Below are 129,396 nucleotides of genomic sequence, written 5' to 3' on the forward strand. Positions count from 1 at the left end.
ACCTCTCGAGCGCCATCGGCAATGGTGCTTCCCCCCCCTCAGGCGCCTTCGGTAAAGGGGCTGCCCCCCTTGGGCGCAGGCAATAAGGGCGCTGTCCCCCCTCAGGCGCCTTTGGTAAAGGGGCTGCCCCCACCCCCCCTCACTCAGGCGCCATTGGTAAAGGGGCTGTCCCCCTCGGCATCGGTAAATGGCATCCCCCCACCCCCGGCACTGTCGGTGAAAGGGGCTGCCCCCCCCCCCCTTGGGAAAAATAGAAAGAGACACAAGCGGCGCCCCTAGTGCAATAGGTAACTTGAGAATGTGGTGAGAGAACAAGGATATCTGCTCACCTGAAGACACCTTGTGTCTTGTGCGTTTAGAGCAGATATCAGCTGTTCCGGTACAGGAGTCCGGTACAGGATTGTGCCGGATAGGGAATCACATGGATATGGAGTTAGAAAAACCCGGGTTTGTATAAGACGCGCTGCCCGAATTAGGCTAGGTCCGACACAGATTGTGAGGTTCAAGGTTATACGGTGGTCGGGAGACCTCCGTAAAGGGGCTACCCCCCTTCCTCGGTTCCGGCGCTAAAGAGGCTGCCCCCCCTCCGCCAGGCGCTGTCGGTAAAGGGGCTGCCCCCCTCTCAGGCACCGTTGGTAAAGGGGCTGCCCCCCTCTCAGGCACCGTTGGTAAAGGGGCTGCCCCCCTCTCAGGCACCGTTGGTAAAGGGGCTGCCCCCCTCTCAGGCACCGTTGGTAAAAGGGCTGCCCCCCTCTCAGGCACCGTTGGTAAAAGGGCTGCCCCCCTCTCAGGCACCGTTGGTAAAGGGGCTGCCCCCCTCTCAGGCACCGTTGGTAAAGGGGCTGCCCCCCTCTCAGGCACCGTTGGTAAAGGGGCTGCCCCCCTCTCAGGCACCGTTGGTAAAAGGGCTGCCCCCCTCTCAGGCACCGTTGGTAAAAGGGCTGCCCCCCTCTCAGGCACCGTTGGTAAAAGGGCTGCCCCCCTCTCAGGCACCGTTGGTAAAAGGGCTGCCCCCCTCGGGTGCCGTTGGTAAAAGGGGCGCCCCCCTTCCTTGGGTGCCATTGCTAAAGAGGCTAACCCCCCGACCCCCCCCCCCCCCCCGGATGCTGTCGGTAAAGGGCCCCACCCTCTCGGGCGCAGTCGGTAAACATCGGTAATAGGGCTGTAAAGGGGCCGCCTCCTCCTCCTCGGGTCCTGCCGGTAAAGGGGCCGCCTCCTCCTCCTCGGGTCCTGCCGGTAAAGGGGCCGCCTCCTCCTCCTCGGGTCCTGCCGGTAAAGGAGCCGCCTCCTCCTCCTCGGGTCCTGCCGGTAAAGGAGCCGCCTCCTCCTCGGGTCCTGCCGGTAAAGGAGCCGCCTCCTCCTCCTCGGGTCCTGCCGGTAAAGGAGCCGCCTCCTCCTCCTCGGGTCCTGCCGGTAAAGGGGCCGCCTCCTCCTCCTCGGGTCCTGCCGGTAAAGGGGCCGCCTCCTCCTCCGGTCCTGCCGGTAAAGGGGCCGCCTCCTCCTCCTCGGGTCCTGCCGGTAAAGGAGCCGCCTCCTCCTCCTCGGGTCCTGCCGGTAAAGGAGCCGCCTCCTCCTCCTCGGGTCCTGCCGGTAAAGGGGCCGCCTCCTCCTCCTCGGGTCCTGCCGGTAAAGGGGCCGCCGCCTCCTCCTCCTCGGGTCCTGCCGGTAAAGGGGCCGCCGCCGCCTCCTCCTCCTCGGGTCCTGCCGGTAAAGGGGCCGCCTCCTCCTCCTCCTCGGGTACTGCCGGTAAAGGGGCCGCCTCCTCCTCCTCGGGTCCTGCCGGTAAAGGGGCCGCCTCCTCCTCCTCGGGTCCTGCCGGTAAAGGGGCCGCCTCCTCCTCCTCGGGTCCTGCCGGTAAAGGGGCCGCCTCCTCCTCCTCGGGTCCTGCCGGTAAAGGGGCCGCCTCCTCCTCCTCGGGTCCTGCCGGTAAAGGGGCCGCCTCCTCCTCCTCCTCGGGTACTGCCGGTAAAGGGGCCGCCTCCTCCTCCTCCTCGGGTACTGCCGGTAAAGGGGCCGCCTCCTCCTCCTCCTCGGGTACTGCCGGTAAAGGGACCGCCTCCTCCTCCTCGGGTCCTGCCGGTAAAGGGGCCGCCTCCTCCTCGGGTACTGCTGGTGTCGGTGCAACATCCTGACCTGCACATAGGTTACCAGGAGGTCACAATAAACTGCACGGCCTTGCTCTATATTCACACCTGGCAGATTCGGCACAATCCATTCCATAGGTGGAGTTTGGTTATTTCTGCCGTTGTCCACAGATTTCTTCTAATCCCTGGAATAGAGGACGGCAATGTCCAGTTATATCTGAGGTCTTGTGCTTTGTCCTGTGCTATCAGTGGCCTCTAGAGGGCGCAGCGCACTGATATATCATCTCCATGATTCCCTCAGTATTGTGCTACTCTCTGGCTTGTATAGCGCTAACATATTCTGCAGTGCCGTACACATCATCAGTCCCTGTCCCCCAGACTGGGCTTCCTATCTGTGTCACAGGGACCGGAGCAAACACAGAGAACAGACCAGCGCCGGGCAGATGTTGGTCTTAACGGGTAACGACTGCTTTCTAAGGATAGTAAGACACATTCCCTTGTATGATATAGCGCCCCACCCCCCCTGTATATAGCGCCCCCCCCCTGTATATAGCACATATCATGTGTAATCACCTCTGGGCTTATGTGGAGGACACAGATGCTCAGTCACTCCGCCTGGCCAGGGCTTTGCTCAGTGATCTTTGAATTACTGAAGGGCAGCCTATAGGAATAGCAGAGCGCCCCCTGCAGCTGGTAGAGGGGGAAGGAGACTGATTCTGTGCAGAGCGCCCCCTGCAGCTGGTAGAGGGGGAAGGAGACTGATTCTGTGCAGAGCACCCCCTGCAGCTGGTAGAGGGGGAAGGAGACTGATTCTGTGCAGAGTGACCATTGCAGCTGGTAGAGGGGGAAGGAGACTGATTCTGTGCCGTGACCATTGCAGCTGGTAGAGGGGGAAGGAGACTGATTCTGTGCATAGCGACCATTTCAGCTGGTAGAGGGGGAAGGAGACTGATTCTGTGCAGAGCGACCATTGCAGTTGGTAGAGGGGGAAGGAGACTGATTCTGTGCAGTGACCATTGCAGCTGGTAGAGGGGGAAGGAGACTGATTCTGTGCATAGCGACCTTTGCAGCTGGTAGAGGGGGAAGGAGACTGATTCTGTGCATAGCGACCATTGCAGCTGGTAGAGGGGGAAGGAGACTGATTCTGTGCAGAGTGACCATTGCAGCTGGTAGAGGGGGAAGGAGACTGATTCTGTGCAGAGTGACCATTGCAGCTGGTAGAGGGGAAAGGAGACTGATTCTGTGCAGAGCGCCCCCTGTAGCAAAGGTGGATACACTGTAAATTACTATTTTTCAGTAATTATGAGTCTTTCTGCACTGTTTATGGGGACAGTTTCTAAAAGTTATCAGGAGGAGGCGTTTCAGATGGACACAGGAACCTTTACGATCATTGGTAGGGGTAAGAAGGGGCAGTTTTCACAGAGGCTCCATGATTTTTGATCACACGGCTGGTGGTGTCGCCCTGTGTCCTAGTTCTCCTCCAGAGATCGGTGACTTTGTGATGCCGGACATCTGCTAGAAGAATTGTCCATCCCGATCCCACATTCGCCGCTCATCCTGAAGCATGGGAAAGTATCAGTGCAGCAGTGTCATAGGGGGAGGAACTGGGGGCAACACGAAATGTACAGGCCAGGAATGGGGGACGGGCACAGATGGTGCAGAGGAGCGGGTGCAGTCACACATAAGGTCATTTGAGTTGAGTTTTGTATCATATTGTGTGGGTGTCTGTACCCTGTGGCTCCCAGGGTCTCGGTATCACAAGGGTGAAGGGTCACAGAGTCTGTTTGCCAGCGATCCCTGAGCCACACTTCCGGCACATGAGGATTATATCTGCTGGATCAGGATCATTTCCACCATGTTTCATTATAAAGCTGCCACAAGGGGGCGCTGCTGTATCAGAATGTAACATCCAGAGGGAAAAACATCAGGAACCTGAGGCACTTGATATATGACAGCGCATCCGATATTATGTTTTTTGGGGGTTGGGGGGGTGGGGGTGGTGAAAACTTTTGCACAGACCCCGAGGAGTGATTCCTACTGAGGACGATGATTATTCCTAAGAAAAATATTCTTAGACGAGTAAAAAAACCGCAGAGCGGAGGCTTCGTAGAAAGATTTATAACCGACCATAAAACGGACAAAGGCGAATTTACAAACCGCTGCGAAGTCAGGGAAAAGCCCCGCCCACTTCTCCACCGGGAAGCGCTTAGCGTGGCGCAGGCTGCCATGATGGATGGAAATTTTTTTTTCACGTTTAAAAACTATTTTGGAGGATTTCCACCGACTCCTTGTTGTATGACGGATTGTGGGATCCGATTTCGGAAACTTTAGCGCTTTCTGATATCTTAGACGTGAAGGTGACATTGGAGCGGTGACCCCCCCCCCCTCCTTCCCAAAATTCAGCGGACCTCGTAAAAAGATGTGATCCCTGATCTGATTGGTGGCGGCAGGTTCCCATCGCCTCTGAATCCCTGCGCCGTTTTCGATAACGTGAATTCTGACAGTTCTGGCGCCGGTTACTCAGGATATCATGATGGCGATGGTCCCGGTGACCCCTATAATGATCAGGCGCCATAGTCCGGGGAATAGCATTTACACTGATGGATATTTTTCGGGATCTCCTGATTTCTGTTGGGTGCCCAGGAGGTCAGGGGGGAAGGGGCACAGACATGGAGCAGACTGGGAATACACAAGGCTCCAGCCTCTGTGACAGGAGGGTGTGAAGTGGGTGTAAGGTGTGCACAGGGAGGGGGCTCAGGGCAGGGGGCTCACAGTTAACCCCTTCATGCCAATTGTAACTGAGCTGAGAGCAGAGCTAGGCCTGAGCTGGAGAGGGGAGTACTACAAGTGCCATCCTGCAGGGCATGCTAGGACTTGTAGTCCCCCAGGCTGCAGTGAGTGCTGGCACAGGGGCTGGGGGTTGGGGGAAGAGGAGGAGGAGGGGTATAGGTACTGGAGGGGCAGACACAGCAGGACCGGGGGGCAGGAGGCTCGGGGGGAGGGAGGGAGGAGAGGAGGGAAGGGCCCATCATCTCCTGCAGCTCCGGCTCATACACACCGAGCACTCCGTGCAGCTCACCGAGGAAGAGGCTCCGCACCGCAGGCAAGGAGAGAGGGGCAACAGGGGGAGAGAGGGGCACTGAGACAAGGGGAGAGAGGGGGCACTGAGACAGGGGGAGAGAGGGGCACTGAGACAGGGGGAGAGAGGGGCAACAGGGGGAGAGAGGGGCAACAGGGGGAGAGAGGGGCAACAGGGGGAGAGAGGGGCACTGAGGCAGGGGGAGAGAGGGGCACTGAGACAGGGGGAGAGAGGGGCAACAGGGGGAGAGAGGGGCACTGAGGCAGGGGGAGAGAGGGGCACTGAGACAGGGGGAGAGAGGGGCACTGAGACAGGGGGAGAGAGGGGGCACTGAGACAGGGGGAGAGAGGGGCAACAGGGGGAGAGAGGGGCAACAGGGGGAGAGAGGGGCACTGAGACAAGGGGAGAGAGGGGGCACTGAGACAGGGGGAGAGAGGGGCACTGAGACAGGGGGAGAGAGGGGCAACAGGGGGAGAGAGGGGCACTGAGACAGGGGGAGAGAGGGGCAACAGGGGGAGAGAGGGGCACTGAGGCAGGGGCAACAAGGGGAGAGAGGGGGCACTGAGGCAGGGGGAGAGAGGGGGCACTGAGACAGGGGCAACAAGGGGAGAGAGGGGGAACTGAGACAGGGGCAACAAGGGGAGAGAGGGGGCACTGAGGCAGGGGGAGAGAGGGGGCACTGAGGCAGGGGGAGAAAGGGGAGAAAGGGGGCACTGAGGCAGGGGCAACAGGGGGAGAGAGGGGGCACTGAGGCAGGGGCAACAGGGGGAGAGAAAGGGCACAGGGGGAAAAGAGGAGAGTGAGGGCACTGAGAGGGGCAACAGGGGGAGAGAGGGGGCACTGAGGCAGGGGCAACAGGGGGAGAGAGCGAGAGAAGGGGCACTGAGACAGGGGCAACAGGGGGAGAGAGAGGACTCTGAGAGGGGCAATAGGGGGAGAGAGGGGGCACTGAGAGGGGGCTCAAAGGACAACAGGGGAGAGAAAGGGGCAAGAGGGAATAGAGGGCACTGCGAGGGGCAAGGGGGGTGAGAGGGCACTGCGTGGGGAGAACACAGAGGGGCAGCTGTAAGGTGGAGGAAGAGTAGGGGTCACTTATAGAGGGGTATCAGGGATCTCTTGGGTACACACACATAGATGACTCTAACAGCAAAGAAGAGATGTCTTTAAGGGTTAAAGCAGTAGGAGAAAGATAATCTGTAGTGGGGGTCTATCTCAGGACTGAGGGTGAGGACAGGTCTATAAGGGGGGACAGGTGAAGAGGAGGGTCTATAAGGGGGGACAGGTAACTCGAGGAATCGATAAGGGGGCAGGAAGAAAGGATGGATAGATGAGGGGAAGATGCAGAGTCTGTAGGAAGACGAGTGATTGTATGTGGAGGGAAGGAGTGAAGGAGGAGTAAGGTCCCTACTATTGTGGAAGACGCGCTCTGCACAAGTGTATAGGACAGGCGCAGGTGAGGGGGAACTCCTCAGGAGATATAGAGGGGGCTGGAGGGGCGCCCCCTGCCTGTCACTATGAGATCCCTCCAGGTGTTGTGGCTTCTGCTCCCCTTCTGCACCTCTTCGCACCCCGCAGGCCGGACGCACAGCGGTGAGTACCCTCCTCTGGGGACATATCTGTGTATATGTGATATCTGTACACGTGTAGGTACAATCTATAGGGTCAGGGCTGCCGAGCATAGATTGGGGGCTCCCTGTGACACCCGTATCCAGGCAGCTGCCCGCCGCAGTAACCATCCAGGACCTATCAATACCAGGAATGTGGAGAATTTATTCACTGACGTCACTTTTATCCTGTGACATTGACCCTGTGACGTGGGTGAGAGATTATAGGGCGCCCCCATTGTCCTGTCTGGTATGTGCCCCCTGCCGCAGCGACCTGAAGAAACATCATCTACAGTGATTTTCTACAAGATCTCTGCTGGATGTCAGTGAATAGGAGCCTTCCACGTGCTTGCACAGTTGAGGGTTTGTTATCATGTGATACATATAACCTGCACTGATACATTGTAGCAGACAATCAGGACATAAGAAAGGCTTACCTGGGGATCACTGAGACTGGATGTAATGGTAACAAACCCTCTGCTGTGAGAGCAGGACAAGGTGAGGGCTTGTTTTACCCGCCATTAACAAGGAGAACTAATAGTATCAGCATGACCCATATTCATCATTGTACCAGTAGGTTCTGAACGCTTCACAGGCAGTTGAGAGGGGCAACATTTTGGGGCAATTGTATGAGGGGACACATTGGTGTACGGGGCCACAGGGGGCATTTGCAGGAATGTAATGTGTGAGTGGCCTGGACGGAGTCGACCTCTGCAGACAGTTGTGTGGCATTTCATGGGTTAAACACGTTCTTTACGAAATACCTTACAGTACAAGTCCCTTTTCTTGGTTCTGATACCAGTAAATCTGTCGCTCCATATCCACGGGTCCAGTTGCATATAGATATCCTGATTATAGCCACATTGGACGTCACCCAGCTTTTCTAGGATCAGACAAGAGAAACCAATGGCTGAATATGAAAGTGACGGAGTAGGAGTAGTAGAATACGTTTTGCGCTGTCCCGCCGGTTGGAGCTAGTCTTAAATTTGGGGTGTCTGGGTGGCACGCATAGCGCCAGGGAGAATTGCATTCTGGGCGATATTATTTCATATGTGAGATTATGGTACAGCACCTGCTGGCGTGTGTGCAAGGGAATTATACCTGCAGGGAGCAGACATGAAGACCTGTGGCAATGCAGCTCTGCATGTGACTGCAGCATAACAAATAATGTAGCTGCAGAATTGTGAATGCAGCTCTGCATGTGACTGCAGTATAACATAGAAAGCAACAGTAGAATTGTGAATGCAGCTCTGCATGTGACTAGAGTATAGCATACAACGTAACAGTAGAATTGTGAATGCAGCTCTGCATGTGACTGCAGTATAACATAGAAAGCAACAGTAAAATTGTGAATGCAGCTCTGCATGTGACTAGAGTATAGCATACAACGTAACAGTAGAATTGTGAATGCAGCTCTGCATGTGACTGCAGTATAAAATAGAAAGCAACAGTAAAATTGTGAATGCAGCTCTGCATGTGACTGGAGTATAACATGCAATGTAACAGTAGAATTGTGAATGCAGCTCTGCATGTGACTGGAGTATAACATGCAATGTAACAGTAGAATTGTGAATGCAGCTCTGCATGTGACTGGAGTATAACATGCAATGTAACAGTAGAATTGTGAATGCAGCTCTGCATGTGACTGGAGTATAAAATAGAAAGCAACAGTAAAATTGTGAATGCAGCTCTGCATGTGACTGGAGTATAACATACAATGTAACAGTAGAATTGTGAATGCAGCTCTGCATGTGACTGGAGTATAACATACAATGTAACAGTAGAATTGTGAATGCAGCTCTGCATGTGACTGGAGTATAAAATAGAAAGCAACAGTAAAATTGTGAATGCAGCTCTGCATGTGACTGGAGTATAACATACAATGTAACAGTAGAATTGTGAATGCAGCTCTGCATGTGACTGGAGTATAACATACAATGTAACAGTAGAATTGTGAATGCAGCTCTGCATGTGACTGGAGTATAACATACAATGTAACAGTAGAATTGTGAATGCAGCTCTGCATGTGATTGGAGTATAACATACAATGTAACAGTAGAATTGTGAATGCAGCTCTGCATGTGACTGGAGTATAACATACAACGTAACAGTAGAATGTGAATGCAGCTCTGGGTGTGACTGGAGCATAACTTCCAGTACTGATCACAGTGTTATTGAGCCTGTATGATAAACTCTTGATTTCTGGCTATTTTCCTGAGCTGATTTTCAGGCTTTCCCTATTTTCCTCACAATGCGCTCAGTATTCCCTCTCACTGTGACCTGATACGCGACGTTCAAGCAACACATCAGTCTCTTATATGGAGTTCAGCTCCCAGCCAGGTCCCCGGGCAGCAGACACATCATTTATGGGATTTAGTCATTCCAATATTTCATGTAGGACAGGAGAACACAGGCCGAGTCACAGGTGAAAGCCGCCATTATGTGCCAGGGGATATCAGGAGCTGGAATTATGGGATTACCACAGTGCAAATGTACACTGAGCCTATAGACCCCTATACACATAGGAGCAAATCACTGAACCTAATCTGGAGGAGAGGGAGGACAGAGGAGTCTGGAGGAGGAGGAGGACAGAGGAGTCTAGAGGAGGAGGAGGACAGAGGAGTCTGGAGGAGGAGGAGGACAGAGGAGTCTGGAGGAGGAGGAGGACAGAGGAGTCTAGAGGAGGAGGAGGACAGAGGAGTCTAGAGGAGGAGGAGGACAGAGGAGTCTGGAGGAGGAGGAGGACAGAGGAGTCTAGAGGAGGAGGAGGACAGAGGAGTCTAGAGGAGGAGGAGGACAGAGGAGTCTGGAGGAGGAGGAGGACAGAGGAGTCTGGAGGAGGAGGAGGACAGAGGAGTCTAGAGGAGGAGGAGGACAGAGGAGTCTAGAGGAGGAGGAGGACAGAGGAGTCTGGAGGAGGAGGAGGACAGAGGAGTCTGGAGGAGGAGGAGGACAGAGGAGTCTGGAGGAGGAGGAGGACAGAGGAGTCTGGAGGAGGAGGAGGACAGAGGAGTCTGGAGGAGGAGGAGTCTGGAGGAGGAGGAGGACAGAGGAGTCTGGAGGAGGAGGAGGACAGAGGAGTCTGGAGGAGGAGGAGGACAGAGGAGTCTGGAGGAGGAGGAGGACAGCAGAGTCTGGAGGAGGAGGACAGAGGAGTCTGGAGGAGGAGGAGGAAGACAGAGGAGTCTGGAGGAGGAGGAGGACAGAGGAGTCTGGAGGAGGAGGAGGACAGAGGAGTCTGGAGGAGGAGGAGGACAGAGGAGTCTGGAGGAGGAGGAGGACAGAGGAGTCTGGAGGAGGAGGAGTCTGGAGGAGGAGGAGGAGGAGGAGGACAGAGGAGTCTGGAGGAGGAGGAGGACAGAGGAGTCTGGAGGAGGAGGAGGACAGAGGAGTCTGGAGGAGGAGGAGGACAGAGGAGTCTGGAGGAGGAGGAGTCTGGAGGAGGAGGAGGAGGAGGAGGAGGACAGAGGAGTCTGGAGGAGGAGGAGGACAGAGGAGTCTGGAGGAGGAGGAGGACAGAGGAGTCTGGAGGAGGAGGAGGACAGCAGAGTCTGGAGGAGGAGGACAGAGGAGTCTGGAGGAGGAGGAGGAGGACAGAGGAGTCTGGAGGAGGAGGAGGAGGAGGACAGAGGAGTCTGGAGGAGGAGGAGGAGGACAGAGGAGTCTGGAGGAGGAGGAGGACAGAGGAGTCTGGAGGAGGAGGAGGACAGAGGAGTCTGGAGGAGGAGGAGGACAGCAGAGTCTGGAGGAGGAGGACAGAGGAGTCTGGAGGAGGAGGAGGAGGACAGAGGAGTCTGGAGGAGGAGGAGGAGGAGGACAGAGGAGTCTGGAGGAGGAGGAGGAGGACAGAGGAGTCTGGAGGAGGAGGAGGACAGAGGAGTCTGGAGGAGGAGGAGGACAGAGGAGTCTGGAGGAGGAGGAGGACAGCAGAGTCTGGAGGAGGACAGAGGAGTCTGGAGGAGGAGGAGGAGGACAGAGGAGTCTGGAGGAGGACAGAGGAGTCTGGAGGAGGAGGAGGACAGCAGAGTCTGGAGGAGGAGGACAGAGGAGTCTGGAGGAGGAGGAAGAGGACAGAAGAGTCTGGAGGAGGAGGAAGAGGACAGAAGAGTCTGAAGAAGGAGGAGGACAGAGGAGTCTGGAAGAGAGGGAGGACAGAGGAGTCTGGAGGAGGAGGAGGACAGAGGAGTCTGGAGGAGGAGGAGGACAGAGGAGTCTGGAGGAGGAGGAGGACAGAGGAGTCTGGAGGAGGAGGAGGACAGAGGAGTCTGGAGGAGGAGGACAGAGGAGTCTGGAGGAGGAGGAGGACAGAGGAGTCTGGAGGAGGAGGAGGACAGAGGAGTCTGGAGGAGGAGGAGGACAGAGGAGTCTGGAGGAGGAGGAGGACAGAGGAGTCTGGAGGAGGAGAAGGACAGAGGAGTCTGGAGGAGGAGAAGGACAGAGGAGTCTGGAGGAGGAGGAAGAGGACAGAAGAGTCTGGAGGAGGAGGAAGAGGACAGAAGAGTCTGAAGAAGGAGGAGGACAGAGGAGTCTGGAAGAGAGGGAGGACAGAGGAGTCTGGAGGAGGAGGAGGACAGAGGAGTCTGGAGGAGGAGGAGGACAGAGGAGTCTGGAGGAGGAGGAGGACAGAGGAGTCTGGAGGAGGAGGAGTCTGGAGGAGGAGGAGGAGGACAGAGGAGTCTGGAGGAGGAGGAGGACAGAGGAGTCTGGAGGAGGAGGAGGACAGAGGAGTCTGGAGGAGGACAGAGGAGTCTGGAGGAGGACAGAGGAGTCTGGAGGAGGAGGAGGACAGCAGAGTCTGGAGGAGGAGGACAGAGGAGTCTGGAGGAGGAGGAAGAGGACAGAAGAGTCTGGAGGAGGAGGAAGAGGACAGAAGAGTCTGAAGAAGGAGGAGGACAGAGGAGTCTGGAAGAGAGGGAGGACAGAGGAGTCTGGAGGAGGAGGAGGACAGAGGAGTCTGGAGGAGGAGGAGGACAGAGGAGTCTGGAGGAGGAGGAGGACAGAGGAGTCTGGAGGAGGAGGAGGACAGAGGAGTCTGGAGGAGGAGGAGGACAGAGGAGTCTGGAGGAGGAGGAGGACAGAGGAGTCTGGAGGAGGAGGAGGACAGAGGAGTCTGGAGGAGGAGGAGGACAGAGGAGTCTGGAGGAGGAGGAGGACAGAGGAGTCTGGAGGAGGAGGAGGACAGAGGAGTCTGGAGGAGGAGAAGGACAGAGGAGTCTGGAGGAGGAGAAGGACAGAGGAGTCTGGAGGAGGAGGAAGAGGACAGAAGAGTCTGGAGGAGGAGGAAGAGGACAGAAGAGTCTGAAGAAGGAGGAGGACAGAGGAGTCTGGAGGAGGAGGAGGACAGAGGAGTCTGGAGGAGGAGGAGGACAGAGGAGTCTGGAGGAGGAGGAGGACAGAGGAGTCTGGAGGAGGAGGAGTCTGGAGGAGGAGGAGGAGGAGGACAGAGGAGTCTGGAGGAGGAGGAGGACAGAGAAGTCTGGAGGAGGACAGAGGAGTCTGGAGGAGGAGGAGGACAGAGGAGTCTGGAGGAGGAGGAGGACAGAGGAGTCTGGAGGAGGAGGAGGACAGAGGAGTCTGGAGGAGGAGGAGGACAGAGGAGTCTGGAGGAGGAGGAGGACAGAGGAGTCTGGAGGAGGAGGAGGACAGAGGAGTCTGGAGGAGGAGGAGGACAGAGGAGTCTGGAGGAGGAGGAGGACAGAGGAGTCTGGAGGAGGAGGAGGACAGAGGAGTCTGGAGGAGGAGGAGGACAGAGGAGTCTGGAGGAGGAGGAGGACAGAGGAGTCTGGAGGAGGAGAAGGACAGAGGAGTCTGGAGGAGGAGAAGGACAGAGGAGTCTGGAGGAGGAGAAGGACAGAGGAGTCTGGTGGAGGAGAAGGACAGAGGAGTCTGGTGGAGGAGGAGGACAGAGGAGTCTGGAGGAGGAGGAGGACAGAGGAGTCTGGAGGAGGAGGAGGACAGAGGAGTCTGGAGGAGGAGGAGGACAGAGGAGTCTGGAGGAGGAGAAGGACAGAGGAGTCTGGAGAAGGAGGAGAAGGACAGAGGAGTCTGGAGAAGGAGGAGAAGGACAGAGGAGTCTGGAGAAGGAGGAGAAGGACAGAGGAGTCTGGAGGAGGAGGAGGACAGAGGAGTCTGGAGGAGGAGGAGGACAGAGGAGTCTGGAGGAGGAGGAGGACAGAGGAGTCTGGAGGAGGACAGAGGAGTCTGGAGGAGGAGGACAGAGGAGTCTGGAGGAGGAGGAGGACAGAAGAGTCAGGGGGAGGAGGAGGAGGACAGAGGAGTCTGGAGGAGGAGGAGGACAGAGGAGTCTGGAGGAGGAGAAGGACAGAGGAGTCTGGAGAAGGAGGAGAAGGACAGAGGAGTCTGGAGAAGGAGGAGAAGGACAGAGGAGTCTGGAGAAGGAGGAGAAGGACAGAGGAGTCTGGAGGAGGAGGAGGACAGAGGAGTCTGGAGGAGGAGGAGGACAGAGGAGTCTGGAGGAGGAGGAGGACAGAGGAGTCTGGAGGAGGACAGAGGAGTCTGGAGGAGGACAGAGGAGTCTGGAGGAGGAGGACAGAGGAGTCTGGAGGAGGAGGAGGACAGAAGAGTCAGGGGGAGGAGGAGAAGGACAGAAGAGTCAGGGGGAGGAGGACATAAACGGAAACAGTTCACAAGGACATGTATGTAATCTGGGGAGAGTGTTTGGACCTCTACATAATGGGGCACATTTACTTACCCGGTCCTGTCACGATCCCCGATTCGGATGGTCCAACAAAGATGAAGTCTGGCGCGATTCACGAAGCTCGTGCGTCCGAGTTCCTGCATCCGTCGCTTCCCCGCCGATGTCCGCCGGAGTTCACCTGCTTCTTCCTGGTGCTTGCAAGCGCGTGTCTTGTGACACAATTCTAAATATTAAATCCCACGCATTGTCCAAATCCGTCAGGTTGTCCGACGGCCATGCCCCCCCGATTTGTGGCGTGTGCAAGCCGATGCGCCAAAATCCCCTGTTAAATTCATCGCAAAACGGAAATCGTCGGGAAACCCACTGAAAATGCGCTCCGCGGACCCTTAGTAAATGAGCTCCAATGGGTTTATATGTAAAATATGGAAGGAGGAGTCGGGATAAGCCGGTGACTGTGGAGCGCCAGGAGCCGCCATGTTGGTCCGGGATGTAAAGAACAGGTGAAGCTGAAGTAAAATATCTGCTTGTCTCTCCGCAATGAGGAAGATGATTAGTTATGGAGGAGCCGCCAGACACTGACAGAAACCAGAGGCAAAGTGTTACCTCACAGGGAGCAGGAATGCGGCCATGAAGTAACACACAGGGGGACATGACCCTCATACACCTCCCAGCCATAGATATTATATAATGGACCCTCACCTGTTATACAGCACAACCGCCATGACAGAAATATACAGGCAGCCAATCAGACTACAGCTCTCAGCCTTAGTTAAAGGCAGACAATATAACAAGTAATGGGATTGGATTAGAGCCCACTGGATAAAAACACCATAGTGTCCATAGCAGCCAATCACATCACTGCTCTTATATTCCTCCGATCAGTGACCAACCACATCACAGCTTTTATACTCCTCAGCTTTACCTGTAGCAGCCAATCACATCACTGCTCTTATACTTCTCCGATCAATGACCAACCACATCACAGCTATTATACTCCTCAGCTTTACCTGTAGCAGCCAATCACATCACTGCTCTTATACTTCTCCGATCAATGACCAACCACATCACTGCTTTTATACTCCTCAGCTTTACCTGTAGCAGCCAATCACATCACTGCTCTTATACTTCTCCGATCAATGACCAACCACATCACTGCTTTTATACTCCTCAGCTTTACCTATAGCAGCCAATCCTGACACTTTATTTATGTAGAGCAGGAAAATAAGAGCTGGAAGCTGATTGGTTGTCATGGGGCACACACCAGTTATCCCTAGTAACACAATGGTGCCATTATTAATTACCTCAGAGATTGAACTGCACAATTAATACCATGATATAAAACCCTCAGATACTCCATAGAGTCTAAGGCAGGCGGCACATGTGGCGTTTTGAACCCGTTTTTGGGACGTTTTTAAGCAGTCTGTTAAAAAAAAGCATGCGTTTTTGAAAACGCATCAGTTTTTGACCAGTTTTAATTAAGATAATTGGTAAAACCTGTCAAAAAACAGATGCGTTTTCAAAAACGCATGTGTTTTTAAACGGACTGCTTAAAAACGGGTTCAAAACGCCACATGTGCCGCCGGCCTAAGGATGTGGTCACACCGTGCGTTTTTGGTCTGTTTTTAAGCATGTGTTTTCAGTCCGTTAAATAACGCATCCGATTTTTTGTGTTTACCATTCGTTTGGCTGCTTTGAACCTGTTAAACGGTAAAAAACGGATTCATTTTGCTATGATTTTATAAAATGTGGAATTTTGGTTCAGTTTTACATCTATTCCTCCAGTCGGATAAGACTGGATATTGTGAATGAAACGTTGTGATTGAGACGAAGCGGAACAATATGGCGTCCACTGCTGTATGTGCTGACCCTGTCTTTCTTTCAGGTGTAGATGAGTGCGCCCTGGGTACAGATGACTGCCACATCGACGCCATATGCCAGGACACGCCAACCGCATACAAGTGCCTGTGCAAAACGGGGTACAAAGGGGAAGGCACCGCGTGCGAAGGTGAGCGCCAGCCTCCACATCTGCCACCAAGTCACTAACATTAATGATCATAAACTCTTTTACACTCATTGTCCGGCTGTCAGCGGCGCTCACACGCTGGTGACACAAGGGACCGCGGTCTGGTGCTGCAGACTGTGAGCTGTAAGCTGGGGCTGCGGTTACACGGTGATTGTGTCCGTGATTCCTGTCACTTTGCCTTAGGCCGGCGCCACACAGGGCGCTTTGTCTGCGCTTGCAAACGCAAACGCAGACAAAGTCGCGCCCACCGGGGCGGGCCTCGGCCCGATCGCATCAGCGTTTCTATGGAAACGCCTGCGATCGGGAACGAGCCGCCGGTGTTTTGCGTTAATTTAGCGCGAAACACTGGCGGCTTGTTCCCGATCGCAGGCGTTTCCATAGAAACGCCGATGCGATCGAGCCAAGGCCCGCCCCGGTGGGCGCGACTTTGTTTGCGTTTGCAAGCGCAGACAAAGCGCCCTGTGTGGCGCCGGCCTTAGAGGTTCCTACCATCATGTGATTGTAGATGACTGGAATGCTGTGGCCCTGGCTCTCGAGGTGATGCCACACGTGGCAGTGTTTGAAAACTCATATGTTCTAAAAATGCTTGACGTTGCGGCACACATGGCGTTTGGAACAAGTTTTTGGCCCTTTTTAAAGCAGTCCGTTAAAAAAACGCACGTGTTAAATTGGTTTTACCAATTATCTTAATTAAAACGGGTCAAAAACTGATGCGTTTTCAAAGAATGCATGCTTTTTTTTAACGGACTGCTCCTTAGGGCGCTGTCCCACGTTGCGTTCGCAAACGCAGACGCATTCAAAACCGCGCCCACCGGGGCGGTCCGCGGTCCGATCGCATCGGCGTTTCTATGGAAACGCCTGCGATCGGGAACGCAAAACACCGGCGGCCCGTACCCGATCGCAGGCGTTTCCATAGAAACGCCGATGCGATCGGACCGCCCCGGTGGGCGCGGTTTTGAATGCGTCTGCGTTTGCGAACGCAACGTGGGACAGCGCCCTTAGGACGTGGTCACACAGTGCATTTTGGTTGCGTAATCATTGCGTTTTAAAACATATTAGAACAGCCGAGATTTATGCAAACGCATTATTAACGTATGCGTTAACACCGCGTTTACACAGCGTTTTGTAAACGCAAATGTTAACAGTAATGTAATTAGGCAAATCACCTAATCTCAGCTGTTCTAATATGTTTTAAACACAATGAAAACGCAACCAAAACGCACCATGTTTTAAACCCGTTTTTGGCCCCTTTTAAGCAGTCCGTTTTTTGAAAACACATCCGTTTTACACTGGTTTTACCAATAATTTTAATTAAAACTGGTCAAAAACTGATGCGTTTTTTAACGGACTGCTTAAGAACGGCCCAAAAACGGGTTCAAAACACCACATGTGCCGCCGGCCTTATGTCTTATCCCCAGAATAACAAGCTGGTAGTGAGAGTCCAACTTCTGGAACCCGCAGGACCCCGTGCACAAGAATGGGTCCAATCTGGAGAACACGGTTCCATTTGAATTGATGCACTGGCAGAAGTAGCAGCGTTCCACTCCATTGAATAGTAAGGGCGCGTTCACACGTTGCGTTTTGGTTGCGTTTTCATTGCGTTTGGAACGCATATACAACAGCTGATGTGAGGTAATTTGCCTAATTACATTACCGTTTACGTTTGTAAACGCAATGTTAACGCATGCGTTAACCAAAACGCATGTGTTAACACTTTGTTAACGTACGCGTTAACATCACGTTTACGATGCGTTTTGTAAACGGAAACGTTAACAGTGATGTAATTAGGCAAATCACCCCACCTCAGCTGTTGTATATGCGTTTCAAACGCAGGTCAAAACGCAATGTGTGAACGCGCCCACACCCATCAGCTTGTTATCCCGGGGATAGGAAATATCTTTCAAACTTGGTCCCACCCCTCTAATAGGAGCCCTCATTCACTGTATTTCTCTGCTTTAGTTTTTTGATGCATTTTTGTAGAATTTTCTGATCTTTTTCCTCCTTTCGTGAGGAAAAACATGTAGCGGGTCATGTAGGAGTCTCATTAGGACACTTGTGGGTTTAACCCTCTCAGTCCGGGCCGGGTCGCCTCATCAATCAGCCACTTCAGCTGGGAGAAAAGTGCAACAAAAACACTTGATTTGCAAGACAATGCGGCTCTTAAAGGGGCGGCGAGTGTTTTCACTTGTGTCACTGAGCTGTGAAGGGCTTTTCTGGAGAGCCGGGCATTCATCATCATCACTTGTGTCTTTATCCTACAGACATTGATGAATGCGATAACGAGTACAATGGAGACTGCGTCCACGAGTGTACAAACATCCCAGGAAACTACCGCTGCACTTGCTACGACGGCTTTGCGTTGGCCCACGATGGCCATAACTGCCTGGGTGAGGACTTTAACCTTCCATATATATGACCAGAGGGGTGTATGGAGAGACCCTGCAGCATTAACTCCCAACTTTTGGGCGAGAGAAAGAGGGACAAAAGCCCCTACCCCTTTTTTGAAACCACGCCTGTTGACCCATCCACAAGCATAGTATAATCGACCTTGATGGACCCGATAGTACAATGCCCCATGACTCTCCTCCAGCCTCCTCCAGAATCCTCCTCCTGTCCCCAGCCCCCCTGTCCTCCTCCTCCTGTCCTCTATCCTCCTCCTGTCCCCAGCCCCCCTGTCCTCCTCCTCATGTCCTCTATCCTCCTCCTGTCCCCAGCCCCCCTGTCCTCCTCCTCATGTCCTCTATCCTCCTCCTGTCCTCCTCCTCCTGTCCTCTATCCTCCTCCTGTCCCCAGCCCCCCTGTCCTCCTCCTCATGTCCTCTATCCTCCTCCTGTCCCCAGCCCCCCTGTCCTCCTCCTCCTGTCCTCTATCCTCCTCCTGTCCTCTATCCTCCTCCTGTCCCCAGCCCCCCTGTCCTCCTCCTCCTGTCCTCCTCCTCCTGTCCTCTATCCTCCTCCTGTCCCCAGCCCCCCTGTCCTCCTCCTCCTGTCCTCTATCCTCCTCCTGTCCCCAGCCCCCCTGTCCTCCTCCTCCTGTCCTCTATCCTCCTCCTGTCCCCAGCCCCCCTGTCCTCCTCCTCATGTCCTCTATCCTCCTCCTGTCCCCAGCCCCCCTGTCCTCTATCCTCCTCCTGTCCCCAGCCCCCCTGTCCTCCTCCTCATGTCCTCTATCCTCCTCCTGTCCCCAGCCCCCCTGTCCTCCTCCTCATGTCCTCTATCCTCCTCCTGTCCCCAGCCCCCCTGTCCTCCTCCTCCTGTCCTCTATCCTCCTCCTGTCCCCAGCCCCCCTGTCCTCTATCCTCCTCCTGTCCTCTATCCTCCTCCTGTCCCCAGCCCCCCTGTCCTCCTCCTCCTGTCCTCTATCCTCCTCCTGTCCCCAGCCCCCCTGTCCTCTATCCTCCTCCTGTCCTCTATCCTCCTCCTGTCCCCAGCCCCCCTGCCCTCCTCCTCATGTCCTCTATCCTCCTCCTGTCCCCAGCCCCCCTGTCCTCCTCCTCCTGTCCTCTATCCTCCTCCTGTCCCCAGCCCCCCTGTCCTCCTCCTCCTGTCCTCTATCCTCCTCCTGTCCCCAGCCCCCCTGTCCTCCTCCTCATGTCCTCTATCCTCCTCCTGTCCCCAGCCCCCCTGTCCTCCTCCTCCTGTCCTCCTCCTCCTGTCCCCAGCCCCCCTGTCCTCCTCCTCATGTCCTCTATCCTCCTCCTGTCCCCAGCCCCCCTGTCCTCCTCCTCCTGTCCTCTATCCTCCTCCTGTCCCCAGCCCCCCTGTCCTCCTCCTCCTGTCCTCTATCCTCCTCCTGTCCCCAGCCCCCTGTCCTCCTCCTCATGTCCTCTATCCTCCTCCTGTCCCCAGCCCCCCTGTCCTCCTCCTCCTGTCCTCTGTCCTCCTCCTGTCCCCAGCCCCCCTGCCCTCCTCCTCATGTCCTCTATCCTCCTCCTGTCCCCAGCCCCCCTGCCCTCCTCCTCCTGTCCTCTATCCTCCTCCTGTCCCCAGCCCCCCTGTCCTCCTCCTCCTGTCCTCTATCCTCCTCCTGTCCCCAGCCCCCCTGTCCTCCTCCACCTGTCCTCTATCCTCCTCCTGTCCCCAGCCCCCCTGTCCTCCTCCTCCTGTCCTCTATCCTCCTGTCCCCAGCCCCCCTGTCCTCCTCCTCCTGTCCTCTATCCTCCTCCTGTCCCCAGCCCTCCTGTCCTCCTCCTCCTGTCCTCTGTCCTCCTCCTGTCCCCAGCCCCCCTGTCCTCTATCCTCCTCCTGTCCCCAGCCCCCCTGTCCTCCTCCTCATGTCCTCTATCCTCCTCCTGTCCCCAGCCCCCCTGTCCTCCTCCTCCTGTCCTCTATCCTCCTCCTGTCCCCAGCCCCCCTGTCCTCCTCCTCATGTCCTCTATCCTCCTCCTGTCCCCAGCCCCCTGTCCTCCTCCTCCTGTCCTCTATCCTCCTCCTGTCCTCCTCCCCCTGTTCTCTATCCTCCTCCAGCTTCCTTCTCCAGCATCCTCCTGTCACCCAGCCTCCTTTTCCCCTCCTGCCCCTCTGTCCTCCATCCTCCTCCTGTCCCCCATCCTTCTTCTCCTACAGCAGCCTCCTCCTCCTGTTCTCTATCCTCCTCCTGTCCTCCAGCTCCTCCCGTTCTCTATCCTCCTCCTGTTCTCTATCCTCCTCCTGTTCTCCAGCTCCTCCTGTTCTCTATCCTCCTCCTCCTGTCCTCCAGCTCCTCCTGTTCTCTATCCTCCTCCTGTATCCTCCAGCCTCCTCCTCCTGTCCTCCAACTCCTCCTGTTCTCTATCCTCCTCCTGTCCTCCAGCTCCTCCTGTCCTCCAGCTCCTCCTGTCCTCCAGCTCCTCCTGTTCTCTATCCTCCTCCTGTCCTCCAGCTCCTCCTGTCCTCCAGCTCCTCCTGTCCTCCAGCTCCTCCTGTTCTCTATCCTCCTCCTGTTCTCTATCCTCCTCCTGTTCTCCAGCTCCTCCTGTTCTCTATCCTCCTCCTCCTGTCCTCCAGCTCCTCCTGTTCTCTATCCTCCTCCTGTATCCTCCAGCCTCCTCCTCCTGTCCTCCAACTCCTCCTGTTCTCTATCCTCCTCTTGTCCTCCAGCTCCTCCTGTTCTCTATCCTCCTCCTGTTCTCTATCCTCCTCCTGTTCTCTATCCTCCTCCTCCTGTCCTCCAGCTCCAGCTGTTCTCTATCCTCCTCCTGTATCATCCAGCCTCCTCCTCCTGTCCTCCAACTCCTCCTGTTCTCTATCCTCCTCCTTTTCTCCATCCTCCTCCTTTTCTCCAGCCTCTCCCTCCTGTCCTCCAGCCTCCTCCTCCAGCTCCTCCTGTTCTCTAACCTCCTCCTGTCCTCCAGCTCCTCCTGTTCTCTATCCTCCTCCTGTGTCCTCCAGCAGCCTCCTCTTGTCCTCCAACTCCTCCCGTCCTCTGTCCTCCTCCCGTCCTCTGTCCTCCTCCCGTCCTCTGTCCTCCTCCCGTCCTCTGTCCTCCTCCCGTCCTCTGTCCTCCTCCCGTCCTCTGTCCTCCTCCCGTCCTCTGTCCTCCTCCCGTCCTCTGTCCTCCTCCCGTCCTCTGTCCTCCTCCCGTCCTCTGTCCTCCTCCCGTCCTCTGTCCTCCTCCCGTCCTCTGTCCTCCTCCCGTCCTCTGTCCTCCTCCCGTCCTCTGTCCTCCTCCCGTCCTCTGTCCTCCTCCTGTCCTCCAGCCTCCTCCTCCTGTGTCCTTCAGCTCCCCCTGTTCTCTATCCTCCTCCTGTGTCCTCCAGCTCCCCCTGTCCTCTATCCTCCTCCTGTGTCCTCTATCCTCCTCCTGTGTCCTCTATCCTCCTCCTGTGTCCTCTATCCTCCTCCTGTGTCCTCTATCCTCCTCCTGTGTCCTCTATCCTCCTCCTGTGTCCTCTATCCTCCTCCTGTGTCCTCTATCCTCCTCCTGTGTCCTCTATCCTCCTCCGGTCCTCCTGTTCTCTATCCTCCTCCGGTCCTCCTGTTCTCTATCCTCCTCCGGTCCTCCAGCTCCTCCTGTTCTCTATCCTCCTCCTGTTGTGTCCTTCAGCATCCTCCTACGGTCCTCCAGCTCCTCCTGTTCTCTATCCTCCTCCTGTGTCCTCCAGCCTCCTCCTCCTGTGTCCTCCAGCCTCCTCCTCCTGTGTCCTCCTCCTGTGTCCTCCAGCCTCCTCATCCCGTCCCCCATCTCCTCCTGGCCTCCTCCTCCGGTCCTCTATCCTGCTCCTGTGTCCTCTAGCCTCCTCCTCCTGTGTCCTTCAGCATCCTCCTCCGGTCCTCCAGCTCCTCCTGTTCTCTATCCTCCTCCTGTGTCCTCCAGCCTCCTCCTCCTGTGTCCTCCAGCCTCCTCCTCCTGTGTCCTCCTCCTGTGTCCTCCAGCCTCCTCATCCCGTCCCCCATCTCCTCCTGGCCTCCTCCTCCGGTCCTCTATCCTGCTCCTGTGTCCTCTAGCCTCCTCCTCCTGTGTCCTTCAGCATCCTCCTCTTGTCATCCAGCTTCCTTCGCCCGTCCTCCAGCTCCCGCTGTTCTCTATCCTCCAACCTCCTCTTATTGTGTCCCCCTGTTCCGTGGCATTTAAAAAAAAAATCCTGTATCTTACCTTATTGAAGTTAAAGGGGCTGTCACAAGTTTAGAAGTTATCCCCCATCTCTGTCCTCTCCTAGACGTGGATGAATGCAGGGCTAATAACGGGGGCTGTCAGCAGACGTGCGTCAACACTATGGGCAGCTACGAGTGTCGCTGTAAAGATGGCTTCTTTCTGAGTGACAACCAGCACACGTGTATACATCGTTCTGAAGGTGAGTGAGGAATTCCTATAAATGTTACCAAGTACATACAGTTTTATTCCATCTTTATAAAAAAAAAACTACTATAATACCGTCCCTCATGTAGAAGAATATAACTACTATAATACTGCCCCCTATGTACAGGAATATAACTACTATAATACTGCCCCCTATGTACAGGAATATAACTACTATAATACTGCCCCCTATGTACAAGAATATAACTACTATAATACTGCCCCCTATGTACAGGAATATAACTGCTATAATACTGCCCCCTATGTACAGGAATATAACTACTATAATACTGCCCCCTATGTACAAGAATATAACTACTATAATACTGCCCCCTATGTACAAGAATATAACTACTATAATACTGCCTCCTATGTACAGGAATATAACTACTATAATACTGCCCCCTATGTACAGGGATATAACTACTATACAGTGTAAGGAAGGAAGGGCGGCACTCACCGATATCGTGAAACAACTTTTCTTTATTCAGCTGACGGTGTAGGTACAGGGGGGACACTGGAGCCACACGGCGACGGGCCGTTTCGCGCTTACATGCGCATCTTCAAGCCGTTGACGTCATCCGCCCGCGTCGCGCACAATATATACGAGGACGCCGGCGGCTGTCGTCAAGGGAACAATGTAAACAGAGGTGAGATAAACATACAAAACACGTTTAAAAAGGTACCACCTGGTGACGTTAAAAACAAATACAAAGATATGTACTGAACTCCGGCTGGGAGAAAGAAGCACAAATCTAAGGCATTAACGGAGGCGACAAACTAATCGAACAAAATCCCTATCATAACATTGAAAAGGGAGGTATGGGTTGAAGGGTTACAGGAAGACATAAAAATCATTTCTGTCGTTCATGCCCAGAGGTCCCATAGCGTCAAATTTAATGATGCATTTACTTTCATGTTGCATGAGGGTTTTGTTTCTGTCACCTCCTAAGGGGTCTACTGTCACTGTTTCAATACCTGCAAATCTGAGACAATTAGGATTACCCTCGTGATGAGTTCTGACATGCTCAATCAAACGAGGGCAACCATTGCCATTCTTTATAGATCTTTGATGTTCCTGGAACCGTACATTGAGTCTGCGTATCGTTTTACCAATATAGAAAAAGCTGCAAGGGCAAAACACAATATATACTACGTAAGTGGACTTACATGAAATGAAGGAAGTGACTTTCTGCGTATGTCCTCCAAATTTTATCCATTTAAGTTGGCTATTGTAACGGCAACTGTTGCATCCTCCACATTTGAAATTTCCCACAGGTATGGTTTTTTCTAACCATGTGGACCTGGGGGTGTGAAAGCGACTGCTGACTAAAGCCTTTCTAATGGTGGGTGAACGTCTAAATGCGACATGAGGACGTGCATCGATAAACTGATGTAATTGAGTGTCCTGTTTTAAAATGCTCCAATTTTTTACAATAGCCTCACGTATTACTTTTTCATAGGGGCTGAATTCGAAAGAGAACACCATTCTTTCCTTGTCCTCTTTTTTGGGGTCTACATATGTATTAGCGTCAATATTGCCTTTTTTATCTTTTTTGTTTCTCTTAGAGTAATGTAATAGTTCTTCCCGTGGTATCCCCAATGCTTTGTTGTATGCTTCATTTATGAGGTACTCAGGGTAGTCCCTAGCTCTTAACCTGATTTTAAGTTCTTCTGCCTGTATCCGAAATTGGGTGGCATCATTGTTGATGCGTCTAAGCCTAAGAAACTGGCTAAACGGAAGACCCCTCTTAGTGTGACCTGGGTGGTGGCTGTGAAAGTGAAGAAGTGAGTTAGTGGCCGTGGCTTTACGAAAAGCCGTAGTACTAAGTCCACCCTCATCCTCCCTGACCTTAACGTCCAAAAAGTCTAGTTCGTTTCCCCCGTATACAGCCGTGAACCGCATATTCATGTAATTGTCGAGATTGAGATACTCGACGAATTGAAGAAACTGTGTATGTGTGCCCTCCCAGACGATAAAAACATCGTCCACGTACCTATGAAATGCCTTCAGGTTGATAAGGAATGGATTGTCCAGAGAAAAGACACGGCGGCTCTCGAAACAAGCGAGGAATAGATTGGCAAGGGTGCAAGCGACAGGCGTACCCATCGCCGTGCCAGTTCTCTGGACAAACCACTCATCATCAAACATGAAGGCATTGTGCGAGAGCACAAATCTTAGGCCCTCGCAAACAAAGTCAATGAACTCGGGGCTCCTATGTGCATTGGTAAGAATATCGCGGATGCATTGGACACCCAGGTCCTGCGGTATACGGGTGTAAAGGCTTTCTACATCAATAGAAGCCAAGGAGTAGCCCTCCTTCCAGTCGATATTTTTTACGACTTGGAGGAATGCGTTTGTATCTTTAAGATACGACGGGATCTCCAGAAGGAGGGGGCGAAGAAGCCAATCTAAATACTGTGACAAAGGTTCGGTAAGGGATCCGATACCAGCTACAATGGGGCGGCCGGGGGGGGCAGAGAGGGATTTATGGACCTTAGGTAGAAAATACCACACAGGGTATCTGGGGTATTCCGGTAGTAGTTTCTTGGCCATATGCTCAGATATAAGATTGCGTTCCACACTCTCTCTAAGGAAGGTGCGCAACCGTGTCTGATACTTAAATGTAGGATTGGATGGTAAGGGAGTATAAGTCTCAGTGTCTCTCAGCTGTCTATTAGCCTCAGTTTTGTAGTAGTCCCTAGTCATGACTACCACGTTGCCCCCCTTGTCTGCCGGTTTGAATATGACATTATCTAAAGATTTGAGCCAGCGGAGGGCGGACAATTCGCCGTGGGAAAGGTTTTTTGGGTTTTGGGGATAAACCAATGCCTTAACATCATCTTTTACACGCTGGTGAAAGATATCAAGAGGAGAACCGGCAGTCAAGGGAGGGCAAAACGTGGAGCCAACACCTTTTTTAAAAGAGTTCATTGACTTTGTTTGCGAGGGCCTAAGATTTGTGCTCTCGCACAATGCCTTCATGTTTGATGATGAGTGGTTTGTCCAGAGAACTGGCACGGCGATGGGTACGCCTGTCGCTTGCACCCTTGCCAATCTATTCCTCGCTTGTTTCGAGAGCCGCCGTGTCTTTTCTCTGGACAATCCATTCCTTATCAACCTGAAGGCATTTCATAGGTACGTGGACGATGTTTTTATCGTCTGGGAGGGCACACATACACAGTTTCTTCAATTCGTCGAGTATCTCAATCTCGACAATTACATGAATATGCGGTTCACGGCTGTATACGGGGGAAACGAACTAGACTTTTTGGACGTTAAGGTCAGGGAGGATGAGGGTGGACTTAGTACTACGGCTTTTCGTAAAGCCACGGCCACTAACTCACTTCTTCACTTTCACAGCCACCACCCAGGTCACACTAAGAGGGGTCTTCCGTTTAGCCAGTTTCTTAGGCTTAGACGCATCAACAATGATGCCACCCAATTTCGGATACAGGCAGAAGAACTTAAAATCAGGTTAAGAGCTAGGGACTACCCTGAGTACCTCATAAATGAAGCATACAACAAAGCATTGGGGATACCACGGGAAGAACTATTACATTACTCTAAGAGAAACAAAAAAGATAAAAAAGGCAATATTGACGCTAATACATATGTAGACCCCAAAAAAGAGGACAAGGAAAGAATGGTGTTCTCTTTCGAATTCAGCCCCTATGAAAAAGTAATACGTGAGGCTATTGTAAAAAATTGGAGCATTTTAAAACAGGACACTCAATTACATCAGTTTATCGATGCACGTCCTCATGTCGCATTTAGACGTTCACCCACCATTAGAAAGGCTTTAGTCAGCAGTCGCTTTCACACCCCCAGGTCCACATGGTTAGAAAAAACCATACCTGTGGGAAATTTCAAATGTGGAGGATGCAACAGTTGCCGTTACAATAGCCAACTTAAATGGATAAAATTTGGAGGACATACGCAGAAAGTCACTTCCTTCATTTCATGTAAGTCCACTTACGTAGTATATATTGTGTTTTGCCCTTGCAGCTTTTTCTATATTGGTAAAACGATACGCAGACTCAATGTACGGTTCCAGGAACATCAAAGATCTATAAAGAATGGCAATGGTTGCCCTCGTTTGATTGAGCATGTCAGAACTCATCACGAGGGTAATCCTAATTGTCTCAGATTTGCAGGTATTGAAACAGTGACAGTAGACCCCTTAGGAGGTGACAGAAACAAAACCCTCATGCAACATGAAAGTAAATGCATCATTAAATTTGACGCTATGGGACCTCTGGGCATGAACGACAGAAATGATTTTTATGTCTTCCTGTAACCCTTCAACCCATACCTCCCTTTTCAATGTTATGATAGGGATTTTGTTCGATTAGTTTGTCGCCTCCGTTAATGCCTTAGATTTGTGCTTCTTTCTCCCAGCCGGAGTTCAGTACATATCTTTGTATTTGTTTTTAACGTCACCAGGTGGTACCTTTTTAAACGTGTTTTGTATGTTTATCTCACCTCTGTTTACATTGTTCCCTTGACGACAGCCGCCGGCGTCCTCGTATATATTGTGCGCGACGCGGGCGGATGACGTCAACGGCTTGAAGATGCGCATGTAAGCGCGAAACGGCCCGTCGCCGTGTGGCTCCAGTGTCCCCCCTGTACCTACACCGTCAGCTGAATAAAGAAAAGTTGTTTCACGATATCGGTGAGTGCCGCCCTTCCTTCCTTACACTGTTTATATGGATTTGTCTCCTCTCTGGCTGAGCAACACCGTAATGGAACCTTAATACAGCGACGGCTTTCACATTCTTCCACCCCGTACTATCGACTCCCACTGGTTTCTTACACCTACGTTGGATTTACACCATAATTTGAGCGGTGCGGAGACGCCTCCTTTCTCTAGTTTATATTGACTGATATAACTACTATAATACTGCCCCCTATGTACAGGAATATAACTACTATAATACTGCCCCCTATGTACAAGAATATAACTACTATAATACTACCACCTATGTACAAGAATATAACTACTATAATACTGCCCCCTATGTACAAGAATATAACTACTATAATACTGCCCCCTATGTACAAGAATATAACTACTATAATACTGCCCCCTATGTACAAGAATATAACTACTATAATACTGCCTCCTATGTACAGGAATATAACTACTATAATACTGCCCCCTATGTACAGGGATATAACTACTATAATACTGCCCCCTATGTACAGGAATATAACTACTATAATACTGCCCCCTATGTACAAGAATATAACTACTATAATACTACCACCTATGTACAAGAATATAACTACTATAATACTGCCCCCTATGTACAGGGATATAACTACTATAATACTGCCCCCTATGTACAGGAATATAACTACTATAATACTGCCCTCTATGTACCGGAATATAACTACTATAATACTGCCCCCTATGTACTGGAATATAACTACTATAATACTGCCCCCTATGTACAGGGATATAACTACTATAATACTGCCCCCTATGTACAGGGATATAACTACTATAATACTGCCCCCTATGTACAGGGATATAACTACTATAATACTGCCCCCTATGTACAGGAATATAACTACTATAATGCTGCCCCCTATGTACAGGAATATAACTACTATAATACTGCCCCCTATGTACAGGAATATAACTACTATAATACTGCCCCCTATGTACAAGAATATAACTACTATAATACTGCCCCCTATGTACAAGAATATAACTACTATAATACTGCCCCCTATGTACAGGGATATAAATACTATAATACTGCCCCCTATGTACAGGAATATAACTACTATAATACTGCCCCCTATGTACAGGAATATAACTACTATAATACTGCCCCCTATGTACAGGAATATAACTACTATAATACTGCCCCCTATGTACAGGAATATAACTACTATAATACTGCCCCCTATGTACAGGAATATAACTACTATAATACTGCCCCCTATGTACAAGAATATAACTACTATAATACTGCCCCCTATGTACAAGAATATAACTACTATAATACTGCCCCCTATGTACAGGAATATAACTACTATAATACTGGCCCTATGTACAGGAATATAACTACTATAATACTGGCCCCTATGTACAGGAATATAACTACTATAATACTGGCCCCTATGTACAGGAATATAACTACTATAATACTGCCCCCTATGTACAGGAATATCACTACTATAATACTGCCCCCTATGTACAGGAATATAACTACTATAATACTGCCTCCTATGTACAAGAATATAACTACTATAATACTGCCCCCTATGTACAGGAATATAACTACTATAATACTGCCCCCTATGTACAGGAATATAACTACTATAATACTGCCCCCTATGTACAAGAATATAACTACTATAATACTGCCCCCTATGTACAGGAATATCACTACTATAATACTGCCCCCTATGTACAGGAATATCACTACTATAATACTGCCCCCTATGTACAGGAATATAACTACTATAATACTGCCCCCTATGTACAGGAATATCACTACTATAATACTGCCCCCTATGTACAGGAATATCACTACTATAATACTGCCCCCTATGTACAGGAATATCACTAGTATAATACTGCCCCCTATGTAGTAGTATGGTGGGGCAGCCCCTTCCTCTCTGTGCAGTCATGCGGGGTGTGTGATACTTGTGCTCTGTGTAATGTAAATAAGGATTGGGGGACATTGGGGGGCACAGAGAGTGTTGGCCCCGGGGCTGCGCTTTTCATCTCTGAACTCTTTTATGTGTGTTCAGTGAACTCTTTTGCGCTACCTGCTATGGAGGGGCCCGACTTTCAGTAGAATGAAAGAGTTAATGGCGCAGCGGATCGCATTGCGCTTGTTAGTGCAGAGATGTCTCGGGGGACGGCGGCTTTAATACGACTAATATGTGTCCCCGCAGCGGTGAGTGACAGCGGGGGGAGTGTGGGGGGCGGGGGGGGGGGCGGCCCCGGCTCTTTCATGTCCGGCACATTTGCTCGGATGGAGGAATCTTTGTTTTGTGTGAAGTTCTCAGTGTGGGAAAAAAAGGATCAAAAAGCCATGTGGGCGGACTGATGGGAATGGCGGCGGCAGCTCCTTTGTGGACTAATGCCCCTATAAAGGGGCAGTAAGACGCTCTCCGGGGCAGTAATGTCAAAGGCAAAGCATTCAGACTAAGTGACTAATTGAGATGTGATTGACATTCCCGCCCCCTCTTCACACCGGCCACTTCTTTAAACTCGTTAAGTGATTATGTGGCCCCTCCCCTGCACATAACGAGGGGGGGCCAATGATCTGCACAGACCCTTCATTGCAGGGACTGTAGGCGCTCCCCCCCTGGGCTTTATGCATATGTATTCACCCCCCCCTAGTGCAGCTTGCGGTGTGTATGGAGGAGGATTTGTTACCTTTGCTTAGGTCGTATTTCATGGGACTTGTGGACTGACGACTCTCCTGGATTGTGACCTTGATGTTGCCGCTTATCTCCCCTGGTACATTTGGGGATTACTGGTCAGGGATGGGGGATTATCTAGCCAATATCCCTAAGAATTAATACATTCTCAGACCTAAAATGTAATCAGCCCCCAGACCATAAATGTAATCAACCCCCCCGGCCAGACTGTAAGTGGACTCAACCCCCAGGCCAGACTGTAAATGGACTCATCCCCCAGGCCAGACTGTAAATGGACTCATCCCCCAGGCCAGACTGTAAATGGACTCATCCCCCCGGCCAGACTGTAAATGGACTTAGCCCCCGGGCCAGACTGTAAGTGGACTCATCCCCCCGGCCAGACTGTAAGTGGACTCATCCCCCAGGCCAGACTGTAAGTGGACTCATCCCCCGGGCCAGACTGTAAGTGGACTCATCCCCCAGGCCAGACTGTAAATGGACTCATCCCCCGGGCCAGACTGTAAGTGGACTCAGCCCCCGGGCCAGACTGTAAGTGGACTCATCCCCCGGGCCAGACTGTAAATGGACTCAGCCCCCGGGCCAGACTGTAAATGGACTCAGCCCCCGGGCCAGACTGTAAATGGACTCATCCCCCGGGGCCAGACTGTAAATGGACTCATCCCCCGGGCCAGACTGTAAGTGGACTCAGCCCCCGGGCCAGACTGTAAGTGGACTCAGCCCCCGGGGCCAGACTGTAAGTGGACTCAGCCCCCGGGGCCAGACTGTAAGTGGACTCATCCCCCGGGCCAGACTGTAAATGGACTCATCCCCCCGGCCAGACTGTAAGTGGACTCAGCCCCCCGGCCAGACTGTAAGTGGACTCATCCCCCCGGCCAGACTGTAAGTGGACTCAGCCCCCCGGCCAGACTGTAAGTGGACTCATCCCCCCGGCCAGACTGTAAGTGGACTCATCCCCCGGGCCAGACTGTAAGTGGACTCAGCCCCCGGGCCAGACTGTAAGTGGACTCATCCCCCGGGCCAGACTGTAAGTGGACTCAGCCCCCGGGCCAGACTGTAAGTGGACTCAGCCCCCGGGCCAGACTGTAAGTGGACTCAGCCCCCGGCCAGACTGTAAGTGGACTCATCCCCCGGGCCAGACTGTAAATGGACTCATCCCCCCGGGCCAGACTGTAAGTGGGCTCAGCCCCCGGGCCAGACTGTAAGTGGACTCACCCCCCAGGCCAGACTGTAAGTGGACTCAGCCCCCGGGCCAGACTATAAGTGGACTCATCCCCCAGGCCAGACTGTAAGTGGACTCATCCCCCAGGCCAGACTGTAAGTGGACTCATCCCCCAGGCCAGACTGTAAGTGGACTCAGCCCCCGGGCCAGACTATAAGTGGACTCAGCCCCCGGGCCAGACTGTAAGTGGACTCAGCCCCCAGGCCAGACTGTAAGTGGACTCAGCCCCCGGGCCAGACTGTAAATGGACTCATCCCCCGGGCCAGACTGTAAATGGACTCAGCCCCCGGGCCAGACTGTAAGTGGACTCAGCCCCCGGGCCAGACTGTAAGTGGACTCAGCCCCCGGGCCAGACTGTAAGTGGACTCAGCCCCCGGGCCAGACTGTAAGTGGACTCAGCCCCCGGGCCAGACTGTAAGTGGACTCAGCCCCCGGGCCAGACTGTAAGTGGACTCAGCCCCCGGGCCAGACTGTAAATGGACTCAGCCCCCGGGCCAGACTGTAAGTGGACTCATCCCCCGGGCCAGACTGTAAGTGGACTCAGCCCCCAGGCCAGACTGTAAGTGGACTCATCCCCCGGGCCAGACTGTAAATGGACTCATCCCCCGGGCCAGACTGTAAGTGGACTCATCCCCCGGGCCAGACTGTAAATGGACTCATCCCCCGGGCCAGACTGTAAGTGGACTCAGCCCCCAGGCCAGACTGTAAGTGGACTCAGCCCCCGGGCCAGACTGTAAGTGGACTCAGCCCCCGGGCCAGACTGTAAATGGACAGTCTGCGCAGCGGCGTATCTAATCCTCTCCTGTGTGATACTGACTGTTGAGCTGTGAATCTAATCCTATCCTGTGTGATACTGCTGAGCTGTGTATCTAATCCTCTCCTGTGTGATACAGTCTGCTGAGCTGTGTATCTAATCCTCTCCTGTGTGATACAGTCTGCTGAGCTGTGTATCTAATCCTCTCCTGTGTGATACTGTCTGCTGAGCTGTGTATCTAATCCTATCCTGTGTGATACTGTCTGCTGAGCTGTGTATCTAATCCTCTGCTGTGTGATACTGTCTGCTGTGCTGTGTATCTAATCCTCTCCTGTGTGATACTGCCTGCTGAGCTGCGTGTCTAATCCTCTCCTGTGTGATACTGCTGAGCTATGTATCTAATCCTCTCCCGTGTGATACTGCCTGCTGAGCTGTGTATCTAATCCTCTCCTGTGTGATACTGCCTGCTGAGCTGTGTATCTAATCCTCTCCCGTGTGATACTGCCTGCTGAGCTGCGTGTCTAATCCTCTCCTGTGTGATACAGTCTGCTGAGCTGTGTATCTAAGCCTCGCCTGTGTGATACAGTCTGCTGAGCTATGTATCTAATCCTATTATGTGTGATACTGTCTGCTGAGCTGTGTATCTAATCCTCTCCTGTGTGATACTGTCTCCTGAGCTGTGTATCTAATCCTCTCCTGTGTGATACAGTCTGCTGAGCTGTGTATCTAATCCTATTATGTGTGATACTGTCTGCTGAGCTGTGTATCTAATCCTCTCCTGTGTGATGCTGCTGAGCTGTGTATCTAATACTATCCTGTGTGATACTGTCTGCTGATCTGTGTATCTAATCCTCTCCTGTGTGATACTACTGAGCTGTGTATCTAATCCTATCCTGTGTGATACTGTCTGCTGAGCTATGTATCTAATCCTATCCTGTGTGATACTGTCTGCTGAGATGTGTATCTAATCCTCTCCTGTGTAATACAGTCTGCTGAGCTATGTATCTAATCCTTTCCTGTGTGATACCTCTGATCTGTGTATCTAATCCTATCCTGTGTGATACTGCTGATCTGTGTATCTAATCCTCTCCTGTGTGATACTGCTGAGCTGTGTATCTAATCCTATCCTGTGTGATACAGTCTGCTGAGCTGTGTATCTAATCCTATCCTGTGTGATACTGCCTGCTGAGCTGTGTATCTAATCCTATCCTGTGTGATACTGCCTGCTGAGCTGTGTATCTAATCCTCTCCCGTGTGATACTGCTGAGCTGTGTATCTAATCCTCTCCTGTGTGATACTGCTGAGCTGTGTATCTAATCCTCTCCTGTGTGATACTGCTGAGCTGTGTATCTAATCCTCTCCTGTGTGATACTATCTGCTGAGCTGTGTATCTAATCCTCTCCTGTGTGATACTGCTGAGCTGTGTATCTAATCCTATCCTGTGTGATACAGTCTGCTGAGCTGTGTATCTAAGCCTCGCCTGTGTGATACTGCCTGCTGAGCTGTGTATCTAATTCCATCCTGTGTGATACAGTCTGCTGAGCTGTGTATCTAAGCCTCGCCTGTGTGATACTGCCTTCTGAGCTGTGTATCTCATCCTCTCCTGTGTGATACTGCCTGCTGAGCTGTGTATCTAATCCTCTCCTGTGTGATACTATCTGCTGAGCTGTGTATCTAATCCTCTCCTGTGTGATACTGTCTGCTGAGCTGTGTATCTAATCCTCTCCTGTGTGATACTGTCTGCTGAGCTGTGTATCTAATCCTCTCCTGTGTGATACTGACTGCTGAGCTGTGTATCTAATCCTCTCCTGTGTGATACTGACTTCTGAGCTATGAATCTAATCCTATCCTGTGTGATACTGCCTGCTGAGCTGTGTATCTAATCCTATCCTGTGTGATACTGCCTGCTGAGCTGTGTATCTAATCCTATCCTGTGTGATACTGCCTGCTGAGCTGTGTATCTAATCCTATCCTGTGTGATACAGTCTGCTGAGCTGTGTATCTAATCCTATTATGTGTGATACAGTCTTCTGAGCTGTGTATCTAATCCTATCCTGTGTGATACTGCCTGCTGAGCTGTGTATCTAATCCTATCCTGTGTGATACTGCCTGCTGAGCTGTGTATCTAATCCTATTATGTGTGATACAGTCTTCTGAGCCGTGTATCTAATCCTATCCTGTGTGATACTGCCTGCTGAGCTGTGTATCTGATCCTATTATGTGTGATACAGTCTTCTGAGCTGTGTATCTAATCCTATCCTGTGTGATACTGTCTGCTGAGCTGTGTATCTAATCCTATCCTGTGTGATACTGCCTGCTGAGCTGTGTATCTAATCCTCTCCTGTGTGATACTGACTGCTGAGCTATGAATCTAATCCTCTCCTGTGTGATACTGCCTGCTGAGCTGTGTATCTAATCCTATCCTGTGTGATACTGCCTGCTGAGCTGTGTATCTAATCCTATCCTGTGTGATACTGCCTGCTGAGCTGTGTATCTAATCCTATCCTGTGTGATACTGCCTGCTGAGCTGTGTATCTAATCCTATCCTGTGTGATACTGCCTGCTGAGCTGTGTATCTAATCCTATCCTGTGTGATACTGCCTGCTGAGCTGTGTATCTAATCCTATCCTGTGTGATACTGCCTGCTGAGCTGTGTATCTAATCCTATCCTGTGTGATACTGCCTGCTGAGCTGTGTATCTAATCCTATTATGTGTGATACAGTCTTCTGAGCTGTGTGTGTATATATATATATATATATATATTAGTGCAGGTTATTTGGGAGGGGTCAGGATTGTCTGTGGGTCATTGAGCGGCTCCGAGGGGGGAAGCTCAGGAATTGGGGGCAATTTGTTGCAGAGCCCTTTGGGGTCAGAGGTCGCCCGGGGGATGATTACAAGGACATTATGTGTAATTTGAGGTCTCGGATTGAGACAAATGGGCTGGAGGAAGTGGGGCCCCTGCAGGGAGCAGGTGCTGGCCGGCCCGGGGCCGCCTCACTGCAGCACAGAGGAAATAAGCTTCCTGTATGTATCTGATCTCTGCTCCTGTGATTGGTGCAGCATCTATGATGTCACCTTCATGTAGTGACATCACTGGCGCCCATGTCACCGTGCAGGGGCTGCTTTATCACCGCAAGACTGTGTGCAGCCTGCAAGATCTCTGCTTGCTGTCAGTGGATAGAAACAATAAGGTCTAGTCGACTTTAACCCTCTGTGCTCCAGTCTGGCTGTACATGAGTGGAGAAATTTCCCAGCCCCATCACTATCACCCCAACATTCAATGGCTTGGTGGGGTGCGTGACCTCATGACCTCATGTAAGAAAGAAGGGGTAAGGGTCACCCCAACTGGCCCCATCCACAGAGGGCCCCAGGAACAGTGAAGGGGCCTCTCCTCTCCATTCCCGGGATGGAGTCGGATCCTCATGGAGTGGTCTCATGTGTTTGGGATATGTTATGACTTATTATTATGGCGTTAACCCTTTGGGCTAGGTGTTGATTGTCAGCTCCTAGGGCCAGTCTTCCCAGGTTCTCCGTCTCCTTCAGTGAACCGTAGCCGCGCTCTGCAGACCCCATCCCTGGGATTACTCAACTTTTGACCCTATGATTAGGAGGCAGAACAAAACCCCTAACGAAATCCAGAGCCCCCCCCTCCCCTGCGCCCGTGCCCCAGAGCCGCTGCTTTATAGGCTGTTACCAGGGCGGCTCCGGTTTCACGGCCGCCGCGTTGTTTTCTTTAGCCGTCGCTGACTATTTTACAAACACCTGAATTTTATTCCTGCACAACTTCCCGGCGTTTTCCCATGGATCTGTTCCCAGCGTTCCGAGGCCAATCCAAACGTCTGGCGTTCCCAGGATCTCGCTCTGCGGTCGCCCTGGTAATAGCCGGTGTCGGATCTGGTGCGGCCGCGGGGCGGCCATATTGCGGCAGCGGATTTAGTATCTGTGGATTTATAGGGCAGCGAGGACTTCTGCATTATGCAGTAACGGGGTCGGGTTTGGCGCTGGAGCAGGCGTCTGCGCGATGACAGGTCGGGCTTAACTCCGCAGCCGACGCTGAGCTCCCCCCGAGCTCCTGTTACGTTTATTCTGGCAGATACATCCCAGCCAGGACTTCATTTTGTCCAGAATTTCTCACCAAAAGAAGATGATGTAGAAAACGTATGTTTGTACGTTGCGAGGCAGACGATGATGGCGGACATCTCTGTGCCGCAGAGCAATCAGGTAGTAAGACAGTGCAGTGCACCCTGGTGGTCACAGCGGATAGCAGAGCGCACGTCCACCTCCTGGGCTGAATGATGTGACTCTGATCTGCAGATATGGAAACCATAGACCCCACCACCACCCACAGACCCCCCCACCGCCCGCTCCTCATTCCCTGTAGTCACCCTGAAAAGTTTATGGGGGGCCATACATTTAGCTGCCAAATTGGAAGGAGACTGACTGGGAACGTACTGGGGACTATATTAATGGAGGACAGAGGGAAGAAGACTGACTGGGAACTTACTAGGGACTATATTAATGGAGGACAGAGGGAAGGAGACTGACTGGGAACTTACTAAGAACTATATTAATGGAGGACAGGGGGAAGGAGACTGACTGGGAACTTACTAAGAACTATATTAATGGAGGACAGGGGGAAGGAGACTGACTGGGAACTTACTAAGAACTATATTAATGGAGGACAGGGGGAAGGAGACTGACTGGGAACTTACTAAGAACTATATTAATGGAGGACAGGGGGAAGGAGACTGACTGGGAACTTACTAAGAACTATATTAATGGAGGACAGGGGGAAGGAGACTGACTGGGAACTTACTAAGAACTATATTAATGGAGGACAGAGGGAAGGAGACTGACTGGGAACTTACTGTGGACTGTAGGAGAATAATTGGGGTCTATATTAATGGAGGGACTTACTGGGGACTGTATTTACAAGAGAGAGGGAAGGAGACTGACTGGGAACTTACTGGGGACTAAATTTATGGCGGGCAGAGGGAAGGAGACTGACTGGGAACTTACTAAGAACTATATTAATGGAGGACAGAGGGAAGGAGACAGTCTGGGAACTTACTAGGGACTATATTAATGGAGGACAGAGGGAAGGAGACTGACTGGGAACTTACATGGTCAGAGGTGAAGAAGATGAATCTGAGCCTTGCTTTGTAGTGTATTTATGGCCATTAGAGGGGTCCTTGGTGAGGACTATACCTAGAGCTTCCCGTGGGGGAGATTTATGTATATGGATACCAGAGTATAATGGGGATTGGCAGGAATCTTGCAGGGGACTATATTATGGCTGCCAGAAGGGAAGGAGACTGACTGGGGACACTTTATCATAAGATGTTTTCCGCTGATTTGGCAGAATTCTGTTATGTTCCCGATGTTATGTCTTCAGAGGGCCAGAGCTGCATGAACAAGGAGCATGGATGTGCCCACATCTGCCGGGAGACCCCCAGAGGAGGCGTCGCCTGTGACTGCAGACCGGGATTTGAGCTGGCGAAGAACCAACGAGATTGTACATGTGAGTGTATCAGCCCATCATAGTCAGCGGATTAGGGGATATTCCAGATTACTGGGCTGTCTGTGTAATCTCCTGGATCCCGTCTCTTTGTTTCTATGTTGCGGCTCATGAAGTTCTATTTCAATAAACAAACTCTGGGAATTCTGAGCCAAAATAAGATCAAAACAATAGTAAAGCCTGAGGGGTCCCGTCTGTCGTCCGCCAGCTTCTCTCCATCACATTCACGTCATCGCTCCGCTCAGGAATCTCCCCCTCGTAGAGAAGACCCCCGGGATGTGTCTGTGCAGGATCGTGCTGGGGTCACAACAAGGGGAGATCATCATCATCATCCATTCTATTCCCCCACAGTGACCTGTAACCACGGGAACGGAGGATGTCAACATACGTGTAACGATACCGACACCAGACCAGTGTGTATGTGCCACCCCAAGTACTCACTGCAGGAGGACGGCAGGACCTGTGTAGGTAATTACTGCACTTATCTACCCATACATATAATATTATATCCATATTATATACACGGACCCGGAGTTACATCCTGCACTCACTATTCTGCTGCTGGTGCAGTCACTGTGTACATACATGACATTACTTATCCTGTACTGATCCTGAGTTACATCCTGTATTATACCCCAGAGCTGCACTCACTATTCTGCTGCTGCTGCAGTCACTGTGTACATACATGACATTACTTATCCTGTACTGATCCTGAGTTACATCCTGTATTATACCCCAGAGCTGCACTCACTATTCTGCTGCTGGTGCAGTCACTGTGTACATACATGACATTACTTATCCTGTACTGATCCTGAGTTACATCCTGTATTATACCCCAGAGCTGCACTCACTATTCTGCTGCTGGTGCAGTCACTGTGTACATACATGACATTACTTATCCTGTACTGATCCTGAGTTACATCCTGTATTATACCCCAGAGCTGCACTCACTATTCTGCTGCTGGTGCAGTCACTGTGTACATACATGACATTACTTATCCTGTACTGATCCTGAGTTACATCCTGTATTATACTCCAGAGCTGCACTCACTATTCTGCTGCTGGTGCAGTCACTGTGTACATACATGACATTACTTATCCTGTACTGATCCTGAGTTACATCCTGTATTATACCCCAGAGCTGCACTCACTATTCTGCTGCTGGTGCAGTCACTGTGTACATACATGACATTACTTATCCTGTACTGATCCTGAGTTACATCCTGTATTATACCCCAGAGCTGCACTCACTATTCTGCTGCTGGTGCAGTCACTGTGTACATACGTGACATTACTTATCCTGTACTGATCCTGAGTTACATCCTGTATTATACTCCAGAGCTGCACTCACTATTCTGCTGCTGGTGCAGTCACTGTGTACATACATGACATTACTTATCCTGTACTGATCCTGAGTTACATCCTGTATTATACTCCAGAGCTGCACTCACTATTCTGCTGCTGGTGCAGTCACTGTGTACATACATGACATTACTTATCCTGTACTGATCCTGAGTTACATCCTGTATTATACCCCAGAGCTGCACTCACTATTCTGCTGCTGGTGCAGTCACTGTGTACATACATGACATTACTTATCCTGTACTGATCCTGAGTTACATCCTGTAAATCTTTTATTTTATATAAAAATGAAAAACATAACAACAATAAACATAAATGAAGCCATAACTTCTGGCAAAATAATTACAACAAATATAATCGAAAATAAACTTACAAAACCTCCTGGCCCAGCCACACACACTCACCACATACTCAGCATGAGAACAACCAAAACCCTCACACAGTCCCACCACCTAATTTTTTTTTTTTTTTTAATAATTTTTTTTTTTTTTTTTTATATATATATATATTTTTTTTTTCCCATAAATAACTAAAGAATACACAACAAAAAAAAGACATAAAACAGGAAATAAAAACATTAAATATAACTAACTAAATCCCACGCCCATCACCCTCCCCCCAGACACTGGTCTAACGTCCAAAGTTTGCGCTATATAGTCCAGACCAGTGCCCAGGATCGTATAGTCCAAATCCCGTCCACCCCCCTCCCAACCTAACACCCTAACACCAACACCCCAAAACCAACCAGCCTATATACACAAGAACTATAACTACATATAACTATAAATACACACTGTACACAAGATACAAATACATTAAACAAATCAACATAACAAAACCAAACCACATAAAGCCCAGGTTCGGCGCCTGCAAGCCCCACATCACTACACGCTCAGATACAAAACAAAAATCTACTGTGCAGCATCAGCCCCAACACCAGGAGTGGAGATGACAGACTAAGGGACACTAAAGGAGAACCCCCTCCAAAGGAGAGAGGCCCTCCCCGTGCCCAGCCTCTCATGCTCCAGAGAGCGCACCTTCACCAGGTCACCCAGAATGTTCCTAACCACCTCATCCACCGGGAGGATTTTACGCTGCGTCGATACTAAACACCGTGCGTTCCACGTGTGGTACCTGACCACTAGACTGACTAGGAATAACGTGCAGCGGTCCCGGGCACCCAGGCCTCTGAATGCTCCATAGGCCCACTCCGCATAGGAGAGACCGGCCAACCCGGGCCAATGGATGGAAGCGCCCACCCGGTTGTACACCTCTGTGTTAAAGGGGCACTGAAGCAGGAAGTGGTCCATGCTCTCCAGCAGGCCACCGCACTCCTCCCGGGGACAACCCCTTTCCTCAGAGCTCCTACACTTCAGATTGTCCCTCACACACAGCTTTCCATGGAAGCAGCGCCAAGTCAAGTCCCAAAACTTCAAGGGGATCCTGATGGAATTCAAAAGACCTAAACCCACCCCCAGATCCCGACTTGGGCAATCCCTGAGGGCCAGAGGCTTCTGGAAATGGGTCAACAGAACCCTTTTGTCAAGGACTTTCCTTGACATGGTCCTGATCTCCCACATTCCCAGACCCCACCGGCGAATCACCTTCAGAACCGGGGTAGCATAAGCCGGAAGATGCCCATGCGGTGTACGAAGATCCTTCACTCGCCCTCCTGTCTCCCATTCCTGGAAGAAAGGCCAAAACCATCCCCTGCAGGAGTATACCCACGGAGGAGCCCTCTCTTTCCAGAGGTTTGCGATATTGATCTTAAGAAAGGTATTCACTAGGAACACCACAGGGTTGACCATACACAACCCTCCTTGTCTCCTCGTGCGGTAAGTAACCTCCCTCTTGATAAGGTTCAGCCTATTCCCCCATAACAGCTGGAAGAACAGACTGTAGACCCGAGTCCAGAGGGGTTCTGGCAACATGCACACACTGCCCAGATATATCAGCAATGGGAGCAGGTAAGTTTTAATCAAGTTCACCCTTTCCCTGAGGGTCAAAGACCAACCCTTCCACTGGTCCACCTTCTGAGCGGCGATCTTAAGCCTGCCATCCCAGTTTTGCATGGGGTAATCCCCCTGGCCAAATTCGATGCCGAGAACTTTGGCAGAATCTTGGGGCCCTGGAAGAGTGTCCGGGAGATCAAACCCTGGATCCCCCTCTCCCAGCCAGAGACTCTCACACTTATCCCGGTTGATCTTGGACCCAGAAGCCTCTGAGTAGCGGTCAACCTCTGACATCACCCATTGCGCCTCCCCTCTCGAGGACACAAAAACGGTGACATCATCGGCATACGCTACCACCCTTAGAGTGGCTTCCGATGCCGCCTGGTCCATCCCGACTCCCACCAACGGCCCACGATCAACCCTCCTAAGGAATGGGTCAATCGCGAACACGTATAAAAGTGGGCTCAGAGGACAACCCTGGCGAACACCAGACCCAACCTCAAAAGAGCGGCCAATCCAACCGTTCACAAGCGGGAAACTCTCTGCCCCTGTGTACAAAACCTTAAGCCAATTGACAAACTCCCCCGGCAGGCCATACCTCAGAAGGACAGACAGAAGGTACTCGTGGTTAACCCGATCAAACGCTTTTGCCTGATCCAAGGACAGCAAGTACCCCTTCCAGTTACCAGCCCTGCCCTGCTCCACTGCCTCCCGAACACAAAGCACAGCACTAAATGTACTGCGGCCTGGAACAGAGCAGTGCTGGGTCCCCGAAAGGAGCCGGGGCGCAAACTGCACCAGCCGATTAAACAGCACCTTTGCCAAAACCTTTCTGTCCGTATTGAGAAGCGCTATGGGACGCCAGTTCTCAATACGAGATCGGTCCTTACCCTTTGACAGAATGATCAGGGCAGACCTCCTCATTGACTTCGGCAGAGCGCCCGAGGAAAGACACTCATTGAATACCTCAGTCAAGAGGGGAACCAAGGCGTCCTTAAAGGTTTTATAAAACTCAGATGTTAAGCCATCCGGACCCGGCGATTTCTTGAGGGCGAGCCCTTCAATCGCCAGGCTGACTTCCTCTTCCCTGATCATCTCTGTCAAAACATCAAGAGAGGGGTCTACTCCTGGCTCAGGGACAGTTTCAGCCAGGAAAGCCGACATCACATCCCGATCTAGATCCTTCCTGCCCAAGAGGTGCGAGTAGAAGGATCTGACGACCTCCAGAATCCCTGATCTGGACCTTTTCAGGGATCCCGTACTGTCAACCAGTCCTGTGACAACTTTACCATTCACTGACATCTTGCAGTTTCTGTAAGGGTCGGGCGAGCGGTATTTCCCGTAATCCCTCTCAAAAACCAAAGATGCGTGTCTATCGTACTGACACCTCTTCAGCAAGGATTTCACTCTGGAGATGTCCTCACGACTACCTCCAGTCGAGACGAGATGCTCGAGTTTCCTCCTCAGGCCCTGATACAGGCGGTACCTGTCCAGGCTCCTGAGGCTCGAGAGCTGGCGGAAGAATCTCGCCACCCTTTTCTTGAGCATCTCCCACCACTCTGACTTACTGCTACAAAGGCCCAGCAAAGGTACCTGGCTCTGAAGAAAGTCCTCAAAGGATTGTCTTATCTCTGCTTCTTCCAGGAGAGACGAATTGAGCTTCCAGTAGCCTCTTCCCATCCGGGGGGTCTCTGTAACATTCAGAGAAAACAAAATTAAACAGTGGTCGGAGAACTCCACCTCAACAACGGACACTGCTGAAGAAATGGCTTCCTCCTTTAAATAAAACCTGTCTATTCTAGACCTGCAGCTACCCCTATAATAGGTGAACCCCGCGTGGCCTGGGGTGTGCCGGATGTGGACATCCACCAGGCGAGCCTCACTAGCTATGCTATTAAGAGCGACGCTATCATAAGTCAGTTTGTCTCTGGAACCTCCCCTATCCTGGGACCTCGTGACAGCATTGAAGTCCCCTCCAAAGACCACCTGCCGACTTGTAAAAAGGTAGATCCTCATAAAGAGACACTTCCTGTCCCACTTGGACTGGGGACCATAGATGTTAATAAGACGAAGTTCTTGTCCCTTCATGAGGACATCCAGGATCAGGCACCTCCCCATTTCTAACTCAATAACTCGTCGGCATTCTACCGGCGCGGTAAAAAGGACCGCCACTCCGCTATACGGCTCGGCCGCAAGAGACCAATAGGAAGGCCCGTGTCTCCATTCCCTCTTAGCTTTAAACACGGCCGCCAAATCTGGCAGCCTGGTCTCCTGCAAAAATAAAATGTCGGCTTCAACGCGGCCGAGAAAATCAAAGGCCGCAAATCTAGCCGCATCAGACTTAATGCTGGCGACATTAATGGACGCCAGCGTCAACGGAGTGGGTGCCGCCATCATGAGTGATTGAGTTAGACGGCTTTTTTCTTACTACCTCCCTTCCCTCTACTGTCCTCTGAGGATGATCCCTTTTCCCTTTTCCCTTCAGAATTGGGGCAACTTCTTTTTAACGAAATTGAGGTGTCCATGTTATTACTGGCCCCCAAGGACCCACCCGGACCACCCTCTCCTTCGTCCTTGTCTCCTGACTCTGAGTCAGTCTCCCACTCTGAGGACCCGGCTTCCCCAGAGGATAGAGACTCGGCGCCCCCTGCAGGCTGCTCCGCCGCCACCTCCAGAACCCCACCCTCAGCCTCTCTTCCCGAGGAGGCGATCTCATCGAGGGTGAGGAACCGGTTGGAAAGCTCAACCAGAGGGGAGGAAGTTTTCCCTTCCTTAGGTACCTTAGATACGCCGCGCTTTTTCTTTTTCTGCTTGCGCTTATTTTCTAGCCAAATCCTGTTATCCTCATCCATACTCTCATAATGGGAGGACGTGGAGGACATGGCACCTTTCTCGCGCTCCATCCTCCTGACCTCCTCATCCAACTCATCATCCCTCAGGGCCTCAGTAGCATGATCAGCCTCTGAGGAAGGACCAAGGGTCACCCCAGCAACCTGAGGCTTCCCCAGTTCTCTCCCTTTTTGTCTGGCTTCAAGCCGCCTCAACTGAGAAGGTGACTTATTCTTACTTTTCTTCACAGGCCCCTCAGCTCCTCCACCTCTGCTGGTACCTTCCCCAGCAGAAGCAACCTCATGGCTCTCCTCCACTGGGGTCACAACCGCATTGGCAAAGGAGCGAGGACAACGGCTGAAAGGGTGACCGAGCTCACCACACAGGTTACACCTAATGTCCTTACAGGATGCAGCGAGATGACCTAGCCCACCACACAAAGCGCACTTCTGCACTTGGCAGCTGGCGCTAAAGTGTGTGGGGTCACCGCACCTGTGACAGACCTTCGGCTGCCCCTGGTAGAAAATCAGGATTCTGTCCCGCCCAAGAAAGGCTGAAGAGGGAATGTGGGCGACTGTGCCGCCTGAACACTTCAACTTCATCATGAAGGTCCAGGCTCCAGACCAAATGCCAAATTCATCGCGGTTTTTCTGAGGTACCTGAACTACTTCGCCATAACGACTCAGCCAAGTCATGATGTCCATGCAAGAAAGTGACTCGTTACGGGTCAAAACGGTCACTTTCTTGACTGTGTTTTGGCGAGACACTGCTTGCACAGCAAAGTCTCGCCATGCGGGCTCGTTCTTTGCCAGCTCATAATTCGACCAGAAGAGCTCTAAGCCCTCCGGCCGAACAAAGCTGACATCGAACTCCGGAGTACCATAAGGATGTATCAGGGCAAAGATGTCACTAGCCCTAAAGTTCATCTTCAGGAGGAGCTCCACCACCCTTGACCTGGGTGGGCATGCGTCACTGCCCCTCCAGCGAAGACGAACCACATTCCTACGGGAAGCTCCGGGCCCGGTTGTGGGTAAAGACCATACAGTCTCTCCCCCCCTTTTCTCTTGGAAGGCTGCCAGGCCATGTCTGTCTGTCCAGAAGGACAGATCAACCTCTCTCCCCTCTACATTGATTGACTTTTCCCCTCTCCTGAGAGCCTCCAGAAGACGCCTTTGCAAAACGCTGTTCCCAGAGCCAGGAGACAAGGAGTTAACCCCACTTGCCCCAGCGGTGACACTCGCATAGCTCCTTATGGGAGCGGCCACCACTGGGGGTGCAGATGGATCAGCACTCCTACCAGGATCCCCCCCATCACCATTCACCACCCCCACATTCACCACACTATGTACATTACTGCCTCGCTTCCTTGCATCACTGCCTCGCTTCCTTGCATCACTCACACCAGCTGGGCCAGGAGGACCTGGGGTTGCCTCGGCGTCACTGGACACTGGGGGTAGAGCCACCTCCATAGCTGATACAGCCTGAGAAGAGGCAGCTCCAACCCCGATCTTACTTGTGCCCTCTGCCTCATTGGCATTAACCCCTTGTTGTCCAGTAGTTTTTCGCTGCTCGCTGGATGCAAGAGGCCTCTTGTCTTTATTAACTCCGGACAGTCTCTTATGGTCATCTCCAGGGTCAGATGCACCAATACAAAATAACACTTTCCCTGTGCCCTTTCCCACAGGCTGCACAGGACGCTTGGGAGGCGCCGCACCACAAGCCCCAGCAGCCCCATCACACTGCCGCTGCTCACCGGAGCTAGATGCAGCCACAGCGCTAGGGGCCACAGGAGCCACCGTCCCTGGCACCGGGCCACCCCCCCCTCCCACTGGGGGGCAGCGCACAGTACCAGGACTTGCTGGATCGCCCTCACTGTCCGGCCTTTCAGCCGATGCCTTCCCTGCACCATCCTTGCTACTACAAACAAGGCTGGTGCTCTGCGCCATGATGGAACGTGGCTTTGCACTCTCCCCGCACCCTGGCACCGAGTCCACTGCAGGATTCGTGCTGGGCTGGGTAACGGGGCCTACACGACAGGCTGGCACTGCTGCCCGCCCGGAGGGAACAGGGAGGGGACGAAACACCAGATTCACCTCCTGAGACGCCTTGATCTTCCTGGCTCTCTTCTTTCTCTTTAGGTCGTCATCTGGCATATCATCGCCGAAGGAAAAGTTCTGGAGGTGAACTGGGGACTCGAGCTGTCGGATCTGAGCCATTAGCGCCCCCCCCTGGCCGCTGTCATCACTTTCCTCCTCCAGGTTGGCAGAGCCGCAGCCTGATGGTAATGGCGCTTGCTCTGCAGGCAGCCTGTCGTGCGAGGCCTGCTGGTGTTGGTGCAGGCCACCAGACGGACACGGCAGGTCTTCCTCATCCTCCTCATCATCGCCATCATCCGCCTGGATCTCAAGCCCCTTCAGCTTTCTCAGCTTATCCTGGCGCATTTCTTCAAACCTCGCGTCGTTCTCCAGCTTTTCCCGGAACGGACCGCTGTTGTCACGGATAAGCCGACGCTTCTCCTCCAGAGCGGTGACCTCGGCTTTAAGCCTGTTGATGGTGATAAGAAGATCAGGTTTCTTCTTCTTAGTGGCCACCCCCGCTAGGGCCAAGGTCTCCCTTATCTCCTCCTGGAGCCTCCTCAGCGCTTTTCCGGCTTCCTCGTACTCACGGAGGTGCTCAGCAATCCGGGAGCCATAGATGGTAGCAGACTCCCGGGTTTTTAGATCTCCCCATGCCTTTTCCACACCTCCGTGAGCACCCAGCTTTCCAGCTGAACCACCCAGCTTTCCCGCACATACACCCAGCTTTCCAGGAGGAGCACTTAGGCTGATGTCACTTGCCTTGATCTTTTGTGTTCCGGAGACCTTGCGGCTTCCCTGGGTCTTGGGGGTGGCAGCCGAGGTCACATCGCTGCGTCCTTGGCTCCGGGCAGATCTTCTTACCCCCTCCGCTTTGGCCGGTATCTGGCTTCTCCTGCCCCCCGCCGGCCTGGTCCGGGAGACAGGAGCCTGGGACTTTCCTGGCTCACTCATCCCAGTAACCCACTCCCTCCCTGGGGAGGAGAGAGCAGGCCTGGGTGGATGGAGATTGCTCCAGGTGGTGCAGGAGCTCAGCAGCAACAACCACACCCGTCAGTAGCTCACAGCAAAATGAGTCAGCACGAACTATTCTGCTGCTGGTGCAGTCACTGTGTACATACATGACATTACTTATCCTGTACTGATCCTGAGTTACATCCTGTATTATACCCCAGAGCTGCACTCACTATTCTGCTGCTGGTGCAGTCACTGTGTACATACATGACATTACTTATCCTGTACTGATCCTGAGTTACATCCTGTATTATACCCCAGAGCTGCACTCACTATTCTGCTGCTGGTGCAGTCACTGTGTACATACATGACATTACTTATCCTGTACTGATCCTGAGTTACATCCTGTATTATACCCCAGAGCTGCACTCACTATTCTGCTGCTGGTGCAGTCACTGTGTACATACATGACATTACTTATCCTGTACTGATCCTGAGTTACATCCTGTATTATACTCCAGAGCTGCACTCACTATTCTGCTGCTGGTGCAGTCACTGTGTACATACATGACATTACTTATCCTGTACTGATCCTGAGTTACATCCTGTATTATACCCCAGAGCTGCACTCACTATTCTGCTGCTGGTGCAGTCACTGTGTACATACATGACATTACTTATCCTGTACTGATCCTGAGTTACATCCTGTATTATACCCCAGAGCTGCACTCACTATTCTGCTGCTGGTGCAGTCACTGTGTACATACATGACATTACTTATCCTGTACTGATCCTGAGTTACATCCTGTATTATACCCCAGAGCTGCACTCACTATTCTGCTGCTGGTGCAGTCACTGTGTACATACATGACATTACTTATCCTGTACTGATCCTGAGTTACATCCTGTATTATACCCCAGAGCTGCACTCACTATTCTGCTGCTGGTGCAGTCACTGTGTACATACATGACATTACTTATCCTGTACTGATCCTGAGTTACATCCTGTATTATACTCCAGAGCTGCACTCACTATTCTGCTGCTGGTGCAGTCACTGTGTACATACATGACATTACTTATCCTGTACTGATCCTGAGTTACATCCTGTATTATACCCCAGAGCTGCACTCACTATTCTGCTGCTGGTGCAGTCACTGTGTACATACATGACATTCCTTATCCTGTACTGATCCTGAGTTACATCCTGTATTATACCCCAGAGCTGCACTCACTATTCTGCTGCTGGTGCAGTCACTGTGTACATACATGACATTACTTATCCTGTACTGATCCTGAGTTACATCCTGTATTATACCCCAGAGCTGCACTCACTATTCTGCTGCTGGTGCAGTCACTGTGTACATACATGACATTACTTATCCTGTACTGATCCTGAGTTACATCCTGTATTATACTCCAGAGCTGCACTCACTATTCTGCTGCTGGTGCAGTCACTGTGTACATACATGACATTACTTATCCTGTACTGATCCTGAGTTACATCCTGTATTATACCCCAGAGCTGCACTCACTATTCTGCTGCTGGTGCAGTCACTGTGTACATACATGACATTACTTATCCTGTACTGATCCTGAGTTACATCCTGTATTATACTCCAGAGCTGCACTCACTATTCTGCTGCTGGTGCAGTCACTCTGTACATACATGACATTACTTATCCTGTACTGATCCTGAGTTACATCCTGTATTATACCCCAGAGCTGCACTCACTATTCTGCTGCTGGGGCAGTCACTGTACATACATGACATTACTTATCCTGTACGATTCCGGAGTTACATCCTGTATTATACCCCAGAGCTGCACTCACTATTCTGCTGCTGGTGCAGTCACTGTGTACATACATGACATTACTTATCCTGTACTGATCCTGAGTTACATCCTGTATTATACTCCAGAGCTGCACTCACTATTCTGCTGCTGGTGCAGTCACTGTGTACATACATGACATTACTTATCCTGTACTGATCCTGAGTTACATCCTGTATTATACCCCAGAGCTGCACTCACTATTCTGCAGTTGTTTCAAGATTTAAACATTGATCTTGTTTATTCACCAGAGAAAGAGGAATCTGACGCTAATTCTACATCGGTGGCTGAGATGGATAAGCGGGTGAAGCGGCGGCTGGTGATGGGTAAGATCCTTATGAGTGAACAACTTCAAATTCAGTAAAAATAAACTTGATGAACCTTTTGCTAGTTTTTTCCTGATAATGAATGTCCTATGTGATGTTCTGATACTGGTGTCACCTTCCCTGTAAGTGCAGATAACCTGGTGCTGGCTCCGTCCTGGTAATGACTCCTCTGTCTCCTCAGAAACGTGCGCTGTTAATAACGGCGGGTGTGACCGTACGTGCCGGGACACATCGACGGGTGTACGCTGCAGCTGCCCTGTTGGATTTACATTGCAGTTTGATGGCAAGACGTGTAAAGGTGAGCGCAGCGCTGATTAAGACTGGGAACCGCCGCAGGCAGAGCGAGGCCCGTCCTCACATTCTGGGTTCTCCGGTCTCTGAGCCAAGGTACAGCGGTGCCAGATAGGAGAGGAGTTACCTATGAGGTCACAAATACTCCGCTCCATGTGCTCAGGGGTCAGTGGAGACATTACAGCGCCACCTGGTGGTCACATTATCAGGTAATTGTGAGCTTGTATTTCTAATAAGTTGATCTTCCTGACCCATCGTACACATCAGCTGTGATCCCCGGTTTTACATGAATAATTTCGTATTGCGCCTCATTCTATTCCGTAATTCCTGGACTTGTCCTCCTTCCAGATATTGATGAATGTCAGAGTAACAATGGCGGCTGCGATCACTTCTGCAGGAACACCATTGGCAGTTTTGACTGCAGCTGCAAAGCCGGGTATAAACTTCTGACAGACGAGAAGTCCTGCCAAGGTAGGTACCGCCAGTCACTGGTGTATGGGGGGGATACATGCATATGAGCTGCACAGGGGGTCCCTGCCCCAGTGCATGCTGGTACCAGGACACATAGGTCATTTAGCGAGGTGACCCTTTTACTGGGGGTTCATTGTGTCATGTGACTGGTCAGTGTGGATCTCATGGCTGTCCTCTTGCAGATATCGATGAATGCTCCTTTGAGCGGACGTGTGATCACACCTGCATCAACCACCCGGGGTCCTTCACCTGCTCGTGTGACAGGGGCTACACCCTGTACGGCCTGACGCACTGCGGAGGTAGGTCCCTCTACTGTCAGTAGATTTCCATCATAGAAGTGACTGATCACAGAGAACAATAGATCTTAGTCCTGCGGGGTCTGTGTATGTAGTGTATACTGGGGATGCCTGGGAGTTGTAGTTCTCAGAGGTTGCAGAGACCTGACGTGGCCCCCGCGCTCCTCCGTATCCCACCAGTTACAGATGATCCTAATGGAAAATACCCGCTCGGGTGATGTCGCCCGGATAGAGGGAGCGGGCGATGGGCACGACGTCTCTGGGTAAACGTCTGCTATTTATACCTGGCTCCGGGGCGTGTGTTTGTGCAGCAGAGGCTACACTGAGCGCATTATACTGGAGCGCGCTGCAGACTCACGGACGCGAGACACATTATCTCCCCTCCATGCTCCCGCGTACACAAACCACAGCGCAATGTCACTGTCTGCAGACGGGGGGCAGTATACATGTACTCCACAGCTACAGAAAGGTCACTGGGGTGCACCATTTGTCAGAAGTTATCGGAAGCAATGCTCTGCAGATCTATAGTGATTGGGGCTGTGATATTCCGCAGGATATATCACAATAGACCGGTCAGGAGATAGAGGGAGCAATGTTCTGCGGATCACTAGAAAGGTCAGTGATGTAATCATCTGAAGGATATATCACTCTGTGATTGTCAGGAGGTAAGGGAGCAATGTTCTGCAGATCTCTAGGGAGGTCAGTGGTGTGATAATTTGCAGGATATAACGGGGCTATATAATATAATGGAGATGAGGTGGAAGAGCAATGCTCTGCAGGTCTATAGGGGTCAGTGCCATGGTAATCTGCAGGAAATATCACAATGGAACGGTCAGGAGGCAGATATCTAGAGAGGTCAGGGGAGTAATAGCCTGCATATATGTCAGAAGGTAGAGGAGCAATGCTCTGCAGGTCTTTGGAGAGGTCTGTGGAGTCATAGCCTGCAGGACACGCCACTATGTATCTGTCAGAAGGTAGAGGAGCAATGCTCTGCAGGTCTTTGGAGAGGTCTGTGGAGTCATAGCCTGCAGGACACGCCACTATGTATCTGTCAGAAGTCAGAGGAGCAATGCTCTGCAGGTTAGTGTACATGACGGGGTAATAGCTTGCGGCTATCTCACCCTCTTCGCTGTGACCGCACTGTAGACCTTTGTGGCGCGGCGTCTGACCGCTGTGAAATCATAAAACGCCAAAACTCTGTCTCCGTACGGCCAAGTGCTTCCCTGCGGTGCGAGAACCTCACAGCGGTGGATTCAGCGTCTCCTGGCAGCCGCAACCTTCTGCGATATGAAAATATTCCTTGTTGACGGAGCGGCGAGGAGGGATGTGTCCGAGCCCAAAATATTCAGAAAAGCTTCTCCAAAACCTGTGGAAACCTGGCGCCAGAGCCAAGCACTTATTAACCTGCATCCAGACACTGAGCAGCACAGAGGATGTCAGGAGAGGGTGCTGGTCCTGGGGAAAGCCATCGGGGTCCCCCTGCAGCACAGAGGTGTATTCTCACCAGCAGCACAGAGTGTTTCAGGAGAGGTGTATCCTGACCGGCAGCACAGAGTGTTTCAGGAGAGGTGTATCCTGACCGGCAGCACAGAGTGTTTCAGGAGAGGTGTATCCTGACCGGCAGCACAGAGTGTTTCAGGAGAGGTGTATCCTGACCGGCAGCACAGAGTGTTTCAGGAGAGGTGTATCCTGACCGGCAGCACAGAGTGTTTCAGGAGAGGTGTATCCTGACCGGCAGCACAGAGTGTTTCAGGAGAGGTGTATCCTGACCGGCAGCACAGAGTGTTTCAGGAGAGGTGTATCCTGACCGGCAGCACAGAGTGTTTCAGGAGAGGTGTATCCTGACCGGCAGCACAGAGTGTTTCAGGAGAGGTGTATCCTGACCGGCAGCACAGAGTGTTTCAGGAGAGGTGTATCCTGACCGGCAGCACAGAGTGTTTCAGGAGAGGTGTATCCTGACCGGCAGCACAGAGTGTTTCAGGAGAGGTGTATCCTGACCGGCAGCACAGAGTGTTTCAGGAGAGGTGTATCCTGACCGGCAGCACAGAGTGTTTCAGGAGAGGTGTATCCTGACCGGCAGCACAGAGTGTTTCAGGAGAGGTGTATCCTGACCGGCAGCACAGAGTGTTTCAGGAGAGGTGTATCCTGACCAGCAGCACAGAGTGTTTCAGGAGAGGTGTATCCTGACCAGCAGCACAGAGTGTTTCAGGAGAGGTGTATCCTGACCAGCAGCACAGAGTGTTTCAGGAGAGGTGTATCCTGACCAGCAGCACAGAGTGTTTCAGGAGAGGTGTATCCTGACCAGCAGCACAGAGTGTTTCAGGAGAGGTGTATCCTGACCAGCAGCACAGAGTGTTTCAGGAGAGGTGTATTCTCACCAGCAGCACAGAGTGTTTCAGGAGAGGTGTATTCTCACCAGCAGCACAGAGTGTTTCAGGAGAGGTGTATCCTGACTGGTTACTTTCTCTCTTGCAGACGTGAATGAATGCAGCATGAACAATGGCGGCTGTGAGCACGGGTGTGTGAATACTGCGGGGGATTATTACTGCCAGTGCCCCCCACGCTTCAAGCTCCACTGGAACCGCAAGGACTGTGTGGGTAAGACCCCTGACCCCGGGGGGACCCTCCATCCCGTCCATCCTGTGGTCCTGTCTCTGTCTTAGTTTGGGGCTTCTTCTTGAATGGGACAAAACAGGAGATACTTGATGTGTGACCGCGTCTTCCGTGTTTCATGTATGTCCTGTGCTCCGCCTGCAGTGCATGCTGGGAGTCACATCCGCCAATCTGTGGGGTCAGCTGAGGACACAAGGTCGGGGTTACATCGGCTTCCGGGATCCCCGTAACCTCTGTGTCACCGCCTTGTGCTACCGCCTCCAGATACCAACAAAGACTCCACACATCCAGAACCGGAGCGTGTGACCCCCGGCCTCTGCAGGCGACATTAACCCCGCATAACCCACCGCCGCCTTATCTTACTGACACATTGATTGTGCTATAACATTTCTGTTACAGCTAATCCCGGGAGGTAAGTGACCGCGGACCTGGGGCATCACCCGCATCATTTATTAGTGTTTAAGGTTTTCATATTTGTATCCTCTGTCTTTGGATTTATGATATTTGTATATAAATATTGTATTTCTGTATTGTCTCCCCAGTGATGTCACAGGCAGATACATTGTATACATTGAGTGTCGGGATGTTCTGTATTGTGTCCCCTGTGATGTCACAGGCAGATACATTGTATACATTGAGTGTCGCGATGTTCTGTATTGTGTCCCCCTGTGATGTCACAGGCAGATACATTGTATACATTGAGTGTCGCGATGTTCTGTATTGTGTCCCCTGTGATGTCACAGGCAGATACATTGTATACATTGAGTGTCGCGATGTTCTGTATTGTGTCCCCCTGTGATGTCACAGGCAGATACATTGTATACATTGAGTGTCGCGATGTTCTGTATTGTGTCCCCCTGTGATGTCACAGGCAGATACATTGTATACATTGAGTGTCGGGATGTTCTGTATTGTGTCCCCTGTGATGTCACAGGCAGATACATTGTATACATTGAGTGTCGGGATGTTCTGTATTGTGTCCCCTGTGATGTCACAGGCAGATACATTGTATACATTGAGTGTCGTGATGTTCTGTATTGTGTCCCCCTGTGATGTCACAGGCAGATACATTGTATACATTGAGTGTCGGGATGTTCTGTATTGTGTCCCCTGTGATGTCACAGGCAGATACATTGTATACATTGAGTGTCGGGATGTTCTGTATTGTGTCCCCCTGTGATGTCACAGGCAGATACATTGTATACATTGAGTGTCGGGATCTTCTGTATTGTGTCCCCAGTGATGTCACAGGCAGATACATTGTATACATTGAGTGTCGGGATGTTCTGTCTTCTGTATTGTGTCCTCAGTGATGTCACAGGCAGATACATTGTATACATTGAGTGTCGGGATGTTCTGTATTGTGTCCCCTGTGATGTCACAGGCAGATACATTGTATACATTGAGTGTCGGGATGTTCTGTATTGTGTCCCCTGTGATGTCACAGGCAGATACATTGTATACATTGAGTGTCGGGATGTTCTGTATTGTGTCCCCTGTGATGTCACAGGCAGATACATTGTATACATTGAGTGTCGCGATGTTCTGTATTGTGTCCCCCTGTGATGTCACAGGCAGATACATTGTATACATTGAGTGTCGGGATGTTCTGTATTGTGTCCTCAGTGATGTCACAGGCAGATACATTGTATACATTGAGTGTCGGGATGTTCTGTATTGTGTCCCCAGTGATGTCACAGGCAGATACATTGTATACATTGAGTGTCGGGATGTTCTGTATTGTGTCCCCAGTGATGTCACAGGCAGATACATTGTATACATTGAGTGTCGGGATGTTCTGTCTTCTGTATTTGGATTTGTGCTTTTATCTCGCTCAGAGGTGGAGAACCTTGTGTCGGACTTTGCATCACAAAAAGCCGTCCTGCAATGTGTAAAGAATGGGGGAAGCGAGCGCTGCCTCATACACTGCCGCTCCCACGTGTACAACGCACCAGGTAAGTGACCTATCCCCTTGTGGTCACATTGATAAGGAAGTATCTGCAACCAATCAGAGCTCAGCTTACTTTTATAAACTGCTGTAGGAAAATGAAAGCTGAGCTGTGATTAGTTGTCATGAGCAACTAGAACAGAACCTGGGCCAGTCTGTAGTATGTTAAGTGGGTGCGTCCTATCCCCGGAGCTCTGGAGCATAATACAGGATAAGTAATGTCATGTATGTACACAGTGGGACTTATTTACTACGGGTCCCGCAGACCGCACTTTAGTCAGATATTCTGACGTTTTTGGATTTGCGCTGCTGGATCAGGCATTTACTAGCGGATTTTGGAGCATGCGATCGGATTTTCGGTGCAACAGCGCCGGCTTTCATGCGAAATCGGGGGACGGGCTGTCGGACGATCCGACTTATTCGGACAAACCGAGGGATTTGACTTTAAAATTGTGTCGCATACAATGCACTTACATACATCGGGAGGAAGAAGGTGGACCTGAGCGGGGAAGCGACACATGCAGGATATCGGGCGCAGGATCTTAGTGAATCGTGGGACAGCGCATTATACACGGACAATGCATTTTCGGGAAATCCTCCAGACCGGGTAAGTAAATGTGCTCTGGTGACTGCACCAGCAGCAGAATAGTGAGTGCAGCTCTGGGGTATAATACAGGATGTAACTCAGGATCAGTACAGGATAAGTAATGTCATGTATGTACACAGTGACTGCACCGGCAGCAGAATAGTGAGTGCAGCTCTGGAGTATAATACAGGATGTAACTCAGGATCAGTACAGGATAAGTAATGTCATGTATGTACACAGTGACTGCACCAGCAGCAGAATAGTGAGTGCAGCTCTGGGGTATAATACAGGATGTAACTCAGGATCAGTATAGGATAAGTAATGTCATGTATGTACACAGTGACTGCACCAGCAGCAGAATAGTGAGTGCAGCTCTGAGGTATAATACAGGATGTAACTCAGGATCAGTACAGGATAAGTAATGTCATGTATGTACACAGTGACTGCACCAGCAGCAGAATAGTGAGTGCAGCTCTGGGGTATAATACAGGATGTAACTCAGGATCAGTACAGGATAAGTAATGTCATGTATGTACACAGTGACTGCACCAGCAGCAGGATAGTGAGTGCAGCTCTGGGGTATAATACAGGATGTAGCTCAGGATCAGTACCAGATAAGTAATGTCATGTATGTACACAGTGACTGCACCAGCAGCAGATAGTGAGTGCAGCTCTGGAGTATAATACAGGATGTAACTCAGGATCAGTACAGGATAAGTAATGTCATGTATGTACACAGCGACTGCACCAGCAGCAGAATAGTGAGTGCGGCTCTGGGGTATAATACAGGATGTAACTCAGGATCAGTACAGGATAAGTAATGTCATGTATGTACACAGTGACTGCACCAGCAGCAGAATAGTGAGTGCAGCTCTGGGGTATAATACAGGATGTAACTCAGGATCAGTACAGGATAAGTAATGTCATGTATGTACACAGTGACTGCACCAGCAGCAGAATAATGAGAGCAGCTCTGGAGTATAATACAGGATGTAACTCAGGATCAGTACAGGATAAGTAATGTCATGTATGTACACAGTGACTGCACCAGCAGCAGAATAGTGAGTGCAGCTCTGGAGTATAATACAGGATGTAACTCAGGATCAGTACAGGATAAGTAATGTCATGTATGTACACAGTGACTGCACCAGCAGCAGAATAGTGAGTGCAGCTCTGGGGTATAATACAGGATGTAACTCAGGATCAGTACAGGATAAGTAATGTCATGTATGTACACAGTGACTGCACCAGCAGCAGAATAGTGAGTGCAGCTCTGGGGTATAATACAGGATGTAACTCAGGATCAGTGCAGGATAAGTAATGTCATGTATGTACAGTGACTGCACCAGCAGCAGAATAGTGAGTGCAGCTCTGGGGTATAATACAGGATGTAACTCAGGATCAGTACAGGATAAGTAATGTCATGTATGTACACAGTGACTGCACCAGCAGCAGAATAGTGAGTGTAGCTCTGGAGTATAATACAGGATGTAACTCAGGATCAGTACAGGATAAGTAATGTCATGTATGTACAGTGACTGCACCAGCAGCAGAATAGTGAGTGCAGCTCTGGAGTATAATGCAGGATGTAACTCAGGATCAGTACAGGATAAGTAATGTCATGTATGTACACAGTGACTGCACCAGCAGCAGAATAGTTAGTGCAGCTCTGGGGTATAATACAGGATGTAACTCAGGATCAGTACAGGATAAGTAATGTCATGTATGTACACAGTGACTGCAGCAGCAGCAGGATAGTGAGTGCAGCTCTGGGGTATAATACAGGATGTAACTCAGGATCAGTACAGGATAAGTAATGGCATGTATGTACACAGTGACTGCACCAGCAGCAGAATAGTGAGTGCAGCTCTGGAGTATAATACAGGATGTAACTCAGGATCAGTACAGGATAAGTAATGTCATGTATGTACAGTGACTGCACCAGCAGCAGAATAGTGAGTGCAGCTCTGGAGTATAATGCAGGATGTAACTCAGGATCAGTACAGGATAAGTAATGTCATGTATGTACACAGTGACTGCACCAGCAGCAGAATAGTGAGTGCAGCTCTGGAGTATAATACAGGATGTAACTCAGGGTCAGTACAGGATAAGTAATGTCATGTATGTACACAGTGACTGCACCAGCAGCAGAATAGTGAGTGCAGCTCTGGGGTATAATACAGGATTATGGAGATGATGCGGTTGTGTGTATGTGGGTATTATACAATCTTTCCTCTTTCCTTTTTAGGTTTGCAGGATTCGTACACTGTCACCTGCGGCAAAGCAAAAATCTCCAGGGGCAATGAGTCGCTCAGTTCAGGTAACCGGATCCTTTATGGTTTTTAGTGAAGTTCTTTGTTCTATGGGTCTGGATTTATATCGGTTACAAAAGTGATAAAAAACACAAAGTACCAAATATTTAGAATAAAGAAAATGATTTGCACTTTTACACATTTTTGCACATTAAAAGACTGAGATGTCTGTTCACCCTCTTTGATCCCTATAGTCCAGGGTCCCCATGTCATTAGTGAATAGAGAAGATCTGGATGTGATTTTGCCTCAGTATAATTAGAGGTTGTGTGAAGCCTCAGAGCTTTGTTAGAGAACATTAGTGAATAAACAGCATCATGAAAACCAAGGTGCACAGCAGCCGGCTCAGGGATAGAGCAATGGCACAGAGCACAGCAGCCGGCTCAGGGATAGAGCAATGGCACAGAGCACAGCAGCCGGCTCAGGGATAGAGCAATGGCAAAGAGCACAGCAGCCGGCTCAGGGATAGAGCAATGGCACAGAGCACAGCAGCCGGCTCAGGGATAGAGCAATGGCACAGAGCACAGCAGCCGGCTCAGGGATAGAGCAATGGCAAAGAGCACAGCAGCCGGCTCAGGGATAGAGCAATGGCACAGAGCACAGCAGCCGGCTCAGGGATAGAGCAATGGCACAGAGCACAGCAGCCGGCTCAGGGATAGAGCAATGGCACAGAGCACAGCAGCCGGCTCAGGGATAGAGCAATGGCACAGAGCACAGCAGCCGGCTCAGGGATAGAGCAATGGCACAGAGCACAGCAGCCGGCTCAGGGATAGAGCAATGGCACAGAGCACAGCAGCCGGCTCAGGGATAGAGCAATGGCACAGAGCACAGCAGCCGGCTCAGGGATAGAGCAATGGCACAGAGCACAGCAGCCGGCTCAGGGATAGAGCAATGGCACAGAGCACAGCAGCCGGCTCAGGGATAGAGCAATGGCACAGAGCACAGCAGCCGGCTCAGGGATAGAGCAATGGCACAGAGCACAGCAGCCGGCTCAGGGATAGAGCAATGGCAAAGAGCACAGCAGCCGGCTCAGGGATAGAGCAATGGCAAAGAGCACAGCAGCCGGCTCAGGGATAGAGCAATGGCAAAGAGCACAGCAGCCGGCTCAGGGATAGAGCAATGGCAAAGAGCACAGCAGCCGGCTCAGGGATAGACATGTGGCACAGTGCACAGCAGCCGGCTCAGGGATAGACATGTGGCACAGTGCACAGCAGCCGGCTCGGGGATAGAGATGTGGCACAGTGCACAGCAGCCGGCTCGGGGATAGAGATGTGGCACAGTGCACAGTACTCGGCTCAGGGATAGAGATGTGGCACAGTGCACAGCACTCGGCTCAGGGATAGAGATGTGGCACAGTGCACAGCACTCGGCTCAGGGATAGAGATGTGGCACAGTGCACAGTACTCGGCTCAGGGATAGAGATGTGGCACAGTGCACAGCACTCGGCTCAGGGATAGAGATGTGGCACAGTGCACAGCACTCGGCTCAGGGATAGAGATGTGGCACAGTGCACAGCACTCGGCTCAGGGATAGAGATGTGGCACAGTGCACAGCACTCGGCTCAGGGATAGAGATGTGGCACAGTGCACAGCAGGGTTATGTAGCCCTGATCTCCTGGAGCACAATCCAACATCTGTAGTCTGTTAGTCGCATCCTCCACAAAGCTGCAAAAAGGATCTTTTACTTAAAAAAACAGAAGAAGTTGCGTCCTATGTATGGTCACATCAAGAACATGGAAGAATGGGGGAACCTCCAGCCTCTAGATGTACAGAGAAGAATGGGGGAACCTCCAGCCTCTAGATGTACAGAGAAGAATGGGGGAACCTCCAGCCTCTAGATGTACAGAGAAGAACGGGGGAACCTCCAGCCTCTAGATGTACAGAGAAGAATGGAGGAACCTCCAGCCTCTAGATGTACAGAGAAGAATGGGGGAACCTCCAGCCTCTAGATGTACAGAGAAGAATGGAGGAACCTCCAGCCTCTAGATGTACAGAGAAGAATGGGGGAACCTCCAGCCTCTAGATGTACAGAGAAGAATGGAGGAACCTCCAGCCTCTAGATGTACAGAGAAGAATGGGGGGAACCTCCAGCCTCTAGATGTACAGAGAAGAATGGAGGAACCTCCAGCCTCTAGATGTACAGAGAAGAATGGGGGAACCTCCAGCCTCTAGATGTACAAAGAAGAATGGAGGAACCTCCAGCCTCTAGATGTACAAAGAAGAATGGGGGAACCTCCAGCCTCTAGATGTACAAAGAAGAATGGAGGAACCTCCTGCCTCTAGATGTACAGAGAAGAATGGGGGGAACCTCCAGCCTCTAGATGTACAGAGAAGAATGGAGGAACCTCCAGCCTCTAGATGTACAGAGAAGAATGGGGGGACCTCCAGCCTCTAGATGTACAGAGAAGAATGGGGGAACCTCCAGCCTCTAGATGTACAGAGAAGAATGGGGGGAACCTCCAGCCTCTAGATGTACAGAGAAGAATGGGGGAACCTCCAGCCTCTAGATGTACAGAGAAGAATGGGGGAACCTCCAGCCTCTAGATGTACAAAGAAGAATGGAGGAACCTCCAGCCTCTAGATGTACAAAGAAGAATGGGGGAACCTCCAGCCTCTAGATGTACAAAGAAGAATGGGGGGAACCTCCAGCCTCTAGATGTACAGAGAAGAATGGGGGGACCTCCAGCCTCTAGATGTACAAAGAAGAATGGAGGAACCTCCTGCCTCTAGATGTACAGAGAAGAATGGGGGGAACCTCCAGCCTCTAGATGTACAGAGAAGAATGGAGGAACCTCCAGCCTCTAGATGTACAGAGAAGAATGGGGGAACCTCCAGCCTCTAGATGTACAGAGAAGAATGGGGGAACCTCCAGCCTCTAGATGTACAGAGAAGAATGGGGGGAACCTCCAGCCTCTAGATGTACAGAGAAGAATGGGGGAACCTCCAGCCTCTAGATGTACAGAGAAGAATGGGGGAACCTCCAGCCTCTAGATGTACAGAGAAGAATGGGGGGAACCTCCAGCCTCTAGATGTACAGAGAAGAATGGGGGGAACCTCCAGCCTCTAGATGTACAGAGAAGAATGGGGGAACCTCCAGCCTCTAGATGTACAGAGAAGAATGGGGGGAACCTCCAGCCTCTAGATGTACAGAGAAGAATGGGAGGAACCTCCAGCCTCTAGATGTACAGAGAAGAATGGGGGAACCTCCAGCCTCTAGATGTACAGAGAAGAATGGAGGAACCTCCAGCCTCTAGATGTACAGAGAAGAATGGAGGAACCTCCAGCCTCTAGATGTACAGAGAAGAATGGGGGAACCTCCTGCCTCTAGATGTACAGAGAAGAATGGAGGAACCTCCAGCCTCTAGATGTACAGAGAAGAATGGGGGAACCTCCTGCCTCTAGATGTACAGAGAAGAATGGGGGAACCTCCAGCCTCTAGATGTACAGAGAAGAATGGGGGAACCTCCAGCCTCTAGATGTACAGAGAAGAATGGGGGAACCTCCAGCCTCTAGATGTACAGAGAAGAATGGGGGAACCTCCAGCCTCTACATGTACAGGGAAGAATGGGGGAACCTCCAGCCTCTAGATGTACAGAGAAGAATGGAGGAACCTCCAGCCTCTAGATGTACAGAGAAGAATGGGGGAACCTCCAGCCTCTAGATGTACAGAGAAGAATGGGGGAACCTCCAGCCTCTAGATGTACAGAGAAGAATGGAGGAACCTCCAGCCTCTAGATGTACAGAGAAGAATGGGGGAACCTCCAGCCTCTAGATGTACAGAGAAGAATGGGGGAACCTCCAGCCTCTAGATGTACAGAGAAGAATGGGGGAACCTCCAGCCTCTAGATGTACAAAGAAGAATGGAGGAACCTCCAGCCTCTAGATGTACAGAGAAGAATGGAGGAACCTCCAGCCTCTAGATGTACAGAGAAGAATGGGGGAACCTCCAGCCTCTAGATGTACAGAGAAGAATGGGGGAACCTCCAGCCTCTAGATGTACAGAGAAGAATGGAGGAACCTCCAGCCTCTAGATGTACAGAGAAGAATGGGGGAACCTCCAGCCTCTAGATGTACAGAGAAGAATGGGGGAACCTCCAGCCTCTAGATGTACAGAGAAGAATGGGGGAACCTCCAGCCTCTAGATGTACAGAGAAGAATGGGGGAACCTCCAGCCTCTAGATGTACAGAGAAGAATGGGGGAACCTCCAGCCTCTAGATGTACAGAGAAGAATGGAGGAACCTCCAGCCTCTAGATGTACAGAGAAGAATGGGGGAACCTCCAGCCTCTAGATGTACAGAGAAGAATGGGGGAACCTCCAGCCTCTAGATGTACAGAGAAGAATGGAGGAACCTCCAGCCTCTAGATGTACAGAGAAGAATGGGAGAACCTCCAGCCTCTAGATGTACAGAGAAGAATGGGGGGAACCTCCAGCCTCTAGATGTACAGAGAAGAATGGGGGAACCTCCAGCCTCTAGATGTACAGAGAAGAATGGAGGAACCTCCAGCCTCTAGATCTACAGAGAAGAATGGGGGGAACCTCCAGCCTCTAGATGTACAGAGAAGAATGGGGGAACCTCCAGCCTCTAGATGTACAGAGAAGAATGGGGGAACCTCCAGCCTCTAGATGTACAGAGAAGAATGGGGGAACCTCCAGCCTCTAGATGTACAGAGAAGAATGGGGGAACCTCCAGCCTCTAGATGTACAGAGAAGAATGGGGGAACCTCCAGCCTCTAGATGTACAGAGAAGAATGGGGGGAACCTCCAGCCTCTAGATGTACAGAGAAGAATGGGGGAACCTCCAGCCTCTAGATGTACAGAGAAGAATGGGGGAACCTCCAGCCTCTAGATGTACAGAGAAGAATGGGGGAACCTCCAGCCTCTAGATGTGTACATCTGGGAGACCCCCCCCCCCCCCCCCTCCCCAAGACCTGTTATTGCAGATAAGGTGGTCCTACATAGCACTGCCTCGGGTAAATACATACACTCAGCACACGTATAATTACTTCACAAATACCGGATAAAATACATGGACGTTTGTTGTTGTAGCATTATATGTGAGGAAACATTTAAGGTCAGAGGTCACTCTTGGTCCTCAGGTCCTGGCTCTGCAGCAGAGGTCACTCTTGGTCCTCAGGTCCTGGCTCTGCAGCAGAGGTCACTCTTGGTCCTCAGGTCCTGGCTCTGCAGCAGAGGTCACTCTTGGTCCTCAGGTCCTGGCTCTGCAGCAGAGGTCACTCTTGGTCCTCAGGTCCTGGCTCTGCAGCAGAGGTCACTCTTGGTCCTCAGGTCCTGGCTCTGCAGCAGAGGTCACTCTTGGTCCTCAGGTCCTGGCTCTGCAGCAGAGGTCACTCTTGGTCCTCAGGTCCTGGCTCTGCAGCAGAGGTCACTCTTGGTCCTCAGGTCCTGGCTCTGCAGCAGAGGTCACTCTTGGTCCTCAGGTCCTGGCTCTGCAGCAGAGGTCACTCTTGGTCCTCAGGTCCTGGCTCTGCAGCAGAGGTCACTCTTGGTCCTCAGGTCCTGGCTCTGCAGCAGAGGTCACTCTTGGTCCTCAGGTCCTGGCTCTGCAGCAGAGGTCACTCTTGGTCCTCAGGTCCTGGCTCTGCAGCAGAGGTCACTCTTGGTCCTCAGGTCCTGGCTCTGCAGCAGAGGTCACTCTTGGTCCTCAGGTCCTGGCTCTGCAGCAGAGGTCACTCTTGGTCCTCAGGTCCTGGCTCTGCAGCAGAGGTCACAAGAGGGACCGACAGTCATCAAATGAAATGGGGAGGGACACAGAAGAAGGTAAAAATGTGCAGGGAGGGGAGAGAGCTGTGACATCAATTAGACTTCTATGGGAGAGGGTAGTGGGCATGCTCTGTGACTGGGGGAGCTGTGACATCACCCTATAGACTTCTATGGGAGAGGGTAGTGGGCATGCTCTGTGACCTGTGTTGTGAGGGGGAGCAGTGACATCACCTATAGACTTCTATGGGAGAGGGTAGTGGGCATGCTCTGTGACTTGTGCAGGGAGGGGGAGCAGTGACATCAATTATAGACTTCTATGGGAGAGGGTAGTGGGCATGCTCTGTGACCTGTGTTGTGAGGGGGAGCAGTGACATCACCTATAGACTTCTATGGGAGAGGTTAGTGGGCATGCTCTGTGACTTGTGCAGGGAGGGGGAGCAGTGACATCACCTATAGACTTCTATGGGAGAGGGTAGTGGGCATGCTCTGTGACCTGTGCAGGGAGGGGGAGCAGTGACATCACCTATAGACTTCTATGGGAGAGGGTAGTGGGCATGCTCTGTGACCTGTGTTGTGAGGGGGAGCAGTGACATCACCTATAGACTTCTATGGGAGAGGGTAGTGGGCATGCTCTGTGACTTGTGCAGGGAGGGGGAGCAGTGACATCACCTATAGACTTCTATGGGAGAGGGTAGTGGGCATGCTCTGTGACTTGTGTCGGGAGGGGGAGCAGTGACATCACCTATAGACTTCTATGGGAGAGGTTAGTGGGCATGCTCTGTGACTTGTGCAGGGAGGGGGAGCAGTGACATCACCTATAGACTTCTATGGGAGAGGGTAGTGGGCATGCTCTGTGACTTGTGCAGGGAGGGGGAGCAGTGACATCACCTATAGACTTCTATGGGAGAGGGTAGTGGGCATGCTCTGTGACCTGTGCAGGGAGGGGGAGCAGTGACATCACCTATAGACTTCTATGGGAGAGGGTAGTGGGCATGCTCTGTGACCTGTGTTGTGAGGGGGAGCAGTGACATCACCTATAGACTTCTATGGGAGAGGGTAGTGGGCATGCTCTGTGACTTGTGCAGGGAGGGGGAGCAGTGACATCACCTATAGACTTCTATGGGAGAGGGTGGTGGGCATGCTCTGTGACTTGTGCAGGGAGGGGGAGCAGTGACATCACCTATAGACTTCTATGGGAGAGGGTAGTGGGCATGCTCTGTGACTTGTGCAGGGAGGGGGAGCAGTGACATCACCTATAGACTTCTATGGGAGAGGGTAGTGGGCATGCTCTGTGACTGGGGGAGCTGTGACATCACCTATAGACTTCTATGGGAGAGGGTAGTGGGCATGCTCTGTGACTTGTGCAGGGAGGGGGAGCAGTGACATCACCTATAGACTTCTATGGGAGAGGGTAGTGGGCATGCTCTGTGACTTGTGCAGGGAGGGGGAGCAGTGACATCACCTATAGACTTCTATGGGAGAGGGTAGTGGGCATGCTCTGTGACTTGTGTCGGGAGGGGGAGCAGTGACATCACCTATAGACTTCTATGGGAGAGGGTAGTGGGCATGCTCTGTGACCTGTGTTGTGAGGGGGAGCAGTGACATCACCTATAGACTTCTATGGGAGAGGGTAGTGGGCATGCTCTGTGACTTGTGTTGGGTGGGGGAGCAGTGACATCACCTATAGACTTCTATGGGAGAGGGTAGTGGGCATGCTCTGTGACCTGTGTTGTGAGGGGGAGCAGTGACATCACCTATAGACTTCTATGGGAGAGGGTAGTGGGCATGCTCTGTGACTTGTGCAGGGAGGGGGAGCAGTGACATCACCTATAGACTTCTATGGGAGAGGGTAGTGGGCATGCTCTGTGACTTGTGCAGGGAGGGGGAGCAGTGACATCACCTATAGACTTCTATGGGAGAGGGTAGTGGGCATGCTCTGTGACTTGTGCAGGGAGGGGGAGCAGTGACATCACCTATAGACTTCTATGGGAGAGGGTAGTGGGCATGCTCTGTGACCTGTGTTGTGAGGGGGAGCAGTGACATCACCTATAGACTTCTATGGGAGAGGGTAGTGGGCATGCTCTGTGACTTGTGCAGGGAGAGGGCAGTGACATCACCTATAGACTTCTATGGGAGAGGGTAGTGGGCATGCTCTGTGACTTGTGCAGGGAGGGGGAGCAGTGACATCACCTATAGACTTCTATGGGAGAGGGTAGTGGGCATGCTCTGTGACTTGTGCAGGGAGGGGGAGCAGTGACATCACCTATAGACTTCTATGGGAGAGGGTAGTGGGCATGCTCTGTGACTTGTGTTGGGTGGGGGAGCAGTGACATCAATTAGACTTCTATGGGAGAGGGTAGTGGGCATGCTCTGTGACTTGTGCAGGGAGGGGGAGCAGTGACATCACCTGTAGACTTCTATGGGAGAGGGTAGTGGGCATGCTCTGTGACTTGTGCAGGGAGGGGGAGCAGTGACATCACCTATAGACTTCTATGGGAGAGGGTAGTGGGCATGCTCTGTGACTTGTGCAGGGAGGGGGAGCAGTGACATCACCTGTAGACTTCTATGGGAGAGGGTAGTGGGCATGCTCTGTGACTTGTGCAGGGAGGGGGAGCAGTGACATCACATGTAGACTTCTATGGGAGAGGGTAGTGGGCATGCTCTGTGACTTGTGCAGGGAGGGGGAGCAGTGACATCACCTATAGACTTCTATGGGAGCAGGAAGTGGGTGGAGTCCTAGTTTCTGTGACTCGCTTCCCCCACCGCTCTCCCTTGACCTCTGACCTCAGATGGGGGGGAGGGGTTAGAGCTTTGATAAGTCGTTACATTATTTCTTATAAGGACCTTGATTTAATATGAATTGAATTTTGCTGATGGTCGCCCCTTGTCTGTGGCAGTGAGGACAGCGGCCCCTTATACAGGCGGTCCCCTACTTAAGAACACCCGACTTACAGACGACCCCTAGTTACAAACGGACTTCTGGATGTTGGTAATTTCCTGTACTTTATCCTTAGGCTACTATAAACATCTATTCCAGTTATCAGGCGTCTGTAATGAAGCTTCATTGTTACTCCTGGTGCTAATGACAACCCAACTTTTTTAAAATCCAATTGTCACAGAGACCAAAAAATTTTTTTAACTGGGGTTACAATTATAAAATATACAGTTCCGACTTACATACAAATTCAACTTAAGAACAAACCTACAGAACCGATCTTGTATGTAACCCGGGACTGCCATAGGCCCGATCTCTGTGTATCACATCCTGTGTTCTGTCTCACATAGAGGCGCTGCAGCAGGATGGGGGTCCTAGGAGCGGTCCCCGCAGCAGATACAATACCTGCATACATTACATTATGGGATGTTCTGAGGGGGGAGGCAGGTGATGGGGCTGCTCGCTGCCATAGGCCCGATCTCTGTGTATCACATCCTGTGTTCTGTCTCACATAGACCCGCTGCAGCAGGATGGGGGTCCTAGGAGCGGTCCCCGCAGCAGATACAATACCTGCATACATTACATTATGGGATGTTCTGAGGGGGGAGGCAGGTGATGGGGCTGCTCGCTGCCATAGGCCTGATCTCTGTGTATCACATCCTGTGTTCTGTCTCACATAGACCCGCTGCAGCAGGATGGGGGTCCTAGGAGCGGTCCCCGCAGCAGATACAATACCTGCATACATTACATTATGGGATGTTCTGAGGGGGGAGGCAGGTGATGGGGCTGCTCGCTGCCATAGGCCCGATCTCTGTGTATCACATCCTGTGTTCTGTCTCACATAGACGCGCTGCAGCAGGATGGGGGTCCTAGGAGCGGTCCCCGCAGCAGACACAATACCTGCATACATTACATTATGGGATGTTCTGAGGGGGGAGGCAGGTGATGGGCCCGCTCGCTGCCATAGGCCCGATCTCTGTGTATCACATCCTGTGTTCTGTCTATCGTAGACGCACTGCGGCAGGATGGGGGACCCAGGAGCGGTCCCCGCAGCAGATACAATACCTGCATACATAACATTATGGGATGTTCTGAGGGGGGAGGCAGGTGATGGGGCTGCTCGCTGCCATAGGCCCGATCTCTGTGTATCACATCCTGTGTTCTGTCTCACACAGAGGCGCTGCAGCAGGATGGGGGTCCTAGGAGCGGTCCCCGCAGCAGATATAATACCTGCATACATAACATTATGGGATGTTCTGAGGGGGGAGGCAGGTGATGGGGCCGCTCGCTGCCATAGGCCTGATCTCTGTGTATCACATCCTGTGTTCTGTCTATCATAGACGCGCTGCGGCAGGATGGGGGTCCCAGGAGCGCCCCCGCAGCAGATATAATACCTGCATACATAACATTATGGGATGTTCTGAGGGGGGAGGCAGGTGATGGGGCTGCTCGCTGCCATAGGCCCGATCTCTGTGTATCACATCCTGTGTTCTGTCTCATAGACGCGCTGCGGCAGGATGGGGGTCCCAGGAGCGGTCCCCGCAGCAGACACAATACCTGCATACATTACATTATGGGATGTTCTGAGGGGGGAGGCAGGTGATGGGGCTGCTCGCTGCCATAGGCCTGATCTCTGTGTATCACACCCTGTGTTCTGTCACATAGAGGCGCTGCAGCAGGATGGGGGTCCTAGGAGCGGCCCCCGCAGCAGACACAATACCTGCATACATTACATTATGGGATGTTCTGAGGGGGGAGGCAGGTGATGGGGCTGCTCGCTGCCATAGGCCCGATCTCTGTGTATCACATCCTGTGTTCTGTCTCACATAGAGGCGCTGCAGCAGGATGGGGGTCCTAGGAGCGGCCCCCGCAGCAGACACAATACCTGCATACATTACATTATGGGATGTTCTGAGGGGGGAGGCAGGTGATGGGGCTGCTCGCTGCCATAGGCCTGATCTCTGTGTATCACACCCTGTGTTCTGTCACATAGAGGCGCTGCAGCAGGATGGGGGTCCTAGGAGCGGCCCCCGCAGCAGACACAATACCTGCATACATTACATTATGGGATGTTCTGAGGGGGGAGGCAGGTGATGGGGCTGCTCGCTGCCATAGGCCCGATCTCTGTGTATCACATCCTGTGTTCTGTCTCACATAGACACGCTGCAGCAGGATGGGGGTCCTAGGAGCGGCCCCCGCAGCAGACACAATACCTGCATACATTACATTATGGGATGTTCTGAGGGGGGAGGCAGGTGATGGGGCCGCTCGCTGCCATAGGCCTGATCTCTGTGTATCACATCCTGTGTTCTGTCTATCATAGACGCGCTGCGGCTCAGTGTCACCTTTAAGCTGAATGACGGGGCGTGCAGGGCGAAGAGGACGGAGCTGCACCAGGCCCTCACTCCGCACAAACTGTCAGGTATGAACACGTCCCCAAACCCTCATTGTGTAAGAGTTAATTACAATGTAGGAGAGCTGCGGTGTCTGCACAGTGTCTCACCCTCAGTCCATAGTTATCAAGGATCTGCCGAATATACTGCGAATATGAGGATGTTATAAGAGGAGGAGATCAGTCACATGTGATGTAATATCTGCAGGTTATATCAGTGCTGGAGCGTTATAAGAGGAGATCAGTCACATGTGATGTAATATCTGCAGGTTATAGCAGTACTGGAGCGTTATAAGAGGAGGAGATCAGTCACATGTGATGTAATATCTGCAGGTTATATCAGTACTGGAGCGTTATAAGAGGAGGAGATCAGTCACATGTGATGTAATGCTGCAGGTTATATCAGTACTGGAGCGTTATAAGAGGAGATCAGTCACATGTGATGTAATATCTGCAGGTTATATCAGTACTGGAGCGTTATAAGAGGAGATCAGTCACATGTGATGTAATATCTGCAGGTTATATCAGTACTGGAGCGTTATAAGAGGAGGAGATCAGTCACATGTGATGTAATATCTGCAGGTTATATCAGTACTGGAGCGTTATAAGAGGAGGAGATCAGTCACATGTGATGTAATATCTGCAGGTTATATCAGTACTGGAGCGTTATAAGAGGAGGGGATCAGTCACATGTGATGTAATATCTGCAGGTTATATCAGTACTGGAGCGTTATAAGAGGAGATCAGTCACATGTGATGTAATATCTGCAGGTTATATCAGTACTGGAGCGTTATAAGAGGAGGAGATCAGTCACATGTGATGTAATATCTGCAGGTTATATCAGTACTGGAGCGTTATAAGAGGAGATCAGTCACATGTGATGTAATATCTGCAGGTTATATCAGTACTGGAGCGTTATAAGAGGAGATCAGTCACATGTGATGTAATATCTGCAGGTTATATCAGTGCTGGAGCATTATAAGAGGAGATCAGTCACATGTGATGTAATATCTGCAGGTTATATCAGTGCTGGAGCGTTATAAGAGGAGGAGATCAGTCACATGTGATGTAATATCTGCAGGTTATATCAGTACTGGAGCGTTATAAGAGGAGGAGATCAGTCACATGTGATGTAATATCTGCAGGTTATATCAGTGCTGGAGCGTTATAAGAGGAGGAGATCAGTCACATGTGATGTAATATCTGCAGGTTATATCAGTACTGGAGCGTTATAAGAGGAGGAGATCAGTCACATGTGATGTTATATCTGCAGGTTATATCAGTGCTGGAGCGTTATAAGAGGAGGAGATCAGTCACATGTGATGTAATATCTGCAGGTTATATCAGTACTGGAGCGTTATAAGAGGAGGAGATCAGTCACATGTGATGTAATATCTGCAGGTTATATCAGTGCTGGAGCGTTATAAGAGGAGGAGATCAGTCACATGTGATGTAATATCTGCAGGTTATATCAGTGCTGGAGCGTTATAAGAGGAGGAGATCAGTCACATGTGATGTAATATCTGCAGGTTATATCAGTACTGGAGCGTTATAAGAGGAGGAGATCAGTCACATGTGATGTAATATCATCTGCAGGTTATATCAGTGCTGGAGCGTTATAAGAGGAGGAGATCAGTCACATGTGATGTAATATCTGCAGGTTATATCAGTGCTGGAGCGTTATAAGAGGAGGAGATCAGTCACATGTGATGTAATATCTGCAGGTTATATCAGTGCTGGAGCGTTATAAGAGGAGGAGATCAGTCACATGTGATGTAATATCTGCAGGTTATATCAGTACTGGAGCGTTATAAGAGGAGGAGATCAGTCACATGTGATGTAATATCTGCAGGTTATATCAGTAGTGGAGCGTTATAAGAGGAGGAGATCAGTCACATGTGATGTAATATCTGCAGGTTATATCAGTGCTGGAGCGTTATAAGAGGAGGAGATCAGTCACATGTGATGTAATATCTGCAGGTTATATCAGTGCTGGAGCGTTATAAGAGGAGATCAGTCACATGTGATGTAATATCTGCAGGTTATATCAGTGCTGGAGCGTTATAAGAGGAGGAGATCAGTCACATGTGATGTAATATCTGCAGGTTATATCAGTACTGGAGCGTTATAAGAGGAGGAGATCAGTCACATGTGATGTAATATCTGCAGGTTATATCAGTACTGGAGCGTTATAAGAGGGAGAGATCACTGATGGGTTTATTACGTCCTCCTGTGAGGTATGTAATGCTGCAGGTATTATAATATTTATTATCCAGGCTCGGGGATCAGACAGTCGCAGTAATGAGCCGAATCTTAGAAGGTAAACATGTATTTGGGAGAGTCTGGAGGTGCCTGTAATAATCCGGCTGATAACAGAGAGGGATAGATGTTGTATCTTTCTTCTCCCCTGCGCAGAGAGACAGTCCCACGTCTACGAGAGCCTCTCCTTCGTCAACATCACGTGTAAGAGACGCCCGAGCGGACGCAAGGCGCCTGCCAAGGAGACCGTAATGACGGCTCAGCTGGAGCTGGAGCTGGACCTCAGGGAGGTGACAGGTTGGTTGGTGGAAGGTTTCGCGGCTTCTGCGTCTCGTCACAAGTATCTCCTGTTTTGTCTCCTGTGGGTGGGGTGGGGGGGCCTCTCTGTGCTGGGCCCGGTGTTATTACCTTGTACTGCCGACCTCTCAGGACGCCAGGACTTGTGTAACTCCCTTCTTCCATTTGCAGAGACCTGCAGCCTCAGCTGTGTGCGTGGGAGAGCGGAGAAGAGACTGCGCAAGACGATCCGGACGCTGCGCAAAGCCATCGGCAAGGAGCACTTCCACATCCGGCTGTCGGGGAAGGACTTTGAGGTGACAAAGAAGACGCCCCGATCGCCAGAAAACCAGGAGACGTGCGGCAGCGGGCAGATACGTGTGGATAACCGATGCGGTAAGTGTGTGTGACAGGGGCCTTACTATAACACATGGGCAATGTGCATGTAATCCAAAGGGGGTCATTCACTGTGCATTGTACGCAGATACCCCATCTGGCTGTGTTCCCCCCCATTGTCGGCGTGTGCATCCTGCAGGGTACAGACATACCGCTATATACATGTATCCTGCAGGGTACACACATACCGCCATATACCGCAATATACATGTATCCTGCAGGGTGCACACATACCGCCATATACCGCTATATACATGTATCCTGCAGGGTTACAGACATACCGCCATATACATGTATCCTGCAGGGTGCACACATACCGCCATATACCGCTATATACATGTATCCTGCAGGGTGCACACATACCGCCATATACCGCTATATACATGTATCCTGCAGGGTACACACATACCGCCATATACCGCTATATACATATATCCTGCAGGGTGCACACATACCGCCATATACCGCTATATACATGTATCCTGCAGGGTTACAGACATACCGCCATATACATGTATCCTGCAGGGTGCACACATACCGCCATATACCGCTATATACATGTATCCTGCAGGGTGCACACATACCGCCATATACCGCTATATACATGCATCCTGCAGGGTGCACACATACCGCCATATACCGCTATATACATGTATCCTGCAGGGTTACAGACATACCGCCATATACATGTATCCTGCAGGGTGCACACATACCGCCATATACCGCTATATACATGTATCCTGCAGGGTGCACACATACCGCCATATACCGCTATATACATGTATCCTGCAGGGTACACACATACCGCCATATACCGCTATATACATATATCCTGCAGGGTGCACACATACCGCCATATACATGTATCCTGCAGGGTACACACATACCGCCATATACCGCTATATACATGTATCCTGCAGGGTGCACACATACCGCCATATACCGCTATATACATGTATCCTGCAGGGTGCACACATACCGCCATATACCGCTATATACATGTATCCTGCAGGGTTACAGACATACCGCCATATACATGTATCCTGCAGGGTGCACACATACCGCCATATACCGCTATATACATGTATCCTGCAGGGTGCACACATACCGCCATATACCGCTATATACATGCATCCTGCAGGGTGCACACATACCGCCATATACCGCTATATACATGTATCCTGCAGGGTTACAGACATACCGCCATATACATGTATCCTGCAGGGTGCACACATACCGCCATATACCGCTATATACATGTATCCTGCAGGGTGCACACATACCGCCATATACCGCTATATACATGTATCCTGCAGGGTACACACATACCGCCATATACCGCTATATACATATATCCTGCAGGGTGCACACATACCGCCATATACATGTATCCTGCAGGGTACACACATACCGCCATATACCGCTATATACATGTATCCTGCAGGGTGCACACATACCGCCATATACCGCTATATACATGTATCCTGCAGGGTACACACATACCGCCATATACCGCTATATACATGTATCCTGCAGGGTGCACACATACCGCCATATACATGTATCCTGCAGGGTACACACATACCGCCATATACCGCTATATACATGTATCCTGCAGGGTACACACATACCGCCATATACCGCTATATACATGTATCCTGCAGGGTACACACATACCGCCATATACCGCTATATACATGTATCCTGCAGGGTACACACATACCCCCATATACTGCTATATACATGTATCCTGCAGGGTACACACATACCCCCATATACTGCTATATACATGTATCCTGCAGGGTGCACACATACCGCCATATACCGCTATATACATGTATCCTGCAGGGTGCACACATACCGCTATATACATGTATCCTGCAGGGTACACACATACCCCCATATACTGCTATATACATGTATCCTGCAGGCTGCACACATACCGCTATATACATGTATCCTGCAGGGTACACACATGCCCCCATATACCGCTATATACATGTATCCTGCAGGGTGCACACATACCGCCATATACCGCTATATACATGTATCCTGCAGGGTGCACACATACTGCCATATACCGCTATATACATGTATCCTGCAGGGTACACACATACCCCCATATACATGTATCCTGCAGGGTACACACATACCGCCATATACCGCTATATACATGTATCCTGCAGGGTACACACATACCGCCATATACCGCTATATACATTTATCCTGCAGGGTACACACATACCGCCATATACCGCTATATACATGTATCCTGCAGGGCACACACATACTGCCATATACCACTATATACATGTATCCTGCAGGGTGCACACATACCGCCATATACATGTATCCTGCAGGGTACACACATACCGCTATATACATGTATCCTGCAGGGTACACACATACCGCCATATACCGCTATATACATGTATCCTGCAGGGTACACACATACCGCCATATACTGCTATATACATGTATCCTGCAGGGTGCACACATACCGCCATATACCACTATATACATGTATCCTGCAGGGTACTCACATACCGCCATATACATGTATCCTGCAGGGTACTCACATACCGCTATATACATGTATCCTGCAGGGTGCACACACATACCGCCATATACCGCTATATACATATATCCTGCAGGGTACACACATACCGCCATATACCGCTATATACATGTATCCTGCAGGGTACACACATACCGCCATATACATATATCCTGCAGGGTGCACACATACCGCCATATACCGCTATATACATGTATCCTGCAGGGTACACACATACCGCCATATACCGCTATATACATGTATCCTGCAGGGTACACACATACCGCCATATACATGTATCCTGCCGGGTACACACATACCGCCATATACCGCAATATACATGTATCCTGCAGGGTACACACATACCGCCATATAGCGCTATATACATGTATCCTGCAGGGTACACACATACCCCCATATACCGCTATATACATGTATCCTGCAGGGTGCACACACATACCGCCATATACCGCTATATACATGTATCCTGCAGGGTGCACACATACCGCCATATACTGCTATATACATGTATCCTGCAGGGTACACACATACCGCCATATACATGTATCCTGCCGGGTGCACACATACCGCCATATACCTATATCCTGCAGGGTACACACATACCGCCATATACCGCTATATACATGTATCCTGCAGGGTACACACATACCGCCATATACCGCCATATACATGTATCCTGCAGGGTACACACATACCGCCATATACATGTATCCTGCAGGGTACACACATACCGCCACATACCGCCATATACATGTATCCTGCAGGGTACACACATACCGCCATATACCGCTATATACATGTATCCTGCAGGGTGCACACGTACCGCCATATACCGCTATATACATGTATCCTGCAGGGTGCACACATACCGCCATATACCACTATATACATGTATCCTGCAGGGTGCACACATACCGCCATATACCGCTATATACATGTATCCTGCAGGGTACACATATACCGCTATATACATGTATTCTGCAGGGTGCACACATACCGCCATATACCGCTATATACATGTATCCTGCAGGGTGCACACATACCGCCATATACCGCTATATACATGTATCCTGCAGGGTGCACACATACCGCCATATACCGCTATATACATGTATCCTGCAGGGTGCACACATACCGCCATATACATGTATCCTGCAGGGTACACACATACCGCCATATACAGCTATATACATGTATCCTGCAGGGTACACACATACCGCCATATACCGCTATATACATGTATCCTGCAGGGTACACACATACCGCCATATACCGCTATATACATGTATCCTGCAGGGTACACACATACCGCCATATACCGCTATATACATGTATCCTGCAGGGTACACACATACCGCCATATACCGCTATATACATGTATCCTGCAGGGTACACACATACCGCCATATACCGCTATATACATGTATCCTGCAGGGTACACACATACCGCCATATACCGCTATATACATGTATCCTGCAGGGTGCACACATACCGCCATATACCGTTATATACATGTATCCTGCAGGGTACACACATACCGCCATATACCGCTATATACATGTATCCTGCAGGGTACACACATACCGCCATATACCGCTATATACATGTATCCTGCAGCGTACACACATACCGCCATATACCGCTATATACATGTATCCTGCAGGGTGCACACATACCGCCATATACCGCTATATACATGTATCCTGCAGGGTGCACACATACCGCCATATACCGCTATATACATGTATCCTGCAGGGTGCACACATACCGCCATATACCGCTATATACATGTATCCTGCAGGGTGCACACATACCGCCATATACCGCTATATACATGTATCCTGCAGGGTGCACACATACCGCCATATACCGCTATATACATGTATCCTGCAGGGTGCACACATACCGCCATATACCGCTATATACATGTATCCTGCAGGGTGCACACATACCGCCATATACCGCTATATACATGTATCCTGCAGGGTGCACATGTACCGCCATATACATGTATCCTGCAGGGTACACACATACCGCCATATACAGCTATATACATGTATCCTGCAGGGTACACACATACCGCCACATACCGCTATATACATGTATCCTGCAGGGTACACACATACCGCCACATACCGCTATATACATGTATCCTGCAGGGTACACACATACCGCCATATACCGCTATATACATGTATCCTGCAGGGTACACACATACCGCCATATACCGCTATATACATGTATCCTGCAGGGTACACACATACCGCCATATACCGCTATATACATGTATCCTGCAGGGTACACACATGCCACCATATACCGGTAAATACATGTATCCTGCAGGGTACACACATACCGCCATATACCGCTATATACATGTATCCTGCAGGGTGCACACATACCGCCATATACCGCTATATACATGTATCCTGCAGGGTGCACACATACCGCCATATACCGCTATATACATGTATCCTGCAGGGTACACACATACCGCCATATACCGCTATATACATGTATCCTGCAGGGTACACACATACCGCCATATACCGCTATATACATGTATCCTGCAGGGTGCACACATACCGCCATATACCGCTATATACATGTATCCTGCAGGGTGCACACATACCGCCATATACCGTTATATACATGTATCCTGCAGGGTGCACACATACCGCCATATACCGTTATATACATGTATCCTGCAGGGTACACATATACCGCCATATACCGCTATATACATGTATCCTGCAGGGTACACACATACCGCTATATACATGTATCCTGCAGGGTACACACATACCGCCATATACCGCTATATACATGTATCCTGCAGGGTACACACATACCGCCATATACCGCTATATACATGTATCCTGCAGGGTGCACACATACCGCCATATACCGCTATATACATGTATCCTGCAGGGTGCACACATACCGCCATATACATGTATCCTGCAGGGTACACACATACCGCCATATACCGCTATATACATGTGGAGGTGGAATGGCGCCTGTGTGAATGAGGCCATAGACAGGTCAGACTCCTCTCGCCCCTTGTCTTACGTTTTGAGCACATTTAAGCGTTTACGTCTCCCCCTCCGGAGGGTGGAGCCTGTGACCTGCGTATGTTGCGCTGACGGTGCAGACCTGCGATCTGCGGTGACTTTTTGGAGCAGTGTAGCAGGAAAGCGCCGACCTCAGCGCTGAGGTCACATCCATCCACTGCAGCGCAGTGGGGCTCATTCTGCGCTGGATACAATGTATGAATGGAGGTGAGGAGCCTGTCAGTGTCATTGTGGCCACTAATCCGCAGCCCCCCCTGCGGGGCCCCGTTCTGCATCACAAAGGCCCCAGAGAATTAAGAACCAGCTGCGCCGAGACCCCCGAATGGGCTTGTAATGGTCACTGGAGACTCACAAAGGACCCCACTATGAGGATGAAGTCTGCCGCAGCCAATCGCCCCCATTGTCCCGGCCGGAGACCACGGGATTAGGATTCTTTAATACCCCAAGTCAATAGGAGCGTGAAGTGCGGCCGCCGCGTCATACGGGGAGCGTCCGATAAATCTCGCCATATGCACGGCCGGGCCCCAGGTCACCGAGCGTTCAGGCCCCCGCCACTCACAGAATTCCTGACGCCCCCCATTGTTTACATGGAAACATTTGTTACATGAGGAGTGAAAAAAAACCGTACAAGACTTTACGGGAATCCTGCGCCGCGGGTCACAGGGCGGAACCTGACAGCTGAGAGGAGGCAGAACGCAGAGATTTACACAAGGACGCGATGTGCTGCAGCAGACGGGGGACACCTGGTCAGCATCAAGACACAAGCCAACTGCGTACACGGGGCTACACACACTGCCAGAGACAGGGCACCTGCAGTCCCATGTAACACCACACACAACACAGTGATATCTCTGAGTACAGATCATGTAGTAGATGTGTCCTGCAGTCCCATGTAACACCACAGATAACACAGTGATATCTCTGAGTACAGATCATGTAGTAGATGTGTCCTGCAGTCCTATGTAACACCACAGATAACACAGTGATATCTCTGAGTACAGATCATGTAGTAGATGTGTCCTGCAGTCCTATGTAACACCACAGATAACACAGTGATATCTCTGAGTACAGATCATGTAGTAGATGTGTCCTGCAGTCCTATGTAACAGCACAGATAACACAGTGATATCTCTGAGTACAGATCATGTAGTAGATGTGTCCTGCAGTCCTATGTAACAGCACAGATAACACAGTGATATCTCTGAGTACAGATCATGTAGTAGATGTGTCCTGCAGTCCTATGTAACACCACAGATAACACAGTGATATCTCTGAGTACAGATCATGTAGTAGATGTGCCCTGCAGTCCTATGTAACACCACAGATAACACAGTGATATCTCTGAGTACAGATCATGTAGTAGATGTGACCTGCAGTCCCATGTAACAGCACAGATAACACAGGGATATCTCTGAGTACAGATCATGTAGTAGATGTGTCCTGCAGTCCTATGTAACAGCACAGATAACACAGTGATATCTCTGAGTACAGATCATGTAGTAGATGTGTCCTGCAGTCCCATGTAACACCACAGATAACACAGTGATATCTCTGAGTACAGATCATGTAGTAGATGTGTCCTGCAGTCCTATGTAACAGCACAGATAACACAGTGATATCTCTGAGTACAGATCATGTAGTAGATGTGTCCTGCAGTCCTATGTAACACCACAGGTAACACAGTGATATCTCTGAGTACAGATCATGTAGTAGATGTCACCTGCAGTCCTATGTAACACCACAGATAACACAGTGATATCTCTGAGTACAGATCATGTAGTAGATGTGTCCTGCAGTCCTATGTAACAGCACAGATAACACAGTGATATCTCTGAGTACAGATCATGTAGTAGATGTGTCCTGCAGTCCTATGTAACACCACAGGTAACACAGTGATATCTCTGAGTACAGATCATGTAGTAGATGTCACCTGCAGTCCTATGTAACACCACAGATAACACAGTGATATCTCTGAGTACAGATCATGTAGTAGATGTGTCCTGCAGTCCTATGTAACACCACAGATAACACAGTGATATCTCTGAGTACAGATCATGTAGTAGATGTGTCCTGCAGTCCTATGTAACACCACAGATAACACAGTGATATCTCTGAGTACAGATCATGTAGTAGATGTGACCTGCAGTCCCATGTAACAGCACAGATAACACAGGGATATCTCTGAGTACAGATCATGTAGTAGATGTGTCCTGCAGTCCTATGTAACAGCACAGATAACACAGTGATATCTCTGAGTACAGATCATGTAGTAGATGTGTCCTGCAGTCCCATGTAACACCACAGATAACACAGTGATATCTCTGAGTACAGATCATGTAGTAGATGTGTCCTGCAGTCCTATGTAACAGCACAGATAACACAGTGATATCTCTGAGTACAGATCATGTAGTAGATGTGTCCTGCAGTCCTATGTAACACCACAGGTAACACAGTGATATCTCTGAGTACAGATCATGTAGTAGATGTCACCTGCAGTCCTATGTAACACCACAGATAACACAGTGATATCTCTGAGTACAGATCATGTAGTAGATGTGTCCTGCAGTCCTATGTAACAGCACAGATAACACAGTGATATCTCTGAGTACAGATCATGTAGTAGATGTGTCCTGCAGTCCTATGTAACACCACAGGTAACACAGTGATATCTCTGAGTACAGATCATGTAGTAGATGTCACCTGCAGTCCTATGTAACACCACAGATAACACAGTGATATCTCTGAGTACAGATCATGTAGTAGATGTGTCCTGCAGTCCTATGTAACACCACAGATAACACAGTGATATCTCTGAGTACAGATCATGTAGTAGATGTGTCCTGCAGTCCTATGTAACACCACAGATAACACAGTGATATCTCTGAGTACAGATCATGTAGTAGATGTGTCCTGCAGTCCTATGTAACACCACAGATAACACAGTGATATCTCTGAGTACAGATCATGTAGTAGATGTGTCCTGCAGTCCCATGTAACACCACAGATAACACAGTGATATCTCTGAGTACAGATCATGTAGTAGATGTGACCTGCAGTCCTATGTAACACCACAGATAACACAGTGATATCTCTGAGTACAGATCATGTAGTAGATGTGTCCTGCAGTCCTATGTAACAGCACAGATAACACAGTGATATCTCTGAGTACAGATCATGTAGTAGATGTGTCCTGCAGTCCTATGTAACACCACAGATAACACAGTGATATCTCTGAGTACAGATCATGTAGTAGTGTCCTGCAGTCCTATGTAACACCACAGATAACACAGTGATATCTCTGAGTACAGATCATGTAGTAGATGTGTCCTGCAGTCCTATGTAACACCACAGGTAACACAGTGATATCTCTGAGTACAGATCATGTAGTAGATGTGACCTGCAGTCCTATGTAACACCACAGATAACACAGTGATATCTCTGAGTACAGATCATGTAGTAGATGTGTCCTGCAGTCCTATGTAACAGCACAGATAACACAGTGATATCTCTGAGTACAGATCATGTAGTAGATGTGTCCTGCAGTCCCATGTAACACCACAGATAACACAGTGATATCTCTGAGTACAGATCATGTAGTAGATGTGTCCTGCAGTCCTATGTAACACCACAGGTAACACAGTGATATCTCTGAGTACAGATCATGTAGTAGATGTCACCTGCAGTCCTATGTAACACCACAGATAACACAGTGATATCTCTGAGTACAGATCATGTAGTAGATGTGTCCTGCAGTCCTATGTAACACCACAGATAACACAGTGATATCTCTGAGTACAGATCATGTAGTAGATGTGTCCTGCAGTCCTATGTAACACCACAGATAACACAGTGATATCTCTGAGTACAGATCATGTAGTAGATGTGTCCTGCAGTCCCATGTAACACCACAGATAACACAGTGATATCTCTGAGTACAGATCATGTAGTAGATGTGACCTGCAGTCCTATGTAACACCACAGATAACACAGTGATATCTCTGAGTACAGATCATGTAGTAGATGTGTCCTGCAGTCCTATGTAACACCACAGGTAACACAGTGATATCTCTGAGTACAGATCATGTAGTAGATGTGTCCTGCAGTCCTATGTAACACCACAGATAACACAGTGATATCTCTGAGTACAGATCATGTAGTAGATGTGTCCTGCAGTCCTATGTAACAGCACAGATAACACAGTGATATCTCTGAGTACAGATCATGTAGTAGATGTGTCCTGCAGTCCTATGTAACAGCACAGATAACACAGTGATATCTCTGAGTACAGATCATGTAGTAGATGTGTCCTGCAGTCCTATGTAACAGCACAGATAACACAGTGATATCTCTGAGTACAGATCATGTAGTAGAGGTGTCCTGCAGTCCTATGTAACACCACAGATAACACAGTGATATCTCTGAGTACAGATCATGTAGTAGATGTGTCCTGCAGTCCTATGTAACAGCACAGATAACACAGTGATATCTCTGAGTACAGATCATGTAGTAGATGTGTCCTGCAGTCCTATGTAACAGCACAGATAACACAGTGATATCTCTGAGTACAGATCATGTAGTAGATGTGTCCTGCAGTCCTATGTAACACTACAGTTATAACTAATGTACCAGATTAATAACTCTATGCATGGTCATACAAGGGAGATCGACATTGCTGATTGAACTGCCTTAATCATTAAATACAAAGTACACAGTGCTCTGCTCCTTCTGCTCTATAATATGCTGTCTGCAGATAGGACACAAAAGTGCATTGTCCGTGTATAATGCGCTGTGCGGGGAGTCACTAAGATCCTGCACCCGATATCCTGCATGTGTCTCTTCCCCGCTCAGGTCCTTGGAGTTCACCTTCTTCTTCCTGGTGCATGTAAGTGCATTGTCCGTGTATAATGCGCTGTGCGGGGAGTCACTAAGATCCTGCGCCCGATATCCTGCATGTGTCTCTTCCCCGCTCAGGTCCTTGGAGTTCACCTTCTTCTTCCTGGTGCATGTAAGTGCATTGTCCGTGTATAATGCGCTGTGCGGGGAGTCACTAAGATCCTGCACCCGATATCCTGCATGTGTCGCTTCCCCGCTCAGGTCCCTGGAGTTCACCTTCTTCTGCCTGGTGCATGTAAGTGCATTGTCCGTGTATAATGCGCTGTGCGGGGAGTCACTAAGATCCTGCGCCCGATATCCTGCATGTGTCACTTCCCCGCTCAGGTCCCTGGAGTTCACCTTCTTCTGCCTGGTGCATGTAAGTGCATTGTCCGTGTATAATGCGCTGTGCGGGGAGTCACTAAGATCCTGCACCCGATATCCTGCATGTGTCGCTTCCCCGCTCAGGTCCCCGGAGTTCACCTTCTTCTTCCTGGTGCATGTAAGTGCATTGTCCGTGTATAATGCGCTGTGCGGGGAGTCACTAAGATCCTGCGCCCGATATCCTGCATGTGTCGCTTCCCCGCTCAGGTCCCTGGAGTTCACCTTCTTCTGCCTGGTGCATGTAAGTGCATTGTCCGTGTATAATGTGCTGTGCGGGGAGTCACTAAGATCCTGCGCCCGATATCCTGCATGTGTCACTTCCCCGCTCAGGTCCCTGGAGTTCACCTTCTTCCTGGTGCATGTAAGTGCATTGTCCGTGTATAATGCGCTGTGCGGGGAGTCACTAAGATCCTGCACCCGATATCCTGCATGTGTCGCTTCCCCGCTCAGGTCCCTGGAGTTCACCTTCTTCTTCCTGGTGCATGTAAGTGCATTGTCCGTGTATAATGCGCTGTGCGGGGAGTCACTAAGATCCTGCGTATGATATCCTGCATGTGTCACTTCCCCGCTCAGGTCCCCGGGGTTCACCTTCTTCTTCCTGGTGCATGTAAGTGCTTTGTCCGTGTACAATGTGCTGTGCGGGGAGTCACTAAGATCGTGCGCCCGATATCCTGCATGTGTCGCTTCCCCGCTCAGGTCCCTGGAGTTCACCTTCTTCTTCCTGGTGCATGTAAGTGCATTGTCCGTGTATAATGCGCTGTGCAGGGAGTCACTAAGATCCTGCACCCGATATCCTGCATGTGTCACTTCCCCGCTCAGGTCCCTGGAGTTCACCTTCTTCTGCCTGGTGCATGTAAGTGCATTGTCCGTGTATAATGTGCTGTGCGGGGAGTCACTAAGATCCTGCGTATGATATCCTGCATGTGTCACTTCCCCGCTCAGGTCCCCGGGGTTCACCTTCTTCTTCCTGGTGCATGTAAGTGCATTGTCCGTGTATAATGCGCTGTGCGGGGAGTCACTAAGATCGTGCGCCCCGATATTCTGCATGTGTCACTTCCCCACTCAGGTCCCTGGAGTTCACCTTCTTCTTCCTGGTGCATGTAAGTGCATTGTCCGTGTATAATGCGCTGTGCGGGGAGTCACTAAGATCGTGCGCCCCGATATTCTGCATGTGTCACTTCCCCACTCAGGTCCCTGGAGTTCACCTTCTTCTTCCTGGTGCATGTAAGTGCATTGTCCGTGTATAATGTGCTGTGCGGGGAGTCACTAAGATCGTGCCCCCGATATCCTACATGTGTCGCTTCCCCGCTCAGGTCCCTGGAGTTCTCCTTCTTCTTCCTGGTGCATGTAAGTGCATTGTCCGTGTATAATGCGCTGTGCGGGGAGTTACTAAGATCATGCCCCCGATATCCTGCATGTGTCACTTCCCCGCTCAGGTCCGCTGGGTTCTCCTTCTTCTTCCTGGTGCATGTATGTGCATTGGATTGTGACACAATTAGAAAGTTAAATCTCGCGCTCAGTCTGAATCGGTCTCATTGTTCGACGGCCGCCCCCTAATTTGTGTCGCATGAAAGCAGCGCAGCTCCGCCAAAAACTGATCACATGCAACACACTCGCCATCTAAATACATGTGCAAACCTCTTTCCCATTGAAGAACGGACAAAGTCCGATAAAAGTGTGGCACAAAGCCTAAGTAAATGTGCCCCTAAGTACAATCTGCTCCTCCTGCTCTATAATATGCTGCCTGCAGATAGGACACTTTGTACAATCTACTCAGCTCCTCCTGCTCTATAATATGCTGCCTGCAGATAGGACACTTTGTACAATCTACTCAGCTCCTCCTGCTCTATAACATGCTGCCTGCAGATAGGACACTTTGTACAATGTGCTCAGCTCCTCCTGCTCTATAACATGCTGCCTGCAGATGAGACACTTTGTACAATGTGCTCAGCTCCTCCTGCTCTATAACATGCTGCCTGCAGATAGGACACTATGTATACAACGTGCTCAGCTCCTCCTGCTCTATAATATGCTGCCTGCAGAAAGGACACGATGTACAATCTGCTCAGCTCCTCCTGCTCTATAAAATGCTGCCTGCAGATAGGACACTTTGTACAGTCTGATCAGCTCCTCCTGCTCTATAACATGCTGCCTGCAGATAGGACACTATGTACAATCTACTCAGTTTCTCCTGCTCTATAAAATGCTGCCTGCAGATAGGACACTTTGTACAATGTGCTCAGCTCCTCCTGCTCTATAACATGCTGCCTGCAGATAGGACACTATGTATACAACGTGCTCAGCTCCTCCTGCTCTATAATATGCTGCCTGCAGAAAGGACACGATGTACAATCTGCTCAGCTCCTCCTGCTCTATAAAATGCTGCCTGCAGATAGGACACTTTGTACAGTCTGATCAGCTCCTCCTGCTCTATAACATGCTGCCTGCAGATAGGACACTATGTACAATCTACTCAGCTTCTCCTGCTCTATAAAATGCTGCCTGCAGATAGGACACTTTGTACAGTCTGATCAGCTCCTCCTGCTCTATAAATGCCTGCAGATAGGACACTATGTACAATCTTTTCTTCTCATCCTGCTCTGTAACATGCTGCCTGCAGATAGGACACTATGTACAATCTTTTCTTCTCATCCTGCTCTGTAACATGCTGCCTGCAGATAGGACACTGTGTCCTGCTCTATGATATACTGCTTCCTGTTCTGTGTCTTCAGCTTTTATAGTATTTAGTGAATACAGTGCAGAAGATCTATACAACATAGAAGTGAACTTCAGAGCTGCATTCACAATTCTGCTGCTGTATTTACTCCTATAATACCTGGGTCTCTATGTCCTCAATATGAAATTCCCCTTTCAGTAAGGGGGGGGGGGTGGATTTGCCCCTTTTGCCCTGTAACCTGCTGTTTTTCTAGCTGCTGCTTCTGCCGCCACTAACCAGCGCGGTTTTCTCGTCTTTCTATCAGCGAGCTGCCGTGCCGGGACCTACTATGACGAGGACAAGGAGCAGTGCGTCTTATGTCCACACGGGACCTATCAGAGCGAGGAAGGGCAAATCACGTGCGAAATCTGCCCCGACAGCCGAGACCACCCTAAGCACGCCGGGGCCCGAGACGTATCTGAGTGCGGAGGTAGGGGCCAGCATTGCAGGGGTTACATCTCCATGGAGGGCAGGACCTTCTCTCACCTCTCCTGACCTCTGAAGGTCTACCTCATGTGGTGTCATTCCTCTTATATTCCTCCTGGAAATGCATAAAGAATTACCCCCTGCACATTGTCCAACCTGAGACAGGACACGCCCCTTTGACTATGATTGGAGGAGCTGTCCAACCAAGTTGTCAATCAATGTTTGTATTTCCAGGAGGAATAACGGAGGAGCGACCCAGGGAGAAAAGACCTTGTGCTCCAATCACTTCTAAAGCTGCAGTGAGAAATGTACTGAGCTCATGCTGCAAGGTCTCGGATCTTACCCCTTGTTTGATGTAGGGCACATATCGTATCCCACAATGCAATTCAGCAAAATACAGAGCAGTGGTGGTGGGGGGGGGGGGGTGGGCTGCAGCTCTAGATGTAACTGGAGTAAAGATAATCACAGTGCAGAAGAGATGAAAGTAAAACTACTCGGATAATTGTAAAGTTATGAGATGACTCTGGAGCTTCGTGCCAATGGGTCGGTGGGGTGACAGAGGGCGCAGAAAGGGTTAAATGACTCACCACTCCCCTATGATTGGGGTGGAGCAGGGGTCACAGGGTCAGTATCATTCATTGTTTCTATCTTGATACATTTTGGGTAATTTTTTGGTTCCTTTGATCTGTTCTCTGTAATCTGCATGGCTGGTAAATTCCTGGTATTAGTGAGAGCTGATGTCACGGCGTCATCTAGTGGTCACATGACACATTGCATCAAATATAGGGATCAGTGTACGGTAACATCTACGCAGTCTCTTTATAATCCGGGGAATATCTAGAATGTTCTAAATGACTGATTCACCTATTCCTGTCTTTTAGGATTGTGTCATTCGGGTGAATTCTCCTCTGACGGATTTCGGCCTTGTATTCCGTGTCCAGTAGGGACGTATCAGCCAGAATCAGGGCGCACCTCATGTATATCCTGTGGTGGAGGACTAACAACGAAGCACAGCGGAGCCACAACCTTCCATGACTGCGAAACTAGAGGTAAGGAAACCGAGACATGTATGTACACAGTGACTGCACCAGCAGCAGAATAGTGAGTGCAGCTCTGGAGTATAATACAGGATGTAACTCAGGATCAGTACAGGATAAGTAATGTCATGTATGTACACAGTGACTGCACCAGCAGCAGAATAGTGAGTGCAGCTCTGGGGTATAATACAGGATGTAACTCAGGATCAGTACAGGATAAGTAATGTCATGTATGTACACAGTGACTGCACCAGCAGCAGAATAGTGAGTGCAGCTCTGGGGTATAATACAGGATGTAACTCAGGATCAGTACAGGATAAGTAATGTCATGTATGTACACAGTGACTGCACCAGCAGCAGAATAGTGAGTGCAGCTCTGGGGTATAATACAGGATGTAACTCAGGATCAGTACAGGATAAGTAATGTCATGTATGTACACAGTGACTGCACCAGCAGCAGAATAGTGAGTGCAGCTCTGGGGTATAATACAGGATGTAACTCAGGATCAGTACAGGATAAGTAATGTCATGTATGTACACAGTGACTGCACCAGCAGCAGAATAGTGAGTGTAGCTCTGGAGTATAGTACAGGATATAACTCAGGATCAGTACAGGATAAGTAATGTCATGTATGTACACAGTGACTGCACCAGCAGCAGAATAGTGAGTGCAGCTCTGGAGTATAATACAGGATGTAACTCAGGATCAGTACAGGATAAGTAATGTCATGTATGTACACAGTGACTGCACCAGCAGCAGAATAGTGAGTGCAGCTCTGGAGTATAATACAGGATGTAACTCAGGATCAGTACAGGATAAGTAATGTCATGTATGTACACAGTGACTGCACCAGCAGCAGAATAGTGAGTGCAGCTCTGGAGTATAATACAGGATGTAACTCAGGATCAGTACAGGATAAGTAATGTCATGTATGTACACAGTGACTGCACCAGCAGCAGGATAGTGAGTGCAGCTCTGGAGTATAATATAATCTGTCTCCTCACAGTTCAGTGTTCCCCGGGACATTCATACAACACGATGACGCACAGATGCCTCCGGTGTCCGGTGGGAATGTATCAGCCGGAGTTTGGGCAGAATTTCTGTATTTCCTGCCCGGGGAACACCAGCACGGACTTTGATGGATCCACAAACATCACCCAGTGTAAAAGTGAGTGACCTCTAGATCTGGAGTGTGAAATCAGATCCAGAGCCCTTCACATTCTGGGAAAGCTGGGTGCCTGGTCGGGGTGGCTGGGTGTGACGGGGTTAATGGCGATGGCCGGCAGCTGTGGTATTTGGCACTATGGATGCGCGGCCGCTGTTCTCCATCACTTTCTGGATGACTCCGCCTCACTCCCCTCCGGCCGCTCCAGGGTTTACACTACAGACTCGGAATCCGTATGGATACAATGTACAAGCCGGGGGGAGGGGCAGAACCCAGTTATTACCCCATCAGGGGGAGTCCCTGACAGTGCTCAGGCCCTGCATATAACACACAGCAGTGTCTAATACAGATGCAGCGGTAACAAACCCTCAGCTGTTGTAGGGGATCAGTAATTGTTACATCCATTGTTACATGTACATAGAACATGATATCACTGCGCGTCCCCTATATGTTATATACATCACATGCAGGCGAGACCAAGGAGACTGATGCCAGGCGAGATGTGTAATCAGACCTCACACTGCTGTGCTCTGTGCTCTCTGCAGCCAGTGTTATGTATTGTCCCTGGAGAGATGTGTAATCAGATCTCACACTGCTGTGCTCTGTGCTCTGTGCAGCCAGTGTTATGTATTGTCCCTGGAGAGATGTGTAATCAGACCTCACACTGCTGTGCTCTGTGCTCTCTGCAGCCAGTGTTATGTATTGTCCCTGGAGAGATGTGTAATCAGACCTCACACTGCTGTGCTCTGTGCTCTCTGCAGCCAGTGTTATGTATTATACCTGGAGAGATGTGTAATCAGACCTCACACTACTGCGCTCTGTGCTCTCTGCAGCCAGTGTTATGTATTGTCCCTGGAGAGATGTGTAATCAGACCTCACACTGCTGTGCTCTGTGCTCTCTGCAGCCAGTGTTATGTATTCTCCCTGGAGAGATGTGTATTCAGACCTCACACTGCTGTGCTCTGTGCTCTCTGCAGCCAGTGTTATGTATTGTCCCTGGAGAGATGTGTTATCAGACCTCACACTGCTGTGCTCTCTGCTCTCTGCAGCCAGTGTTATGTATAGTCCCTGGAGAGATGTGTAATCAGACCTCACACTGCTGTGCTCTGTGCTCTCTGCAGCCAGTGTTATGTATTGTCCCTGGAGAGATGTGTAATCAGACCTCACACTGCTGTGCTCTGTGCTCTCTGCAGCCAGTGTTATGTATTATCCCTCGACAGATGTGTAATCAGACCTCACACTGCTGTGCTCTGTGCTCTCTGCAGCCAGTGTTATGTATTGTCCCTGGAGAGATGTGTAATCAGACCTCACACTGCTGTGCTCTCTGCAGCCAGTGTTATGTATTGTCCCTGGAGAGATGTGTAATCAGACCTCACACTGCTGTGCTCTGTGCTCTCTGCAGCCAGTGTTATGTATTATCCCTGGAGAGATGTGTAATCAGACCTCACACTGCTGTGCTCTGTGCTCTCTGTAGCCAGTGTTATGTATTGTCCCTGGAGAGATGTGTAATCAGACCTCACACTGCTGTGCTCTGTGCTCTCTGCAGCCAGTGTTATGTATTGTCCCTGGAGAGATGTGTAATCAGACCTCACACTGCTGTGCTCTCTGCAGCCAGTGTTATGTATTTTCCCTGGAGAGATGTGTGAGGTCTGATTACACATCTCTCCAGGGACAATACATAACACTGGCTGCAGAGAGCACAGAGCACAGCAGTGTGAGGTCTGATTACACATCTCTCCAGGGACGATACATAACACTGGCTGCAGAGAGCACAGAGTACAGCAGTGTGAGGTCTGATTACACATCTCTCCAGGGACAATACATAACACTGGCTGCACAGAGCACAGAGCACAGCAGTGTGAGGTCTGATTACACATCTCTCCAGAGACAATACATAACACTGGCTGCAGAGAGCACAGAGCACAGCAGTGTGAGGTCTGATTACACATCTCTCCAGAGACAATACATAACACTGGCTGCAGAGAGCACAGAGCACAGCAGTGTGAGGTCTGATTACACATCTCTCCAGGGGCAATACATAACACTGGCTGCAGAGAGCACAGAGCACAGCAGTGTGAGGTCTGATTACACATCTCTCCAGGGACAATACATAACACTGGCTGCAGAGAGCACAGAGCACAGCAGTGTGAGGTCTGATTACACATCTCTCCAGGGACAATACATAACACTGGCTACAGAGAGCACAGAGCACAGCAGTGTGAGGTCTGATTACACATCTCTCCAGGGACAATACATAACACTGGCTGCAGAGAGCACAGAGCACAGCAGTGTGAGGACAATACATAACACTGGCTGCAGAGAGCACAGAGTACAGCAGTGTGAGGTCTGATTACACATCTCTCCAGGGACAATACATAACACTGGCTGCAGAGAGCACAAAGCACAGCAGTGTGAGGTCTGATTACACATCTCTCCAGGTACAATACATAACACTGGCTGCAGAGAGCACAGCAGTGTGAGGTCTGATTACACATCTCTCCAGGGACAATACCTCACACTGGCTGCAGAGAGCACAGAGCACAGCAGTGTGAGGTCTGATTACACATCTCTCCAGGGACAATACATAACACTGGCTGCAGAGAGCACAGAGCACAGCAGTGTGAGGTCTGATTACACATCTCTCTGGGGACAATACATAACACTGGCTGCAGAGAGCACAGAGCACAGCAGTGTGAGGTCTGATTACACATCTCTCCAGGGACAATACATAACACTGGCTGCACAGAGCACAGCAGTGTGAGGTCCGATTACACATCTCTCCAGGGACAATACATAACACTGGCTGCAGAGAGCACAGAGCGCAGCAGTGTGAGGTCTGATTACACATCTCTCCAGGGACAATACATAACACTGGCTGCAGAGAGCACAGCAGTGTGAGGTCTGATTACACATCTCTCCAGGGACAATACATAACACTGGCTGCAGAGAGCACAGAGCACAGCAGTGTGAGGTCTGATTACACATCTCTCTGGGGACAATACATAACACTGGCTGCAGAGAGCACAGAGCACAGCAGTGTGAGGTCTGATTACACATCTCTCCAGGGACAATACATAACACTGGCTGCAGAGAGCACAGAGCACAGCAGTGTGAGGTCTGATTACACATCTCTCCATGGACAATACATAACACTGGCTGCAGAGAGCACAGAGCACAGCAGTGTGAGGTCTGATTACACATCCCTCCAGGGACAATACATAACACTGGCTGCACAGAGCACAGCAGTGTGAGGTCTGATTACACATCTCTCCAGGGACAATACATAACACTGGCTGCAGAGAGCACAGAGCACAGCAGTGTGAGGTCTGATTACACATCTCTCCAGGGACAATACATAACACTGGCTGCAGAGAGCACAGAGCACAGCAGTGTGAGGTCTGATTACACATCTCTGCAGGGACAATACATAACACTGGCTGCAGAGAGCACAGAGCACAGCAGTGTGAGGTCTGATTACACATCTCTCCAGGGACAATACATAACACTGGCTGCAGGGAGCACAGATCACAGCAGTGTGAGGTCTGATTACACATCTCTCCAGGGACAATACATAACACTGGCTGCAGAGAGCACAGAGCACAGCAGTGTGAGGTCTGATTACACATCTCTCCAGGGACAATACATAACACTGGCTGCAGAGAGCACAGAGCACAGCAGTGTGAGGTCTGATTACACATCTCTCCATGGACAATACATAACACTGGCTGCAGAGAGCACAGAGCACAGCAGTGTGAGGTCTGATTACACATCCCTCCAGGGACAATACATAACACTGGCTGCACAGAGCACAGCAGTGTGAGGTCTGATTACACATCTCTCCAGGGACAATACATAACACTGGCTGCAGAGAGCACAGAGCGCAGCAGTGTGAGGTCTGATTACACATCTCTCCAGGGACAATACATAACACTGGCTGCAGAGAGCACAGCAGTGTGAGGTCTGATTACACATCTCTCCAGGGACAATACATAACACTGGCTGCAGAGAGCACAGAGCACAGCAGTGTGAGGTCTGATTACACATCTCTCCGGGGACAATACATAACACTGGCTGCAGAGAGCACAGAGCACAGCAGTGTGAGGTCTGATTACACATCTCTCCAGGGACAATACATAACACTGGCTGCAGAGAGCACAGAGCACAGCAGTGTGAGGTCTGATTACACATCTCTCCATGGACAATACATAACACTGGCTGCAGAGAGCACAGAGCACAGCAGTGTGAGGTCTGATTACACATCCCTCCAGGGACAATACATAACACTGGCTGCACAGAGCACAGAGCCCAGCAGTGTGAGGTCTGATTACACATCTCTCCAGGGACAGTGCATAACACTGGCTGCAGAGAGCACAGAGCACAGCAGTGTGAGGTCTGATTACACATCTCTCCAGGGACAATACATAACACTGGCTGCAGAGAGCACAGAGCACAGCAGTGTGAGGTCTGATTACACATCTCTCCAGGGACAATACATAACACTGGCTGCAGAGAGCACAGAGCACAGCAGTGTGAGGTCTGATTACACATCTCTCCAGGGACAATACATAACACTGGCTGCAGAGAGCACAGAGCACAGCAGTGTGAGGTCTGATTACACATCTCTCCAGGGACAATACAGTGACCTCAGTCACTTTGGTCACATTTGATAACAGATCCTGTTAATAATAAAGTGATTATGGGATCAGTGATCTTTCCATTATATGACATGCTGATACACAGTAATATTCGGCCATACCCTGCTCTGTGTATAACGTGTCCTTCCTCCTCAGACCGGCAGTGCGGGGGGGAGCTGGGGGATTTCTCTGGATACATCGAGTCTCCAAACTACCCCGGAAATTACCCAGCAAATACAGAGTGCACCTGGAACATCACCCCGCCCCCCAAGAGGCGGATCCTTATAGTGGTGCCGGAGATCTTCCTACCTATAGAAGATGAATGCGGAGATTACCTGGTGATGAGGAAGAGCCGTGAGTATCTCCTAGCTAGAGAATGCATGTGCTCTGGTGATCAGGTTACAGCACCCCATGTGAGGATCAGGTTACAGCACCCTCATGTGAGGATCAGGTTACAGCACCCTCATGTGAGGATCAGGTTACAGCACCCTCATGTGAGGATCAGGTTACAGCACCCTCATGTGAGGATCAGGTTACAGCACCCCTATGTGAGGATCAGGTTACAACGCCCCCATGTGAGGATCAGGTTACAGCACCCCTATGTGAGGATCAGGTTACAACGCCCCCATGTGAGGATCAGGTTACAGCACCCCTATGTGAGGATCAGGTTACAGCACCCCCATGTGAGGATCAGGTTACAGCACCCCCATGTGAGGATCAGGTTACAGCACCCTCATGTGAGGATCAGGTTACAGCCCCCATGTGAGGATCAGGTTACAGCACCCCCATGTGAGGATCAGGTTACAGCACCCCCATGTGAGGATCAGGTTACAGCCCCCATGTGAGGATCAGGTTACAGCACCCTCATGTGAGGATCAGGTTACAGCACCCCCATGTGAGGATCAGGTTACAGCACCCCTATGTGAGGATCAGGTTACAACGCCCCCATGTGAGGATCAGGTTACAGCACCCCTATGTGAGGATCAGGTTACAGCACCCCCATGTGAGGATCAGGTTACAGCACCCCCATGTGAGGATCATGTTACAGTGCCCTATGTGAGGATCAGGTTACAACGCCCCCATGTGAGGATCAGGTTACAGCACCCCCATGTGAGGATCAGGTTACTGCACCCCATGTGAGGATCAGGTTACAGCGCCCCATGTGAGGATCAGGTTACAGTGCCCCATGTGAGGATCAGGTTACAGCGCCCCATGTGAGGATCAGGTTACAACGCCCCCATGTGAGGATCAGGTTACAGCACCCCTATGTGAGGATCAGGTTACAGCACCCCTATGTGAGGATCAGGTTACTGCGCCCCATGTGAGGATCAGGTTACAGCGCCCCATGTGAGGATCAGGTTACAGCACCCCCATGTGAGGATCAGGTTACAGCACCCCCATGTGAGGATCAGGTTACAGCACCCCCATGTGAGGATCAGGTTACAGCACCCCTATGTGAGGATCAGGTTACAGCACCCCTATGTGAGGATCAGGTTACAACGCCCCCATGTGAGGATCAGGTTACAGCACCCCCATGTGAGGATCAGGTTACAGCACCCCCATGTGAGGATCAGGTTACAACGCCCCCATGTGAGGATCAGGTTACAGTGCCCCATGTGAGGATCAAGTTAAAGCAACCCCAATGGGTGGATCAGACTACAGCACCTTCTATGTGGTTATTCAATTATAACAATCCACTGTGAGGATCAGATTACAGCACCTTCTATCTGATAATCAAATCATAACAATCCACAGTGAGGACCAGGTTACAGCGCCCAATGTATAGTGACCAGGTTACAGCGCCCTCTGTATAGTGATCAGGTTACAGCGCCCTCTGTATAGTGATCAGGTTACAGTGCCCTCTGTATAGTGATCAGGTTACAGCGCCCCCTCTGTATAGTGACCAGGTTACAGCGCCCTCTGTATAGTGACCGGGTTACAGCGCCCCCTCTGTATAGTGACCAGGTTACAGCGCCCTCTGTATAGTGACCGGGTTACAGCGCCCTCTGTATAGTGACCGGGTTACAGCGCCCTCTGTATAGTGATCGGGTTACAGCGCCCTCTGTATAGTGATCAGGTTACAGCGCCCACTGTATAGTGATCAGGTTACAGCGCCCTCTGTATAGTGACCAGGTTACAGCGCCCACTGTATAGTGACCAGGTTACAGCGCCCTCTGTATAGTGACCAGGTTACAGCGCCCTCTGTATAGTGATCAGGTTACAGCGCCCTCTGTATAGTGATCAGGTTACAGCGCCCTCTGTATAGTGATCAGGTTACAGCACCCTCTGTATAGTGATCAGGTTACAACGCCCTCTGTATAGTGACCAGGTTACAGCGCCCACTATATAGTGATCAGGTTACAGCGCCCACTGTATAGTGATCAGGTTACAGCGCCCTCTGTATAGTGATCAGGTTACAGCGTCCTCTGTATAGTGATCAGGTTACAGCTCCCCCTCAGTATAGTGATCAGGTTACAGCTCCCCCTCTGTATAGTGACCAGGTTACAGCGCCCCCTCTGTATAGTGACCAGGTTACAGCCCCCTCTGTATAATGACCAGGTTACAGCGCCCACTGTATAGTGACCAGGTTACAAAGCACTCTGTATAGTGATCAGGTTACAGCGCCCTCTGTATAGTGACCAGGTTACAGCGCCCACTGTATAATGACCAGGTTACAGCACCCACTGTATAGTGACCAGGTTACAGCGCCCTCTGTATAGTGACAAGGTTACAGCGCCCTCTGTATATTGACCAGGTTACAGCGCCCTCTGTATAGTGATCATGTTACAGCGCCCTCTGTATAGTGATCAGGTTACAGCGCCCTCTGTATAGTGATCAGGTTACAGCGCCCTCTGTATAGTGATCAGGTTACAGCGCCCTCTGTATAGTGACCAGGTTACAGCGCCCTCTGTATAGTGATCAGGTTACAGCGCCCTCTGTATAGTGATCAGGTTACAGCGCCCTCTGTATAGTGATCAGGTTACAACGCCCTCTGTATAGTGACCAGGTTACAGCGCCCACTATATAGTGATCAGGTTACAGCGCCCTCTGTATAGTGATCAGGTTACAGCGCCCTCTGTATAGTGATCAGGTTACAGCGCCCTCTGTATAGTGATCAGGTTACAGCGCCCTCTGTATAGTGATCAGGTTACAGCGCCCTCTGTATAGTGATCAGGTTACAGCGCCCTCTGTATAGTGATCAGGTTACAGCGCCCTCTGTATAGTGATCAGGTTACAGCGCCCTCTGTATAGTGATCAGGTTACAGCGCCCTCTGTATAGTGATCAGGTTACAGCGCCCACTGTATAGTGATCAGGTTACAGCGCCCTCTGTATAGTGATCAGGGTACAGCGCCCTCTGTATAGTGATCAGGTTACAACGCCCTCTGTATAGTGACCAGGTTACAGCGCCCACTATATAGTGATCAGGTTACAGCGCCCTCTGTATAGTGATCAGGTTACAGCGCCCTCTGTATAGTGATCAGGTTACAGCGCCCTCTGTATAGTGATCAGGTTACAGCGCCCTCTGTATAGTGATCAGGTTACAGCGCCCTCTGTATAGTGATCAGGTTACAGCGCCCTCTGTATAGTGATCAGGTTACAGCGCCCTCTGTATAGTGATCAGGTTACATCGCCCTCTGTATAGTTATCAGATTACAGCGCCCTCTGTATAGTGATCAGGTTACAGCGCCCTCTGTATAGTGATCAGGTTACAGCGCCCTCTGTATAGTGATCAGGTTACAGCGCCCTCTGTATAGTGATCAGGTTACAGCGCCCTCTGTATAGTGATCAGGTTACAGCGCCCTCTGTATAGTGATCAGGTTACAGCGCCCTCTGTATAGTGATCAGGTTACAGCGCCCTCTGTATAGTGATCAGGTTACAGCGCCCTCTGCATAGTGATCAGGTTACAGCGCCCTCTGTATAGTGATCAGGTTACAGCGCCCTCTGCATAGCGATCAGGTTACAGCGCCCTCTGCATAGCGATCAGGTTACAGCGCCCTCTGCATAGCGATCAGGTTACAGCGCCCTCTGCATAGCGATCAGGTTACAGCGCCCTCTGCATAGCGATCAGGTTACAGCGCCCTCTGCATAGCGATCAGGTTACAGCGCCCTCTGCATAGCGATCAGGTTACAGCGCCCACTGTATAGCGATCAGGTTACAGCGCCCTCTGTATAGTGACCAGGTTACAGCGCCCTCTGTATAGTGACCAGGTTACAGCGCCCTCTGTATAGTGACCAGGTTACAGCGCCCTCTGTATAGTGACCAGGTTACAGCGCCCACTGTATAGTGATCAGGTTACAGCGCCCTCTGTATAGTGATCAGGTTACAGCGCCCTCTGTATAGTGATCAGGTTACAGCTCCCTCTGTATAGTGATCAGGTTACAGCTCCCTCTGTATAGTGACCAGGTTACAGCGCCCTCTGTATAGTGATCAGGTTACAGCGCCCACTGTATAGTGATCAGGTTACAGCGCCCTCGGTATAGTGACCAGGTTACAGCGCCCTCTCTTTTTATTGAAGCTTCTTCCAATTCGGTGACGACATATGAGACGTGTCAGACGTACGAGCGCCCAATCGCTTTCACCTCCCGCTCCAAGAAACTCTGGATCCAGTTCCGGTCCAATGAGGGAAACAGCGCTAAAGGCTTCCAGGTTCCGTATGTCACGTATGATGGTAAGAGCGTGTGAATAAGCCCCTTATCTCCACCACAGCAAGAACCGGTACTACCGGACTCCCAGAACCGTATGGCAGCAGCATTCCTGCTAGATTGTCAGCTCCTCAGCCCAGGATCCGTCTCTTCTGTCCTTAACAATATATATTTTTTTATTGTTTGCAGAAGATTATCAAGAACTAATAGAAGATATTGTCCGAGATGGAAGATTATACGCATCCGAAAACCACCAGGAGATACTGAAGGTAAGCAAATGGAAAGGCTAGTACTCTCTGTTATCAGCCACTACATCCCGGGGAGAGGAGACTGTACAGGGGGGGATACAATCTATTACTCTCTGTTATCAGCCATTACACCCCGGGGAGAGGAGACTGTACAGGGAGGATACAATCTATTACTCTCTGTTATCAGCCATTACATCCCGGGGAGAGGAGACTGTACAGGGGGGGGGGGGATACAATCTATTACTCTCTGTTATCAGCCATTACATCCCGGGGAGAGGAGACTGTACAGGGGGGATGCAATCTATTACTCTCTGTTATCAGCCATTACACCCCGGGGAGAGGAGACTGTACAGGGGGATACAATCTATTACTCTCTGTTATCAGCCATTACACCCCGGGGAGAGGAGACTGTACAGGGGGGATACAATCTATTACTCTCTGTTATCAGCCACTACATCCCGGGGAGAGGAGACTGTACAGGGGGGATACAATCTATTACTCTCTGTTATCAGCCATTACACCCCGGGGGGAGGAGACTGTACAGGGGGATACAATCTATTACTCTCTGTTATCAGCCATTACACCCCGGGGAGAGGAGACTGTACAGGGGCATACAATCTATTACTCTCTGTTATCAGCCATTACATCCCGGGGAGAGGAGACTGTACAGGGGGGGATACAATCTATTACTCTCTGTTATCAGCCATTACATCCCGGGGAGAGGAGACTGTACAGGGGGGATACAATCTATTACTCTCTGTTATCAGCCATTACACCCCGGGGAGAGGAGACTGTACAGGGGGATACAATCTATTACTCTCTGTTATCAGCCATTACACCCCGGGGAGAGGAGACTGTACAGGGGGGATACAATCTATTACTCTCTGTTATCAGCCATTACATCCCGGGGAGAGGAGACTGTACAGGGGGGATACAATCTATTACTCTCTGTTATCAGCCATTACACCCCGGGGAGAGGAGACTGTACAGGGGGGGATACAATCTATTACTCTCTGTTATCAGCCATTACATCCCGGGGAGAGGAGACTGTACAGGGGGGATACAATCTATTACTCTCTGTTATCAGCCATTACACCCCGGGGAGAGGAGACTGTACAGGGGGGATACAATCTATTACTCTCTGTTATCAGCCATTACACCCCGGGGAGAGGAGACTGTACAGGGGGGGGATACAATCTATTACTCTCTGTTATCAGCCATTACACCCCGGGGAGAGGAGACTGTACAGGGGGGGATACAATCTATTACTCTCTGTTATCAGCCATTACACCCCGGGGAGAGGAGACTGTACAGGGGGATACAATCTATTACTCTCTGTTATCAGCCATTACATCCCGGGGAGAGGAGACTGTACAGGGGGGATACAATCTATTACTCTCTGTTATCAGCCATTACATCCCGGGGAGAGGAGACTGTACAGGAGGGATACAATCTATTACTCTCTGTTATCAGCCATTACATCCCGGGGAGAGGAGACTGTACAGGGGGGATACAATCTATTACTCTCTGTTATCAGCCATTACACCCCGGGGAGAGGAGACTGTACAGGGGGATACAATCTATTACTCTCTGTTATCAGCCATTACATCCCGGGGAGAGGAGACTGTACAGGGGGGATACAATCTATTACTCTCTGTTATCAGCCATTACATCCCGGGGAGAGGAGACTGTACAGGGGGGGATACAATCTATTACTCTCTGTTATCAGCCATTACACCCCGGGGAGAGGAGACTGTACAGGGGGATACAATCTATTACTCTCTGTTATCAGCCATTACACCCCGGGGAGAGGAGACTGTACAGGGGGATACAATCTATTACTCTCTGTTATCAGCCATTACACCCCGGGGAGAGGAGACTGTACAGGGGGATACAATCTATTACTCTCTGTTATCAGCCATTACACCCCGGGGAGAGGAGACTGTACAGGGGGGGGATACAATCTATTACTCTCTGTTATCAGCCATTACATCCCGGGGAGAGGAGACTGTACAGGGGGGATACAATCTATTACTCTCTGTTATCAGCCATTACACCCCGGGGAGAGGAGACTGTACAGGGGGGGGGATACAATCTATTACTCTCTGTTATCAGCCATTACACCCCGGGGAGAGGAGACTGTACAGGGGGATACAATCTATTACTCTCTGTTATCAGCCATTACACCCCGGGGAGAGGAGACTGTACAGGGGGGGATACAATCTATTACTCTCTGTTATCAGCCATTACACCCCGGGGAGAGGAGACTGTACAGGGGGATACAATCTATTACTCTCTGTTATCAGCCATCACATCCCGGGGAGAGGAGACTGTACAGGGGGATACAATCTATTACTCTCTGTTATCAGCCATTACACCCCGGGGAGAGGAGACTGTACAGGGGGGATACAATCTATTACTCTCTGTTATCAGCCATTACACCCCGGGGAGAGGAGACTGTACAGGGGGGATACAATCTATTACTCTCTGTTATCAGCCATCACATCCCGGGGAGAGGAGACTGTACAGGGGGGGGGGGGGGATACAATCTATTACTCTCTGTTATCAGCCACTACATCCCGGGGAGAGGAGACTGTACAGGGGGATACAATCTATTACTCTCTGTTATCAGCCATTACACCCCGGGGAGAGGAGACTGTACAGGGGGGATACAATCTATTACTCTCTGTTATCAGCCATTACATCCCGGGGAGAGGAGACTGTACAGGGGGATACAATCTATTACTCTCTGTTATCAGCCATTACATCCCGGGGAGAGGAGACTGTACAGGGGGGATACAATCTATTACTCTCTGTTATCAGCCATTACACCCCGGGGAGAGGAGACTGTACAGGGGGGGGGATACAATCTATTACTCTCTGTTATCAGCCATTACATCCCGGGGAGAGGAGACTGTACAGGGGGGGATACAATCTATTACTCTCTGTTATCAGCCATTACACCCAGGGGAGAGGAGACTGTACAGGGGGGATACAATCTATTACTCTCTGTTATCAGCCATTACACCCCGGGGAGAGGAGACTGTACAGGGGGGGGATACAATCTATTACTCTCTGTTATCAGCCATTACACCCCGGGGAGAGGAGACTGTACAGGGGGGATACAATCTATTACTCTCTGTTATCAGCCATTACACCCCGGGGAGAGGAGACTGTACAGGGGGGGGGATACAATCTATTACTCTCTGTTATCAGCCATTACATCCCGGGGAGAGGAGACTGTACAGGGGGGATACAATCTATTACTCTCTGTTATCAGCCATTACATCCCGGGGAGAGGAGACTGTACAGGGGGGGATACAATCTATTACTCTCTGTTATCAGCCATTACACCCCGGGGAGAGGAGACTGTACAGGGGGGATACAATCTATTACTCTCTGTTATCAGCCATTACATCCCGGGGAGAGGAGACTGTACAGGGGGGGATACAATCTATTACTCTCTGTTATCAGCCATTACATCCCGGGGAGAGGAGACTGTACAGGGGGGGGGATACAATCTATTACTCTCTGTTATCAGCCATTACACCCCGGGGAGAGGAGACTGTACAGGGGGATACAATCTATTACTCTCTGTTATCAGCCATTACATCCCGGGGAGAGGAGACTGTACAGGGGGGGGATACAATCTATTACTCTCTGTTGTCAGCCATTACATCCCGGGGAGAGGAGACTGTACAGGGGGGATACAATCTATTACTCTCTGTTATCAGCCATTACATCCCGGGGAGAGGAGACTGTACAGGGGGGGGATACAATCTATTACTCTCTGTTATCAGCCATTACATCCCGGGGAGAGGAGACTGTACAGGGGGGGGGATACAATCTATTACTCTCTGTTATCAGCCATTACACCCCGGGGAGAGGAGACTGTACAGGGGGGGGGATACAATCTATTACTCTCTGTTATCAGCCATTACATCCCGGGGAGAGGAGACTGTACAGGGGGGATACAATCTATTACTCTCTGTTATCAGCCATTACATCCCGGGGAGAGGAGACTGTACAGGGGGGGGATACAATCTATTACTCTCTGTTATCAGCCATTACATCCCGGGGAGAGGAGACTGTACAGGGGGGATACAATCTATTACTCTCTGTTATCAGCCATTACACCCCGGGGAGAGGAGACTGTACAGGGGGGGGATACAATCTATTACTCTCTGGTATCAGCCATTACACCCTGGGGAGAGGAGACTGTACAGGGGGGATACAATCCATTACTCTCTGTTATCAGCCATTACATCCCGGGGAGAGGAGACTGTACAGGGGGGGATACAATCTATTACTCTCTGTTATCAGCCATTACATCCCGGGGAGAGGAGACTGTACAGGGGGGGATACAATCTATTACTCTCTGTTATCAGCCATTACACCCCGGGGAGAGGAGACTGTACAGGGGGATACAATCTATTACTCTCTGTTATCAGCCATTACATCCTATGGAGAGGATCACTGTGTAGTACTGCCACCTGCTGGTCACATAAGTCACGGACTCTTTAGCAGTGGTTTTGGGGGCTCTCGGACTGACCCCTCTTGCCTCCCCCTGGTATCGGGGTGTAGATGTGACCCCCTGTCCTTGTCCTGCAGGATAAGAAGCTGATTAAGGCGCTGTTTGACGTTCTCGCGCACCCCCAGAACTACTTCAAGTACACGGCGCAGGAATCCCGGGAGATGTTTCCCAAATCCTTCATCAGACTCCTCCGCGCCAAAGTCTCCAGATTCCTGCGGCCCTATAAGTAGCCGGACAGCCGCAGCACATCGCACCACTCGGCCTGCGCCCCTGCAGCTCGTCAGGAGGAAGGGTAAAGGGCTCCCATCATTTTTGGGTGAATTTTGGCAAATCTTTGGACAAGGTCTCAATGGATCTATGGAGTCGCCATGAACATGTGAGACGGCAGGACCTCCGGGTAGTGTCAGGCGGAGGCCGTAAAGCCGCAGCACCTCTGTATCTACCAAACCATCAGGAACAAATCTCGTATCTCCGATGGAATCAGACGCCGGATCACCGGCCGTGGATGAGCTCGCTGGCCCCTGACTGACACTGACCCGACCAGCCCCTTTAAGAGGGACCAGATTTTGGGGCTAAACTTCTTATCTTGGACACTTCCCGGAGGCACAGAAAAATATTGTGATATAAAAAGGGACAAATCTTCAGAGACTTCGGGTGCTGGACGCTGACGAGGACTCCTGCAGAGCATCGCACACTCTGCAGACCGCGCATCCTTTATGTATTTGGCTGTAAATGTTGTACAGAATTGTTACGCACTATAAATATACGTCGCCCGGCGGCCGTAGCCTCATAGGATGTCACAGGATTAAGAGAATATTTTTTTAGTCTTGGGGAATAATTAAAGGAAAAAAAAAAAGCGCTTATTCACCGTAACACGACCCGCAGTCCTGTGTAATCATAACCCACCACTAGGGGGAGCTCACTACATACACATTATACACCACCACTAGGGGGAGATCACTACATACACATTATACACCACCACTAGGAGGAGATCACTACATACACATTATACACCACCACTAGGGGGAGCTCACTACATACACATTATACACCACCACTAGGGGAGATCACTACATACAGATTATACACCACCACTAGGAGGAGATCACTACATACAGATTATACACCACCAGTAGGAGGAGATCACTACATACACATTATACACCACCACTAGGAGGAGATCACTACATACACATTATACACCACCACTAGGGGGAGATCACTACATACACATTATACACCACCACTAGGGGGAGATCACTACATACACATTATACACCACCACTAGGGGGAGATCACTACATACAGATTATACACCACCACTAGGAGGAGATCACTACATACAGATTATACACCACCACTAGGGGGAGATCACTACATACACATTATACACCACCACTAGGGGGAGATCACTACATACAGATTATACACCACCACTAGGGGGAGATCACTACATACACATTATACACCACCACTAGGGGGAGATCACTACATACAGATTATACACCACCACTAGGGGGAGATCACTACATACACATTATACACCACCACTAGGAGGAGATCACTACATACACATTATACACCACCACTAGGAGGAGATCACTACATACACATTATACACCACCACTAGGGGGAGATCACTACATACACATTATACACCACCACTAGGAGGAGATCACTACATATACATTATACACCACCACTAGGAGGAGATCACTACATACACATTATACACCACCACTAGGAGGAGATCACTACATACACATTATACACCACCACTAGGGGGAGATCACTACATACACATTATACACCACCACTAGGGGGAGATCACTACATACACATTATACACCACCACTAGGGGGAGATCACTACATACACATTATACACCACCACTAGGAGGAGATCACTACATACAGATTATACACCACCACTAGGGGGAGATCACTACATACACATTATACACCACCACTAGGAGGAGATCACTACATACAGATTATACACCACCACTAGGAGGAGATCACTACATACACATTATACACCACCACTAGGAGGAGATCACTACATACACATTATACACCACCACTAGGGGGAGATCACTACATACACATTATACACCACCACTAGGAGGAGATCACTACATACAGATTATACACCACCACTAGGAGGAGATCACTACATACACATTATACACCACCACTAGGAGGAGATCACTACATACACATTATACACCACCACTAGGGGGAGATCACTACATACAGATTATACACCACCACTAGGGGGAGATCACTACATACAGATTATATACCACCACTAGGGGGAGATCACTACATACACATTATACACCACCACTAGGGGGGGCTCACTACATACACATTATACACCACCACTAGGGGGAGATCACTACATACACATTATACACCACCACTAGGGGGAAATCACTACATACACATTATACATCACCACTAGGAGGAGATCACTACATACAGATTATACACCACCACTAGGGGGAGATCACTACATACACATTATACACCACCACTAGGAGGAGATCACTACATACACATTATACACCACCACTAGGAGGAGATCACTACATACACATTATACACCACCACTAGGGGGAGATCACTACATATAGATTATACACCACCACTAGGAGGAGATCACTACATACACATTATACACCACCACTAGGGGGAGCTCACTACATACAGATTATACACCACCACTAGGGGGAGATCACTACATACAGATTATACACCACCACTAGGAGGAGATCACTACATACAGATTATACACCACCACTAGGGGGAGATCACTACATACACATTATACACCACCACTAGGAGGAGATCACTACATACACATTATACACCACCACTAGGGGGAGATCACTACATACATATTATACACCACCACTAGGGGGAGATCACTACATACACATTATACACCACCACTAGGGGGAGATCACTACATACACATTATACACCACCACTAGGAGGAGATCACTACATACACATTATACACCACCACTAGGGGGAGATCACTACATACATATTATACACCACCACTAGGGGGAGATCACTACATACACATTATACACCACCACTAGGGGGAGATCACTACATACAGATTATACACCACCACTAGGAGGAGATCACTACATACACATTATACACCACCACTAGGGGGAGATCACTACATACACATTATACACCGCCACTAGGGGGAGATCACTACATACACATTATACACCACCACTAGGAGGAGATCACTACATACACATTATACACCACCACTAGGAGGAGATCACTACATACACATTATACACCACCACTAGGAGGAGATCACTACATACAGATTATACACCACCACTAGGGGGAGATCACTACATACACATTATACACCACCACTAGGGGGGGGGATCACTACATACACATTATACACCACCACTAGGGGAGCTCACTACATACACATTATACACCACCACTAGGGGGGGGATCACTACATACACATTATACACCACCACTAGGGGGGGGGATCACTACATACACATTATACACCACCACTAGGGGGAGATCACTACATACAGATTATACACCACCACTAGGAGGAGATCACTACATACAGATTATACATCACCACTAGGAGGAGATCACTACATACACATTATACACCACCACTAGGGGGAGATCACTACATACACATTATACACCACCACTAGGGGGAGCTCACTACATACACATTATACACCACCACTAGGGGGAGATCACTACATACAGATTATACACCACCACTAGGGGGAGATCACTACATACACATTATACACCACCACTAGGAGGAGATCACTACATACACATTATACACCACCACTAGGAGGAGATCACTACATACAGATTATACACCACCACTAGGAGGAGATCACTACATACAGATTATACACCACCACTAGGAGGAGATCACTACATACACATTATACACCACCACTAGGAGGAGCTCACTACATACAGATTATACACCACCACTAGGAGGAGATCACTACATACAGATTATACACCACCACTAGGAGGAGATCACTACATACACATTATACACCACCACTAGGGGGAGATCACTACATACACATTATACACCACCACTAGGAGGAGATCACTACATACACATTATACACCACCACTAGGGGAGCTCACTACATACACATTATACACCACCACTAGGGGGAGATCACTACATACAGATTATACACCACCACTAGGAGGAGATCACTGCATACACATTATACACCACCACTAGGAGGAGATCACTACATACAGATTATACACCACCACTAGGAGGAGATCACTGCATACACATTATACATCACCACTAGGAGGAGATCACTACATACAGATTATACACCACCACTAGGAGGAGATCACTACATAAAGATTATACACCACCACTAGGGGGAGATCACTACATACACATTATACACCACCACTAGGAGGAGATCACTACATACACATTATACACCACCACTAGGAGGAGATCACTACATACACATTATACACCACCACTAGGAGGAGATCACTACATACACATTATACACCACCACTAGGGGGAGCTCACTACATACACATTATACACCACCACTAGGAGGAGATCACTACATACACATTATACACCACCACTAGGGGGAGCGCACTACATACAGATTATACACCACCACTAGGGGGAGATCACTACATACAGATTATACACCACCACTAGGAGGAGATCACTACATACACATTATACACCGCCACTAGGAGGAGATCACTACATACACATTATACACCACCACTAGGGGGAGATCACTACATACACATTATACACCACCACTAGGGGGAGATCACTACATACAGATTATACACCACCACTAGGGGGAGATCACTACATACAGATTATACACCACCACTAGGGGGAGATCACTACATACAGATTATACACCACCACTAGGAGGAGATCACTACATACACATTATACATCACCACTAGGAGGAGATCACTACATACACATTATACACCACCACTAGGGGGAGATCACTACATACACATTATACACCACCACTAGGGGGAGATCACTACATACACATTATACACCACCACTAGGAGGAGATCACTACATACACATTATACACCACCACTAGGAGGAGATCACTACATACACATTATACACCACCACTAGGGGGAGATCACTACATACAGATTATACACCACCACTAGGAGGAGATCACTACATACACATTATACACCACCACTAGGGGGAGATCACTACATACACATTATACACCAACACTAGGAGGAGATCACTACATACACATTATACACCACCACTAGGAGGAGATCACTACATACACATTATACACCGCCACTAGGAGGAGATCACTACATACACATTATACACCGCCACTAGGGGGAGATCACTACATACACATTATACACCACCACTAGGGGGAGATCACTACATACACATTATACACCACCACTAGGGGGAGATCACTACATACACATTATACACCACCACTAGGGGGAGATCACTACATACACATTATACACCACCACTAGGGGGAGATCACTACATACACATTATACATCACCACTAGGAGGAGATCACTACATACACATTATACACCACCACTAGGAGGAGATCACTACATACACATTATACACCACCACTAGGGGGAGATCACTACATACACATTATACACCACCACTAGGGGGAGATCACTACATACACATTATACACCACCACTAGGAGGAGATCACTACATACACATTATACACCACCACTAGGGGGAGATCACTACATACACATTATACACCACCACTAGGGGGAGATCACTACATACACATTATACACCACCACTAGGAGGAGATCACTACATACAGATTATATACCACCACTAGGGGGAGATCACTACATACAGATTATACACCACCACTAGGGGGAGCTCACTACATACACATTATACACCACCACTAGGAGGAGATCACTACATACACATTATACACCACCACTAGGGGGAGATCACTACATACACATTATACACCACCACTAGGGGGAGATCACTACATACACATTATACACCACCACTAGGAGGAGATCACTACATACACATTATACACCACCACTAGGAGGAGATCACTACATACACATTATACACCACCACTAGGAGGAGATCACTACATACACATTATACACCACCACTAGGGGGAGATCACTACATACACATTATACACCACCACTAGGAGGAGATCACTACATACACATTATACATCACCACTAGGAGGAGATCACTACATACACATTATACACCACCACTAGGGGGAGATCACTACATACACATTATACACCACCACTAGGGGGAGCTCACTACATATAGATTATACACCACCACTAGGGGGAGCTCACTACATACACATTATACACCACCACTAGGAGGAGATCACTACATACACATTATACACCACCACTAGGGGGAGATCACTACATACACATTATACACCACCACTAGGGGGAGATCACTACATACACATTATACACCACCACTAGGAGGAGATCACTACATACAGATTATACACCACCACTAGGGGGAGATCACTACATACACATTATACACCACCACTAGGAGGAGATCACTACATACAGATTATACACCACCACTAGGGGGAGCTCAGTACATACAGATTATACACCACCACTAGGGGGAGATCACTACATACAGATTATACACCACCACTAGGAGGAGATCACTACATACACATTATACACCACCACTAGGAGGAGATCACTACATACACATTATACACCACCACTAGGGGGAGATCACTACATACACATTATACACCACCACTAGGGGGAGATCACTACATACACATTATACACCACCACTAGGAGGAGATCACTACATACACATTATACACCACCACTAGGAGGAGATCACTACATACACATTATACACCACCACTAGGAGGAGATTACTACATACACATTATACACCACCACTAGGAGGAGCTCACTACATACACATTATACACCACCACTAGGAGGAGATCACTACATACAGATTATACACCACCACTAGGGGGAGCTCACTACATACACATTATACACCACCACTAGGGTGAGATCACTACATACACATTAAACACCACCACTAGGGGGAGATCACTACATACACATTATACACCACCACTAGGAGGAGATCACTACATACACATTATACACCACCACTAGGAGGAGATCACTACATACACATTATACACCACCACTAGGAGGAGATCACTACATACACATTATACACCACCACTAGGAGGAGATCACTACATACACATTATACACCACCACTAGGGGGAGATCACTACATACACATTATACACCACCACTAGGAGGAGATCACTACATACACATTATACACCACCACTAGGAGGAGATCACTACATACAGAATATACACCACCACTAGGAGGAGATCACTACATACACATTATACACCACCACTAGGGGGAGCTCACTACATACACATTATACACCACCACTAGGAGGAGATCACTACATACACATTATACACCACCACTAGGGGAGAGATCACTACATACACATTATACACCACCACTAGGAGGAGATCACTACATACAGAGTATACACCACCACTAGGAGGAGATCACTACATACAGATTATACACCACCACTAGGGGGAGCTCACTACATACACATTATACACCACCACTAGGAGGAGATCACTACATACACATTATACACCACCACTAGGAGGAGATCACTACATACAGAGTATACACCACCACTAGGAGGAGATCACTACATACAGATTATACACCACCACTAGGGGGAGCTCACTACATACACATTATACACCACCACTAGGGGGAGATCACTACATACACATTATACACCACCACTAGGAGGAGATCACTACATACACATTATACACCACCACTAGGGGAGAGATCACTACATACACATTATACACCACCACTAGGAGGAGATCACTACATACAGAGTATACACCACCACTAGGAGGAGATCACTACATACAGATTATACACCACCACTAGGGGGAGCTCACTACATACACATTATACACCACCACTAGGAGGAGATCACTACATACACATTATACACCACCACTAGGAGGAGATCACTACATACACATTATACACCACCACTAGGAGGAGATCACTACATACAGAGTATACACCACCACTCGGAGGAGATCACTACATACAGATTATACACCACCACTAGGGGGAGCTCACTACATACACATTATACACCACCACTAGGGGGAGATCACTACATACACATTATACACCACCACTAGGGGGAGATCACTACATACACATTATACACCACCACTAGGAGGAGATCACTACATACACATTATACACCACCACTAGGAGGAGATCACTACATACACATTATACACCACCACTAGGAGGAGATCACTACATACACATTATACACCACCACTAGGGGGAGATCACTACATACACATTATACACCACCACTAGGGGGAGATCACTACATACACATTATACACCACCACTAGGAGGAGCTCACTACATACACATTATACACCACCACTAGGGGGAGATCACTACATATAGATTATACACCACCACTAGGGGGAGCTCACTACATACACATTATACACCACCACTAGGAGGAGATCACTACATACACATTATACACCACCACTAGGGGGAGATCACTACATACACATTATACACCACCACTAGGGGGAGATCACTACATACACATTATACACCACCACTAGGAGGAGATCACTACATACAGATTATACACCACCACTAGGGGGAGATCACTACATACACATTATACACCACCACTAGGAGGAGATCACTACATACAGATTATACACCACCACTAGGGGGAGCTCAGTACATACAGATTATACACCACCACTAGGGGGAGATCACTACATACAGATTATACACCACCACTAGGAGGAGATCACTACATACACATTATACACCACCACTAGGAGGAGATCACTACATACACATTATACACCACCACTAGGGGGAGATCACTACATACACATTATACACCACCACTAGGGGGAGATCACTACATACACATTATACACCACCACTAGGAGGAGATCACTACATACACATTATACACCACCACTAGGAGGAGATCACTACATACACATTATACACCACCACTAGGAGGAGATTACTACATACACATTATACACCACCACTAGGAGGAGCTCACTACATACACATTATACACCACCACTAGGAGGAGATCACTACATACAGATTATACACCACCACTAGGGGGAGCTCACTACATACACATTATACACCACCACTAGGGTGAGATCACTACATACACATTAAACACCACCACTAGGGGGAGATCACTACATACACATTATACACCACCACTAGGAGGAGATCACTACATACACATTATACACCACCACTAGGAGGAGATCACTACATACACATTATACACCACCACTAGGAGGAGATCACTACATACACATTATACACCACCACTAGGAGGAGATCACTACATACACATTATACACCACCACTAGGGGGAGATCACTACATACACATTATACACCACCACTAGGAGGAGATCACTACATACACATTATACACCACCACTAGGAGGAGATCACTACATACAGAATATACACCACCACTAGGAGGAGATCACTACATACACATTATACACCACCACTAGGGGGAGCTCACTACATACACATTATACACCACCACTAGGAGGAGATCACTACATACACATTATACACCACCACTAGGGGAGAGATCACTACATACACATTATACACCACCACTAGGAGGAGATCACTACATACAGAGTATACACCACCACTAGGAGGAGATCACTACATACAGATTATACACCACCACTAGGGGGAGCTCACTACATACACATTATACACCACCACTAGGAGGAGATCACTACATACACATTATACACCACCACTAGGAGGAGATCACTACATACAGAGTATACACCACCACTAGGAGGAGATCACTACATACAGATTATACACCACCACTAGGGGGAGCTCACTACATACACATTATACACCACCACTAGGGGGAGATCACTACATACACATTATACACCACCACTAGGAGGAGATCACTACATACACATTATACACCACCACTAGGGGAGAGATCACTACATACACATTATACACCACCACTAGGAGGAGATCACTACATACAGAGTATACACCACCACTAGGAGGAGATCACTACATACAGATTATACACCACCACTAGGGGGAGCTCACTACATACACATTATACACCACCACTAGGAGGAGATCACTACATACACATTATACACCACCACTAGGAGGAGATCACTACATACACATTATACACCACCACTAGGAGGAGATCACTACATACAGAGTATACACCACCACTCGGAGGAGATCACTACATACAGATTATACACCACCACTAGGGGGAGCTCACTACATACACATTATACACCACCACTAGGGGGAGATCACTACATACACATTATACACCACCACTAGGGGGAGATCACTACATACACATTATACACCACCACTAGGAGGAGATCACTACATACACATTATACACCACCACTAGGAGGAGATCACTACATACACATTATACACCACCACTAGGAGGAGATCACTACATACACATTATACACCACCACTAGGGGGAGATCACTACATACACATTATACACCACCACTAGGGGGAGATCACTACATACACATTATACACCACCACTAGGAGGAGCTCACTACATACACATTATACACCACCACTAGGGGGAGATCACTACATACACATTATACACCACCACTAGGGGGAGATCACTACATACACATTATACACCACCACTAGGGGGAGATCACTACATACACATTATACACCACCACTAGGGGGAGATCACTACATACAGATTATACACCACCACTAGGGGGAGGTCACTACATACACATTATACACCACCACTAGGAGGAGGTCACTACATACAGATTATACACCACCACTAGGGGGAGATCACTACATACACATTATACACCACCACTAGGGGGAGATCACTACATACACATTATACATCACCACTAGGGGGAGCTCACTACATACACATTATACACCACCACTAGGAGGAGATCACTACATACACATTATACACCACCACTAGGGGGAGATCACTACATACACATTATACACCACCACTAGGGGGAGATCACTACATACAGATTATACATCACCACTAGGGGGAGATCACTACATACAGATTATACACCACCACTAGGAGGAGATCACTACATACACATTATACACCACCACTAGGGGAAGATCACTACATACACATTATACACCACCACTAGGAGGAGCTCACTACATACACATTATACACCACCACTAGGAGGAGATCACTACATACACATTATACACCACCACTAGGAGGAGATCACTACATACAGGTTATACACCACCACTAGGGGGAGATCACTACATACACATTATACACCACCACTAGGGGGAGATCACTACATACACATTATACACCACCACTAGGGGGAGATCACTACATACACATTATACACCACCACTAGGGGGAGATCAATACATACACATTATACACCACCACTAGGGGGAGATCAATACATACACATTATACACCACCACTAGGAGGAGATCACTACATACACATTATACACCACCACTAGGGGGAGATCACTACATACACATTATACACCACCACTAGGGGGAGCTCACTACATACAGATTATACACCACCACTAGGGGGAGATCACTACATACACATTATACACCACCACTAGGGGGAGATCACTACATACAGATTATACACCACCACTAGGGGGAGATCACTACATACACATTATACACCACCACTAGGAGGAGATCACTACATACAGATTATGCACCACCACTAGGGGGAGATCACTACATACACATTATACACCACCACTAGGAGGAGATCACTACATACACATTATACACCACCACTAGGAGGAGATCACTACATACAGATTATGCACCACCACTAGGGGGAGATCACTACATACAGATTATACACCACCACTAGGGGGAGATCACTACATACAGATTATACACCACCACTAGGGGGAGATCACTACATACAGATTATACACCACCACTAGGAGGAGATCACTACATACAGATTATACACCACCACTAGGAGGAGATCACTACATACACATTATACACCACTACTAGGAGGAGATCACTACATACAGATTATACACCACCACTAGGGGGAGATCACTACATACAGATTATACACCACCACTAGGAGGAGATCACTACATACACATTATACACCACCACTAGGGGGAGATCACTACATACACATTATACACCACCACTAGGGGGAGATCACTACATACACATTATACACCACCACTAGGGGGAGATCACTACATACACATTATACACCACCACTAGGAGGAGATCACTACATACACATTATACACCACCACTAGGAGGAGATCACTACATACACATTATACACCACCACTAGGAGGAGATCACTACATACACATTATACACCACCACTAGGGGGAGCTCACTACATACACATTATACACCACCACTAGGGGGAGATCACTACATACAGATTATACACCACCACTAAGAGGAGATCACTACATACACATTATACACCACCACTAGGGGGAGATCAATACATACACATTATACACCACCACTAGGAGGAGATCACTACATACACATTATACACCACCACTAGGGGGAGATCACTACATACACATTATACACCACCACTAGGGGGAGCTCACTACATACAGATTATACACCACCACTAGGGGGAGATCACTACATACACATTATACACCACCACTAGGAGGAGATCACTACATACAGATTATACACCACCACTAGGGGGAGATCACTACATACACATTATACACCACCACTAGGAGGAGATCACTACATACACATTATACACCACCACTAGGAGGAGATCACTACATACAGATTATGCACCACCACTAGGGGGAGATCACTACATACAGATTATACACCACCACTAGGGGGAGATCACTACATACAGATTATACACCACCACTAGGGGGAGATCACTACATACAGATTATACACCACCACTAGGAGGAGATCACTACATACAGATTATACACCACCACTAGGAGGAGATCACTACATACACATTATACACCACTACTAGGAGGAGATCACTACATACAGATTATACACCACCACTAGGGGGAGATCACTACATACAGATTATACACCACCACTAGGAGGAGATCACTACATACACATTATACACCACCACTAGGGGGAGATCACTACATACACATTATACACCACCACTAGGGGGAGATCACTACATACACATTATACACCACCACTAGGGGGAGATCACTACATACACATTATACACCACCACTAGGAGGAGATCACTACATACACATTATACACCACCACTAGGAGGAGATCACTACATACACATTATACACCACCACTAGGAGGAGATCACTACATACACATTATACACCACCACTAGGAGGAGATCACTACATACACATTATACACCACCACTAGGGGGAGATCACTACATACACATTATACACCACCACTAGGGGGAGCTCACTACATACACATTATACACCACCACTAGGAGGAGATCACTACATACACATTATACACCACCACTAGGGGAGCTCACTACATACACATTATACACCACCACTAGGGGGAGCTCACTACATACACATTATACACCACCACTAGGGGGAGATCACTACATACACATTATACACCACCACTAGGGGAGCTCACTACATACACATTATACACCACCACTAGGAGGAGATCACTACATACACATTATACACCACCACTAGGGGGAGCTCACTACATACAGATTATACACCACCACTAGGAGGAGATCACTACATACACATTATACACCACCACTAGGAGGAGATCACTACATACACATTATACACCACCACTAGGAGGAGATCACTACATACACATTATACACCACCACTAGGGGGAGATCACTACATACACATTATACACCACCACTAGGGGGAGCTCACTACATACACATTATACACCACCACTAGGAGGAGATCACTACATACACATTATACACCACCACTAGGAGGAGATCACTACATACACATTATACACCACCACTAGGAGGAGATCACTACATACACATTATACACCACCACTAGGGGGAGATCACTACATACAGATTATACACCACCACTAGGGGGAGATCACTACATACACATTATACACCACCACTAGGGGGAGATCACTACATACAGATTATACACCACCACTAGGAGGAGATCACTACATACACATTATACATCACCACTAGGAGGAGATCACTACATACACATTATACACCACCACTAGGAGGAGATCACTACATGCACATTATACACCACCACTAGGGGGAGATCACTACATACACATTATACACCACCACTAGGGGGAGATCACTACATACAGATTATACACCACCACTAGGGGGAGATCACTACATACAGATTATGCACCACCACTAGGGGGAGATCACTACATACACATTATACACCACCACTAGGGGGAGATCACTACATACACATTATACACTACCACTAGGGGGAGATCACTACATACACATTATACACCACCACTAGGGGGAGATCACTACATACACATTATACACCACCACTAGGGGGAGCTCACTACATACACATTATACACCACCACTAGGGGGAGATCACTACATACACATTATACACCACCACTAGGGCGAGATCACTACATACACATTATACACCACCACTAGGAGGAGCTCACTACATACAGATTATGCACCACCACTAGGGGGAGATCACTACATACACATTATACACCACCACTAGGGGGAGATCACTACATACACATTATACATCACCACTAGGAGGAGATCACTACATACAGATTATACACCACCACTAGGGGGAGATCACTACATACACATTATACACCACCACTAGGGGGAGATCACTACATACACATTATACACCACCACTAGGGGGAGATCACTACATACAGATTATACACCACCACTAGGGGGAGATCACTACATACAGATTATGCACCACCACTAGGGGGAGATCACTACATACACATTATACACCACCACTAGGGCGAGATCACTACATACACATTATACACCACCACTAGGAGGAGCTCACTACATACAGATTATGCACCACCACTAGGGGGAGATCACTACATACACATTATACACCACCACTAGGGGGAGATCACTACATACACATTATACATCACCACTAGGAGGAGATCACTACATACAGATTATACACCACCACTAGGGGGAGATCACTACATACACATTATACACCACCACTAGGGGGAGATCACTACATACACATTATACACCACCACTAGGGGGAGATCACTACATACACATTATACACCCCCACTAGGGGGAGATCACTACATACACATTATACACCCCCACTAGGGGGAGATCACTACATACACATTATACACCACCACTAGGGGGAGATCACTACATACACATTATACACCACCACTAGGAGGAGCTCACTACATACAGATTATACACCACCACTAGGAGGAGCTCACTACATACAGATTATACACCACCACTAGGGGGAGATCACTACATACACATTATACACCACCACTAGGGGGAAATCACTACATACACATTATACACCACCACTAGGGGGAGATCACTACATACACATTATACACCCCCACTAGGGGGAGATCACTACATACACATTTTACACCACCACTAGGGGGAGATCACTACATACACATTATACACCCCCACTAGAGGGAGATCACTACATACACATTATACACCACCACTAGGAGGAGCTCACTACATACATATTATACACCACCACTAGGGGGAGATCACTACATACACATTATACACCACCACTAGGGGGAGATCACTACATACACATTATACACCACCACTAGGGGGAGATCACTACATACACATTATACACCACCACTAGGAGGAGCTCACTACATACATATTATACACCACCACTAGGGGGAGATAACTACATACACATTATACACCACCACTAGGAGGAGATCACTACATACACATTATACACCACCACTAGGGGGAGATAACTACATACACATTATACACCACCACTAGGGGGAGATCACTACATACACATTATACACCACCACTAGGGGGAGATCACTACATACAGATTATACACCACCACTAGGAGGAGATCACTACATACACATTATACACCACCACTAGGGGGAGATCACTACATACACATTATACACCACCACTAGGGGGAGATCACTACATACACATTATACACCACCACTAGGGGGAGATCACTACATACAGATTATACACCACCACTAGGAGGAGATCACTACATACACATTATACACCACCACTAGGGGGAGATCACTACATACACATTATACACCACCACTAGGGGGAGATCACTACATACACATTATACACCACCACTAGGAGGAGATCACTACATACAGATTATACACCACCACTAGGGGGAGATCACTACATACACATTATACACCACCACTAGGGGGAGATCACTACATACACATTATACACCACCACTAGGGGGAGATCACTACATACACATTATACACCACCACTAGGGGGAGATCACTACATACAGATTATACACCACCACTAGGGGGAGATCACTACATACAGATTATACACCACCACTAGGAGGAGCTCCCTGCATACACATTATACACCACCACTAGGAGGAGATCACTACATACACATTATACACCACCACTAGGAGGAGATCACTACATACAGATTATACACCACCACTAGGGGGAGCTCACTACATACACATTATACACCACCACTAGGGGGAGCTCACTACATACACATTATACACCACCACTAGGAGGAGATCACTACATACAGATTATACATCACCACTAGGGGGAGATCACTACATACAGATTATACACCACCACTAGGGGGAGATCACTACATACACATTATACACCACCACTAGGAGGAGATCACTACATACACATTATACACCACCACTAGGGGGAGATCACTACATACAGATTATACACCACCACTAGGAGGAGATCACTACATACACATTATACACCACCACTAGGGGGAGATCACTACATACAGATTATACACCACCACGAGGGGGAGATCACTACATACACATTATACACCACCACTAGGGGGAGATCACTACATACACATTATACACCACCACTAGGGGGAGATCACTACATACACATTATACACCACCACTAGGGGGAGATCACCCCTGGTGATCTAGTGGTATATACAGCGCTCAGCCCCTGGTGATCTAGTGATATATACAGCGCTCAACCCCTGGTGATCTAGTGGCATATACAGCACTCAGCCCCTGGTGATCTAGTGGTATATACAGCGCCCAGCCCCTGGTGATCTAGTGGTATAAACAGCGCTCAGCCCCTGGTGATCTAGTGGTATATACAGCGCTCAGCCCCTGGGGATCTAGTGGTATATACAGCGCTCAGCCCCTGGTGATCTAGTGGTATATACAGCGCTCAGCCCCTGGTGATCTAGTGGTATATACAGCGCTCAGCCCCTGGTGATCTAGTGGTATATACAGCGCTCAGCCCCTGGTGATCTAGTGGTATATACAGCGCCCAGCCCCTGGTGATCTAGTGGTATATACAGCGCTCAGCCCCTGGTGATCTAGTGGTATATACAGCGCTCAGCCCCTGGTGATCTAGTGGTATATACAGCCCTCAGCCCCTGGTGATCTAGTGGTATATACAGCGCCCAGCCCCTGGTGATCTAGTGGTATATACAGCGCTCAGCCCCTGGTGATCTAGTGGTATATACAGCGCCCAGCTCCTGGTGATCTAGTGGTATATACAGCGCTCAGCCCCTGGTGATCTAGTGGTATATACAGCGCTCAGCCCCTGGTGATCTAGTGGTATATACAGCGCTCAGCCCCTGGTGATCTAGTGGTATATACAGCGCTCAGTCCCTGGTGATCTAGTGGTATATACAGCGCCCAGCCCCTGGTGATCTAGTGGTATATACAGCGCTCAGTCCCTGGTGATCTAGTGGTATATACAGCGCTCAGCTCCTGGTGATCTAGTGGTATATACAGCGCTCAGCCCCTGGTGATCTAGTGGTATATACAGCGCTCAGTCCCTGGTGATCTAGTGGTATATACAGCGCTCAGCCCCTGGTGATCTAGTGGTATATACAGCGCTCAGCCCCTGGTGATCTAGTGGTATATTCAGCGCTCAGTCCCTGGTGATCTAGTGGTATATTCAGCGCTCAGTCCCTGGTGATCTAGTGGTATATACAGCGCTCAGTCCCTGGTGATCTAGTGGTATATACAGCGCTCAGCCCCTGGTGATCTAGTGGTATATACAGCGCTCAGCCCCTGGTGATCTAGTGGTATATTCAGCGCTCAGTCCCTGGTGATCTAGTGGTATATTCAGCGCTCAGCCCCTGGTGATCTAGTGGTATATACAGTGCTCAGCCCCTGGTGATCTAGTGGTATATACAGCGCTCAGCCCCTGGTGATCTAGTGGTATATACAGCGCTCAGCCCCTGGTGATCTAGTGGTATATACAGCGCTCAGCCCCTGGTGATCTAGTGGTATATACAGCGCTCAGCCCCTGGTGATCTAGTGGTATATACAGCGCTCAGCCCCTGGTGATCTAGTGGTATATACCGCGCCCAGCCCCTGGTGATCTAGTGGTATATACAGCGCTCAGCCCCTGGTGATCTAGTGGTATATACAGCGCTCAGTCCCTGGTGATCTAGTGGTATATACAGCGCTCAGCCCCTGGTGATCTAGTGGTATATACAGCGCTCAGCCCCTGGTGATCTAGTGGTATATACAGCGCTCAGCCCCTGGTGATCTACTGGTATACACAGCGCTCAGTCCCTGGTGATCTAGTGGTATATACAGCGCTCAGTCCCTGGTGATCTAGTGGTATATACAGCGCTCAGACCCTGGTGATCTAGTGGTATATACAGCACTCAGCCCCTGGTGATCTAGTGGTATATACAGCGCTCAGCCCCTGGTGATCTAGTGGTATATACAGCGCTCAGCCCCTGGTGATCTAGTGGTATATACAGCGCTCAGCCCCTGGTGATCTAGTGGTATATACAGCGCTCAGCCCCTGGTGATCTAGTGGTATATACAGCGCTCAGCCCCTGGTGATCTAGTGGTATATACAGCGCTCAGCCCCTGGTGATCTAGTGGTATATACAGCGCTCAGCCCCTGGTGATCTAGTGGTATATACAGCGCCCAGCCCCTGGTGATCTAGTGGTATATACAGCGCTCAGCCCCTGGTGATCTAGTGGTATATACAGCGCTCGGCCCCTGGTGATCTAGTGGTATATACAGCGCTCAGTCCCTGGTGATCCAGTGGTATATACAGTGCTCAGCCCCTGCTGATCTAGTGGTATATACAGCGCTCAGCCCCTGGTGATCTAGTGGTATACACAGCGCTCAGTCCCTGGTGATCTAGTGGTATACACAGCGCTCAGTCCCTGGTGATCTAGTGGTATATACAGCGCTCAGTCCCTGGTGATCTAGTGGTATATACAGCGCTCAGCCCCTGGTGATCTAGTGGTATTTACAGCGCTCGGCCCCTGGTGATCTAGTGGTATATACAGCGCTCGGCCCCTGGTGATCTAGTGGTATATACAGCGCTCAGCCCCTGGTGATCTAGTGGTATATACAGCGCTCGGCCCCTGGTGATCTAGTGGTATATACAGCGCTCAGCCCCTGGTGATCTAGTGGTATATACAGCGCCCAGCCCCTGGTGATCTAGTGGTATATACAGCGCTCAGCCCCTGGTGATCTAGTGGTATACACAGCGCTCAGCCCCTGGTGATCTAGTGGTATATACAGCGCTCAGCCCCTGGTGATCTAGTGGTATATACAGCGCTCAGCCCCTGGTGATCTAGTGGTATATACAGCGCCCAGCCCCTGGTGATCTAGTGGTATATACAGCGCTCAGCCCCTGGTGATCTAGTGGTATATACCGCGCCCAGCCCCTGGTGATCTAGTGGTATATACAGCGCTCAGTCCCTGGTGATCTAGTGGTATATTCAGCGCTCGGCCCCTGGTGATCTAGTGGTATATACAGCACTCAGCCCCTGGTGATCTAGTGGTATATACAGCGCCCAGCCCCTGGTGATCTAGTGGTATAAACAGCGCTCAGCCCCTGGTGATCTAGTGGTATATACAGCGCTCAGCCCCTGGTGATCTAGTGGTATATACAGCGCTCAGCCCCTGGGGATCTAGTGGTATATACAGCGCTCAGCCCCTGGTGATCTAGTGGTATATACAGCGCTCAGCCCCTGGTGATCTAGTGGTATATACAGCGCTCAGCCCCTGGTGATCTAGTGGTATATACAGCGCCCAGCTCCTGGTGATCTAGTGGTATATACAGCGCTCAGCCCCTGGGGATCTAGTGGTATATACAGTGCTCAGCCCCTGGTGATCTAGTGGTATATACAGTGCTCAGCCCCTGGTGATCTAGTGGTATATACAGCGCTCAGCCCCTGGTGATCTAGTGGTATATACAGCGCTCAGCCCCTGGTGATCTAGTGGTATATACAGCGCTCAGTCCCTGGTGATCTAGTGGTATATACAGTGCCCAGCCCCTGGTGATCTAGTGGTATATACAGCGCTCAGCCCCTGGTGATCTAGTGGTATATACAGCGCTCAGTCCCTGGTGATCTAGTGGTATATACAGCGCTCAGCCCCTGGTGATCTAGTGGTATATACAGCGCTCAGCCCCTGGTGATCTAGTGGTATATTCAGCGCTCAGTCCCTGGTGATCTAGTGGTATATTCAGCGCTCAGCCCCTGGTGATCTAGTGGTATATACAGCGCTCAGCCCCTGGTGATCTAGTGGTATATACAGCGCTCAGCCCCTGGTGATCTAGTGGTATATCCAGCGCCCAGCCCCTGGGGATCTAGTGGTATATACAGCGCTTAACCCCTGGTGATCTAGTGGTATATTCAGCGCTCAGTCCCTGGTGATCTAGTGGTATATTCAGCGCTCAGCCCCTGGTGATCTAGTGGTATATACAGCGCTCAGCCCCTGGTGATCTAGTGGTATATACAGCGCTCGGCCCCTGGTGATCTAGTGGTATATACAGCGCTCGGCCCCTGGTGATCTAGTGGTATATACAGCGCTCAGCCCCTGGTGATCTAGTGGTATATACAGCGCCCAGCCCCTGGTGATCTAGTGGTATATACAGCGCTCAGCCCCTGGTGATCTAGTGGTATATACAGCGCCCAGCCCCTGGTGATCTAGTGGTATATACAGCGCTCAGCCCCTGGTGATCTAGTGGTATATACCGCGCTCAGCCCCTGGTGATCTAGTGGTATATACAGCGCTCAGCCCCTGGTGATCTAGTGGTATATACAGCGCTCAGTCCCTGGTGATCTAGTGGTATATACAGCGCTCAGCCCCTGGTGATCTAGTGGTATATACAGCGCTCAGCCCCTGGTGATCTAGTGGTATATACAGCGCTCAGCCCCTGGTGATCTACTGGTATACACAGCGCTCAGTCCCTGGTGATCTAGTGGTATATACAGCGCTCAGTCCCTGGTGATCTAGTGGTATATACAGCGCTCAGACCCTGGTGATCTAGTGGTATATACAGCGCTCGGCCCCTGGTGATCTAGTGGTATATACAGCGCTCAGTCCCTGGTGATCTAGTGGTATATACAGTGCTCAGCCCCTGCTGATCTAGTGGTATATACAGCGCTCAGCCCCTGGTGATCTAGTGGTATACACAGCGCTCAGTCCCTGGTGATCTAGTGGTATATACAGCGCTCAGTCCCTGGTGATCTAGTGGTATATACAGCGCTCAGCCCCTGGTGATCTAGTGGTATTTACAGCGCTCGGCCCCTGGTGATCTAGTGGTATATACAGCGCTCGGCCCCTGGTGATCTAGTGGTATATACAGCGCTCAGCCCCTGGTGATCTAGTGGTATATACAGCGCTCAGCCCCTGGTGATCTAGTGGTATACACAGCGCTCGGCCCCTGGTGATCTAGTGGTATATACAGCGCTCAGCCCCTGGTGATCTAGTGGTATATACAGCGCCCAGCCCCTGGTGATCTAGTGGTATATACAGCGCTCAGCCCCTGGTGATCTAGTGGTATATACAGCGCCCAGCCCCTGGTGATCTAGTGGTATATACAGCGCTCAGCCCCTGGTGATCTAGTGGTATATACCGCGCCCAGCCCCTGGTGATCTAGTGGTATATACAGCGCTCAGTCCCTGGTGATCTAGTGGTATATTCAGCGCTCGGCCCCTGGTGATCTAGTGGTATATACAGCGCTCGGCCCCTGGTGATCTAGTGGTATATACAGCGCTCAGCCCCTGGTGATCTAGTGGTATATACAGCGCTCGGCCCCTGGTGATCTAGTGGTATATACAGCGCTCGGCCCCTGGTGATCTAGTGGTATATACAGCGCTCAGCCCCTGGTGATCTAGTGGTATATACAGCGCTCAGCCCCTGGTGATCTAGTGGTATATACAGCGCTCAGCCCCTGGTGATCTAGTGGTATATACAGCGCTCAGTCCCTGGTGATCTAGTGGTATATACAGCGCTCAGCCCCTGGTGATCTAGTGGTATATACAGCGCTCAGCCCCTGGTGATCTAGTGGTATATACAGCGCTCAGTCCCTGGTGATCTAGTGGTATATACAGCGCTCAGTCCCTGGTGATCTAGTGGTATATACAGCGCTCAGCCCCTGGTGATCTAGTGGTATTTACAGCGCTCGGCCCCTGGTGATCTAGTGGTATATACAGCGCTCAGTCCCTGGTGATCTAGTGGTATATACAGCGCTCAGCCCCTGGTGATCTAGTGGTATATACAGCGCTCGGCCCCTGGTGATCTAGTGGTATATACAGCGCTCAGCCCCTGGTGATCTAGTGGTATATACAGCGCCCAGCCCCTGGTGATCTAGTGGTATATACAGCGCTCAGCCCCTGGTGATCTAGTGGTATATACAGCGCCCAGCCCCTGGTGATCTAGTGCTATATACAGCGCTCAGCTCCTGGTGATCTAGTGGTATATACAGCGCTCAGTCCCTGGTGATCTAGTGGTATATACAGCGCCCAGCCCCTGGTGATCTAGTGGTATATACAGCGCTCAGCCCCTGGTGATCTAGTGGTATATACAGCGCTCAGTCCCTGGTGATCTAGTGGTATATACAGCGCTCAGTCCCTGGTGATCTAGTGGTATATACAGCGCTCAGCCCCTGGTGATCTAGTGGTATATACAGCGCTCAGTCCCTGGTGATCTAGTGGTATATACAGCGCTCAGCCCCTGGTGATCTAGTGGTATATACAGCGCTCAGCCCCTGGTGATCTAGTGGTATATACAGCGCTCAGTCCCTGGTGATCTAGTGGTATATACAGCGCTCAGTCCCTGGTGATCTAGTGGTATATACAGCGCTCAGCCCCTGGTGATCTAGTGGTATTTACAGCGCTCGGCCCCTGGTGATCTAGTGGTATATACAGCGCTCAGTCCCTGGTGATCTAGTGGTATATACAGCGCTCAGCCCCTGGTGATCTAGTGGTATATACAGCGCTCGGCCCCTGGTGATCTAGTGGTATATACAGCGCTCAGCCCCTGGTGATCTAGTGGTATATACAGCGCCCAGCCCCTGGTGATCTAGTGGTATATACAGCGCTCAGCCCCTGGTGATCTAGTGGTATATACAGCGCCCAGCCCCTGGTGATCTAGTGCTATATACAGCGCTCAGCTCCTGGTGATCTAGTGGTATATACAGCGCTCAGCCCCTGGTGATCTAGTGGTATATACAGCGCTCAGCCCCTGGTGATCTAGTGGTATATACAGCGCTCAGTCCCTGGTGATCTAGTGGTATATACAGCGCTCAGTCCCTGGTGATCTAGTGGTATATACAGCGCTCAGCCCCTGGTGATCTAGTGGTATTTACAGCGCTCGGCCCCTGGTGATCTAGTGGTATATACAGCGCTCAGTCCCTGGTGATCTAGTGGTATATACAGCGCTCAGCCCCTGGTGATCTAGTGGTATATACAGCGCTCAGCCCCTGGTGATCTAGTGGTATATACAGCGCTCGGCCCCTGGTGATCTAGTGGTATATACAGCGCTCAGTCCCTGGTGATCTATTGGTATATACAGCGCTCAGCCCTGGTGATCTAGTGGTATATACAGCGCTCAGCCCCTGGTGATCTAGTGGTATATACAGCGCTCAGTCCCTGGTGATCTAGTGGTATATACAGCGCCCAGCCCCTGGTGATCTAGTGGTATACACAGCGCTCAGCCCCTGGTGATCTAGTGGTATATACAGCGCTCAGTCCCTGGTGATCTATTGGTATATACAGCGCTCATCCCCTGGTGATCTAGTGGTATATACAGCGCTCAGCTCCTGGTGATCTAGTGGTATATACAGCGCTCAGTCCCTGGTGATCTAGTGGTATATACAGCGCCCAGCCCCTGGTGATCTAGTGGTATATACAGCGCTCAGCCCCTGGTGATCTAGTGGTATATACAGCGCTCAGTCCCTGGTGATCTAGTGGTATATACAGCGCTCAGCCCCTGGTGATCTAGTGGTATATACAGCGCTCAGCCCCTGGTGATCTAGTGGTATATACAGCGCTCGGCCCCTGGTGATCTAGTGGTATATACAGCGCTCAGTCCCTGGTGATCTATTGGTATATACAGCGCTCATCCCCTGGTGATCTAGTGGTATATACAGTGCTCAGCCCCTGGTGATCTAGTGGTATATACAGCGCTCAGCCCCTGGTGATCTAGTGGTATATACAGCGCTCGGCCCCTGGTGATCTAGTGGTATATACAGCGCTCGGCCCCTGGTGATCTAGTGGTATATACAGCGCTCAGCCCCTGGTGATCTAGTGGTATATACAGCGCTCAGCTCCTGGTGATCTAGTGGTATATACAGCGCTCAGCCCCTGGGGATCTAGTGGTATATACAGCGCTCAGCCCCTGGTGATCTAGTGGTATATACAGTGCTCAGCCCCTGGTGATCTAGTGGTATATACAGCGCCCAGCCCCTGGTGATCTAGTGGTATATACAGCGCTCAGCCCCTGGTGATCTAGTGGTATATACAGCGCTCAGCCCCTGGTGATCTAGTGGTATATACAGCGCTCGGCCCCTGGTGATCTAGTGGTATATACAGCGCTCAGTCCCTGGTGATCTATTGGTATATACAGCGCTCAGCCCTGGTGATCTAGTGGTATATACAGCGCTCAGCCCCTGGTGATCTAGTGGTATATACAGCGCTCAGTCCCTGGTGATCTAGTGGTATATACAGCGCCCAGCCCCTGGTGATCTAGTGGTATACACAGCGCTCAGTCCCTGGTGATCTAGTGGTATATACAGCGCCCAGCCCCTGGTGATCTAGTGGTATATACAGCGCTCAGCCCCTGGTGATCTAGTGGTATATACAGCGCTCAGTCCCTGGTGATCTAGTGGTATATACAGCGCTCAGCCCCTGGTGATCTAGTGGTATATACAGCGCTCAGTCCCTGGTGATCTAGTGGTATATACAGCGCTCAGCCCCTGGTGATCTAGTGGTATATACAGCGCTCAGCCCCTGGTGATCTAGTGGTATATACAGCGCTCAGTCCCTGGTGATCTAGTGGTATATACAGCGCTCAGCCCCTGGTGATCTAGTGGTATATACAGCGCTCAGTCCCTGGTGATCTAGTGGTATATACAGCGCTCAGTCCCTGATGATCATGTGGTATATACAGCGCTCAGCCCCTGGTGATCTAGTGGTATATACAGCGCTCGGCCCCTGGTGATCTAGTGGTATATACAGCGCTCAGCCCCTGGTGATCTAGTGGTATATACAGCGCTCGGCCCCTGGTGATCTAGTGGTATACACAGCGCACAGTCCCTGGTGATCTAGTGGTATATACAGCGCTCAGCCCCTGGTGATCTAGTGGTATATACAGCGCTCAGCCCCTGGTGATCTAGTGGTATATTCAGCACTCAGCCCCTGGTGATCTAGTGGTATATACAGCGCTCAGCCCCTGGTGATCTAGTGGTATATACAGCGCTCAGCCCCTGGTGATCTAGTGGTATATACAGCGCTCAGCCCCTGGTGATCTAGTGGTATACACAGCGCTCAGTCCCTGGTGATCTAGTGGTATATACAGCGCTCAGCCCCTGGTGATCTAGTGGTATATACAGCGCTCAGCCCCTGGTGATCTAGTGGTATATACAGCGCTCGGCCCCTGGTGATCTAGTGGTATATACAGCGCTCGGCCCCTGGGGATCTAGTGGTATATACAGCGCTCAGTCCCTGGTGATCTAGTGGCATATACAGTGCTCAGCCCCTGGTGATCTAGTGGTATATACAGCGCTCAGCCCCTGGTGATCTAGTGGTATATACAGCGCTCAGTCCCTGGTGATCTAGTGGTATATACAGCGCTCAGTCCCTGGTGATCTAGTGGTATATACAGTGCTCAGCCCCTGGTGATCTAGTGGTATATACAGCGCTCAGCCCCTGGTGATCTAGTGGTATACACAGCGCTCAGTCCCTGGTGATCTAGTGGTATATACAGCGCTCAGTCCCTGGTGATCTAGTGGTATATACAGCGCTCAGCCCCTGGTGATCTAGTGGTATATACAGCGCTCAGCCCCTGGTGATCTAGTGGTATATACAGCGCTCAGCCCCTGGTGATCTAGTGGTATATTCAGCACTCAGCCCCTGGTGATCTAGTGGTATATACAGCGCTCAGCCCCTGGTGATCTAGTGGTATATACAGCGCTCAGCCCCTGGTGATCTAGTGATATATACAGCGCTCAGCCCCTGGTGATCTAGTGGTATACACAGCGCTCAGTCCCTGGTGATCTAGTGGTATATACAGCGCTCAGCCCCTGGTGATCTAGTGGTATATACAGCGCTCAGCCCCTGGTGATCTAGTGGTATATACAGCGCTCGGCCTCTGGTGATCTAGTGGTATATACAGCGCTCGGCCCCTGGGGATCTAGTGGTATACACAGCGCTCAGTCCCTGGTGATCTAGTGGTATATACAGCGCTCAGCCCCTGGTGATCTAGTGGTATATACAGCGCTCAGTCCCTGGTGATCTAGTGGTATATACAGCGCTCAGCCCCTGGTGATCTAGTGGTATATACAGCGCTCGGCCCCTGGTGATCTAGTGGTATACACAGCGCTCAGTCCCTGGTGATCTAGTGGTATATACAGCGCTCAGCCCCTGGTGATCTAGTGGTATATACAGCGCTCGGCCCCTGGTGATCTAGTGGTATACACAGCGCTCAGTCCCTGGTGATCTAGTGGTATATACAGCGCTCAGTCCCTGGTGATCTAGTGGTATATACAGCGCTCAGCCCCTGGTGATCTAGTGGTATATACAGCGCTCAGCCCCTGGTGATCTAGTGGTATATACAGCGCTCGGCCTCTGGTGATCTAGTGGTATATACAGCGCTCGGCCCCTGGGGATCTAGTGGTATACACAGCGCTCAGTCCCTGGTGATCTAGTGGTATATACAGCGCTCAGCCCCTGGTGATCTAGTGGTATATACAGCGCTCAGTCCCTGGTGATCTAGTGGTATATACAGCGCTCAGCCCCTGGTGATCTAGTGGTATATACAGCGCTCGGCCCCTGGTGATCTAGTGGTATACACAGCGCTCAGTCCCTGGTGATCTAGTGGTATATACAGCGCTCAGCCCCTGGTGATCTAGTGGTATATACAGCGCTCGGCCCCTGGTGATCTAGTGGTATACACAGCGCTCAGTCCCTGGTGATCTAGTGGTATACACAGCGCTCAGTCCCTGGTGATCTAGTGGTATATACAGCGCTCAGCCCCTGGTGATCTAGTGGTATATACAGCGCTCAGTCCCTGGTGATCCAGTGGTATATACAGCGCTCAGCCCCTGGTGATCTAGTGGTATATACAGCGCTC

At 49.9% G+C, this 129,396-nt stretch overlaps 1 protein-coding gene across 3 annotated transcripts; it reads left to right on the plus strand.

The window, feature by feature from the left end:
* Nucleotides 1-6,205: 6,205 nt before the first annotated feature.
* SCUBE2 (signal peptide, CUB domain and EGF like domain containing 2) lies at nucleotides 6,206-102,141 on the plus strand. 3 transcript variants are annotated; one of them, XM_072119139.1, is made up of 24 exons: nucleotides 6,207-6,415; nucleotides 6,446-6,753; nucleotides 15,308-15,430; nucleotides 17,710-17,835; nucleotides 22,086-22,220; nucleotides 37,006-37,131; nucleotides 37,480-37,596; nucleotides 48,382-48,456; nucleotides 48,638-48,754; nucleotides 49,096-49,218; nucleotides 49,401-49,517; nucleotides 51,990-52,112; nucleotides 53,966-54,082; nucleotides 56,910-56,981; nucleotides 67,952-68,050; nucleotides 70,437-70,577; nucleotides 70,749-70,952; nucleotides 84,843-85,007; nucleotides 85,885-86,052; nucleotides 87,048-87,209; nucleotides 91,997-92,194; nucleotides 96,360-96,512; nucleotides 96,676-96,755; nucleotides 101,346-102,141. In XM_072119139.1, the coding sequence occupies exons 2-24, from the start codon at nucleotides 6,678-6,680 to the stop codon at nucleotides 101,496-101,498; spliced, it is 2,970 nt and encodes a 989-aa protein (XP_071975240.1). In that variant the 5' UTR covers nucleotides 6,207-6,415; nucleotides 6,446-6,677; the 3' UTR covers nucleotides 101,499-102,141. The 3 variants fall into 3 exon arrangements, with proteins under 3 accessions (XP_071975241.1, XP_071975240.1, XP_071975242.1); XM_072119140.1 differs by lacking the exon at nucleotides 84,843-85,007 and having other exon boundaries at nucleotides 6,206-6,415; XM_072119141.1 differs by lacking the exons at nucleotides 53,966-54,082; nucleotides 56,910-56,981; nucleotides 67,952-68,050; nucleotides 70,437-70,577.
* Nucleotides 102,142-129,396: the final 27,255 nt, after the last annotated feature.

The sequence above is a fragment of the Engystomops pustulosus genome, chromosome 7 (assembly GCF_040894005.1).
Source record: "Engystomops pustulosus chromosome 7, aEngPut4.maternal, whole genome shotgun sequence".
NCBI lineage: Eukaryota > Metazoa > Chordata > Amphibia > Anura > Leptodactylidae > Engystomops > Engystomops pustulosus.

What these genes read in the sequence shown, in the direction of transcription:
- SCUBE2 (XM_072119139.1), top strand. Translation starts at nt 6,678, where the DNA reads ATGAGATCCCTCCAGGTGTTGTGGCTTCTGCTCCCCTTCTGCACCTCT. An exon ending in GAACCGCAAGGACTGTGTGG is followed by an intron (nt 52,113 to 53,965) that starts GTAAGACCCCTG and finishes TATCTCGCTCAG; the next exon opens with AGGTGGAGAACCTTGTGTCG. An exon ending in AAACATCACCCAGTGTAAAA is followed by an intron (nt 87,210 to 91,996) that starts GTGAGTGACCTC and finishes CTTCCTCCTCAG; the next exon opens with ACCGGCAGTGCGGGGGGGAG.